This window comes from Bos indicus, chromosome 4 (assembly GCF_029378745.1).
Source record: "Bos indicus isolate NIAB-ARS_2022 breed Sahiwal x Tharparkar chromosome 4, NIAB-ARS_B.indTharparkar_mat_pri_1.0, whole genome shotgun sequence".
NCBI lineage: Eukaryota > Metazoa > Chordata > Mammalia > Artiodactyla > Bovidae > Bos > Bos indicus.
The window spans coordinates 20,925,275-21,069,453 of NC_091763.1; the positions used below are offsets into that span (position 1 = coordinate 20,925,275).

Genomic DNA, 144,179 nt, shown 5'->3' on the forward strand with positions numbered 1-144,179 from the left:
ACATGATTTAAAAAATGATGTAATAAGATTCCTGGGTCATTTACACAACCGCTTGCTGTCCTTCACAACAATAAAGTTATACCCTGTGAGGTTATCTTTTCTACCAGAGGGAGATCATTTATATCCCTCCTGGAGATATACCAGTTAATATGAAACTACACAGGTTACAGGCTTTAATTAATTATAAGTGGGGAATCATACAAGGTTATAGTCTCTAGATCAGCACCCTCCAATAATAATGAAATGTCAACCACATATGTAATTCAAAAATTTCCAGTAGGCATATTTAAAAAAAGAAAGGATTTTAATAATAAATTTTGTTTAGCTTAGTATACCAAAAATACTAGCAATTTAACACATAACATAACAAATTATTTAAAGAGTTTACATACTTTTTTCACACGAAGTCTTGAAAATCTAGTATCCACTTTTATAGTTACAGCCATCTCATTCTGACCAGCTACATTTCAAGTGCTCAGTAACCACACATGGAGAATGGCTAGCATATTGGACAGTGTAGTATTGGAAGGTCTTGTTAAATAGTGCCCTAGGATAATATTGAAAGGTCATGCTGTCCTTCTTTGGCTTTATTTGGGTCATTTTAGTTAATATTTCCAACTGGGGATTTAAGTCTTTTATTAGATCTCAGGACATTCAAGGATAACGAAGAGTATCTTTCTATAGCATTACTTCATTTAGGACAATAAATTAGTTTTTTAAAAAGTTATTTTAAAGACACTTCTTGTCAACCATAAACATTATGTTGCTTAAACTTTATGCTAAAGAGTCTTTCTTAAAATTATAATTGAACTGTTCTAACAAAATCTATCATAGCACAGATAGTGACTAGAAGGTATTGAGGATACTGTGAGCCAGTTACTCTAAATCTATTATCTAATTCAATTCTCACAAAAATTCCGTAAGATATTATTAGCATTTTAGAGATGGGGAGGCTAAGAGAGTTTACATTAACTTGCCAAAGGCTACACAGGTTTTAGGAGGGACCAGAAATAAGACCCAGGCTTCTTAACAGCAAAGCCTGAGCCATTAACCAATATGCAATATACAGAGATGACTTCAAAATTAACTCTTGCAACCCATATTGACTAAATAACTATACATTTGTTATGAAAATTAAAAGTAAGGACTATCTTAGTCCTACTTTATAGGTTTGGCTTGGAAGCTTCTCTTTTTTGATAGATAATAGAAGAGATTAATTCTGATTCTATCATAAAATTTAGTTTTGAAGACCTTTTAGATTAAAATGGAAATGGAAACTGAAATGGCCAAAGGGAAAAGCTCTTTTTTTAATTTTTTTAAATAATTTTTATTAGAGTATAGCTGATTTACAATGTTGTATTACTTTCATGTGTACAGCAATGTGAATCAGTTATAAATACACGTATATTCATTCTTTTTTGGATACTTTTCCCATATAGATCATTACAGAGTATTAAGTAGAGTTCCCTGTGCTATAAAGTAGGTCCTTATTAGTTTTCAATTTTATAGTAGTGTGTATATCTCAAACTTCCAATTTACCCTTTCCACCCAAAACCCCTCTTTTCAAAAAGATTTTTTAAAAGATGTCTTCTTGAAAAAGGGCGGCCAAGGAAAATTAATGTGGTGTCAACACAATAGCTTGGCATTTTTTCCTTTTTTCTATTTTTTGGTTCAGTTTGTAGAAATAAGAGATTAGGCTTCCTCGATGGCTCAGCAGGTAAAGAATCTACCTGCAATGCAGGAGACACAGGAGATGCTGATTCGATCCCTGGGTCTTGAAGATCCCCTGGAGAAGGAAATGGCAACCCAGTCCAGTATTCTTGCCCTAAAATCCCATGGACAGAGGAGCCTGGCAGGCTACAGTCCAAAGGGTTGTAAAGAGTTGGACATGACTGAGCAACTAAGCACTTGTTCCCTGAATATGTGGTAGTAATGACCTATTAACTTTTCCTTGTCTAGAGCTTCCTAAGAGAGAAAACTTAGAATTAGTAATATATTTAGTGGTTATTTGTCTATTCAAGTTATTTTTTCATCTTTTACTAATTTTGTCACTACATTTGTATATTATCCATTTAATGTGGTTTTCAATGTAGTATTAAATTATTATTCATAACTTGATATTTTCAATGTCTTCAGTTATTTCACATCATTTTGTGTGGTGTTTGCTTCATGCTTTTCTACTGATGATAAATTTTTTTCAAATGTATGTCTGACTGACTGATCCTTAAAAAAATAGCTTGCAGTTTTATAAATCATATTTCTGTCTTCCATTTCATTTAATGACTATTTTATTATTTATTTTATTTGTTGCTGTAATCTGTTTATTGTTAATCATTTTCTATCTTTATTGAAAGGCTTAGTTCAGTTCAGTCGCTCAGTCCTGTCTGACTCTTTGTGACCCCATGAATCGCAGCACACCAGGCATCCCTGTCCATCACCAACTCCCGGAGTTCACCCAAACTCATGTGCATTGAGTTGGTGATGCCATCCAGCCATCTCATCCTCTGTCGTCCCCTTTTCCTCCTGCCCCCAATCCCTCCCAGCATCAGAGTCTTTTCCAATGAGTCAACTCTTCGCATGAGGTGGCCAAAGTACTGGAGTTTCAGCTTTAGCATCAGTCCTTCCAATGAATACCTAGGACTGATCTCATTCAGAATGGACAGGTTGGATCTCCCTGCAGTCCAAGGGACTCTCCAGAGTCTTCTCCAACACCACAGTTCGAAAGCATCAATTCTTTGGCACTTAGCTTTCTTCACAGTCCAACTCTCACATCCATACATGACCACTGGAAAAACCATAGCCTTGACTAGACGGACCTTTGTTGGCAAAGTAATGTCTCTGCTATTGAATATGCTATCTAGGTTGGTCACAACTTTCCTTCCAAGGAGTAAGCATCTTTTAATTTCATGGCTGCAATAACCATCTGCAGTGATTTTGGAGCCCCCCAAAACAAAGTCTGACACTGTTTCCACTGTTTCCTCATCTATTTGCCATGAAGTGATGGGACCAGATGCCATGATCTTAGTTTTTTGAATGTTGAGCCAACTTTTTCACTCTCCTCTCTCACTTTCATCAAGAGGCATTTTAGTTCCTCATCACTTTCTACCAGAAGGGTGGTGTCATCTGCATATCTGAGGTGATTGATATTTCTCTCAGCAATCTTGATTCCAGCTTGTGCTTCTTCCAGTCTAGCGTTTCTCATGATGTACTCTGCATATAAGTTAAATAAGCAGGGTGACAATATACAGACTTGACGTACTCCTTTTCCTATTTGGAACCAGTCTATTGTTTCATGTCCAGTTCTAACTGTTGCTTCCTGACCTGCATACAGGTTTCTCAAGAGGCAGCTCAGGTGCTCTGGTATTCCCATCTCTTTCAGAATTTTCCACAGTTTATTGTGATCCACACAGTCAAAGGCTTTGGCATAGTCAATAAAGCAGAAATAGGTATTTTCTGGAACTCTCTTGCTTTTTCAATGATCCAGAAGATGTTGGCAATTTGATCTCTGGTTCTTCTGCCTTTTCTAAAACCAGCTTGAACATCTGGAAGTTCACGGTTCACGTATTGCTGAAGCCTGGCTTGGAGAATTTTGAGCATGACTTTACTAGCGTGTGAGATGAGTGCAATTGTACAGTAGTTTGAGCATTCTTTGGCATTGCCTTTTTTGGGGATTGGAATGAAAACTGACCTTTTCCAGTCCTGTGACCACTGCTGAGTTTTCCAAATTTGCTGGCATATTGAGTGCAGCACTTTCACAGCATCATCTTTCAGGATTTGAAATAGCTCAACCGGAATTCCATCACCTCCACTAGCTTTGTTCGTAGTGATGCTTTCTAAGGCCCACTTGACTTCACATTCCAGGATGTCTGGCTCTAGGTGAGTGATCACACCATCGTGATTATCTGGGTCGTGAAGATCGTTTTTGTATAGCTCTTTGTGTATTCTTGCCACTTCTTCTTAATATCTTCTGCTTCTATTAGATCCATACCATTTTTGTCCTTTATTGAGCCCATCTTTGCATGAAATGTTCCTTTGATATCTCTAATTTTCTTGAAGAGATCTCTAGTCTTTCCCGTTCTGTTGTTTTCCTCTATTTCTTTGCACTGGTTGCTGAGGAAGGCTTTCTTATCTCTCCTTGCTATTAAAGGCTTAGATACTTAATATTCTTTTTTACACTCTAAACAATGTTTTCAAAACTATACATTTTCCTCTATTCACTGCTGTATAAGCTTTGAATTGTCTCCTAGGATGAGAAGTTCACATTCTATAATACTTCATTATGTTCTTTCATCTCCACTTGCAGTTTGCTCAAACTTACGTCCATTGAGTCAGTGATGCCATCCAACCATCTCGTCCTCTGTCGTTCACTGTTCCTCCTGCTTCATCTTTCCCAGCAGCAGGGTCATTTCCAATAAGTTGGCTTTTCCCATCAGGTGGCCAAAGTATTGGAGCTTCAGCATCAGTCCTCCCAGTGAATATCCAAGGCTGATTTCCTATAGAATTGACTGGTGTATTTTGTTCAAAATGTCACAGATATAACCATAAATGATTAAAAAATATATGAAAATATTTACAGTGATTATGCAGAGTAGAAAATTTAAAATATTTTCTAAATTTTTCAAAATTTTCTTCTAAATTTGTTAATATATTCTTCAGTTTATGCATTACTTTAGCACGTAGAAAAGAAACAATAAATGCTAATAAGTAATGTTAATAAAAATTAAAACCAAGCTAAAATTATCCTTCTCAAAAACAAATTTGTACCGCAGATTGTCCTTTTAAAATTTTGTCAAGTATTTTCATATTTTAAGAATCAAATTTTATGTTTCCTACCTGAGGTTGGCCTAGAGCAGTGAATATTTTCATACCTGGTAGATACTTATAAGTGGAATATTAAACTTTATTATTTTCAGAAAAGTTGAGCCAAACCAAAAGTTGGCCCTTTTGGAAAGAGTTTTGAAAGAAAAAAAAATTATGTTAAAAGAAAAAGAGTTCAAAAATAAGTCCTACTACCTGAAATAATGCTATAAATGACTGTGGTTTCTGAGACGGAAATAAATATGTAGAGGGGGAAGCAAACCATGAAAATACCGCCAGCCAAACTGCTCAACCCAGACCCATGTAGCAGGAAGTGTCCTGGGAAGAGAGGATCTGGTCAAATGAAACAATTGCATATCAGCCGTCAAGCCTTAACATTCAAATCACATTACCCTTAGAGCTGAAATAAATGACTTCTTTTCTTCATATTTGGCTTTAATCCTCGGACTAACAAACTGGGACTGGGGACTAAATCATCTTGAAAGTCCTATTCATCTTTCAGTTTCTATCGGTGATTTCACATTTGTTTAATTATGAGGAAATTCACTACCCAACATATGTAAACCTACTTACCACCAAAATCATGCAGAGTTATTTTATATGTAGATAAAATAACCAAAGAGCAAAATCAAAGCTGTAAGATTATTAGAACACAATATGACCAACTATTTTTAGCTCAGTGTGGAAAGGCCCACTTAAAGAGGAGAAATGTCTACACACAATCACCAACAGTCTTGGAAAAAATATTTGTAACACATACACAAGACAAGGAGTTAATATTCCTAATATACACAGTGATTAAAGAAATGGATTAAAGAATTAAAGATTAAAAAAGATTAAAGAAACCATACAATATGTAAATATATAAATAATATGAACATAAAAGTCATAGAATACCTATAGACAGCCAATGAATATAAGGAAATATGCTCAACTTTCCTCTTAGCCAGGAAATGCAAATGAAGACCAAATACAGTATGATATCATACCCAGTAGATTTATAATAATTAAAATAAGAGCACTAAATACTGGCTAGGGTCTGTGGAAATAGATAGTGAACAGTTTTTAGAACCATTACTATAAAGTGGGCATAATATACTTGGCAAACACTTTAGAATATCAATCAATTATTTAAAAAATAAAAATATAATTTGAGGGTCTTCGCTGGTGGTCCAGTGGTTAAGACTCGGAGCTTCTAATGCAGGGGATCCAGGTTTGAACTCTGGTCTGGGAATTAAGAGACTACATGCTGCTGTAGCATACACACACACACACGCACACACACATATATACACATACATACACAGATATAATTTGAACTATCACTTTCACTTCTAGGAAATCTATTCTTCAGAAAGAGTGCTATTTATAGACAAAGTTATGTATAGAACACTGCAGCTTTAAGTATTATTTATAAACCAAGAAACCTGGAAGTTAAAACTAAAGATACACCAATATAAAATAATGCATCAATATAATGTGTTCAAGATGGCAATGTTTTAATGAAATACACATACACTCACCTGAAAAAGTAATACATGATAGGTAAAAATTGCAAGATAAAACCAAAGGCATACTCTTTGGGCATGTGTTGCATATTTATATGTATGTGTATGCATGTGTGCACATGAGTAGTTATGTATTTATACCTGTACGTGCTTTAGTCTGGGTGTTTATAATGATGGTGATGAGGAGGAGGACCGATGGCAGCTGATATTTACTAGGTCCTTACCTTTTGTTAGGCATTATCCTAAGCACTTTACATGGATTCATTTAACTAATCCTCAGAACTATCCAATGCGTTAGAGTAGTAGTCTCCCTTTTTAGAGACCACAAACAATTTGCCCAAATCACACAGTTAGGTGACAGAGCTGGAATTGATTTCAACAGTTGTTCTCCAGAACCCACATCTCTTAAACCTTTCATTAAACTTCTCTAAACAGGTTCAGCCTGAAGCAAGACAGTAGATCACCGACATGGCCTGATACGTGGTCTTGTAGGCTCCCAAGGACCCTAGCCTCTCTTCTCTGAGTCATCCATGAGCAGTTTGAGAGCCCTGGGGCATTTTTTAAAGGCTCTGGCTCCTTTTCTTCTCCAGCAATGTGTAGCTGAAATCTGTCTTTGATACCTCTACTGAATACGATCGAAGGTTAGTGATTTTAAAATATTAAGGTCCTATTAGGTGAGAAATTGGAGAAGGAAATGGCAACCCATTCCAGTGTTCTTGCCTGAAGAATCCCAGGGATGGCGGAGCCTGGTGGGCTGCCGTCTATGGGGTAGCACAGAGTCGGACACGACTGAAGCGACTTAGCAGCAGGTGAGAAATAGCTTTTGAAGAAGATACTGTCACTGTATGATGGGAAGCTTTATGTTAGCCCCACAAGAATGCTGATTTAATTCTGAGATTGGTGAGAATATTGAGAATTGAGTTGAAAACGGTGAGAGAAAATGTTCTTTATTTGCATACAGTTGTACAACAGTGGGGAGCTAGAGATGGACCTACTCCTGTGCTCATGATCAATAGTCAAACAACTGAATTAAGAATAGGTAAAGGCCCAGGACTAACCTGCTGCTTACATTTCTCTTTGTGAAAGTTTTGAGGAATGAAGTGAATATAAAAAACAAAATAAAATAAAATGATGCCCTCATCAGGATCACGTGGAGATGATCCAGCATTACTTTAGAAAAACACAGCAACGATTTCCAAAGCTAATTCAAACCAGATGCAGTTTTAAACTCACGGAAAGTAGTTTTCCAGTGAGAAAAAAAAATTGTCTCTTTCAGGGAATTTCAGGACAACTTTTAGAATCACTCAATTGTGCTGCATTTTTATATCATTCTGTACAGCAAATATGTTTCTAAAAAGTCTTCAAAACAATTATTTTGTCAGTTATACATAGGCATTGCTATTTACAGTTTATTTATTTCTATTTTCCTTCCAGTGTTATTGAGATATAATTGACATACAGCACTGTGTAAGTTTAAGGTATACAGCAGAGTGATTTGACTTACAACATCATAAAATGATTACACAATAAGTTTAGTAAACATTCATGATTTCATATAGATACAAAATAAAAAAAAATTTTTTTCTTCTTGGTGAGAACTCTTAGATTTACTCTCTTATATAACATACAACAGGGTTAATTATATTTATCATGTTATACATTACATCCCTAGTAGTTATTTATCTTACAAATGGAATTTTGTTTCTTTTGACTAACTTCATCCAGTTCCCCTCCTCCTACCCCCTCACCACCTCTGGTAACCACATCAGAAAGGGAAAGAAGCCAAGAGTTATGCTGTCATATCGGAAAGACTGCTTGGCAGGAACCTCCAGTGTTCATCAGCGTCTCAACAGTCTCCTTCAGATTTTAGCACTCATAACTTAAAATATTTAATTATCATGAACTTCCAAATGTCACTAATTTTCACTGGGTATTTTAGTGTAGAAAATTCTCCCTAAAACAAATGACTCATCAATTTAAACCATATCCATACTAACCAATTTTAGGTTAGTAAAATCTTTTGAGGACATTGTTCCCTGTACTGTCTTTTGGAAATTGTAAACAAACAAAAAATAAAACAAACAAACAAAAACCCCTTTCTCTTTCGTTGCAAAGCTACTTGATTATAATAAATATTTATTACTTGACAGTTAAATTTTGAAATTGCTCAATGAGAGAGAAAGCAATTTTTACAGCCAGGAGCTGCCCCACATAAACTCAGAGAGGAAGAAATCTTGCCAATGCTTCCTACAAATGTGGAAAAGCAGCCCACACCTGCCAGTTGTTTTGGAAATGGGAGACATGTGTCAGACCATGCTTCATCCCGAATGCAGCGGCCGGCCTTTTGGACTGACATTATAAACTCTTCCAAATGTATCTAGCCATGCAGTGCTAAGAGCTTTATTCATTTCATAAATATTTCAGAATGCAATTATTGCAGAATGATTTTTTAAACCTTACAAAGCCCAAGCTTAAAATTTTTAAAGGAAAAGTTTTTATAATAGAAGAATCTAAATCTTTTACAAAAGTTGACTTAAGAGAATAGGGACCTCTATATTCCTGTCACTCAACAACAGCATTGCTACCACTTTATCAGTTTCATTTCCTCTAACCTTCCCTTGCTCTCCTCCTGGTGTACCTGAACCTAAATCCCAGACACTGTGTTGTTTTATTCATAAATATTTTATTATATCTCTATATGAGAATGAGATGCTTTTATCTTTTTAACCTCTTATTACTAAGGAGTATATACATTGTAATATTGCCCTGATTTAAATAATTAAATATTGCACTACTTAACAAAGGCCATGAATGCAAGAGGATAGTAATTAAGACCACTGGAAAGAATGTAGCCGAAAGGAAAGGAATTTTCCCCATTTTTCTGCCTTCTCTTTAAGTACTTACTTACCATGCTGTTTTCTTCTTCCAGTTTCCTTGATTCATTAGGCAAATATGTTTTCTGGGTCATTATAAACTTAGAAACTAAAAAAAGGTGGCCAACATAAATGCAATATGAAGCAGATAATTCTTAATTTTTTTAACAGGTTTTAAGGGTGAACGATTTCAGGTTGTAGCAACAAGTATTTTTCTGTACATTCTTAAACCAGACTGTAATAAAATAGTAAATAAGTAACCCAGGTTTTACAATTCATGTGAAACACTTCCTGTGTTAAACATTTTTCTTTCTGTCACACAAACTAAAGAACATACAGGAAAAATGCAACAAGAACTACTATATTCATCTTCAATAATTCCCTCTGTGCTATTCTTGAGGCCCCTGAATTTCTTTAAAACACTACATAATGTTTATTAGAGTAGATCTAAATTTTATATATTGATATACCAACATTTTAAAAAACTCAGTCATATAGATGGATGAATGGATACATGGATGAATGGATAGATAGGATTTTTCAGGCAAGAGTACTGGAGTGGGGTGCCATTGCCTTCTCCGAGGTATATAGATAGATGGGTAGATTTTTAAAAATTTGTTGCTATTTTTATTTTTGTTTGCTTTGGGATTTTGGATCTCAAGTGCACAGAATTGAATTGATTATACTCCTTGTTTCCTGGCAAATTTTTATTGTCAACCAGTGCATCTTCTCTATTTCATGATTTTTCTCATTCATTTCTGCATCATCAACCCCCTCCAAACCCCACCAGGCTCCTACTCACATGCAGTTAATGTACACTCTTCCAATCCACATTCCACGGGGTTTGTAGTCATTTGCAATGTGAACATTCATGAAATTTATTTTTGTTAATGTACATATGCTCTTATTGGCACAACTGGCATCACATGCTGTTTGTTACTATTCTATTCAACTTCATAGTTATGAAATCTGCTTACACTGCTATCTTTTCCATGCTGATCATTGCCTCAAGCATAAGGATTCCTCTCATGCATATTAATACACTGCATGTTACTTATACCTAAAAGCAATTTACCTATTTTTCAACTCCTAGATTGCCTTCAACTTTTTCCAGCACAATATACTTTGATAGGCATCACTCTACATGTCTCCCTGAGCATCTGTGAAGAACATCACTCAAGTCCACACTCAGGAGTGAACTTGGGAGCACAACAAATATGCCTACGATTTTCACTCAGTACTACCAGACTCACTCGAGATGTTTACATCGTGTTAGAACTGCCCGTCTCAATATTATATGAGATTATTTCCTCACATCCTTGCCAGCCTTTGATGTTATCTTTCTAATTTTTAACAACCTGATGGTGTAACAGCAGTGGAGTCATACCAGTGTTAGAGGTTATGTGTGTGACATCAGAGAAGGCAATGGCACTTCAGTACTCTTGCCTGGACAATCCCGTGGATGGAGGAGCCTGGTAGGCTGCAGTCCATGGGGTCACGAAGATCAGACATGACTGAGCAACTTCACTTTCACTTCTCACTTTCATGCATTGGAGAAGGAAATGGCAACCCACTCCAGTGTTCCTGCCTGGAGAATCCCAGGGATGGCGGAGCCTGGTGGGCTGCCGTCTATGGGCTTGCACAGAGTCGGACACGACTGAAACAACTTAGCAGCAGCAGCAGTGTGACATCAGGGCTTCCTTGGTGGCTCAGCAGTAAATAATCTGCCTACAATACAGGAGCCGTGGGAGTTGTGGGTTCAGTCCCTGGGTTGGGAAGATGCCCTGGAGAAGGGCCTGGCAACCCACTCCAGTATTCTTGCCTGGACAATCCTATGGACAGAGGAACCTGGTGGGCTACAGTCCATGGGGTCACAAAGAGTTGGTTAAGACTGAAGCGACTGAGCATGCAAGCATATGTGGCCTCAAAGTCTCATTCCACCTCTAAATATTTGTGCAACTTTCTGTTCCTGGTTTCCTAATTTGGAAAAGGAGACAATAATGATGCCTAGTTCATGGAGTTGCTCTAAGGTCAGAACAGAACAGTTATACTTTAAAAGCACTTAGAGTAGTGGCACTCAAATATTGGATGTGTATGTAGTGCTGTCAGTTAATAATGAGTGCCCAAATAAGCATTCTTTGTATATGCTCCATATCTTTACATTACTTTACATTTCCATAACGTTCCTTGACTTTATTCTTGCTGCATTTGTTTTATTTGCATGTATTCTTGATATCCTTATTTACAGAAATTAAAAGCTTTTCACTCAGTCTGCCCGCATCTTCAATTTTATCTTTGTCATCCTATTTTAAGGCCATATCTTTAGTTCCATGTAGTCAAAGCTATCAGTTTGTCCCTTTATATTTTGTGCTACTTTTGGTATTAATAAATTTTTCTATTTGGAAATCATAGACACATTCAATTATATATATATTTAATTCTTATGACTTTGTATTTTGTATCACATTATTCTAATCATTTCATAATCTTATTGAACTTTCTTGTTCTATCAGTTTGTCAGTAGGAGTCTTAAACTTTTAATTTTCAAATAAGCATCTGCAGATAATGAGTTTTAATTCTTTCTAGCAATTCTTAATCTCTTCTATTTCTTCTTCTGGTCTTGTATTGTCCATGATTTCCTGTACCCACTTGAGCATTACTGAGATACTAGGGCTCCTATTGCCTTTTCTTATTAGTTTTTGCCATTCTCAAATGAAATCCTTCTAAAATGTTCCCACTTGATATGTTATTGCTATAATTTATTATTATATAATTAGGTTAAGAAAGTTCCCTTTTCCCAAAGCTACCTAATTTTCTAAAAATGTTGACATAAAGAGATTTTTTTTTAATATATTGAGATTATCTTATTTTTTCTTTGAAACAAAAATCATTTTTTAGTTGGTTGGATAAAAATTTAGATCTGATATGGTGTTAATGTTCATAAGTGAAAATGAACTGTAATTTTATTTTCTCAAACTGCCCTTATTGAGGTTTATATTCTGTAATTGCTTCATGGAAATAATTTTAGCAGTTTTTCTTTTTTCCTCCTTTCTAGATCTATTAGTATACAATATAGGATATACATGGTAAAACTCACATATAAAACTTTTTGTACCTGGTACTTTATGGAAGAAAAGTTTTTGCTTTTTAAGGGGCCTTGCTTACTCAACATGTGTGTATTGGTCAATTAAGAATTTCTATTTCTTCTTTTGGTAATTTTAACATTTTACATTTTTCTAGAAATATAATTTTACTTTGAATTTCAAATGTATTGAAATTTATTTAGAATACTTTTGATTTTTAAAATACTTATGTTATTCTGTACTTAGATTACTTTTACAAATTATGTGTTATTTCCTAGAACTAAGAACTGCATACTCCTCCAAGGTCCTGTCAACTCTTACTATCTTTGATTCTAAGATTTAAAAACCATAGTCTCACTGAGGTACATCCAAATACAAGTCAAATCAATTTACTGTTCTTCAGGAATTATGCTATCCTCCTGATTAGGACCTGGATGAGTTAGTACTAGGGCTTCCCTGGTACCTCACCTGGTAAAGAATCTGCCTGTAATGCAGGTGACCCCGGTTTGATTCCTGGGTGGGGAAGATCCCCAGGAGAAGAGATACGCTACCCACTGCAGTATTCATGGGCTTCCCTGGTGGCTCAACTGGTAAAGAATCTGCCTGCAATGCCGGAGACATCAACCCACTCCAGTATTCTTGCCTGGAGAATTTCCCCATGGAACAGAGGACCTGGCGGGCTACAGTCCATGGGGTCGCAAGGAGTTGGACACAACTGAGCAACTAAGCACAACACAGCACGTTAGTACTGACTGGTAGAGGCTGGGACGATCACTGTGGTTTAGATGGTGAGTTCAGCACTTCAGTAGCCTAGGTTCAGATGCCAACTCAGCACTGATTACAAAAGTGACTTTGGACAGATTTCTTATCCCACCTCTATCTCAGTTACTCTGTCATGAAAAGGGAGATGAAGACTTCCCTGGTGGTCCAGTGGGTAAGACTCCACACTTTTACTGCAGGGGGCATGGGTTTAATCCCTGGTTAGGGAAGTTCCACATGCTGCAGTGGTGAGGCAAAAAAAAAAAAAGGGAGCTGATAATAGTAGCACCTGTCTGACATGATTGTTGCACGACTAGGTTGGCAGTGCGTGTGAAAACACTTAAACAGCACATGGGACACACAAAATCCTCTAAGTAAAAGGTGTTCGTTTACGATTTAAAGTCAAATCTGAAGATACTAATGTGTGAAAGTGAAAGTTAGTTGCACAGTCATGTCCGACTCTTCGATTCCAAGGACTACAGCTTGTCCCGCTCCTCTGCCCACGGAATTCTCCAGGCAAGAGGACTGCAGTGGGTTGCCATTTCCTTCTCCAATACTAATTTGTATCTTGTTTCATTTTTCTTTCATTTACATTTTAAGAAAAACTTTCCAATCATTCTATATTATTCTAAACCTTTTAGTAATTTTTAAATGTTATCAAATCCTCTCATATCATCTATTGATATAATTATATATCAATAATCTTGAAGATGAGCCTATTATTGCACACATATAGCAATGCAGATGTATCATATATTTAATTATAAAAGATTTAGGAATAATAATTTTTTAAAATCCTTAAATAATACTGAATTTTATAAACCAAGACATGACTAAATGCCAAGATTATACCATGTTCCCAACATAGTAGATTAAATTAATGTTAAAATCAGTTGACTCGTTTCCAAAGAAGACATAGATGGCCAATGGTTGTATGAAAAAATGCTCAGCATCACTAATCATCAAGAAAATACAAATCAAAACCACAATGAGATATCATCTCATACCTGTCAGAATGCATATTATCAGGAAGACAACAAATAACTAGTAGCATTTGGCTCCCCTGCTGGCTCAGTGGTAGAGAATCTGCCTGCCAGTGCAGGAGACATCAGGGTTGGATCCCTCATCGGGGAAGATCCCTCATGCTATGGAGCACCCGAGCCCATGTGCCACAGCTTCTGAGTCTGTGCGCTACAGCCCCGGAGCTGAAACTACTGAGCCCATGTGCTGCAACCCTGAAACCTGTGTACCCTAGAGCCTGTGATCTGCAACAAAAAAGCCCCTACAGTGAGAAGCCTATGCACTGCAACTAGAGAGAGGTCTCTGCTCATCACAGCTAGAGAAAAGCCTGCACAACATCAAAGACCCAGCACAGCCAAAAATAAATGAATAAATTAGTAAAATCAATTTTTAAAAAATAACGAGCTTTGGTAAGGATGTGAAGAAAAGGGAACTCTTTTGCCCTGTTAGTGGGAATGTAAATTGGTACAGCCACTGTGGAAAACAGTATGGAGGTTCCTCAAAAAAGTTAAAGTAGAACTACCATAGAATCCAGCAATTCCACTTCTGGGTATTTTTCCAAAGAAGGGAAAAAAACACTAACTCAAAAAGATACATGCACACCTATGTTCATTGCGACATTATTTGCTGTAGCCAAGCTATCAAAGGAACCTAAGTGTCTGTCGAAAGATGAATGGATAAAGAAGATGTGGTATATATGTATACAATGAAATACTGCTCAGCCATAAAAATGAATGAAATCTGGTCATTTTCAACAGTATGTATGGGCCTAGAAGGTATTATGCTAAGTGAAATAATAAGACAGAAATACTGTATAATTTCACTTATATGTAGAATCTTCTAAAAAATGAACAAATAGAACAAAAGAACAATTCATAAATACAGAGAACAAACAGGTGGTTGCCAGAGGGGGTAGGGTTTGGGGGGATGAGTGAAAGAGGGGAGGTAGATTAAGAGTTACCAAAAAAATGAGTCATGGGGATGAAATGTACAGCAAGAGGAATACAGTCAATTCTACTGTTATATTTTTGATGGTGACAGATGATAACTAGACATATCATGGTGGTCATGTGTAATGTGTAGAAAATTGAGTCAGTGTTGTGTACCGGAAACTAACAGTAATGTAGATCAATTATACTTCAGTTAAAAAAAAATACATAGACACTGGGAAGAAATGCATCAAAATGCTAGTGATGGTTATCTCTATGGGGTGGGGATTATGGGTTATTGTTAATCTTTATGTATTTATGCATGTCTTGTAACATTAGAAAGAAGACAATAAAGGTCATTTAAAAAGTTTAATGTTCAGATGATTCTTAATATTACATGTCAAATATGTAAGAATTGATATGGAAGTTTTGAAGAAAATAGTGAGGACCTACCATAGCAGAAATTAAAGGAAAATATAATTATTGTGATAAAAGAAGCATGCCACAATGAATACATAAATCAGTAGATGGAATAGAAAGCTTAGAAATAAGAATTTCATATATGATATATATTATCTTTCAAATCAATACATAGACACGAGTAGATATTATTTGATCTAGAAATCCCACTTTTGAAATCTATTCTACAGAAATAGTGACACATGAATAAAGAATAATACATATGGAAGATTGTTTATTGACATGTTATTTAAATTGATGCTTTTGAAAGTAACTAGAAGTATATAATTGGGGAATGGTATATTAATACAGTGGAATACAAAGCAGTTACTATTTTTAATAAGGTTCTATATATCCTTACCTGAAATGATGTTTATAATTTATTAATAATTTTTAAAGCAAGCTACATATGAATATAGACTCCATTTTGGTTGAAATATGTATGTGAATATATGTGTTTGTGGGTGAATAATAACATACATTTATTGAGAGTTCACTATCTGCCAAGAATTTTTTCAAGTTTATCTATGTTAACTGACTTACTCCACACAGCAATCCTACCACGTGGTACCCCCATTTTAGAGATGAGAAAACTGAGGTGCCACAGGTTACGCAGCTCAAATTGACCGAGCAGGGAACTGAATATAGGACAGTTGAGTCCAAACTGTGCTTTTAACCACTGACGTACATAGAGATGGGTGAATGCGAGGGTGAACAGAGACAGCTAGACAGAAAGTCATAAAGATGATTCATGGATATGTCTGTAACGATGAAAAACTTGAAAAAATTGTGCATCAGATTGTTAAAACGCATCCTCTACAAAGTGGACTTCAGTGGGCCAGGTGGGCATTCACTTCTAAAATAATACAATGTTTGTCAAAATAGAAAGAAAGATGTGATTATGGGTGAGTGTGACTCTCTCATAATTTTTTTGAATAAAAATAAAAGGTAAAATTATATTCTCAAAGACTCTAAAATGACACATGATTTGTTCATGCCTTACAAATCAGGGTTTCTCAAAGGTGAGGACAGGGCTTTTGAAAATTCTACATTGATTTCAGCTCCACCCGCCCAGTGAAAAGATCTATGTATTAATATTAGAGATGATAAAACAAACTGCATATCAAAATGTAGAGTTTCATTTCATGATCTTATTTTTGGTTAAAATGTTATCAGAACTTATCCTTAGGTTGTGTGATTAGGGATCATTTTAATCTCATTCATAATTGGTACTTTCAAAATTGTTTTCAATGAACATATGTAACTATTATAATCAGAAAAAGCACAATAAAAATAGTAGAAAAAAACAAAAGAACTCTGCCCTCTTTTTATAAGACCTCCAAGTATCCCAGTGCCCCACGATTTCCTTGGTGAGGGAAATTGTCTTCCATTTTTCCTCTGTGGGCCTCAGCAAGAAGCGTGAGTTCCAGGCGTCCAGGGAACAGTTATTGAATGACTTATTTTGAATCTTGGTCATTTCAGGAGAGAGACTGGGTAGACATGGAAGAGGTGAAATCTAAGAGTAAAAGGACTACCAGTCAGATTGCTCAACTTAAACTGATAGAAACAGATACTGAGTCAAGAAGACAATTAGCTAAAGGAAGTGACCTCCGGTCAGTGAGAAGGGTTCAGTCAAGCCTTAACTTTTCAGCAATCTGCTCTTTGGTTTAGGTGAGTTAATTAACCCTAATTTTGCAAGTACCTGTACAAGAAAATGATGATCTGATCATGTCTGATTTCTATTATTCTCTATGATCACAGTTCTGCCATTCAAATGCCCTAAATAATTGTTGATGTATTTCTTGAAAATTTTAGGTTATCTCTCACAAGATGGTAAACTCAGGGTTACAAACAAAACTAAATAAAACACTCATCATGATTATTAGTAAATAGTTATATTTAGAAAAATCAGGCAAAAAAATAAACTGTTCAAGCAGCTTTAGCCTCAATTCTGTCATAGTTTTAAAGCTAGAATCCTCCTCAGACCCCTATTTGCATAAAAATAAGCTTAAAACAAAAATTATCATTTTAAGATCATAAATTTCTGTAAGACCTTGAACCCTCAATCTTCTTTTGGTCATGTGCATTCTCTAATATGTAAATTCCTAAAATAATGATGATGTCTCAATAATCTCATATGGGTTAGCTATTTCCTATATAATAATAATAATAAATGATTTTATATATAACAAAAAATTACAGAAAAGCACTGAACCAACCCACTGTAGTAAATAAGTTTACAAGAAATAAATTATCCCAACTGCAGATTTTCAAGACCAATAAAACCTTTACTGTAGCATTGAGCCATGGACGTGGCTCTAGTTATAGTTTATAGTTATAGTATTATGTGCAATTTTAAACTAACTGGTAAAAGATAAAGTCCTAGATACTGACTGATCTAAAAAAAAAGAAAGAAAGGTGAATTTTTTTAAAATTCTACTTTGTCTGATGTGGACAGGAGAGATGGAAATATACTTCCTTAGAGTGCATTTTCACTTTTAATAATCACCTGCTTTAGAAAAGCACTGGGTTTAGGATCAGGCTGATTATTAACTATGTTCATTGACTGTGTTCACAGGGTTTTGCCATACCTTACTTCTTTCAGTCTTCACAACACTCACATCTTCTGACTCCAGGTTCCATGCTTAAACCCTGAACTCATTTGGTAAATCAAACAGGTTAATACAGTTTAGCAGGATTGCCTGTAAAAGAGATATATTTTTAATTATGTTCTTTTAATATTTAGTCAAAGGAAAACAAAAAATAAGATGAAGCATTTTCCTCTACTGGAAAAAAAAAGTGTATACATCCTGTTATTCACATATGTTTAATTTCAACAATTCTGTGGTCATGAATCAGTAATGGAAATAAAATTAGCTGCCTCTCAACTCTAAGATTTTATGATTTGGAGAATGAAGGCCACTTGAAGCCAATTTTTTGTTTTGTTTTTTTACTAGCTCATCCCAGTGAATTTCACAATGAATTAATTATATTATTTAACATTGCTATTTATTTTATAGATTAAACTATGTATCATTTTCCCTTGGGCATTAACATTCTAGAAGAACAAGCACCTTGAATTTAACCAAGGTCCCATACCTCAAATCTTCAGACTCTTAGTGAAAAACAACAAACAAACAAAAAAACTTATCCACCTTGGTAGTTTTTATCTGGACTGAGAGAGGATTGATACATTGATCAAAAAAAAAAAAGTAATTTAATCCAAAATCAGTTATTTAACCACACATTTTCAGCATGTGTTACCATAAGATCAGAGAACAAAATAATGAGATATTCGTCTCTGAGTGAGCCTACAGTCTTGTGAGAGAAAACTTGCTTGAGAGTGTGGTAGTTGCTATAATGTAAGAGCATACCAAGAGCATTAGGAAAAGAGAGTTTCCTAAAATTTAGAGATGCCAAGGGTATAATGACAATGAAGATGTATATCTTCAATTAAACCTGAAAGAAATGGTAAAACTTCAATAGATGGATAGTGGAAGAAGGGCAATAGCATGAAGAGGAGAAAATAATCACTTTTAAGAACGTAGGTTATGAAAGAGAAAAAGAGAAAATAAAGGCATGGAAAAGAAACTGACATCTGGTTTTAGAGACCTATTTTTGTATAGGAAATGGGCAGTTCTTATCTGAACTAGACTTAGAAACATATTTCTTAAAGGATTGGATTTGGAGAAATGAATTAACCATTCATCAATCTCAGCTGAGTTTATGCCAGACAGTATTGCAGGCTTATATTTACTTATCCATTTAATGGGCTTCCCTGGTGGCTCAATGGTAAAGAATCTGCCTGCCAATGCAGGAGATGTGGGTTTGATCCCTGGGTTGGAAGGATCCCCTGGAGGAGGGCTTGGCACTCCAGTATTCTTGTCTGGGAAATCCCATGGACAGAGGAGCCTGGCAGTCTAGTCCATGGGGTTGCAAACAACAACACATTTAATAATTACAATTTTACAAGGATTCCTGTCTGTATTCCCATTTCACAGACAAGAAAAATGAGACACGAGAGCATAAAGATTCAGACATGACTTAGTGACTGAACAACAACAATGCAAAAAAACCCACACTAAACAAAAATATCAAAATTTTAAGTAAAGGAAGATCAGTATTTTTTCCTTTGTTTCAGCATCCAATATGGTCCCATCTAGCACTGTTAACAAGTCTGTCCTTATTTTAAACTTTGCTATTTTTATCATATTTTTTTGCATTAATCTTGATTTTAAAAAACACTGCCTTAAAATATTATTGACCTTGATTATTGAACATTTTTGGTGCCCTTGTAAATTTTGCATCCCAGGCAGGTACCTCACTTGCTGTGTGCCAAGTCGCTTCAGTCGTGTCTGACTCTTTGTGATCCTATGGACTGTAGCCCACCAGGCTCCTCTGTCCATGGGATTCTCCACGCAAGAATACTGGAGTGGGTTACCAGGCCCTCCTCCAGGAGATCTTCCAGATCCAGGGATTGAACCCACTTTTCTTATGTCTCCTGCATTGGCAGGTTTTTTTTTTTACCACTAGTGCCACCTGGGAAGCCCACCCTAGTGCCTGCGTAAGCAAGAGGGAATTTCACTTATCAATCAAAGTTCCTTTTTATTTCTTTAGTAAAAAGAAATTATCTCCTTTCATTTTTATTTAATCATTAAGAGGAATTCCTTCACCAGAAGGAAAGGAATTATCACTAAAACTGAAACTGAACTTAAGTGATAACTCTGATTTTTAAATTGTCTTAATTCTAGATCACCAGTTTTCATATTTTTTTTCCCTAGAGGAAGGAAGAGAACACATGATTTTAACTTTACAGATAAGAAAACCAAGACATGTAACGGTTCAGTGACAAAGCTAAACTTCCTAGTACTAAACGGGACACATGATCAGAAGTTCTCTAGGACAAGTCTGAAGAAAATAAAAGTACAACGCGTACTTACATGAACAAATCTTGGCCAAATAATTTGTCTTGAAAGAGTAAGGAACATATGTTTTTGAATTAGACACAGTGAGCTTGAATTCCCCTTTGGCCACTCACTAGTTCCATGATCTTTGACAAGTTACAAAGCTTCAGTTGCCTCATTTATAAAATAAGCCTTCTCATATCTACCTAACATTGTGTTAGGAGAAAAAAAGAATGTAGCTAATAGTTTTTAGCAATTAGGATCTCGATCTGTGACAGAGGGCATATACAAAGCAGAAAAATTCATATTATTAATTTTTTAGAGGTTACATACATTAATAGAAGGACAGAGGAACCAAAAGGGATAGTGCGCCTAAGGGTACAGTTGCTTGAATCCAAAGGAGAGAAAAAGTTGGTTATTTGTCTTTAAAAGTACAGGGACTTTTGGTAGAGGAAGTTGAGGAAATAAATACTCTGACCTTACTCTCCTCTCCCTCTGATTTTCAAGCAGCCCCTAAGCCAGAGGACACTGAAGCCCAATTGCTCTAGGTCATGCAGTCGGGTCTTAAAGGAGGGCTACAAGGTGCAGAAGGATGGAGAAGGAGTTTAGAGGAGCAAAAGGAAGCTTACCACCTCATAATGTGCATACATGCTCAGTCGTTCAATCTTGTCCAACTCTTTGTGACCCCATGGACTGCAGCACGCCAGGCTTCCCTGTCCATCACCAACTCCCAGAGCCTACTCAAACTCATGTCCATCACATCAGTGATGCCATCCAACCATCTCATCCTCAGTTGTCCCCTTCTCTTCCCACCTTCAAGCTTTCCCAGCATCAGGGTCTTTTCCAATGAGTTCATTCTTTGCATCAGGTGGCTAAAGCATTGGAGTTTCAGCTTCAGCATCGGTCCTTCCAGTAAATATTCAGGACTGATTTCCTTTAGGATTGACTGGTTGAATCTCCTTATGAGAGAGTCAATTCCTAGGTAGGTTGACAAGAAGTTGGGGGTTCCCAATGAGAGAGGGGTCTGGAATTCTCAACAGGGAGGAAAGGACAAACTTTTTTTCCTCTTCATTCCTTAGGATTATATAACAATAATGTATCCTGCTTGAGGACAGTTTCTGGAAAAAACCTTCTGGCAGCCCTGTAATCTTAAAATGTAAGTTTTATGAGAGTGGGTCTAGTAAGGTCTTCACAACCTCCAGACATTCTTTCAATTCACTGTAATAACTAATTTAAAAGTATATAACTCCATTGCTAACAGTAGTGAGGGGGTACTCTTTCTGCCCCCTTCTGATGTCTATGTCAGAAGCTTTCTCTATCTCTTTTATATTTTAATAAACTTTATTACACAAAAGCTCTGAGTGATCAAGCCTTGTCTCTGGCCCTGTATTGAATTCTTCTCCTCCGGAGGCCAAGAATCCCAGTGTCTTTTGTGATTCAGCAACCACCTTTCATCTTGGGGGCTCATCCGGGGTTCTTCAGGACAAGGTAAGGATGCTTGGAGCTCTAGTTCTTAGTTCTAGTGAACACATTTTCTGCTGTACTTTACTAACTCTACAGTGTGCTTGCATGAATGAATGACATGCCCTGTGTGACGCAAGTGAGGAGCCCTGTTCTGCGTTTCCACAGTGACCTCATAGGGCTTATGGCAGAAATCTGTTGGGGTTTATAACAACCTGCCAATGCCAAGAGGTACCCAATGTCTCCTTCGGGTACCAAGCAGAAATGGACAAAGCGTGTGGACTGAACTTTCCTTTCTCGGTCAAACTTTCCTGTCTCTTTGACCATTTCATAACTTCTTGGGAATTAGAACTACTAACCTATCTGTCGGATCATAGACTTTCAAGGGACTTGTGATCTATGCTGTTACTGTGTACTGGTACTTAGGTCCCAAACGTGGATTGATAGTCAGGAAGTGCCTAGCTAGGAGTCAAAAGTTTGAAAGTTAGATGGAGCTCTAGCTCCAGGAGCATCTCTGAGGTTAAAGGTTACTTAGACTGGAAGTACAATGGGTTTCTTACTCCGATAACACTAGCTCTTAGTGGACCACAGGAGGATTTCCAGTGGCTTCTGTCCCAACTCCTTAGATATTCTTTCTTTAAAATCTGTGGGAATGAACTGGAAGGACTAGCCCTAATAACTGGAGGACAAAAATCACTTTTTCCTCACTGGCCAGCTCTTCACCATCTCTTTTGCTATCACTTATACTGGTGTGGTGACACTTGGAAGGAACATCTCAGTTTTATGTTCATACCAGTCTTATTGTGGTCAGGAATATACTCAGGGTCGTGCACAAGCACTCAGGTGATGAATGTTTCCCCCAGCGGGTCTTAGATTGGGAGGCATTCTGGAAGGTTACTCTGACAGCACCCCACGTGGCATCAGAGGCAAGCAAGGTTTTAATGGTGAGGAACTAGACATCAGTCTGGAATGCCATCAGGTCTACCCCTGGTGCATCTCCACCCCACCTTGGTGGTACAACCAGGAGGGACGAGTACGGCGCCTGCATCTGTAAGGGACAGACTAAGTCCAACCAGGGAAGGAAAGCTTAGGTGTAAAGTCTGTCTACGCCCCCATCTAGAGCAGGGAGGGATGCCTCCAGTAGAAAGATGGTGCTGGTCACTTTTTTTCTCTCTTACATATGGGAGCTAACAATTCCAGCCTCGCTCCTTTGACACGCCTGATCTTCCTATGTGATACTGCATGGCCATGGTATCCATTAGAGGATGGTGAACGGTGGCCGGTTGGAGGGTTTCTTAATTATAATACTGTTTTACAATTAGACCGGTTCTGTAGAAAACAAGGGAAATGGATAGCAGCAGCATATGTGTTGCTCTTTTTCTCTCTGCAAGGCATGCCAGACTTACGTCCTAAGGGTATAGTTTTGGGTGTGCAACCTTTAGCTTCCTTTTGTCTTCCTACTTTGCCCCCTTACCTGGGGCTCCAAACTGAGCAAACTGAAAGTCAGAGAACCATCCCCAGGAAGGGTTGCTTTGGTCTCAGTAAAAACCCAAACTGAGAGTCAAACAGCCCAAGTAGAGGTCCAAACAACCCCTGTCTCAGTACGACCTCAGACTACTCTGGTTTCAATAGAAACTCAGACAATCAAAGTAAGAGAAGCTCAGACAGCAAAAACTAACGGTGAAATACAGGATGAGATGGAGGACAGGAGACAAAGAGATGGAGAAAAGCAGGTTTCTCCAATCTATCCCTGGGATGGTATGTGCAGAGCAGCCAGAGAGGCTGAGAAACAGCCACACAAGCTGTTGCCTCTACATGAAGCATCCACCAGGAGAAATAATCAGTCTATGAGAGTTAATAAGCCCTTTTCTTATCAAGAAATAGAAAGAATCAAGGAGGATCTGGGAGACTATTTAGAGGACCCAGAAAAATATATTAGAGCTTTTAAAGGTGTTACTCAGCTTTATGACCTTACATGGAAGGATATGATATATACCTTGGGACAAATGCTGACTCCCAGCTCAAAAAGTCGAGTTTGGCGGAACGCTGTTGCTTATGGAGATGAATGGCTTGGAAATGAATCAGTAGGGAAGAGGGAGAATGAGATAGCCGCCCTCCCCACTGGGAATCAGGCAGTCCCAACTATAGTGAAGGAGGAAACAGAAAAGGCTCCATCTTGAAATCAGAAGTCCATCTTGGGCCGGACTGTGGACTTTGAACTATATGCCCAGTATCTATGGAAATGACATATCAACTGGAAAACCAGGCCCCCCGAAGGAAGAGCCCCAGGGCTCCTACCTAGACTCTCAGTCACCTAAAAGAATACCCTAATTATCTGTGTAACCAAATAGACTCATACATTCTATTATGCTTATTGGGGTATGACCACAGGCCTATTGATAATTGTCCATTGTTAACTATCTAGGCTTAAGGTATATGATTGCGGGTAAACTTTGTATCTTTCTTTTTCCTTTGTTCAGACTAGTTTCAGGGAACCTTATACACTTAGGGTATATAGTGAAAGTGAAGTTGCTCAGTTGTGTCCGACTCTTTGCGACCCACGGACTGTAGCCCGCCAAGCTCTTCTGTCCATGGGATTCTCCAGGCAAGAATACTGGAGTGGGTTGCCATTTCCTTCTCCAGGGGATCTTCCTGACCCAGGGATCGAACCCAGGTCTCCCACATTGCAAGCAGACGCTTTAACCTCTGTGCCACCAGGGTAATCTTAGGGTATATAAGGTTTTCACAAAAACTGGTCGGGGTCCTTGGCTAAGAGGAGACTCTGCCTTGGGCCCGCCGGTGTCCACTATCTGCACTGTCCTTCTGAGTGAGATTGTTTCCCAGAACGCGTGGCTACAACTGTAGAACCAGACTGGAACTATAACAAGGCTAAAAAAGGAAGATGGGATCAGAGTCATTTTGTCGGATGTATTCTTGAAGGACTCAGGCAAATGCATGCTAAAACTTTAAACTATGCCAAAGTGGCAAACATAGAACAGGAGGAGAAGGAAGCTCCTGGTAAATTCCTAGATAGACTGAGAGAAGCCCTTTGCAGATTCACTGAGACTGATCCTGAAAGTGAAGAGGGAAGAGTGATCTTAAAAGATTTCTCACTCACTTACAGCTCCATATATCCACTGTAAGCTATTAAAACAAGCGTATGGACCAAACCAGTCTTTAGATAATTTGTTGCAACCAGGTCAAACAGTCTATTATGGTAGGTAATATGAGGAAAAGAAAGAAAGGCCGAAAAAGACAAAGGAACAGTCGGAAGCCCTTGTAATGGCTGTCAGAACCGTTCTTAAACAGCCTGAGAAAAATCCCAAGAGGGACCCAGGTGAAAAGGGATGGGTTTGCTATTACTGTGGAAAGGAGGGGCACCTCAAGCAGGATTGCCCTCAGGCATCTAAGCCGCCCCCGGCTCCATGTCCAGTCTACAGGGGACCACACTGGAGGAGAGACTGCCCCAAGAGGTTTAGGTGTCAGGGGTCAGACTCTCAAGACAATCAGGACTGAAGGTGCCTGAGGGTCCCCACACAAGCTCCCATCCTAATTACACCTGAGGAACCCCGGGTGGTAATAATTGTGGGGGGCCAATCCACCGATTTCCTTTTAGATACTGGGGCAGCTTACTCTGTGTGCTTACTGAAGCCCCTGGCCCACTTTATTCCCTATCTGCTTCCATAGTGACTGTCTGGGCAGTCCACTGTCCAGTCCACTTTGCCTATTTGGGCAAAGTTTGTCACAGGATCTACAAAACTTTAATAGCTCCGAAGCAGTTATGCTATGATATATAGATGATATTTTGCTCTGTGCTGAGACAGAGGAAGCTTGCTTACAAGCCTCAGAGGAATTCTTAAGCTTTCTAGCAAGCTAAGGTTACAAGGCATCAAGAGAAAAGGCTCAGTTTTGTCAACAATCTGTTAGATATCCGAGCCTAATCATATCAAAAGGGACTAGGGCCATAGGCCCTGAAAGAATTAAACCTATACTAAATCATCCCCTGCCTATGACTTTGAGGCAATTGAGAGGATTTTTAGGAATCACAGGCTACTGCTGCATTTGGATTCCAGGTTATGGGGAACTTGCCCGGCCTTTATATGAATTTATAACTGAGACCCAGCAGGCCCAAACCAACAAACTGGTTTGGTCTCCAGATGCTCAAAAGCCTTTTAAGGCTTTTTGAACTGCTCTCCTGAAAGCTCCCGCTCTGAGCTTGCCCACAGGGTCAGAATTTAATTTGTTTGTCACTGAAAGAAGAGGTATGGCCCTGGGTGTTTTGACACAACCCTGAGGGCCTCACCAGCAACCTATTGCTTATCTAAGTAGAGAATTAGACCTAATTTCACTAGATTGCATTGTGTAAGAGTAATTGGGGCAATGGCTTTATTAATACCTGAGGCCTTAAAAAAAATTATGGACGAAACTTACTGTACTGACTTATGATGTAAGTGGAATCTTAAATTATAAGGTTAATACTTGGATGACAGACAGTAGGCTTCTTAAATATCAGTCATTGTTGTTAGAAGGACCAATAACTAATCTTTAAAGTTTGTGGAAATGTAAATCCTGCCACTTTCCTTCCTGAGAAGGAAAATGAAACACCTGATCATGATTGCTTCCAATTTCTAACTTTAAACTATGCAGCTTGGGAAGATCTAATGGATACCCCATTAGACAATCCTGACACAGAAAGATTTACAGATGGCAGTTCTTTTGTTAGGGATGGGAAGCATAAAGTAGGTAACCTACAGCCGCTATGCTGAGAGCTGAACACTAAGTATGTTTATTTGACTTTACATGCTCATGCTGCAATATGGAAAGAAAGACAGTTTTATATGGCAACAGGAGAACCTATTAAGCATTTCAGAGAGATCGAGAGACTTTTAACTGCTGTATATTGCCCTAAAGAAGTAGCTGTTATGCATTGCAAAGGGCACAGCAGGGATGGGAGTAAAGTAGCAGAAGGTAATCAGCTGGCTGACTGTCAAGCCAGAAAAGCGCATTTTTACAAAACCCCTTCACTGCAGACACCCTTAATCTGGACAGGTCCTGTGGAACAGGAAAAACTACAACATACTGAGGAAGATTTAGAAAGATATGCAAAAAGAGGAGCAAAGATTACTGATAAAGGATGGTTACAGTCGGAGGATGGATGATTAATAATTCCTGAAAATGCTCAATGGAAAAGTTTTCCTAAAGCCTTAGAATTAACTAATTATGTAACTCAGTCCTCAGCTTTTCAACAGGCATTGATGGAACTCTGAGAGGTGTCTCCTGACCCAGCCTCTGAGTCAAGCAAGCCTCTACTTGAGCCAGGAGCCAAGCTGCTGAAAAAAACATTGGGATCTGGGGGCCAATCTCTCGAGCCCCTCTGGGAAGGCCCTAATTACCAGGTTATTCTTTCTTCTCCCACAGCTGTCAAAGTGGCAGGAATTGATTCATGGGTGCATCACACTCGAGTTAAGAGGTGGCACCCTGACCAGAAGGAAGTGACATCATTTTATGTCTTTACTTTCTATACTCTGACTTTGTACTTTTTAGATGGGCCTGATAATCTATGTGAGCCTACTTCTGCTGACTCCAAAAGTCCTGAGTCTGCCATTTGACCTTCAAGACAATGCCTTCCTGTCCTGAACTCATTCCTATGTCACATTCCACAATCCATCTAATTGCTGGGTCTGCGGAATGATCCCCTTATCATCAGTGGAAGGCTTCCCGTGGTGGACATCTCCACTTCAAGGAAAAGACTCTCTTCAACTCTGTAATGACATCTAACAATCTTAAGATGGACTGATGTAACTATGGACATAATGTGACTTTTGAGTTTAACTTGGTTTAATGACTATTTTGCCTTACATCTATAACTGTAAAACATGGTTTGTTTCTAACCGTCTGAAAGCTTTTAAGTTACAAATGGTTGTCCAAGCTCCTATGAGTGCCACAGCCTCCTCCAACTATTACTTGGGACCCCTGGAACAGAGACCCTCAATATGAGGGTTAGGAGAATATGTTGCCTCAGCAATTTAGGGACAATACCCCTAAATAGCAGGAAGTAGTTATGGAATGAAAACGATGCCCCTTTCCCTTGGCAAAATAATGCTCTTAAAAGAAAAGGAGGGGGGGTGGGGGAATGAGAGAGTCACTTCCTAGGAGGCTTGATAAGAAGTCTGGGGGTCCCCAAGGAGAGAGGGATCTGGAATTCTCAAGGAGGAGGAAAGGATAAACTTTTTTTCCTCTACATTCCTTAGGGTTATATAACAATAATGTATCCTGTTTGAGGACAGTTTCTGGAAAAAACCTTCTGGCTAATCCTGTAATCTTAAAATGTAAATTATGGGAGTGGGTCTAGTAAGGTCTTCACAACCTCCAGACATGCTTTTGATTCACTGTAATAATTAAAGTATATAACTTCATGCTAACATTAGTGAGGGGGAACTCTTTCTGCCCCCTTCTAATGTCTATGTCAAAAGCTTTCTCTATCTATTTTATACTTTAATAAACTTTATTACACAAAAGTTCTGAGTAATCAAGCCTCATTTCTGGCCCCGTATTGAATTCTTCTCCTCTGGAGGCCAAGAATCCTGGAATCTTTTGTGGTTCAGCAACAACCTTAAACTTGCTGTCCAAGGGACTCTCAAGAGTCTTCTCCAACACTATAGTTCAAAAACATCAATTCTTCGGTGCTCAGCCTTCTTTATAGTGTAACTCTCACATCTGTACATGACCACTGGAAAAACCATAGCTTTGACTAGATGGATCTTTGTTGGCAAAGTAATGTCTCTGCTTTTTAATACGCTGTCTAGGTTGGTCATAGCTTTTCTTCCAAGGAGCAAGCGTCTTTTAATTTCATGGCTGCAGTAACCATCTGTGGTGATTTTGGAGCCCAAGAAAAGCCTCTCACTGTTTCCATTGTTTCCCCATCTATTTGCCATGAAGTGATGGGACCAGATGCCATGATCTTAGTTTTCTGAATGTTGAGTTTTTAAGCCAGCTTTTTCACTCTCCTCTTTCACTTGCATCAAGAAGCTCTTGAGTTCTTCTTCGCTTTCTGCCATAAGGGTGGTGTCATCTGTGAATCTGAGGTTATTGATACTTTTCCCAGCAATCTTGATTCCAGCTTGTGCTTCATCCAGCCCGGTATTTCACATGATGTACTGTGCATATACGTTAAATAAGCAGGGTGACAATATACAGCTTTGATGTACTCCTTTCCTGATTTGGAACCAGTCTGTTGTTTCATGTCCAGTTCTAACTGTTGCTTCTTGATCTGCATATAAATTTCTCAGGAGGCAGGTCAGGTGGTCTGGCATTCCCATCTCCTGAATTATTTCCCACAGTTTGTTGTGATCCACATAGTCAAAGGCTTTGGCGTAGTCATTAAAGCAAAAGTAAATGTTTTCCTGGAACTCTCTTGCTTTTTTGGTGATCCAGCAGATGTTGGCAATTTGATCTCTGGTTCCTCTGCCTTTTCTAAATTCAGCTTGAACATTTGGAAGCAACAAGAGAAGAATCTACACATGGACATCACCAGATGGTCAAAACTGAAATCAGATTGACTATATTCTTTGCAGCCAAAGATGGAGAAGCTCTATACAGTCAGTAAAAACAAGACCAGGAGCTGACTGTGGCTCAGATCATGAACTCCTCATTACCAAATTCAGACTTAAATTGAAGAAAGTAGGGAAAACCACTAGACCATTCAGTTATGACCTAAATCAAATCCCTTACGATTATACAGTGGAAGTGACAAATAGATTCAAGGGATTAGATCTGACAGACAGGGTGCCTGAAGAACTATGGACAGAGGTGCGTGACATTGTACAGGAGACAGTGGTCAAGACCATCCCCAAGAAAAAGAAATGCAAAAAGGCAAAATGGCTGCCTGAGGAGGCCTTACAAATAGCTGAGAAAAGAAAAGCAAAAGGCAAAGGAGAAGAGGAAATATATACCCATTTGAATGCAGAGTTCCAAAGAATAGCAAGGAGAGATAAGAAAGCCTTCCTCAGTGATCTGTGCAAAGAAATAGAGGAAAACAATAGAATGGGAAAGACTAGAGATCTCTTCAAGAAAATTAGAGATACCAAGGGAATATTTCATGCAAAGATGGGCACAATAAAGGACAAAAATTGTATGGACCTAACAGAAGCAGAAGATATTAAGAAGAGGTGGCAAGAATATACAGAAGAACTGTACAAAAAAGATCTTCATAACCCAGATAATGAAGATAGTATGATCATTCACCTTGAGCCAAACATCCTGGAGTCAGAAGTCTTGTGGGCCTTAGGAAGCATCCCTATGAACAAAACTAGTGGAGGTGATGGAATTCCAGTTGAGCTATTTCAATTCCTAAAAGATGATGCTGTGAAAGTGCTGCACTCAATATGCCAGCAAATTTGTAAAACTCAGCAGTGGCCACAGGACTGGAAAAGGTCAGTTTTCATTCCAATCCCAAAGAAAGGCAATGCCAAAGAATGCTCAAACAAACACAGGTAGTTGTGCATTTAATTCAAATAACAATCTTTAAGGTGAAAACTATTATTTTCCCATTTTATACATGAGGAACCTGAGGCTTGCTGTAGTTAGGAAGTTGCTAAAGCCTCAGAACCAAGAATGCTTGCTTGCAAGAAATGTTGTTTGCAACATTGTGTTAGCAAAATATAGACAAAATTTAAATATCTATGAACCTCAACAGATTAAATAATTTACAGTACATTTATAAGATTTAATACCATGTGTCAGTAAAAAGAAGAGGCTCTATGAGTACTGGGTATTGATATTTTGATATGTTGTTACAGAACAGTGTGTATATTACCATTTCTGTTAGAAAATAAAATTACTATGCTATCTATATTCTTGTAGATAAAAGAATATCAAATATGTCTGGAAAAATACACAAGAAACTGGTAACTCAGCTGCCTCTGGTGAAAGCTGAAATAGAGATACATTTTTATTGCTCACCTATACTTCTGAATTCTTTTTCCATGGTCATGTAATACCTATTTCAAAACAAATTAATTAAGGAAAAATCAAATTGTATGTAATTAGTGACCTCCAGAGAAGGCAATGGCACCCCTCTCCAGTACTCTTGCCTGGAAAATCCCATGGATGGAGAAGCCTGGTAGACTGCAGTCCATGGGGTCGCTAAGAGTTGGACACGACTGAGCGACTTCACTTTCATTTTTCACTTTTCATGCATTGGGGAAGGAAATGGCAGCCCACTTCAGTGTTCTTGCCTAGAGAATCCCAGGGATGGGGGAGCGTGGTGGGCTGCCATCTATGGGGTCACATAGAGTCGGACACGACTGAAGCGATTTAGCAGCAGCAGAGGTGACCTCCAGAGAAGCCTGTAATTTGGGAAACAATGACAGAAAATGTACATGCATAAAAACTAGCTTTCTTCCTCTGCATCCTGAGCAATTTGGTTTCTCAATAACAATAAAGTCAATTGCCACATCAGCTTCAGTTAAATGAATGCAAAATAAGGAGTAAACTTTCATCTATATTTTACAGTGCTTAGCCCATGCTACAAAAGCAAAGTCTGTAGGGAAAACAAAAAGATCAGCACCCTGAAGCATTTGTAAGAGGTAACTCACACGGTAAGCTAAGTATATAATACCACAGTCACAAACAACCCAGCCTGAGAACATCCCAAGAGGATTGCTGCTTTTTTTTTTTTTTTCCAAAAAATTTTCTTGGTGAACGAAGCAGGTGGCAAAGAGGTTAACCACAGCTTCCTGAATCCCTGAAGACTTATAGAGCTCTATCCCCGGGGTAAGACTGCTATCCTTCCAGGTTTTCATTCTTTCCAAGAAAACTGACAAGCTGTTTCTCGTGGCACTTTCAAACCGGGAAGATCAAGACAGAGAGAAACTGTGGCCAGCAGGGATGGAGAGACTGGCAGATGAAATGATGGGGTTGATGATTAATTATTACCTAGACAGCCAATTTTTTTTTTCCCCCTAAACGATGCACTAAACAGTTTTCATTGTTGATCTCCTCCATCTGTTGCCAAGAAATATGTCCTTCCTGGGAGGACGCATTTCCTGGATTTTCAGTAAGGTTCTCTCAGGATCTCTACGATTTCTGAGATTCCGATTTCCCTCGGGCTGCAGGAAAGGGCGCAGGAGGTTGATACAGGATGCTGCGCTTAGGCTGAGAAGTGATTGGCTGAGATACTCCTGGCACTTGGCCCCTCCCTTTGGGGGCCCCGCCCCCTCCCCCGCCTCCCCGCAGAGCACACCCTATAAAACCGCTGCGACCTGGGTCCATCCAATCGGTCTGGGTTCAGTCCGACTCCCAGGTCAGCGAGACCCCGCGTCCACTCCCCGGAACATCGCGTGCCCGAGTCATGGCCCAGGGGCTGTACCACGAGGAGTTCGCCCGCGCGGGCAAGCGGGCGGGGCTGCAGGTCTGGAGAATTGAGAAGCTGGAGCTGGTGCCGGTGCCCGAGAGCGCGTATGGCAACTTCTACGTCGGGGATGCCTACCTGGTGCTCCACACGACGCAGGCCAGCCGGGGCTTCACCTACCGCCTGCACTTCTGGCTGGGTAAGGGGCGAGCCGGCCGCGGGGCTGGCTCGGGGAGGGGCGAGGCCGCCCGGGATTGCGAGTGGCCGGCTGGGGGAAGGCAGCACTAGCTGGACCCACTTGGAGACCCGTCGCGCCGGTTGCGCCCCAGTGGGCGCCCCCTCCAACTTTGGGGTTGGAGACCTTCCACTCGCGAGAGTCCGCGCCTGCAAACGCGTTAGCGAACGCAGGGCGCGGCGAAGTGGGGGAGCAGTCTTACCTCCATGGCTTTGACCTTTGTTGAGTCCATCTCCCAGGTTTTGCAGCTGGTTCCTCTAGCTTCTCCCCCTTTCACGTTCCAGTCTCCAAACTCCCGCTTCCTCCCAGGGCGGCTGCCAGCCACGCCCTGGGGCCGGTCAAGTTAGGCTCACCTTCCGAGAAGTTCAGTCCTGGTTTCCCTGTCAGCTAGGAGATGAAGTCAAACAAGTTTATGGGCATTCGTCCGCAGCCGCGGGAAGTCCTTGAATATATGTATATATATATATTTTTCCACCCCACCCCGCACACCACCCCCCCACCCCGCCCCGCCTTCCTGGACTCAGCTTAGCGTTCTCTAGTAATTGCAACGATTAAGTTAAGTTCTTGGCTGCTTTAAAAATCACATCCCAAGCCTGCACCGCGCTGCTTGCAGCTTTGGTGAACAGAAATTCCTCTTGATTAGGATGCTGGCGGCCTTATCAATACAAAGTAAATAACTTTCTATGGCAGATTTTGTATTTAGATGAGTCGCTTTATAATGACTATTTTTATATTTATTACCTATGTTTTTGAACAAGGACACAGTTTGGAACAAAACAGCTCCTTCATCGGTAGTAATTATTTTGGGCTTCACCCGCGCCGGTCTCTTAGAACACTGGGCCTTGTGTGTTCTACTTTTTCCACCTTCTACTTTTACTCGTAAACATGCTGAATGTCTAACCTCTCCCTGTGAGATCCTGTGCCACTGGGCACACCCCGTCTAACAACACACCGATTATCTGAGCCTTATTGCCTTCGTTGAGAATCAGCTTGCCTCCCCTAGACTGTGTTTATTTATACTTTTATTCATTATGGGGAAAACACACAAAACATACACATTTTGAAGTCCCTGAAAGTCATTTTTCCTTCCTAACATTTGAAGATTTTGAGGCAAGATGGTAGAGAACATTGAGAAGTGATGTTCTCAATATTAGCCACCACCAGGAGCGAACACTTCCAAATGAGAAATCCATACAGGGAGACAGGACTGTTTCATTATAACATTTATTTGATACTAAAATTTTGTGCCTGCTTGAGGAGGCTGAGGCTGAGATCCAAACTCCTTGTGGTTTTCTAGTGTAATGTCACTGTTCCTTTTATCACAGTGATCTACTTACGTTTTACACCAAGAATCACCCCACTGAAATCTTAATGTATAACTTATGTTCATGAATGAGTGAAGCCACATAGAATAGTAATGCCTTCACCTTGGTCCTTTTTTTAGAACTTAGTTTTGCAATGAGTAAAAGTGTTGTAAATGAATGAATGAATCAGACTTCAGAAAGGGAAGGGAAACTAAACTGATGTAGTTCCAGTTTCAAAAAATGTAACAGAAATGCTTTGGGCAGAAACATTTTATGATCTTAAAGATCTATAAAAACTGAACGTACTAGTGCGTTAATTAATAGGTTAATTCAGTAACTTTCAATGTGTCCAGCACTGTGTAAGGCATTTTTGCATAGGAATAACTTAAGGAACTTCCCTGAAAGTTTACAGTCTCAATGATGCAATGAAACAAAAGTGATAGAACACAGGTAAAATGTGATGAGCGCCAGGAAAGAGACACGAAGTGTCTGTGGTCACTGGGAAGCAGAAGAGCCTTGATGGAAAAACAGGAAAATGAAGGGAGTTGGGAGGGATTGTGTGATAGAAACTCATGGGAAATGTGGAAAGTTTAGAGCACAGTAGCCAGCAGGACCTGAAGATATAACTCGACCTAAATTTGGGCTTTGCAAGTGTGGTTAAAGAACCCTTGTCAATGCAGTAGACACAGGAGATGGGAGTTCGATCTCTGGGTTGGGAAGATCCCCTGGAGGAGGAAATGACAACCCACTCCAGGATTCTTGCCTGGGAAAAATCCCCTGGACAGAGGAGCCTGGCGGGCTACTGTCCACGGAGTAGCAAAGAGTCAGATATGACTAAGCACCAGCACACCATTAGACCTAAATTTGGGTGAATTCGTGAGTTTTATTCAGAAAAACAGATTGAGAGGACATTCCAAGAGGGAGAGCTGAAAGTTCAAGGGAAGAGAAAGCCTGACTAAAGGAAGTCAGTTGAGAGGAAGATGAAAGAGAATAGAGTTAAAATCAGCCTGGTATGAGAAGGGGCATAGCGTAGAAGTGAAGAAACAGGCCAGCTGAGAGGAAGAAAAGGGAAACAGGAAGAAGTGGGCCCAAAACAGGAGAACAGAGGAAGAGTTATCTTCCCTGGCCTCTCCCTCAGTGTCTTTCCATAATACCCTCGCATATCTCAGATCTTTTTATTGGATTATTTTTTTGTTGTATTTCCTTTACAAAGTAAGCATTTGTTGCATGTCATTCAGAAGTTGTTGCATTGGTTCTTCCTGAAAAAAACATTTTGGTTTTGTACCTAGCAGTTTAAATGCATCTACCAGCTAGTCTGTGCTGGGTTCTATTTCAAGGCACTGTGAATCCAAAAAACTGGGTGAGCGTATACAACATACAATACAAAGAACTTATACACCGGCTGCGGAGGATGCTGAGAAACTGGGGTTTTATACATCGCTTGTGGTGGGGGTGGAATATAAAGTGTACAACCATTATGGAAAAGACTTTGGCAGTTTCTTATGAAACTGAGCATGCAACTTCCATGTGATTCAGCAGTTACATTCACAGGTATTTAATCCAGAGAAATTTCATTTTCATGCAAGAACCAGTACACTGATGTCATAGCAAAATTTCAGTCAGCCCACATAACTTTCAACAGGTTACTGATTAAACAAGTGGCACGTCTATACCAAGGACTACTACTCAACATAAAGGAACAAACTTTTTTAAAATTAATTTTAATGTTATGTTAGTTTCTACTGTACAGCAAAGTGAATCAACTATACATACATATATATACACATACTCTTTTTTTTTTTTTAATTTCCTTCCCATTTAAGTCGCCACCAAGCACTGAGTTCCCCGAGCTATCCAGTTACATTCTCATTAGTAATCTAGTGTATACATCGTGTCAATAGCGTATATGTGTCAATCGCAATTTCCCAACTCATCCCACTCTCCTTCCCCACGTGGTGTCCATACATTTGTTCTCTGTGGCTGTCTCTATTTCTGTTTTGCAAATAAGATCATCTATACCATTTTTCTAGCTTCCACATATATGCACTAATATATGATATTTGTTTTTCTCTTTCTGACATCACTCTGGTTGAGAGCCCCAAACTCTGGATAAACACAAGTCATACGAATCCCTTAGGGAATTATGCCTAATGGGAAGAAGAAAAACAACACCAGTAGGTCTCATGCTATATGATTCTACTCATATAACATTTTAAAAATCTAGATTCATTGCTACCAGAGGTTAAGGATGAGGTGAGGAAGGAGTAGTTCAGGTGGGAGGTGGGTGGAGTTTTAAAAAGACACCATGAGGGATTTTTTGGTGATGGAACTATACAGTGTCTTGACTATGATGGTGGGTATGTAAATTTACACATGTGATAAAATTATATTTAACTAATGTACAAGTGCAGATGACTACAAGTAAAATTGGGGAAATATGAAAAGTGTATAAGTGGATTGTATCAGTGTCAATATCCTGGTTGTGACAGTCTGTGCATCCTGTACTTATATGCTTATACTTTAATGTGTGTATACTGAATTAGTGGAGAAGGCAATGGCACCCCACTCCAATACTCTTGCCTGGAAAATCCCATGGATGGAGGAGCCTGGTGGGCTGCCGTCTACGGGGTCGCACAGAGTTGGACATGACTGAGGCGACTTAGCAGCAGCAGCATACTGAATTAGTATACATATAGTATACTAATTTAGTATACTAAACTATACATACTAAAGTTTTACAAAATGTTCTATTTGAGGAAACTTGGTCTATTGATCCATCTGTCGACTCTTCAACCAGTACCACACTATCTTAATTAATTATTGTGCCTGTATAGGAAAACTTAATATCAGATAGAATTAGTTTTTTTACCTTATTTTTCTTTGTCAGGATTGCTTTAGCTGTTCTAGGGACTGTGCCTTTTCACATTAATTTTATAACAAACTCATGTAATCTGTAATAAACCTTGATAGGATTTTGACAGGAATAGCATTAAGTCTATAGATCAATTTGGGGAAAATTGACATATTTATTATATTACAAGACTTATAATTCACGAACACTGTCTTTACTAAGGTCTTTGATTTTTATCATCATTTTGTAGTTGTTAGCATGTAGATCATGTACTTGTTTTGTTAAACATATTCCTGAGTATTTCAGTTTCTTTGAAGTGACTGAAAATGATATTGTGCTTTCAATTTCAATTTCTGCATGTTCATTGTTTCTATATAAAAATGTGACTGCTTTTTGTTATTGGTTAATATTTATCATGCTATCTTGCTGAATGCATTTATTCTAAAGGGTTTGTTTTATTCTTAGGATTTTCTATGCAGATTATCCTGTCATTTCTAAATAGACACATTGTTTTATTCCTTTACAATCTTTATGTTTTTTTATTTCTTTTTCCTACCTTTCTGCAATAGTTAGAACTTCCTGTGTTATGTTCATAAGAGTACTTGCCTTGTTCCCCATTTTGGGGGGAAAGGATTCAGTCCTTGATCATTAAAAATTATGTTAGCTTTATGTTTTTTGAAGATGCTGTTTATTAAGTTGAGCATTTCCCCCCATATTCTAGACTTGCCGAGAGCTTTTATCATGAATGGATATTCCATTAACCTAGTCATTAAACCTCTCTTTTTATTATGTTTTATATATAAAATCCGGAGAAGGCAATGGCACCCCACTCCAGTACTCTTGCCTGGAAAATCCCATGGACGGAGGAGCCTGGTGGGCTGCAGTCCATGGGGTCGCTAAGAGTCGGACACGACTGAGCGACTTCACTCTGACTTTTCACTTTCATGCATTGGAGAAGGAAATGGCAACCCACTCCAGTGTTCTTGCCTGGAGAATCCCGGGGACGGGGGAGCCTGGTGGGCTGCTGTCTATGGGGTCGCACAGAGTCGGACACGACTGAAGCACCTTAGCAGCAGTAGCAGCATATATGAAATCATCACATCCTCGAAACAATTTCAGGAAGTTTATAGCATATGGCTTCCCAGGGTGCTCAGTGGTAAAGAATCTGCCTGCAGTGCAGGAGACGCAAATTAGATCCCTAGGTCGGGAAGATTCCCTGGAGAAGGAACTGACAACTCACTCCAGTATTCTTGCCTGGAAAATCCCATGGACAGAGGAGCTTGGCGGGCAACAGTCCATGGGTGTTACAAAAGAGTCATACACGACTTGGAGACTAAACAAACATACAGCATATGTACAAATAAAATATAACACAGTGTAATGTAAATAACATAACATAAAAGAATATAACATGAAAGGCATTGGGAAAATCAGCATGGGAAAAATAAATGAAATCATAAGAACTCATTCAGAACACTCAATAGTTTTTGAACACTTATGAGAATTTCATCATGCTATAACTGAATTTGATTCTAGTTTTTATATTCAAAGGCTAGTATTGGTTTCATTAAGACCTTTCAGCCTTTTTAGAAGACTCTGGTTTACTCATACTGACATTCCCTGGCCTGGCACAGTACGTAAGCATCAACAAATTACAGGATAATTTAATTAACTTACTTCAAGTTCATTCATTAATCACATACCTATCCGTTTGTATCTACCTCAAGAAACTCGGATTTCAACCTGTTCTCAAGTAAGAATACGTGTATCAGATGCATCATCCTTAACACCTTTCCTATTAAGGTTGATTTAAGTTTCCCTCCTTTAACATCTTTGCCTTCATTGATAATCTGATTTATGGATGGGGAAGTGGACAGAAGAACGACACTCGAGCTCTTTCAGACTGCAAAACTGCATGTGCTTTTTATGTGTGTTAAGTAATTTCCTTTGACCACAATGAGTTCATAAAATTGATATCTAGCTACTGATTTTCTTTTTTCCTGAGAAGATAGCACACCAGTCTTCTATGAGAGTAAGAGAGGAGTTATAAATAAATCCAATCCTTTCTTTAATATACTTGACTGACTTCCTTTCTTCAACTTTAGTGAATACTCCTAATTGGGGTTCCAGGTGAACTCTAGTATTGTTACAGCTTTTAAATGTTTATGTGTCAATTATCCAGGGAGGAAAATTACATTCCCCAGTCACCTCAAAATGTTACTGCTAGTGAGAGTCTGAGTTTAAAAAACCTACTAGTATTGTAATTTCTAAGATCTGTGCCTCAGAGTCACAGAAACCTGTCTTAGAAACCTGGGCTGTGTCTGCCAAAGGTCAACTTTATGACCTCAAGGAAGTTACTTTTTCTCTCTAAGCCTCCATGTCCTCTGCTGTAACATGGTAGAAAATGATTTTGGCTACGTTGGGTCATTTGAAGATTAAAGCAGATCATTAATGTAAAACACGAGCACAGTGTCTGGCCCATAGCAAGGGTGCTATAAATGTATATTAGCTACTATTATTTCTAGAGTCATTAACGGTTTTCACACAGGTTAGGTATAGTAAAAGTTTTTAAATGTCTTTTAAATTTTGAGGTCTTCTCAGGACTGTCCTCGACGAAGGCAATGGCATCCCACTCCAGTACTCTTGCCTGGAAAATCTCATGGACGGAGGAGCCTGGTGGGCTGCAGTCCGTGGGGTCGCTGAGGGTCGGACACAACTGAGCGACTTCACTTTCACTTTTCATTTTCATGCCTTGGAGAAGGAAATGGCAACCCACTCCAGTGTTCTCGCCTGGAGAATCCCAGGGACGGGGGAGCCTGGTGGGCTGCCATCTATGGGGTCGCACAGAGTTGGACATGACTGAAGCGACTTAGCAGCAGCAGCAGCAGCAGCAGCAGCAGCAGGACTGTCCTGGTTCTGATCTTTGTGTACACTGAGGACACTGGGTCTTAAGAATTGGTGTTTTGACCTCAGTGAGGTGGCCTGGATCAGATCTGTATTAGAATTATGAAAGTTAAATGTGTGTAATATGTTAAATTCCCAGGATGATACTGCATATGTTAACATTCAAAAGATGTGAGCATGCTGCTGCTTTTATTCTCCCTTTTCCTTCAGAGAATATTATCTGATGCCAGTAAGACAGTTAAGTGGGGACACTGGGACTCAAACACAGGGGAAAGCTTAAGATATGAGGGAAATTATCAGCTCTGTAGTCCTAGAAGCGATCTTTATATTTATCTTGAGAACACAGTTTCTGGACTTAAAAAAAAAAATGTATTGGCGTATCCCAACCATCTGTACTGTTCTAGGTTTTTATCGCTTAGGAGTGAATATGATTTGAACTTAATACATTTTTGTTGTTCAGTTGCTAAGCTGTATCTGACTCTTTTGTGACCCCATGGACTCTAGCCCATCGGGCCCTGTGTCCATGGGATTTTCCAGGCAAGAATACTGGAGTGGGTTGCCATTTCCTTCTCCAGAGGATCTTTCCCACCCAGGAATCAAACCCACATCTCCTGCATTGACAGATGGATTCTTTACCACTGAGCCACCAGGGAAGCCTCATTTTTAAAGTTGTCAAATTCAGAACCAGACAGATATCCATCTCTTGATCTTAAACATGGTACTAAAGTAAATTGCTTGAGAAAATTGGATTCCAAAGATTACATGGGGAGAATTTTGAAGTGTGACCATATTCCATTGAAGTTCAGAGAAGCCCAAATAAAGAATTATGGACTAACTGGCAGCTGTGGGTTGAGCTTTTTGACAGGGCTATTGAAGATTATGACTTTGGAGGAATTAAGGTGCTTGGCAGTGGAAAGAATCAAAACATGTGAAATTCCTTAAAAATGTATTGACTTAATTATGCCTATGTTACACATACTTATTAAAAAAAAAACCTTTATACTTAAAAAATAGAGATAAGGTCAAGTTACATTAATTTTCCTGTTCTCAAAGTGTTGTTTAGTTCTGGCCTATGATGTTTGTATTCCTTACAAATATTAATATATTGACATGTTGGAAACCTGGAGATTAATGCTGAGAAAGGTTAAGACAACTGAAAAATGTTTTGATAGCCTGATCTTATTGACTGTAACAAATGAATCTGAATCCTACTGGAATATATTGTTATATCATCCTGAACGTATTTGGACAGTGGTGATTCTTTTAAGGTTTAAAAAAAAAACTGGAAAGCAGATACAGAGAATTTCTTTTACTTATTAGCAAAATAGTATTTTATATTGAATCATTTCTGCAGAAAAATTGTTCTGTTGAAGATGAACAATTTATACATAAATTTATGGTTCAGTTCAGTCACTCAGTCGTGTCCGACTCTTTGCGACCCCATGAATCGAAGCACGCCAGGCCTCCCTGTCCATCACCAACTCCTGGAGTTCACTCAAACTCACGTCCATTGAGTCGGTGATGCCATCCAACCATCTCATCCTCTGTCGTCCTCTTCTCCTCCTGCCCCCAATCCCTCCCAGCATCAAGCTCTTTTCCAATGAGTCAACTCTTTGCATGAGGTGGCCAAAGTATTGGAGTTTTAGATTTAGCATCATTCCTTCCAATGAACACCCAGGATTGATCTCCTTCAGAATGGACTGGTTGGATCTCCTTGCAGTCCAAGGGACTCTCAAGAGTCTTCTCCAACACCACAGTTCAAAAGCATCAATTCTTCAGCACTCAGCTTTCTTCACAGTCCAACTCTCACATCCATACATGACCACAGGAAAAACCATAGCCTTGACTAGACGGACCTTTCTTGGCAAAGTAATGTCTCTGCTTTTGAATATGCTCTCTAGGTTGGTCATAACTTTCCTTCCAAGGAGTAAGCGTCTTTTAATTCCATGGCTGCAATCACCATCTGCAGTGATTTTGGAGCCCAAAAAAATAAAGTCTGACTCTGTTTCCCCTGTTTCCCCATCTATTTCTCATGAAGTGATGGGACTGGGTGCCATGATCTTCGTTTTCTGAATGGTGAGCTTTAAGCCAACTTTTTCACTCTCCACTTTCACTTTCATCAAGAGGCTTTTGAGTTCCTCTTCACTTTCTGCCATAAGGGTGGTGTCATCTGCATATCTGAGGTTATTGATATTTCTCCTGGCAATCTTAATTCCAGCTTGTGCTTCTTCCAGCCCAGCATTTCTCATGATGTACTCTGCGTAGAAGTTAAATAAGCAGGGTGACAATATATAGCCTTGATGTACTCCTTTTCCTATTTGGAACCAGACTGTTGTTCCATGTCCAGTTCTAACTGTTGCTTCCTGACCTGCATATAGGTTTCTCAAGAGGCAGGTCAAGTGGTCTGGTATTCCCATCTCTTTCAGAATTTTCCACAGTTTATTGTGATCCACACAGTATAATTCAAAGATAGTTTCTGAGTTTTTTCTTATCAGACATTCTGCCTTAATCCTGTTTCTCAGTTGACAAATGAGATACTGTCATTTGCTCTTTTAGGAAAGGAGTGTACTCAGGATGAAAGCACAGCAGCTGCCATCTTTACTGTTCAGATGGATGACTATTTGGGTGGCAAACCTGTGCAGAACAGAGAACTTCAAGGCTATGAGTCTACGGATTTTGTTGGCTACTTTAAAGGAGGTCTGAAATACAAGGTAAGCAGTTCCCCAAATTGTTTTATGACCCCCTTTCTCTTCCTATGCATCCATACCTCATGTCTTGATAGAATAAAAGTTCATTGAGGGCAGGTTTTGTTTTTTTTTTTAATTGGAGGATAATTGCTCTACAATATTGTGTTGGCTTCTGCCATACAACATTGTGAATCAGCCGTAAGTATACACATGTCCTCTCCCTCTTGAACCTCCCCTCCGCGCCCCCGCCACCTCGTCCTACCCCTCTAGGTTGTCACAGAGCTCTGGGTTGAGCTCCCTGTGCCTGTACAGCAGCTTCCCACTGGCGGGCTGTTTTACACATGGTAGTTAGTATATGTCGGTGCTGCTTAAACCTAGTGAAGTAATTCAGAAAGAGGGCAGGGTATTTCGTTTTCATTTTAATCTATTTTGTTCACTGATATAGCCCCAGGACTCTCTAGACACATAATAGGTGCTTGATAAATGTTTGTGGAATATATGGTATAATGTGTGACATATTCTGACTTAATCTCATTTGGCAGGGTAATTTTTAATGAAGTTAAGTAAATATAGGCAACATGGACATTAATAGTGTTTATTTTTTTGCTATTCTAAAGAATCGCTGAATTTGCTATAAATAACCCATAACTCAGGAATTTCAGTTCTGGAACGTATGAATTCAGTATTTATAGCAAGTATAACTTCAGTTAATACATAGAACTATACATACATTTCCCAAATAGCTTAGTTTGATCTTAGAAATGTTACAAATGAAACCACTGAATTGAACATATGCGTGGTTCAGCCTCACAAACTCCTACACATACACTGGCATACACACATACCCACACACGCACACACACACACACACACACTCACACACACACTCACACACACACTCACACACACACTCACACACACACTCACAGAGTTTATGTGTTTTGGCCTGAAACTCATTATCAAATGACTTTACTTTGGAAATAAACAAGTAAAATATCAGATAATTAACTATCTCTATACCTTTAAGGCAACTTTCAGTAAAGGATAGCTTTTTCTGGAATTCTCTCAGTGACCCTTGCAGATTGTCCATCTTTCATTATTCCCCATGTCCCTGAGAATGTTCAGTTAAAGTGTGAGGAATACCTTCCCTACAAACACACCAGAAACAATCTTTTTAAAATCAAACGTGCTTCAGCAGGTATTCTGTGAGACCCTACCACTCCTCCCCTCCAGTATATTAGCCCTGCGGAGACCTAAAACCTCAGAAGTAAACTACTAAACTAGAATTCTGACTCTAATCTAGAGACTATTAAATATGAAACTATTGCCCTTTATTTAATTCACATGAGTTATTTTATGTCAAATGATCCTGAAGTCCCCTGTATATCAATGAATCCAAGATTTAGAATAAGCTGGAGCTTGTATTACTAAATGCATGTACTGTACCATCATCCTGATTATGAACCCATTTCTGTCACATGTGGCTTGTTTGCCGCAGGGAAACAGGTTTTCTGTGCTCAATTTCCTCAAATGTGCAACAGGATAACAACAGCTTTCTTGTGTAGGTGTCATAAGGATTAGATTAAATGATAAAAATGTGTATGTTATAGTGCATATGCAATCATTTGAGACTCATGCTATTATTAATTCTTCTGGTATTAGTGGGTCTTTTGAAATCAAATTTCTGGAAATATATTTAAAAGTGGACATGATAAAAGTAATTTTACAGTTATTGAATAATTGTCTTCTAATTGTCAACATTAAAACCACCACAGATCAGCATTTTTTAGAAAGAGGATATTTGCACATAGAGGTCAAATTTATCAGCAAAAAAATCAGTTTACTGTCTTATCATTAGTGACATTAACCAGATGGTAACATGTGTAGTTGTAGCTAGACTTGATAGGAGATGTGGAAACACAGATCATTTTACCACCCAGAACAGCAAAGATTATTATGTTATACTTAATTTCATGCTTTTAGGGATGTACTAAGCACTTCACATGTGTCATCTCATGTAACTGAAAAAAGCAGCCCTGTAGTACAGTTTCTATCATTATCATCCTATTAAGATAAGTAAATGGAAGCTTAGAGAGCCTAATTTGTGAAGGTCTCACTTTTCACTTTGATGCATTGGAGAAGGAAACGGCAACCCACTCCAGTATTCTTGCCTGGAGAATCCCAGGGACAGAGGAGCCTAGTAGGCTGCCGTCTATGGGGTTGCACAGAGTCAGACACGACTGAAGTGACTTAGCAGCAGCAGCAGCAGCAGTAGCAGCATAGGTACTATATGACTGAATTGGGTGACCGACTCCAGCGCCTAAGCTAGTAACCATGGTATTATGATGCTTTCAATATAAGTAAATGGTTCAAACGTCTGGATGAATTTTTATTTAAGAATACTTTTGAAAAGGATATTGTGTCTATTTGAAATGAGTAAAATTTGGCAAAGTCTACCATTACCAAGTTAGCAATGGTCACATGTAGTTGCCATATGCAGTATAAAGATGTAGCTAGGATAAAGAAAAATTAAAAAAAAAAAATGTAGCTAGGAAATAGTGAGACCATCTTCCCATGTCCCATGTCATTTAATTGACTTGTGGTTTTTTTCTCTGTGAGGTTTTATAGGAAGTTGGAGAGGAGTTATAGAGAATTAATTACTTACTTACTATTGCTTCCTTTCGGAGAAGGCAATGGCACCCCACTCCAGTACTCTTGCCTGGAAAATCCCATGGACAGAGGAGCCTGGTGGGCTGCAGTCCATGGGGTCGCTGAGGGTCGGACACGACTGAGCGACTTCACTTTCACTTTTCACTTTCATACATTGAAGAAGGAAATGGCAACCCACTCCAGTGTTCTTGCCTGGAGAATCCCAGGGACGAGGGAGCCTGGTGGGCTGCCGTCTATGGGGTTGCACAGAGTCGGACACGACTGAAGTGACTCAGCAGCAGCAGCAGCATTGCTTCCTTTATTATCTCTCTGGCTAAGCCCCTGTCCCAGCTTGAACAGGACCCAGCCCCAACTGTGGTTGTAAGTAGCAACAATTAGACATCTGTCAGCCAGTAAAACTGTATTTATGGTGCCCTTGGTTTAGAAGATCATCCACCTTGCTTTCATTCTATAAAGTAGGTAGAAGGAGACTGGGAGTTTCTAGGGTTCATTCAAGCAATGCTCACAGAAGAATTACTTTCTGATATGGATATATATGAAACTTTAGTTTTTTGTTCATTTTTGGCATCAAATATTAGAGACAAAATTAATTTTTAAAACTACCATTAAATGTTCACATACTATATATGTATCACTCTGATAGTTCACCATATGAAATTATCCTAATATTATATATTTATTTTCAGCCTAAGTCAACTCTATATTTTATGACTTTTTTTTTTTTCAGAACACAGTGTTCTTACACTATTTTTTGTTATCAGATCACAGTATAATTCTTATTTTAAAAAATTAAAATGGCAAAACATAATATGTAGATGATAAACTTTATTTTTATTTTATACTACTTTGTGCTGTCAAGAAATATGGCAATCCTTTTAAAATTATGAACTGGGAAATTATTATGTATTTGTAAAAGCTTGTGGTTATAGTTATCCTGAAGTCAACATTTAAGCCCGTACTAATAAAACCTTTATATTCATGAGGGCCTTTTGGAAAAGCGGAGAAGTCTGAAAGTCATTGGAAATTTAAAGAATGTGCTATTAATTATATATGAAGCTTGACCTCTTTCTTTGGATTTATTGTATATGTTGATGTAATAAACTTGAAATCTGGATTATTTAATAGACTTCATTTTTTAAAGATTTTGTTTTGATGTGAACCATTTATTTTTAAAGGCTTTATTGAATTTGTTACAATATTGTTTCTGTTTTATGTTTTTGGTTATTTGGCCCCAAGGATCTGGGATCTTAGCTCTCCAACCTAGGATTGAACTCGAACCCCTGCATTGGAAGGCAGAGTCTTAACTACTGGACTCCGGGGAAGTCCCAATTTATACAGCTAATTTTCTTTCCATATTATCATGGGAGGATTTTGATCAATAAATAACAGATTTATTTCCACTGCACCTTTATTTTGTACATTACCTCATAGTTAATTATGGAAGTAAATAAATATTAACCACTGGACTCTGGGGAAGTCCCAATTTATACAGCTAATTTTCTTTCCATATTATCATGGGAGGATTTTGATCAATAAATAACAGATTTATTTCCACTGCACCTTTATTTTGTACATTACCTCATAGTTAATTAGGGAAGTAAATAAATATTATTGTCCCTAACATTTTAATTCAGGAAAAGAATAAAAAGCTTGAAAAAGCTGAAAGCTAATTTCAAATGATGCAAGAAGATGTGCTTGATACAGTTCATCTTTATTTGTCCCCATTTCTTAGTTCAACGTGGTTGGACTTTGATTTTCTTTCTGTTTTGGTGGGGATATGCCACCAATTTAGACTGTAAATACTTAGGCCTGGCATGTTTTGTACTCTTTTTACCTAAATAAATAGATAAATAAGACATGTGATGTTTATTTAATGCAAAATCAAGGACTAAGATTAGAAGCAGCCCATACCTGGCAAGCACTCAGGTCTCTCCTCTGTCTTGAGGCTGTGACCATGGGAATTTCACGCTGCCTGGTTCCCGGGCCCTCCTTCGTGTATGCTTGTGACCTCTGACTCTCTAACCTCCTGTCACCTTTTCCTCTGAAATCCTTATCTGCCTTCTCATTCAGTGCTTTGAGAATCATTAGTTCCCCAAAGGAAAAGAATAACAACTCTTTTCTGTTTATGTAGCAGGTTTTATATACTGAGGGTTTTCTGTAAATATTTGCGGTATTAACAGGAATGGTTAAAATAGGAAGGACAAAGAGCCCACAACAAAACAATTACCTATTGATTTGCCTGTTGGAAATTCTCTTCTGCATATTTAATTTTTCACACGCCCTTGGCTGTTTTCTCTTGGCCTAGCAAGCAGTTTGGTACCAACACCAGCGGTTTTCTAAGCTGCCGTGTCAAAGCCTCAGCTGTTTTGTTTTGTTTTCTTTCTCTCACTGATCAGGCTGGCGGTGTGGCATCTGGACTCAATCATGTGCTTACAAATGACTTGACTGCTCAGAGGCTCCTGCATGTGAAAGGTCGGAGAGTCGTCAGGGCCACGGAAGTTCCCCTAAGCTGGGACAGTTTCAACAAGGGTGACTGCTTCATCATTGACCTTGGCACTGTAAGTGTTATGCTTACCTGGAGATGTCTAGAGAAAGGTAAATTGTCTTCAGATCAAATCAGATGTATGTGTTGTGGAATATACTCACTTTTTCTACACACTAGAAAGTGGTCATGGCTACGTGACATGCAGTCATATCATATGACTAGTTGGCAAGTATTTAAATGACACATAAAACTTCAGAAGTTTTTATTTCTTTTGATAAACTTAATTAGAATGGAGTAATGATTTAGTTCTTCCTACCATAGAACAGAAATTGAATAATTCTTAATATAGTTCCCCTTCTTCTTGAACAGAGCTTCCTCTAATTATTTTTGTCCTGAAATATGTGTGGGAAAACATTGCATGAGGGGGAAATTGATTCCCCCAGGAAGCAAAGATTCTAGAATTTAACATGGACATAGGATGAGTGTAAATAGCCTGCCTGAAGAGTGTAGGGAAAGTATTTCAACAAATACTAATATAGCCCATATAGCCACACACATAATACTATTTCGTACTTGTTAATTCTCTCGGAATTGTTAGAAGAAAAGGCACAAGTACAAATGTCTAGTATTATCTTAGTGGGATGGGCAATATCTGACTTAAGTCTTTAAAACTTTGTAAGGTTTCAAAAGTAGAAGGAAAAAAAAAAAAGTAGAAATAAAGGGTATTTCCTGCTACTGGAAACCACGTGCAGTGGCAGGGTTGCCCTTTTCTTCTCCAGGACATCTTCCCAAACCAAGGATCAAACCCGTGTCTCCTGCATTGCAGGTGGATTCTCTACTGCTGAGCCACCAGGGAACAGTGATTCCTACCTAAGTATTTTGTTTTACTGCCTCTCCTTAGGCAGTATGTTGGGGAAGAGCATCAGTCAGAGGCCAAAAGAGTTTATTTCATGTATATAGAAAGACGTGATACCAAGGAATTTAAAAATGGAACTACACAAAGCTCAGTGTGAGCAGTATTAAGCTGGCAGGAGCACAGAAATTGAATATGCTAAGGTTATAAATGGTTTGGAGAATGACCCAAATTGTAAACTTCATTGGGTTCTCTAAGTTAGGGACACCTCTACTTTTATTACTACTAGTGTATAATCTTGGAGAAGGCAATGGCACCCCACTCCAGTACTCTTGCCTGGAGAATCCCATGGACGAAGGAGCCTGGTGGGCTGCAGTCCATGGGGTCGTGAAGAGTCGGACACGACTGAAGGACTTCACTTTCCCTTTTCACTTTCATGCATTGGAGAAGGAAATGGCAACCCACTCCAATGTTCTTGCCTGGAGAATCCCAGGGACGGGGGAGCCTGGTGGGCTGCCATCTATGGGGTCGCACAGAGTCGGACACGACTGAAGCGACTAGCAGCAGCAGCAGCAGTGTATAATCTGACTGTCTTAGATTATACAAGCTGTGTGCATAGTTGAGTGTATGCTACTAATACCCAAAGTACAATTCCCAGTGTTACATTTAGACATCTACATGCAAAATGGCAGTATTCTTGCCCTGTATTTCACAGTGAATTTCATGTAAATGTCCTTTTCAACTTTAGATACTGTCCTATTGCCCTAACCAGACTGAAGTCCTAACCTTCATGCTGCTGCTAAGTCACTTCAGTCGTGTCCGACTCTGTGCGACCCCATAGATGGCAGCCCACCAGGCTCCCCCGTCCCTGGGATTCTCCAGGCAAGAACACTGGAGTGGGTTGCCATTTCCTTCTCCAATGCATGAAAGTGAAAAGTGAAAGTGAAGTCACTCAGTCGTGTCTGACCCTCAGCGACCCCATGGACTGCAGCCTTCCAGGCTCCTCCATCCATGGGATTCTCCAGGCAACAGTACTGGAGTGGGGTGCCATTGCCTTCTCCACCTAACCTTAATATCTAGGCAGAAAACAGATGCTATTCTCTCTCTGCACTCACCAGCAAACAAAACCATGGCATATAAATAGATGATCAGGTGTATTAAGCTGTGCAGTTCCAAAGACAGTCATAGCACTTGGAATCTCTCACAGCTAATGTACAATAATTAATTTTCTGTCTTAACTACTTATATTTTATAGCCCTTTATCCCCTTATAATTTACAAAGTATTTTTATATATAAGGTGATATGGTTCATGGAAAAAGCGGGCCTCAATTTTCATCAAGTTGAATATAATCTCAGGTTCTCATCTACAAATTTGGGTATTTGATTAGATGTGCTCTGGGGTCTGTAAATACTTCCCATTGATACTGTAATTCATCATTGCCATTACTTGAAAATATTTCCTTCCTAAAAAAAATATTTTATATATAATGTATTTGTTTTACAAGTGCAATAATCTCTTTGTCATGAATAGTGTCCAGTTGAACTTTTCAACTCTCTACTCTTTTATGTTGAGCAAGTCATTAACCTCTTCCAGCCTTAACTTCCTTGTTTTTGTTTTTCATCTTGACTGTGGTTTCTAGTGACATACTGATCTCAGCTGATGGTGATTCAGTCCCGTCTGACACACAATCATATCTGGAAATGACAGTTACCATTCCAGTTTCCAGAGAAAACCACCTTAGAATATGTGAGAAAGTCACTTGCATTAAAGCAGGTTGAGCGGCGATCTGGAACGAGACCTGAATTTTTCTATTCATAGTTTACATCCTACCAAGTGTGAAATGGCTCTATAACAGAGTATCTTGCAACAGTTTCAGAATCTGCTTAACTCAGAATAGATTATGTCTAATCTGGCTTAGAATCTACTGAAATTAGTATTAGTAATGAAATTATTTGGCTTCCCTGGTGATTTAATGGTAAAGAGTTTGCCTGCAGTGTAGGAGACACGGAGATGCAGGTTTGATCCCTGGATTCAGAAGATCCCCTGGAGGAGAAAATGGCAACCTACTCCAGTAGTCTTGCCCAGAAAATCCCATGGACAGAGGAGCCCAGTGGGCTATAGTCCATGGAGTTGCAAAAGAGTTGAACACGACTGAGCTTATTATTTTATTGAATAAGTATTGAATTTCCATAATGGGCTGCATAGTTCAGTGCTGTGCTAGACTGATTATAGCTCTGGTAACATGCTGTCTTTCCATAGGTAATACCTGTCATAGGAATATTCCCCACAAATCCAGGCTCATGTCATAGGGAAGAGTCTCTATAAAAAGGTTCAAGGACATTGACCTATTTAATAGTCAATTTTCTTTATTTTATGTAGTTAATATTTCCAATGACTTTCAAGTTATCTCTTGCTCTCGTGGCTGATTAGAGACATTTGGGATAATTTTCTTGCATCAATACTTGAAGCTGATTCCCTCTTATGTTGTGGAACTTTCCCACCACTCCCAGAGATATCCTAGTAGGATTCAAGCTCTGAATTCCTAAGTATTTTAGAACAAACACTCACATGACCTGTGTTTATATTACTAACCTTTAACCAGTTGGTATGTCGCCAAAAGTTTCTAAAAGGTGATAAGATCTTGCAGTTACCTTGGGCACTTTAGTTTTGGGGTGTGTCATAGTCAACCAATCAGAATGAAATGAAAATCTCTGTCATAATATTTTAATAGCAGTTATTGAGTTAATTATTTTGTGACCACTTTCTGCTTTAGTTGTTACTTCATGTGTTTCATGAGCCAGGTATGAAGAAGATAGGTTGCACATCTAAAGCTGTCATTAGGCTAAAGCCACATGGCCAACACTAAGGTTATAGGTATAACCTAAATCCTGTGTCTTGATTGTTTTGGGGGGAAGTGAGCTTTTTTTTGGATAAACAATCACTAGTATTAAGGTGATGTGGCATATACCTTAGTAACATTTGGTGTGATAGGATTTTAGACTACAGTAAATATTCCCTAGGGGCTTCCCTGGTGGCTCAGAAACAAAGAACCTGTCTGCCAGTGCGGGGATGAGGGTTTGATCCCTGGGTCAGGAGGATCCCCTGGAGAAGGGAATGGCAACCTGCTCCAAGATTTCTTGCTTGGGAAATCCCATGGACAGAAAAGGCTGGCAGGCTATAGTCCATAGGGTCGCAAAAGAGTTGGACATGATTGAGTGACTGAACAACAACGACAAAATATTCCCTAGACATGACAGCATAATCTTTCCAACCTAAAGCATGAAATTGTAAAATTATTTATTTAATCACTTTGGAAGTTAAGAAAATTATCATTTTAGAGGATGATTTGGATAAGTTGTCTTATATTTAGTGTATTTTCAGTAAATAATATGAGACATGGGTAGATTTCAGCAATTTGGAATTTACCAAATTATTGGAAAAATGCTTTTGAAATATATGTTCTAATGTTGCTGAATTTATGAATCATTACTCTCCCACTATTTTTAAAGATGTGAGGAATTTGTAGAAATTAATAACATCACAGCTTAATATTGCAACAGAACATCTATAACCCGGGAATGTGAGTGATAATGAAAAAAAGCCCATATTCTCAAAGTTTGGGATCTGAAGTTAACTCTTTTAGAAGTGTGTATCAGAGCCAGTCACTAGTGGAGAATTAGGTTTCAGAGAAATAGGAATCTGTGCTGAATGTTTTTTTTCTTGTTGGTTATCCATTTTATTTATTTTTAAAAATGTATTTATTTTAAATTGAAGGATAATTGCTGTGGTGGGTTTTTAATCATGATGTTCTGCATGTTCCGTTCCCGTGTTAACTTATTTGGTCAGTTATGCAATATTGCCCTACTGCCTTGCTATTTATAATCTATCCTGCCCTCTCCCATAGTCAGTCATCTGCTTCAAGAAAGCAGCCTGCACTTCCTCATTGACCAGACGTGGCCTTCAACCCACGTCTTCTGACTTTCACTCCCACCGTTTCTTTGAAACTGTACTTCCTGTGAGCATCAATGCCTTCTGCTAAATCCATGCCTTCTGCTAAATCCAGTGAACTCATCTCTTCTACTTGCCTCCTATGCTGCAGTTCACACTGCGTTGTTGTCATTAAAGCACATCAGATTATCCCACCCACCCCCGCCCCCATCCCAGAGGAAGTATATGGAATGTTAATGGCCTGGGATGGGGAGAGGGTTGAGAATGAAAGTGTGAGTCTGGTTTGCAGTCTTCAGCCTCCCTCCTTCCTAACCTTCCCAGAGGTATTGACATTTCACTGAATCTTAACTGCTGGGCTTTGACCTCTATCCTAAGGCATTTGCTGGAAAGTATCCTCACTTTGGTCTTTTGAGATGCCCACATCTCCACGGCACAGCCCTTCCTGGTCTGTCAGCCACAACTGTACCCACCCTTAGGCGTTCTGCTTAGTTTTTCCTGTGCCACATACAAGTTTCGGGGACAGCGTGTCCAAGTTGTTCCCAATACCTGTTAGTCCAACTGCCTGGACACTGTCCAGAGTTGTTTCTGCTCTCATGCTCAGCATCACGGATAAATGTATGACAGAGATTACCAAGCTCTTCTCAAAGGTTCATTGCACCTGGTCATGTTTCCTAGTTTGCTTGTAATGTCCTACTCTTTTTGGACCAGACAAACTAGTCTTACACCATTTCACACTGCTGTCCTCTCGGTGGTTCCTGCAGTGCACTCTAGTCCCTAAGGCCAAGACCGTGGTTCTTGATATACAGATCTGACTTTCTAGACCACATCCTCACTCCTCCCCTGCAAAACCCTTAACTCTGGCAAAATCAAGTTTCTTTTAAATTAAAATTTTGTTGGCTTTCAGACTTTTGTCTCTACTATGACTTAAGGAGGCTAACTTTAAAACTGAAAACTGAGCAGAATCGTTTGTTCTGGATACATTTTTCCTTACTTCAAAGTACTCCACTAGATCTACTGGGGACAACAAGAAGAGAAATGGGCAAGATCAACCTAATTTTAAATCTGTAGAATTTACTCTGCAGCAAAAGTATGGACGGATGGCATTTAGTGTGTTCTTAGCATGTGTTGGGTGTTTGGAGTATAAAGATGAAAACCAGATAGCCTTTGACCTCAAGGTGCTGTGAAGTGATGAGAGACACAAACACATACACAAATCAGAGTCCGATCAGGTAGAACGTTAGAAGCGCTGGAACAGAGCTACGCACATGCTGTAACTGGAGAATCGATGAGGGCACTAACACAGATGGCTCACAAGGTATTAGGAATTATATTTTAATTCTCAATCATGGTTTCACACTGGAATCATTTAGAAGAGGTTTTAAGAGTACTGATACCTGTGATTGGATTCCTGGAATTCTGATTTTAAGGTTTTGGAATGGGCCTTTGGTATAGGTTCTTCTTTTTTTTTAACTTTTAACTTGTCACATGGAATTTTAGTTCCTTGACCAGTGATGAAACCCATGTTTCTGCATTGGAAGTGGGGAGTCTTAACCACTGGACTGCCAAAGAAGTCCTGATGTAGATTCTTTTTAAGCCCCACTCCCAGGTTATTGAACATTCCCATTTCAATATGGGAGATGCCTAAAGGTGCTGGGAAGTTCACAGTCATATGTCTAAAGAACAAATAAGTCAGTTAAAAATAGTTGAGTCACCTACTTATGTGGCTGGTGGAAGTTATTTTAATAAGATGTGACTATAAGACTTCCTTGCTTTGCTAGGTACTTTGAGTAGGACACAATCTCGCCTTCTCTTCTTATGAAAAGTTTGCTCCAAAAGCTGTCACTTGGTCCCAATAAATGACATTACTGCTGCAGCAATGCTAGAGTTGTCCAAGTCATGTCCCCCTTTCTCCGTCCTCCAGTGCCCATCCAAAGGCGTGGTTGACCCTCCCTGTAGACTTTAGTCTTATAAATACCCCTCTGTTCTTCTCTGCTTCTCCATCAGCACTGCTCTGTCCTACCTCACATGCAATTCCTCCTTTCTGGTCGCCCAGCATTCTGTCCTGTAGACTTTAGTCTTATAAATACCCCTCTGTTCTTCTCTGCTTCTCCATCAGCACTGCTCTGTCCTACCTCACATGCAATTCCTCCTTTCTGGTCGCCCAGCATTCTGTGACCATCCACACCCTCTGCACCCATCTTCTATCCTTCAGTCAGAGATGCTTTTAAAAACACATATGCATGTCATTGAAGGATATTGAGGTAGCCTGACTTTAAACAACAACAAAATAGAATATAAATGAACATTTGTTTATCCAAAAACTAAAAATCATGTTTTAAAGTTAAAAAAAAAATGCAGATTCTTGGAAATATTGTGCAAGTTAATATCTTTTTTAAAGCAATGTTTAAAGACCCTTCAGCCTAGAGGGGCATCTGAATGAACTTCTGTATTTGGTTAACTAGATCTAAGGAAAACTAGGGCTTCCCTAGTAGCTCAGTGGTAAAGAACCTGCATGCAATGCAGGAGAGATGGGTTTGATCCTTGGGTAGGAAAGATCCCCTGGAGATGGAAATGGCAACTTACTCCAGTATTTTTGCCTGGGAAAATTCCATGGACAGAGGAGCCTAGCGGGCTACAGTCCATGGGGTCACAAAGGAGCCAGACACGACTTAGTGACTAAATAACAACAAAGGGAAAACTAGGCACTGGAAACATAAAACCGATAGAAGCAAGGAGAGTAAGAGGTCTGCTCCTCCTACCCCCAGCTTTTATAAACTTTTAGATACGTTTAGAATAAATAGCTTGGAAAAAGGAACAAGTCCATGCTGAGTTCTTTGCCCATGAGTCACCATCACTGGAGGGTTCCTTTAAACTCAGCTTCTGAAATCTTGCCTCCCTTCAAGGGCATCATTAACCATTGTTTTATTTCTGCTCTTATTTCCTGTCCCCGAATGAGGTTTGGCTACACTTCGATGTGTGACTTGTTAGCTCTGACCATGTAGTTTAGAAGAAATTTTAGAAACCTCTGGTCTGCCTGCGGTGTGGTTGTTTCTATGAATACCACTCACTTACTTTTATTTCTTGTTACTGGTGGTCCAAACTAATTGCCAGTAACAGAGTGTTTTTACTCCCTTATTTCTTCCTTTTCCAACTATCCAGAATAATTTTACTTTCCTTAAATAGTTTGTACATTAAGAGTTAATTGTGGCTTCACAAGCTTCTACTTGAGGGTGTTCATGAGCAGTACATACATCAGCAAATTTCTGCCAAAATTTAAGTGGACTTCAGTCTGAATTGAATGGATAATTCCATATTTACAAGGAGTTTTTATGTCCTTTCCCCCCAAAAATGTAAAGTTTAGTGTTGAGTTATTAAAGTCTTTAGGATCTTAGAAGGTAAAATAGTTGCCTCTGAAACTGTATTTGCTTTATAATTTTTAGTGTCCAGTACACAAATCAGATTTACAAAAAGTTTATCTAACTCCCATTCATGTATTATAATCAAAACAATTTAAATTATAGTGAAAACTTTTTCTGTTTTAAGAATACACATCGGACTGGGCCAGCGGCCGGAAGCGGGGCCTAGGCGCGACCCACCCCCTGCCGGCTTCCTGGTATCCGCGCAGCTCCCCAGGCCAGGCAATGATTTTAGGAAAAAAAAAAAAAAAGAATACACATCAACCTATCACATCAGTTATATTTTTTAGCTCTGTGCAGAATTTCTTATTTTTTAGCCCTTGCCCTTTAAAAAAAGGTTAAGTTGAATTATAGGGGAGTTTTTTCAAGGATGGGGCCAATTGAGTACAAGGTTTCTTCATTTGCAGAGTGGTAAAGTAGTCTTAACCAACTGCCTCTGAATAGGGTGCGTGTTGGGCTAGTGCAGCTTATTAATAGTACTGCACACATGCATTTATTTCATCACTGTAGCACTCTGTTAAAATGAGACGTCTTAAACACATCACCCACATGTGGTAAAATATGAACTGCTCAAATTGAATGAATTGCTCAAATTCTGTTTAAAATTTGAAGTATGTTTTAATGTCCATAACTGAACAAACTATGTTTGTATAAAAAACATAGTATTGAATGAAAAGTGTTTTTTATTAACTTAAAAATTTTTTAATTTTATATTTTAATTAACTTTTCAAACAGTTCTGGCTTTTAGCAATTTAAAGTCCCCATTTTATTGCATTTCTTGTCTAAGTTAATCACTGAAAATTAAATGTAATAAATCAACTATGTTACTTCTAGAAATATCACAAAATAAGGTGAAAATAATAAAAGAGTAAGCATAATACACAACATCCATTTTCATGCTCAATAAGAAATTTTTTGGCAATGTTTTCTTTGATGATTTAGTCTTCTTTGAGTTAAAAGGAAAACTTTACTTTTAAAAGTTTTATCATTTTTATGAGTTTTTCCTAGATATATTTTTGCTATGTTAAAGGTTGAAAATTGTCTCTAAGCAATGGTGAGGAATATTTTCTAAAACTAAATTTATCTGTGAATTGATACTGCACATAAAAAACTCTCAAAATAATATCATAAAAAATATTTTGGGGTCCAAGGAATATTATAAAATTCTATGTTAAATAATATTTATAAAATTATCATTAACTAGAATTCATTTTTAAACATATTTTACCAGACTTCCTTAATGATTTACAAACACTAATAAAAACTCAGTTCAGCCGCTCAGTTGTGTCCAACTCTTTGCGACCCCATGGACTGCAGCACACCAGGCTTCCCTGTCCATCACCAACTCCTCAAACTCATGTCCATCGTGTTGGTGATGCCATCCAACCATCTCATCCTCTGTCGTCCCCTTTTCCTCCTGCCTTCAATCTTTCCCAGCATCAGGATCTGTTCCAATGAGTCAGTTCTTTGCATCAGGTGGCCAAAGTATTGTAGCTTCAGTTTCAGCATGAGTCCTTACAATGAATATTCAGGACTGATTTCCTTTAGGATTGACTGGTTTGATTTCCTTACAGTTAGTGTGATTTTATATAATTTCTTTGAAGTAGATAAGAGGTCGTTTATAAAACTAGAGAGAATATCAACATCTATTGGATGAATATAAAAATACAGAGCAAATCAGTAATGAATGTGGCTAACAGTCTGAGAAATCTTGAGAGATAACTTCTTATCCATTTCTTATATTTCACTGTAATGTAAATATTAGAAGTTTGTTTTCTCAGATCTACTAAGAAAAAAATCAATTGCAAAATATCACGGAATAAGGAAGAAAAGGTACCTAAGCTAAGAGCCTAAGTGTACTGGCAGAGTAGCCTGCTTTGCTTCAAGAGGTAATTAGAAATGATAGATTCCCTGCAATACCTGCTGGGTGCAATTTGCTCCTAGAGACCAGCAGATGTTCCAGCCCTGGTTTAATGCTTAGAATTGTCAGGGGAGTGTCAGTAAATGCAGTTGCCTAGAACACATCTGAGAGTCCCTAAAGGGTAGGCTCAGGTATCCATATTAAAAAAAAAAAAAAAAAAAATCACTATCCTACTCTAACATCTGATTTTAATGCTCAGTGATTAGGTGTTGGCTGATCATTGGGAACCATTTGTTTTCACTGTTTGTAATTGCTAATGTGGGCCTGGTATTCAAATCACCTCTAAATGTGAGTCTCATATTCAGAAGCCCAGGTGTAGAAAACAGAAAACAAAAACAAAAACAAAAAAACAGAAGGAAAAAAACCCCACTCCCTTAATCATGTTGAATAACTAGATCGGATTCTGAAATGAAAGGAGTTGCAAGGCACAGTCCCTTTTTCTTTTACTTCTTATGAAGGCGTGAATTCCTAAGAGTTATATTTTACTCTTGAAAAGGAAAGTGGAGCCGATGAATAAGGAACATGGGAGTTGGGGGTACAGCTTAAGGGGTTAGAGAAGCTGTTACTGGGCTGTGTGCTTTGAAGTTGTACTCCCACGGACAGGGAGCCTGCCCAATTTTAGGCAATAGTAAGCTATCTTTGAATGAAGAAACAGCTCTGGACTGTATCAGAGAAAAGAGACCGTTTCTCTGATTTTGAGGGTGCTGTGTTTTTTTTTTGCTGTTATTAATTTATTCCCTCGTTTGAAAGTTTGCAAACATAAAGTCACATAATAAAGGGCTGCTAAACTCTGTCTCCTTTACACTTAACCACAGTGCAACCTTCTCTCCAGATTGACTAGACAAGTATGTATGGAAACGTTTTGGAAACCGACGGTAGTGCAAACATATTACTAGCCTTAGTGATCTACGTGTCAGTCTCTGCTTGCTAGTGTCCACTCATTCATCTCTAGTCCCAACATCTAGCTCCGAATAATCACTTAATAAATGAGTGGCATTATTAAAAAAAAAAGAAAAAAACACTGACAGATTAAAAACTGAAGGCTTTCTTTCTGCAAATATGTGCCCCTCCCCGTGAGACACTGTGTAGCTTTAAAAATCTTTTTCCTGCAAAGGCAAAAACAGAGCTTATATTTTTGTATCTAATTAAATGGAACTGTATTATTGTGTGGTTTTATTTAAGTCTTTATGATGTACCTGGATATTTTCAACATCAGTGTTTAAACATTATCCTCAATTTCTAACCACTGAAGGATAGTCTATAGTATCCACATAATGACATTTTTATGGTGATTTCCCTATTGAATGGGCATTTGGTTTTGTTTCTTTGTTTTTGTATCTGGTGTCTGATACTTCTGTAAAATAGATTCCTAGAAACGGTCCTGACTCTAAAAGCACATGTAATTTTTTAATGTGACGCCAAACTGCCCTTGAAAAGAGCCTGTCTCAGTATCTGTCACCTTAATAGTGTATGATAATACCTACCCCCACATCCCACCAGCCTGGGTACCATTAAACTTCTTTCTTGTGTTAACTCACATTTAGTGGAGAAAATGACATTTATTGTTACTTTCATTTGTTACTGTATACTTTCTGAACATTGTACCTAAGTCCAAAATATATACTGTAATATAAAGGCAAGTAATGTATTTGATTTACTATTTATAAAACTGCTGTTGTTCTGTTTCCATTTTTTTTTAATTTCTGTTAAAGTATAATTTTTATATATAAGTATATTTTTTATATATCATAATTTATATAACTGTTATCCTATTGTTGAACATTTAATGTCTTTTCAATGCCTTACAAAAATCTCAGCTGTGAAAAACTCCTGTACACATGTTTTTTTTCTCTTCTTTATGAATAATTTATTAAAATAAATTCCAGTTAGTGATATTACTGGGTCAAAGGTTTAACTTTTCATGACTCGGTAAAGATTGTTAAATTGCTTTACAAAAGTGATAATATCATTTTTTATGATCAGCAAGATCATATTACTACTGTAATAGATTCTTGACTAACTTTCTGAAGGATGTTAGGTTTATTATTCTACATTTATAACTTGTATAAGTTTACTTTCATAAATTGTGCTTTGTGGATTATATACACAGAATGCTGAGATATGTATTTATATTTTCCATGTTTAAAAAATGCCCACTTTATAATGCTAACTGAAAGCAACAGGATACACAATGAGGTATAAATTAAATATATCGAATTATATATACCTCACCAGTGGATAACTTTATTTTTTATGCCTTTGTGTTTTTTCCTAATTAACCACAGCGTGTATTATACCCGGGCTGAATGTCTGTCGTATATTCTTGAGGTCAGAAGATCTGTCTGTTTCTTTTAGGAAATTTACCAGTGGTGTGGATCTTCTTGCAACAAGTACGAGCGCCTGAAGGCCAGCCAGGTTGCCATCGGCATTCGGGACAATGAAAGGAAAGGCAGAGCTCAGCTGATTGTGGTAGAAGAAGGGAGTGAACCATCAGAGCTTACAAAGGTATTATGAGTTGTGTGGGTTTTTAAAAGCTTGCATCTCTAAGCTGTATGTGTGAGCGTGTGAGTTAGATTTAATAACATCTCTGATAAAGCTCAGATTAGGTAAGAGGATGTATCAGAGTTTTCTAAGTCATGGTCCTAGGAGAATAGCGTATCACGACTGTTTTTCCCCACCATTGGAATGACTATCAAAGGAAGCCTTGTTCCCTATCTTCTGTGATATTCAAGGACTGATAGGTGGGCAACACCTTTGAGATTGACTGTAAGAAAATATTTTGGAAGAAAAACAATATTTATTTGAGCTTCTCACCTTTTTTTAAAGTAGTGATTTTTTTCAATTTTAGAATTAATTATTTCATTAAAAGAATGAAATAAAGTCTTATACCAGGAGATTAAATACACCAATATTTTAAATATTTCAATCATTTTAAACTAAGAATTATAGTTTAGGTAAGGCACTTATAATTTTAGGATAGTTGTTAAATTAACATGAATTATCTGTATGGCTCTTTACATCTCTGTCATTGACTTAATCAGTATACCAGTCCCGAACATTTAGTTGTGAACAGTTTTTCCCTTTTAAGAAAACGACAGTGAGTACCTGAGTCTAAATATTGTATATATTCCCTTAAGTAAGATTGTCAGTCAAAGGATATAATCATATTCAACTCTCTAAATACATATTGGTAAATTGATTCCCATTCATTTATTTAACAAATATTTATTGAATTCCTATATGAGCTAGGCCCTAAATATTTGTACCAATTGCTGCTTCCTTGCATAAGTACTGTGTTCCTTCCTGACTTTACAGAGCCCTGTCAGCATTTCCTATCATAATACCTTTTTGAATCTTCCCACTTTTCTCTTTGAGTTTTCATTTCTCTAATTTCCTAGGATATGACACCTTTTCCCCAAAGATTTTAGCCATTTGCATTTAAATTTTTCTAAAGACAGTTTTATAAACATGTATTTTTAATATTTTTTTATTTAGAGCAATTTAATGCATTAGAGTTACCTGATCCAATGCTAGGCTACATAATCCAGTAAATGAAAATTATATAATGGAATCATTTTATTGATTATAGTGTCTTTAAATTTTTTTACTTTAATAACCACTAAACACAAATTTTCACGTTAATGTTTTGGGAATAATTTGAATTCAATGGGAAGATGATCTCGGTATAATGCTAAGAGAAAGGATAGGCTGTAAAATTTTATGTGTAATATTATCTTAATATGAAAGTTTATATTATATAACTGTATATTCATATATACATTTAAATCTGGAAAGAAATATGCTGAAATATTACCAACATTATCAATAATGTCTTTGACTCTGGATATATGGCTTCTTATCTTCCTCTTCATTTGTGTTTTCAAAATGTATTATAATGGGTTCCTTTTATAATCAGAGAAAAAAGAACATCTGAAAAAATAAAATTAGGAATGGCTTACCTGGGTTTTCAGTAGTCAAAATTACATCACTAATAAATTAGACCTTGAAACTACTTACAGCAAATTCTTGATCTTTTCATATTTTTTAAAGACCTCTCTTCTGGAAATGTGATCATCATTTAAGTTATCTAATTCTCATATTGAGAAGCAAAAACCTATAAATAAGATGTATTTCTAATTGATTGTAACCCCTTGATTCAATAGCTATATTTTGATAGAAGTGGCCCCTGAAACACAATTGGTCCTTGCTGGGAGCTGGAGGGAGTGTTGCATTAACTGTCAGGCTAGCTTCTCCATGTCACCTTGGAAGTCCCTTAAACTCTCATTGTCTCTAGTTCCTCATTAGTAAAGTGAGGGTTAGACAAAGTGGCTTCTTGGGTCCTTTTAGGTTCCAATGATCTGTGATTGCACATGTTTAATTACCAATCACTTGAGTCTGTTCCAGAGAGTGAAGCTGCTGAGGCTGAGGGCCTTAACTGTGTGTATGTATTTTCCATGTCTTTGCTTGTTGGATTTCATTCAAAGTTCTGAGAAATAAAAGCTTAAGTATGACTGTATGATGCTGTTAAATTAAAACAAGGTAATGCAAATCTGAGGACAAAATTTTGTAAAAATGTAACTGATTTTAAAATATTAGAGATAGGAATAAGGGACATACTGTTTAATATAAAAATGCTTTGTTTAATATAAAAATGTTTTAGGGGATCTTTGTTTTCTAAAAATAACTCCTAGAAAATGCCTACTTTGTTTCTATTTAGTACATTCAATGTATACTGCGTTATGATCGACAGTTCTCACAACTGATCTGAACTGAATTTTCAGTGGAAGCCTTCTTTTTTTGTTGTTAAAAAGCATTCAATGGGAAGTTTTGTTTTTAGAAATGTTCTTTTGGAGCTTGATTACCTGGGTAAGTAGTTGTTTGATGAATTAAGTATGCACTTACGATCAACTAGTTTGACTTTTAGGCCTTCCTAATGTTGTACATGTAACAATAGAATTCAGAAAGTTTATGAACTTGGTTGGGGAAAAAAAATCACAGTTTCATTTTCACTAACCTCTTCATGAAAAATTTCTCCAGTTGTGAATGTAGTTAATAAACCACAGTAGCACGAGCAGAACCTGTGACTTTTCGGATTACATTGTAGGTATTGCAGATAACTTCAAAATATCATTTATGCTTATCACTATTTGGTAATTATGGCAGTTATTAGACTTGCTAGTCAATAATATTATGTAATGAGTATATGAAGGAGCTTATTTACTACTCTATCGTGTTTGTTTTTTTTAACCTATATTTTGATTTTTGATGGTTATATTCTAATATAATTGGTTTTCATTGTAATAATATTTTATTTTAAACATGTAAAAAATACATTCATTAGTAGGGGTTCACAGACTTGGCAAAAATGGTCCAAAGTGGTCCATAGCACAGGGACAAAAAAGGTTACCTTGTTTAAGATGATGGAATGCCACTTTTTTTTTTTTTCTGAGATTCTAATGCAATTGTTGACTTTGCTAGAGGATTCTAAAAAAAATCTTTCAGAATATCTTCTAAAATTGATCTTTTAAGTGACTCATTTTTAATGAGAATTTTAAAAATTTATTTCCCCAAACTTTGAAAGTCTATATATGAAGGTTGGTAATGGCTTGAACTCAAGGACTTTTCAACCAATTAAATGATGCAATTGTCATGACTCCATATTCAATGCTGAATTTTTGGAACATGTCTTTGTAACACATTCAAGTGATCAACACAGAAAATCATGAAAAGTAATTTTTCTGAGAGTCTTTTGAAAAATTGATGTTTATTTAGAGGTGGTTCAACTATCTATTGATCACAGTATTGTAATATTTTCACACTGCTTTCCTATGGCTTATCTCTAGGATGATCATACATTTATAATCCTTTAAAACCAAACACACTGGAGAGTAACAGGGTGTGCTAACCACACAGGACATCGCATGCATTAACAAGAACCGTCTGGGGAAACGGGATGTGTGGTCAGCCTCTTCTCTGTATCTTCAGCACTTTTAAAAGTCATATGCCTAAATAATGAAAGTGATACTATAAGCAAAGCTAATTAAAGCCTGTAACTAGGGTTGCATTTCCTCTGTGCTGATTTTCTCCTCTTTTTAAGCATATTTACCATGAAAAGCTGCATATAAATTATGTAAAGCTTTTTTTCTTGTTTTTTTTTTTTCTTTTCCTATTTAAAATAATCAGTGAATGTGAAGGAAAATCAAATATCTCAATAGCCCGAAGGTCTCAAACTTTCTTTGTTGGTTCTACTCATTCTCTAAACATCCGAAGGGAGGAAGAATGGTGAAGATGAATAATTTATCAGTATGTTTTATAGACTTTCATTTTTAAAAAGACAGCATCTTGCTATCTGTAGGGTAGATAGCAAAAAGAAGGAGCAAGTACTTTGAAACAACAACAAAGCAACTAACCTGGAAAGAGTTTTTTCTCAGTGTAATTTAATGAACTTGTTTAGCCCATAATCACTGTACATGCTATAGAAGGAATCCTGGCAGTAAAAATACTACAGGGAGATTATGAACAGATGCTGTGTTGTTGAACTGTTAGAGTTCTTGCTTCTATAAAAAGCACTAAGGCTCCCTGGAAAGTCATATGTACAATCATTATTTTAAATTTTGGATTAAAAGAGAAAACTGGAAAGAAAAATTAGAATGTCATATGATATTTCAGTCAGTCAGTGTTTATTGATCACCAGGTTGGTTCCCAATCAAGTTCAGAGGCTATATTTTATTGTCTGATGGAGAAGATAAGCATGCACTGAATCTGAAACATAGTCCAAGAGTAGGAACAGATTGTAAGGGTCCTCAAATGCTGGAAAGCATGGTCAGAGTGACACCATCAGAAGTTGAAAGATTTCTCATGATAAAACTCATGTATTTTATATTATTTAAAAAAAATTTTTTTTGAAGTATAGATGATTTACAATGTTGCATTAATTTCTGCTGTACAGCAAAGTGATTCACTTATATATACTTTTTTTTCGTATTCTTTCCAATGTCACAGGATATTGGATACAGTTCCCTGTGCTGTATACGGTAGGACCTTGTAGTTTATCCATTCTGTATATAGTAGTTTACATCTGCTAACCCCAAACTCCCAATACATCCCTCCCAAACTTACGTATTTTAAACTGCATGACAATAGCATATAAGATAATCTCTAGAGGATCTCCCCATATAATAATTATGTTCATCTTGGTATTATAAGTCATAATTGCTTGAAAATAAGAAAATTTATTCAGTCATTCTTTTGACAAGTTGATTAGATATTCTTGATGGATATTTATATTTAAGATCTGAGTATCTTGTAAGTAAGATCTAGAGTTGAATTGTAGAAGTGTTTCTTAAATTATCTTTTAGAGGTGTCTGTTTAGACAAAGAATAAAATTTTAGTTATGTTTCCCCAAAGTACTTGGCCCAGCGAAATTTGTATCTTAATTATGATGCTACACTAAATTCCTTGAGGGCAAGGTACTGCCTTATTATCTGTGTAACTTTCACATCTCTAACTCATTGCTTGTTAATATGAAGATAATTAATACAATTAACCGTGAACTTTGAGGTACTACATAACCAATTACATTTGTCTTCCTGTTGCAAAGAGGATAGTATTGCTTTAAAACCTTTCCTGTGTTTTAGATGATAGTGTTGGCGAAGATATGAAGAAAGCCATATGACTGATTAACTTTTAAAACTGACAACATTGATATAGGAGCAGTTAGTGTTTAGATAAGCATAATCTATATATTCTGCTAGTCTTCTTTCTATAAATCAATAGTTAACAACTTACCTCCTGACAAGTGATAACCGAGTCTTGAGCTTATCTGCCTTCCCATGTATTAGGTAGATTGTATGTTCTCCAGGTGAGAATACCTAGTACAGGAAGAAATGGATAGCTGATGTCTAAAACTGTTCGTTCTGTGAAAGTGCAGGTCCCCAGGAGCTACATTTGGGTCTTGCCATCTGTAAAATCTTCCTTCCCAGGTCTAGTCACTTCCCCATTTAGTGTTCAGTAAAATTGGACACCATTTCAATTTTTGTTCACTTAGGGTCCAAAACCCTCTCCTCTCACTCTCTAGCACACATCAGTGCTGGCCACTCACCTTGACCACTTTGCGTGGCCACTGTCAGTAATCCTGGTGCTGCCTCTCCTGATGGCTGTGTTAAAAGTAATACACTCCATGAACTCTAAGAAACTGTAGAGATGTAGGGCTTTATCTTTGAAATCACCCTATATATTTATTTTTCTCCAATACTTTACATTAAAGGCTGGGGTACTAATGCTTCCCAAGGTTGTACAATTTGAATTTACAGAAAGTAAAAGCAGGAATGCTTTTGAATGTTTAATAATCTAAGCACTGGAATAGTCATATATTTTTATCACATAAAGTAAAAGATGAAGAAAAAGCAAGTTAGAATTTGCAAATTTATAATTCTGTTGACATGCCATGAAGCTTCTTTGTGGACATGTTTGCTTTCATAGCATAATCTTGAGTTTACTGGATTTATATGGAATTATATATTAATCTTTTAACTAAAATAATATTGTATATTTGAATCAAGCTTGATCATTTTGAAAGTGATACAACAGAGAATAGGAGAAACTTTATTTTCTGGGGGTAATTTTTGATTAAATATATCAATCCCCATTTATCTTTGTAGAATAGTGTCAAATGAACCAAAGAAGTACAACTAATAGAAATTGGGAGCGATTTTGAAAATCCCCTCATGACAGTTTTGGAACAACGAGTGTGTAATTTTTTAAAGGGTCTAAAGATGTACGCTGCTGCTGCTAAGTCACTTCAGTCGTGTCTGACTCTGTGCAACCCCATAGACGGCAGCCCACCAGGCTCCCCCGTCCCTGGCATTCTCCAGGCAAGAACACTGGAGTGGGTTGCCATTTCCTTCTCCAATGCATGAAAGTGAAAAGTGAAAATGAAGTCGCTCAGTTGTGTCCTACCCTCAGCGACCCCAGGGACTGCAGCCTACCAGGCTCCTCCGTCCATGGGATTTTCCAGGCAAGAGTACTGGAGTTAGGTGCCATAGGGAAATAGTATAAATAAGAACAAAAATCACAGGTTTTTAGTGTCAGAGAATAAACATGGGTATTTTGAACTCGTTAAATGTAAAACACAAAGTTGTTTTGGGGGTTTATAACACACACACACCCACACCCACACACATACATCACTCATTAAAGTAGTTTCTGTTGCTCTCTTGTGTGTGTGCTCAGTCACTAAGTCGTGTCCAGCTCCTTGTGACTCCATGAACTGTCGCTCACCAGGCTTCTCCGTCCATGGGATTTTGCAGGAAAGAATACCGGAGTGGGTTGTCATTTCCTTCTCTGGGGGTCTTCCTGACCCAAGGACCGAACCAGCATCTACAGCAGTGGCAGGCAGATTCTTTACTGTCTGAGCCACCTGGGAAGCACCTCTCACCCTCTTAATTCCTTGTTAGTCACAACTTTATGCTTTGCGAGGATGGAAATCTGAGTTGCGTAAGATGTTAGTTTGGTCAGTAGGCACAGTGAACATATTAACACTAAGAGACAACAGAAAACGTTTTGTTAGAGCAATGTGCTTGTTAGAGAAGTACACTTCTCTACACTTCTTGTTAGAGAAGTACACTTCTTGTTAGAGAAGTACACTTCTCTTTGTGTGCTATCCAAGTAGCTTTAGCTTCCTTGTTTACCCCTCCTTTATTTTCCAGCCTCTTTTAGTTCTTGGGAAATTGAACAATGTCTTACATACTTTGGAATTTCCTAGTCATGTCGCGTGGTATCTGGCACACCAGAGAAGTTCACCAGAATTTGTTGTATGATTGAAATAACATTGTTATGAGAGCCATGTGGTCCATTTATGGGTTTGCCATTCAAAGATTTTTGAGGTAAGAGGATTCAAAATATTTGCCACTCTCTCTAGAGTAATCCTCTTATTACATATTAAGTAGACAGGAAGTGTCAGAGGTACCAGCAAATAGAAATCTTTCCTTTTCTTCTCTCTGTTGCAGTACACTTAAATTATCCCCCATTTTTGCTTTACAATAAATGATACTTAGTACACACACCAAATCAACAGAATTATAGTGAGAAGTAGGGCATGCTGCACGGTTATGCTTCTAAGAGCATTACAGTTGCTGTAGCTACTTGTATCTACCACTTACTGATAGCTTATTTCATGTGCCAGGCACTGTTCAAGGCGCTGTTCATTTGTTATTTATTTTAATGAGTATTTTTATTGGATGTGTGCTCAGTTGCTTCAGTTGTATCCAAATCTTTGTGCCCCTATGGAATGCAGCCTGCCAAGCCCTTCTGTCCTTGGGATTCTCCAGGCAAGAATACTGGAGTGGGTTGTCACGCCCTCCTCCAGGGGATCTTCCCGACCCAGGGATCAAACCCGGGTCTCCAGCACTGCAGGCAGATTCTTTACCTCTGAGCCGCCAGCAAAGAAGACCCTGTCTAGTATTTAATTCAGATACCCACTTTGTTCCTCATTGGCTCATCCAGTGGGGGCAGTTGAAATATTCTGAACAAAGATAAGAAATATAGTAAAAGTATAGCTAACCAGATATACTACAGGAAGATGATTTTTCAAATAATTTACTTTATCACACCAAAGTTCAACATAAAGATTCGTGACCTTACTAATAAGATGTCACTTTATATAGTCAATCCAAGCTAATACTACTTGGCAAGCTTTTTTGAATGAGGTAATTTCTCCTTTAGTTTGTAGCTAAAGTGAGGGAAGAGTGATAAGCCCTATCAATAGGATAATGCAGTTCCATGACAGATGGCCTGTATGGAAGGGTGGCTCTTCCCTATATCTGAATTGATAAACTAACACAAATATTACACTAGAATGGCATGTTTCTAGTTTCTCTATTAGTTTTATTTTTCCTCATGTTTGCTGTGACATTAGTGATTATATATATATGTGTATATAAATAAATATATATATAGTAATAAAAGAACTGATAGTAAGACTGTATTTCTTTTGGCAGTTTCAGCTGATTTCTTCTTGTCCCTGTGCTAAGAATTAGCCAGACACAAATATCAAAGGGCGAGATCTCTGAGATTCAGTGATTCATAACTCCTTGACATTCATTTTGTAAATTAAATATTAAAATATAGAAGAATAATTTCATCTTGTCCTCCTTTACACAGATAAGGGCAAACGGTTCACTAGTTTGTTGAATTTTCTGTTCATTTTTTCTTCTTTCTAGCTGCATTTTTCTTTAGGTGATGCAAGTGCTTCTTGTCAAGCACACAAAAATTCAATAACCTAAGAAACAAATTTGTCATGGATTTTATTTGCTGCAAAGGAGGTAAAACAAGCAGCACCAGGACAAACATCCAGGGCCCGCTTGCAACTGGTATTCTTGTGTGGGCTGTACATGGATAAGCTAGTTTATGAAAGGTTGTTGCTGAACCACGAAAAGACGCCGGGATTCTTGGTCTCCGGAAGAGAAGAATTCAGTCCGAGGCCAGAGATGAGGCTTAATCACTCAGAGCTTTTGTGTAATAAAGTCTTATTAAAGTATAAAAGACATAGAGAAAGCTTCTGACATAGACATCAGAAGGGGGCAGAAAGAATACCCGCCTGCTAGTTTTTAGCTGGATATTATATAGTCACTGCTGCTAAGTCACTTCAGTCGTGTCCAACTCTGTGTGACCCCATAAACGGCAGCCACCAGGCTCCCCCGTCTCTGGGATTCTCCAGGCAAGAACACTGGAGTGGGTTGCCATTTCCTTCTCCAGTGCATGAAAGTGAAAAGTGAAAGTGAAGTCGCTCAGTCATGTCCAACTCTTAGCGACCCCATGGACTGCAGCCTACCAGGCTCCTACATCCATGGGATTTTCCAGGCAAAGTACTGGAGTGGGGTGCCATTGCTTTCTCCAATATATAGTCACTAGCAGTCTGTTAATGAAAGAAAGGAATGTCTTAAAACTCAGAATGGCATCAAGCCCCTCATCCAAAAGATGTATTTTGGGATAATCTTGGCACCAGGGTATCATCCCAGGGCCATAAAATGGTTGACTTGAATCTTGTAGAAAGGCAGATTACCATACAAATAGTTTCGTTTACACAGATTAGGGGGACAATGTCTGAGTATAACAAACTGGTTTGTCAAGTTGGTTCTGAGCCATGAGGCATTAGGGACTTGAAGACAGAGTCTGGGGTAAATGCATAGTATATTAACATAGCTTAAGACAAACATTTCCATAAGAAAAATGCATTGGTTAACTCAAGGTTTGAGAAAGGTTAACTTCAGGTGAACCAGGTGTCATTATGGCAGCACAGTATTTTAAGAAGAACCTCCTTTTTTAAATTTGTATAGAGAAGGGGAAAAAAATATCACTAGTTTGTTTCCTCCTGCCACTTAAAAGAGAGATAAAAAATATCTGACACTTGCAGCCTATTTCCTCCATTTGGAGACCCCTGGCCTTCCTGCCTGTTATCCTCTCATTTACTTCATAAATAGCCCTATGAAATGGATACATTTACTATCCCCTGTCTTGGTTTATGTTCCTCAAATGCCTATTTGGGGAAAAGGACTTGGGAGCAGATTGTTATTTGGAAGATGATCCTGGAAGCACAGAGTAGGAGTGAAATGCAGCAATAGTTTGTTAGTAAGTTACTTACTGCTACAGGCAACTGGGACCTAGTCCTAGAGGGACCCTCTGAGAAACTATATGGAAAACACTTCAGGACTGGCCCACTGAAGGCTGAGGTGGCTGCAGAATTTAGCTGGTAACTCTTATTCCTCATTGGTTGAGGGTCACCCCTTGGGTATTAACTCTCCAGAACCTCCAGCTGCCTTGTGTGTGGGTATGGTACAGCTTTGTGGCCAGATCATGCCATCAGATAAGACAGCAGAAGGCTTTGGTCTTTAAGGAATTACTTGCTGATGAGCCTGGGGGTAGACCCAGGCAAGATGGGCAAAACACCAATAGCATCTCTGCATCCTCACTCTATGAAGAAAGTCACAGAGGGCCTATGTAACTTGCCCACGTGGGTTGGGAATAGGATGTCTGTGGTTCACAGATCATGGCAGATTTTCATTCCATGGCAGATCTTAAACATGCAGAGAGGTGGGACCCACATCTGTTGATCTTCCAAAATTTTGCTATGCATTTTTGACAGCCATACCTGTTTTGTGTATTCCATACTGAAAGTGTTAGCTTTTGTAGCATAATTTTTTGTGCTCAATAGGCTGGCTTGACCCTTTATTTTATATCACTTAGGATTAGAGTGCAACCTTTCATCCATATTGTAGAGGTATTAGGTGCAGGGTAATTGGGGTAGACATTTTCTTTGAAAGAAAATACATTGTTTTAATGTGAGTATAAAAGGTAGGCAGATATTTTTCAAGCACCTCAGAGTACATGAAAGCCGTTTTGAATTTGCTCAGTTGAATGTTGGTGTTTGGGAATTTTCTTTTTTTTTATTTTTAAAATTTCCTAGCACCAACATTTAACTGAGCAAATTCAAAATGGCTTTCATGTACTCTGAGGTGCTTGAAAAATATCTGGTTTTCTGAATTAAGTAAAGAGGAACTTTCACAACTCTCTTGTCATAAAACTCTACCTAATCTGATTAAGTTTTATATGTAACTCAGGTTTATTTATTTCATTTAATCATCATCATAACTGTGAGTGGTAGTAATTATTATACCATTTGAAATATGAGAATAAGGTCATGGAGTCATTTAGTTGTGGGTCCATCCAGCTCAGATTGTCTAATATTAGTAAGAGAAGGGATTGTGAAAAAGACAAGGGTGGAGGATGCTCATTGTGAAGCATGAAGATTAGGAACCATAAAGACCAATGATGAAAGCGTGCATTCAAGCACTGGTCAGGTAGAAATATCCAAATGGGTTTGAGATCTTACAGGAAAAAGGTCTTAATAATCCCCAGAAGGAGCAGAAAGCCTAGAATCTTTCAGATTTGACTCAGGGCAACCTCCAGAGCACCAGCCTATGTTAATTTGTCCACAAGATTAATTCTTTTTGTGAAGATATGGCTTCCCAGGTGGCACTAGTGGTTAAGAACCCACCTGCCAGTGCAGGAGATGTAAGAGACATGGGTTCGATCCCTGGATTGGAAAGATCCCCTGGAGAAGGAAATGGCAACCCACTCCAGTGTTCTTGCCTGGAGAATCCCATGGACTGAGGAGTCTGGAGGGCTGCAGTCCTCTGGATTGCAAAGAGTTGGACATGACTGAAGTGACTTAGCCTGCATGCATGTGACAGTCAGAAATGCTCGGCAGACTTGTCCTGATGGTGAAGATGAGTGAGCCATGCTACCAAAGCTGATACCACTAAAGGTTTAAATTGTATCACTGTACCCAGCCCAGAGTCTCTCCAAATACACAGTGCTAGGGCTTCATTCAGAATCTCTGGGGCTGGGGTTCAAACTTGAGTGTTCTTTATTATAACTCCTAGGTGGTTCTAGTATGCAGTCAGCGGAAAACAGCTGCTCTAGTTTAGTAAGTTGACATTCTGGCTTATATATTTTAATAACTTGGGAGTTATGTTTCCATGTTAAAGAAAGTCATGTTAGCTTTATGTAGTAGCACTTTGTGGATTAGCTTTCTATATTATAATCATTTATGAGTTAACTTTCTCATGATGTTGACTCCCTGAATATAATCTCTACAGTGTGGTTATTACAGTAATGCTGAGGTTCAGGTCTCCATCATGATCAGTTCCCCTGGCCACAGCGTTCTCTGCATCCTCCTGAGCTACATTGTCAAATGAAGCATGCATTTGACGTGTGAGACACAAGTGGCTATTTAGGTTTTGGTTTAAATTAGCTAAAATTAAATAACACTTAAAATTTAGTTACTTGGTGACATTCACCACATTTTAGGTGCTCAGTAGCTACAGGTAGCTAGTGACCACTGTATTGGATCACACAGATATGAAACATTATAGTCACAGAAAATTCTACTGGACAGCCCTAGCGGGATAATGAAACGAAGCTCTCTTGTAGACACTCATTTCACTTTTGTCCTTTTATCCAAACAGGTATTTCACATGCTTTCCCTCGGTCTAAAATACCTTACCCACTATTTGATGTATTAAATTACCCTTTATATGACTTACCAGTAAAGGGATAAAGGTGTTTTAGAGGTGGGGAAGTACATCAGTGAGAGAGAGCAGGAGGGCAAATGTTGGACTGTTTCCATATTAGGTGGAGCTGGCTACAGGAGGGTGCCACTTTTCTCGGAATTGCCTGTCATTCTATATGAGTGTTTCTTCCCTGTTATCAAATATTAGTCTTATCAAAGACATAAACTGTCTCGAAGTAAGTAAATATACCGAAACTATGAGGCTGTACTTCACTTGAACAATTTCTTTCTATTTACCATATGCTTGCACTGTATTGATCTTTTTTCCAGTTAGGGAAAGGAAATAAAACACAAAACTACTGAGCAGTTAAAATTTTAGCTCTTAGAATGCAGAAACTTACTCTGTTTTTAGTGAAAAAAGAAGCAGAGCCATTTACAGTAAAATAATTAAGGTAAAAATAATGCCATGTCTCATTCTCTTAAAAGCACTGCAGTAGGAGTTGGAATTCCAGGGGGTTAGTTACATCCTTGCTTCAGTGTTTTTAAGACCTGGGCCTAAGGCACACTCCTAACTCATTTTCCTAATCTTGAGATGAAATTGGGTTGAGAAGTACATAAGACCCTCTGTTTAACACCGTAGGACTTGACACCAGTGTAAATAATTTTTATCCCAGGTGATTTGGAGTTTGAGTTATGTACTGTTCTTCTTCCAGGCCACATCATTATCTCTTCTTTTCTTATTATTTACTTTAATTTCTTACTGTAAAGTGTCCAAATATCTTGAAGTTTCTGTTGAATGTCAAAGGAGGGAAAATGGATCTTGTATGAGCTAGATTGCAAATGTTGGAATTTTGTATCCAAAATAGATGGCTCTGGCTAAAAGCTTTAAAATAAATAAATACAATTGCAAATGTGAGAAGTCAGTAAGGATTATGAAAGGATAGCAAAGTTTTCCTTAACTGCTTGATCCTTTCTAAGAAAACAAATTTACACATAGGCCAACTTATTATTTAAACAAAGTTGCAGTGGATCTTACAAAAGAAACAGGCAAGATGCTGAGGATGGTCTTGGCACAGGTCATGAAAACCTAGAAATTCTGAAGATCGGGGATTGTGAATATAGAGCTGGGTTGTGTGTTTGCTTTAATAATTTAATGTAAATGTCTCCTGAGTTGTTTTGAATTGAGCTCCTGTTGAAGGCAAAGAATAAACAGCAGAAAAGAAAGTCCAGGCAAAGAACAAAATTGTATTTCCACAAATTTCCAACCTCTTTAATATACTTGGAGTCGTGTTTTACATTGTTAAGCATTTCCATTATGTTACTGATAAAAAGAGAGGAAAAGATAGAGATACGACCATTTTTGTATTCACATCCCATCTGTAACAAATTAGGTCCTCATCTGTAACAAACTAGTCCCTGTGATCTTTGGAGCTACTTCATTTCCTAGCTGAAAACTTAAGAACCCTGGGCCCCTGCTAGCTCCTTCTAGGTCTTTACATTAACAAGTGCTTCTTTGGTCAAAATGCCTAGAGCTGTTAGGGATCCAGTAATATTTACTCTCCTTTGATGAACTGAGGGAATAAGGCTGAGACAGAAGCCTGAGGTAGTCAGGCTTCCCTGTTGGCTTAGTTGGTAAAGAATCTGCCTGCAATGCAGGAGACCTGGGTTTGCTCCCTGGGTTGGGAGGATCCCCTGAAGAAGGGAATGGCAACCCACTCCAGTATTCTTGCCTGGGAAATCTCATGGACAGAGAAGTCTGTTAGACTCTACAGTCCATGGAGTCACAAAGAGTCAGATACGATTTTGCGACTAAACCACCATCACAAAGTTAAAATGAAGTGGTAATTAGTTTAAGTAAGGCGATGGCAACCTACTCCAGTACTCTTACCTAGAAAATCCCATGGATGGAGGAGCCCGGTGGGCCGCAGTCCATGGTGTAGTGAAGAGTCGGACTCGACTGTGTGACTTCACTTTCACTTTTTACTTTCACGCTTTGGAGAAGGAAATGGCAACCCATTCCAGTGTTCTTGCCTGGAGAATCCCAGGGATGGTGGGGATAAATTTTGCATACATTTTAATTATACATTTTAATTATTTCTTTAGAATAAGCTACTAGAATAGAAGGATTGAATCAAATGATAGGCATCCTTTTTTTTTTTTCCTATCCAAGTCATTTATTTGAAATGCCATCATATTCCTTAATGTGTATTTATATGCATATGTTGACACGAATTACCTTACACATGAGAGTAAATAGAGTACAGTGTTGGTGGTATAGTGGTGAGCAGAGCTGCCTTCCAAGCGTGAGTAGACATAGTTGGTGGAGGAACTCTTTCTTATCTATGACCTGTATTTTTTAAAAACATTACGCAAGCGCTGTTGATGACACACATGCATTTTTCTGAAAATTTATTAAATATTCTTCCATATCTTTAAAATAAAATTATAAAAAAAGTGGCCACCGTTCATAGTTTAATTTATGAAGTTTGCTTTTAATAATTTAGTAGCATACCTGGCTAAACTATATGTATACAGAGAAACGTGCTGTGCATGGCTGTGACTTTCAGAAGGTAAACCAGCTGGGTTTTTTTGTGTTAGGATATGTGTTTAGTGGACTTTTCACGTATCTTGTGAAGTATGGTCCACAGAGTAGGCTGGATAGGCCATGCTTTTAAGGTTTTTGTCATTGTTCATCACTTTGAAGAATGTTCCTTCTCACCAGAATGCCTGGTAGAATACTGAATTTTTCCCAACACTGGATATTGTCAGTTTTTTCCTAACCTCTGATGATTTTGTGGATAAAAAAGTATCATGGTTTTACTGTTTTACATTTTTTAGTAGCTCTTCCATGTTTGTTTTATCTTTTTTAAGGGCTGTTTGCTCCCACAACACTGACAGATGAAAGAACTCCTCTCTTTCAGCCTGTAATGCCCACAGCATAGGCAGAACCAAGAGGAAAGGGGAGTAGGCAGATGGGACTCTGAGGAAAATGAAAGCTATGCAGACAGGAAGGGAGAGTACCCCACCCACTGTGTATAGGGTGAGTGCCGCACGCTGTATTTGCTGGCATTATTCTGATCAGAATGGGAGAAATAAACATGACAATAAATAGAAATATACAATCCCTGCTATGAAGCACCCTCTGCTTCATCTCCAGCGACAAGTCCTAAACAGTGAAGTGAAGACTTTTGGACATAGCTTGGAGAGACAGCACAGCCTGTTAGTTAAGAACACATACTCTGGAGTCAGAGTTCAAATCTGGACTTTGTCACTTACTAGCTGCATGAACTTAGTCTTGTTTCTTCAAGCGTAAAATGGGATAATGAAAGTGCCACCTCATAGCTTGTTATGAATATGAAACAATTTAATAAATGTAAAGTGCTTAGAAAGGTGTCTGGTACACACTGATATATAAGCATTGGTTATATTAAGTGTGGGACATTATGGCACTTGAAAAGTTGTAGTTGAATACATGCAACATAATAAAAAGCAATAAATAGATAAATGCATTCCACTACATGGTGTTTAGACAAGTGCGGTACTATCATTAATGGATAATTTTCAAAGAAATAAAATCAATCTCAGACAAGTGTAAAATAACCCATGTCAAGAAAATTGGAGATATCAAGGAAACATTTCATGTAAGGATGGGCATGATAAAGGACAGAAACAGTAAGGACCTATTAGAAGCAAAAGAGATTAAGAAGAATACAAGAATACACAGAAAAACTACAAAAAAAGTCTTAATGACCTAGATAACCATGATGGTATGGTCACTCACCTAGAGCCAGACATCATGGAGTCTGAAGTAAGGTGGGCCTTAGGAAGTATTACTACGAACAAGGCAAGTGGAGGTGATAGATTTCCAGTTGAGCTATTTCAAATCCTAAAAGATGATGCTATGAAAGTGCTGCATTCAATATGTCAGCAAATTTGGAAAACTCAATAGTGACCACAGGACTGGAAAAGGTCAGTTTCATTCCAGTCCCTAAAAAAGGGCAATGCCAAAGGATGGTCAAACTACCACACAATTGTGCTCATTGTACCTCCTAGGAAGATTATGCTCAAAAGCCTTCAAGCTAGGCTTCAGCAGTATGTGAACTAAGAACTTCCAGATGTACAAGCTGGATTTTGAAAAGGCAGAGGAACCAGAGATCAAATTGCCAACATTTTTTGGATTATAGAAAAAGCAAGGGGATTCCAGAAAAATAGCTACTTCTGCTTCACTGATTACTTGAAAGCCTTTGACTGTATGGATCACCACAAACTGTGGAAAATTCTTAAACAGATGGGAATGCCAGGCCACCTTACCTGTCTCCTGAGAAACCTTATAAAAGATTTTATTTTGCTGGACTCCAAAATTACTGTGGATGGTGACTGCAGCCATGAAATTAAAAGACACTTGCTCCTTGGAAGAAAAGCTATGACAAAATTAGACAGTGTATTAAAAAGCAGAGACATCACTTTGTCGACAAAAGTCCGTATACTCGAAGTTACAGTTTCCAGCAATCATATATGGTTATGAGAGTTGGGCCATAAAGAAAGCTGAGTGCCGAAGCATTGATGTTTTTGAACTGGCATTGGAGAAGACTCTTGAGAGTCCCTTGGACTGCAAAGAGATCCAGCCAGTCAACCCTAAAGAGTATCAACCTTGAATATTCATTGGAAGGACTGATGCTGAAGTTGAAACTCCAATCCTTTGGCCACCTGATTCGAAGAGCCAACTCATTAGAAAAGACCCTGATGCTGGGAAAGATTGAAGGTGGGAGGAGAAGGGGACGACAGAGGATGAGATGGTTGAATGGCATCACTGACTCAATGGACATGAGTTTGAGTAAACTTTGGGAGTTGGTGAAGGACAGGGAAGACTGTTGTGCTGCAGTCCATTGAATCACAAAGAGTCAGACATGACTGAGCAGCTGAACAACAACCAGAATCTCAGCCTCAACACGTAGCAGTGTAAAACAATCTCTTTGCTTCATTGGGTATCAGTGACCTTTTCTGTAAAATGGTAAGAGTATCTGGTTCACAGGAGCTCTTATAAGGTTGAAATTAACATGTGTCTAAAGCTCCTGACCCAATGTGTGACTCATAGGAGACATTCAATAAGTGGTAGCTATTACTATGCTGAACAGTATTGTGCTAATTATAATTAGCTGAATCAACCAAAGAGTAATTGTTCGGTTTTGCTTCTGCCACACCCCGTCAACCTAGGTGACAGTTACATGCAGCATTATGTACCGCCCTGGGGAAGGAAAGTGCATGGCTGCCGGGAAACATGGAAAACATCAGCCTGATTAGAGGAGGTTACTTGGTAGATGCTGGGAAATAATGCCGAGTACGTTACATCCAGCCTCTGGAGGTGCCTTGGAAACCAAGCAGAGGAGCTGGGGCTCTGTCAGTAGCATCCAATTCAGAATCATCTCAGAGGAGTTGGAGCTCTGTCAGTAGCATCCAGTTCAAAATCATCTGCAGATTTCTGGTGCATGCCTGTGTGCTAAGTCGCTTCCACTGTGTGTGACTCTTTGCAACCACATGGACTGCAGCTCACTTGGCTCCTCTGTCTGTGGGATTCACCAGCCAAGAATACTGGAGTGGGCTACCATGCCCTCCTCCAGGGGATCTTCCCAACCCAGGGATAGAACCCACTTCTCTTATGGCTCCAGTATTGGCAGGTGGGTTCTTTACCGCTAGTGCCACCTGGGAATCCTGCAGATTCCTGGGTTTCACCTCAAATCCACTGTAACAGCTGGCAGTTGGGAATCTGTATTTTATCAAGTTACCCAGATGTTGCTTGAACACATTGAACCTTAAGGATCACTACTGCCAGGCTTCCCTGAGGGCTCACTGATTAAAGAATCCCCCTGTCAACGAAGGGGACATGGGTTCCATCCCCAGTCCAGGAAAATTCCGCATGCCTTGAGGCAGCTGAGCCAGTGTGCCACAACTACTGAGCCTGTGCTCTAGACTCTGGGAGCCGCAACTACTGAAGCCCACGCGCCCTAGAGCCATGCTCCACAATGAGAGAAGCCACGGTAACGAGAAGCCTGTGTACCCAACTAGAGAGTAGCCCCTTGCTCTCCGCAACTAGAGGAAAGCCCGGGCATCAGTGAAGACCCAGCACAGCCATAAATAAATAAATAAAACAAAAAAATTGAAAAAAAAATCACTATTGCAGATAAAAAATGTAAATCTTATCTGGAGTCATCTTCTTGAAACACTGAAGTAAAGTGAAATAGGGAGTCTTCCAGCCACTGTAAAGAATAACTTTCTGGATGAAAAGATGAATGGGGCCCTGAAGGCCAGAGGGAATTGACAGGAGTAGGCATAACCTGTGACTTGGGTGATGAAGAACTTCACTAGGGTGGAGGTTAATGTAGACAGGGATCAGAGACTTTCAACATCATCAGTAAAGAGGGAGAATTTAATGACTGAGCAGCTAAGAGATTCAAAAAGAAGGACAGCTGGTATTCAAAACTGATGTCATGATTGTAAGTCCAGGTGGAGAGAGGAATAGAGATTCACTGACAGGGATGGAGAATGGTCAATTTTGTGGAAAGATAAAGTTACATCTGGAGCATGTTAGAGGATGGCGGTACTTTTAAGTGGAAACTTACAGGAACTAACTGAAGGAAAGGGGAGGACTCCAAACTGGAATGACAGGTCTTGGTTTAGGTGAAACTTTCAAGGAGCATTCTCAGATAAGATTTCTCTGCTTCAGTATTAAATATGTCCTTTAACCCAAACTATTGATTCCAAACTACTGTCTTCATTGGAGTAGAACTTTAAAAGGGTATATGACATCTTTCACTGCTCTTATAAGGAATACATATTTCTAATCAAGATAAAATTGTTATAAAAAAAGCAATTTTGATTGCATTTTAACTTTTGTTTGATCCTACTTTTAGCAAAAGAAGAAAACTATATTGCAATCATTTAGTATGTTCAATAATTAAAGGATTTTATGGATCATTGTGTAGGCAAAAAGATGGGCATATTCCCAGAGGAAAATAAGTCTTTAGTATATTTCTGAACTCGAGACTGTGCTGTACTCATGCATAGGTTAGAATTTAAGCTTTTATTGTTGTCTGGTATTCAGCAGTATGTATTTTCATACAGTATATTTGTAAGGAATACTGACTGTAAAACACATTATGCATGGAATTTCATTGTATATTAAATATTTATTAAATCTAAATGAATAGCATCTTTGCATTTTTAAACTTGCATTTATATTTGTGTTATAAAACTCATATCGTTTTGAATACATTTATATTTGATTCCTGTTCTTAACATACTATGATACTTATGTCAGTTAATTAAATTCATTAATTAAGGTCTTTATGGGCATTTTGGGGGATGATTTTAGTGTACAGAAATTCAAAGCAGATCCAAATGTATTTTCTACAAAATGCTTTCTTAAACTTTTGGATTGCATCAGGTGTGCAAAGAGTACATAAGCACATTCATTCATTCAACATTCATTTGTTCTGTGTCAAAAATGCAGCAGGAAGCAAAGCATATGATTAACTGACATTTCATCTAGCCTAGCCTATATCAATAATAATAATAGTACCCTACCCTCAAATAGTAATTTTGCCCAAGACTTTGTTACAATAAATTAATAAAACCTATAGATTGCTTGTAGAAACAGAGGTTATGGAAGATATTTTGTTGCACAGCTGAACTTAGAACTCATATTTTAATTAATTCCTACTAGTTTTCAATAATGGAGCATGCAATGGCACCCCACTCCAGTACTCTTGCCTAGAAAATCCCATGGACGGAGGAGCCTGGTGGGCTGCAGTCCATGGGGTCGCTGAGAGTCGGACACGACTGAGCGACTTCACTTTCACTTTTCACTTTCATGCATTGGAGAAGGAAATGGCAACCCACTCCAGTGTTCTTGCCTGGAGAATCCCAGGGACGGGGGAGCCTGGTGGGCTGCTGTCTATGGGGTCGCACAGAGTCGGACACGACTGAAGCGACTTAGCAGCAGCAGCAGCAGTTTTCAATAATATGGAGACCTACACTTTCAAGTTTGGGATTTCACTTTCTTGAAAGTTCACATCACCAGCAAACTCAGTGTTTGTTTACTTAATGCTGTTGATTGATTTGACCTGTGGGAGAAGGCCAGTTTAGTATGATTGGTGAGAAATGTCTGAGCCTTGTCATTTCAGTTGCTAATATTTTATAATCTATGACTTAGGAATCTTTTTTTCAAACTTTGCGCCATTAATAAGAGGTCTTTATCTTTTTATCTGTACTCTTTTTTCTAGGTATTAGGGAAAAAGCCAAAGCTTAGGGATGGAGAAGATGATGATGACATCAAAGCAGATATAACTAATAGGAAAATGGCTAAACTCTACATGGTGAGTTCACTGGTAGGAAGTTCTGTTGTTTTTATTGGACAGGATGGTGCTGGGGAGACCTGCTGGGGAGGGACTGTTTGCCACAGATGACAATGCTCCTCGTTGCTCTCAAAGAGAAATGTGTGGGAAGAATTTGTTCTTTGCTTTAACACAGTTATTTAAAACTCTTATTTCTATTACTTTAAAAATTTTTATTAAAAACAACAAATAATTTGCTGTGATTTAAATTAAAAAATTATATATATTGTTGCTGTACTAGTTTGCACAGTTCAGTTCAGTTCAGTCACTCAGTTGTGTCCGACTCCTTGTGACCCATGGACCACAGCACGCCAGGCCTCCCTGTCCATCACCAACTCCCGGAGTTTACGCAGACCCACGTCCATTGAGTCGGTGACGCCATCCGACCATCTCATCCTCTGTCGTCCCCTTCTCCTCCCACCTTCAATCTTTCCCAGCATCAGGGTCTTTTCAAATGAGTCAGCTCTTCGCATCAGGTGGCCAAAGTATTGGAATTTCAGCTTCAACATAGTCCTTCCAATGATTATTCAGGACCGATCACTTTTAGGATGGACTGGTTGAATCTCCTTTCAGTCCAAGGGACTGTCAAGAGTCTTTTCCAACACCACAGTTCAAAAGCATGAATTCTTTGGTGCAAAGTGCAGCTAGTGCTCCTTGCCTTGGAGGTGGGGTATCTCCTCTCGACCGCTCGCTGCTCCAGCACCGCGCAGCCGCCGCTCGTTGCTCCAGCGACAATATGTCCTGATATCTTACATTCAGTACAATACATTCAATAAAGTGTTTCCTTCGTAGAGTACAAAGACTGTAAGCTTTTTCTTATGAAATCCTAATGAGCTATAAAATTGTGACCTCACTTGAAATATCCTGTTTAGCCATCATGAAGTCTTTTTTATAAGAGGGCAAGGCTATCAAATCAAACAGCTGGAAAGAAAAAGGGTAAAAACTGTCCTGGGTGTTGGCAGACTTAGTTCCATGTTAGCTCTGTGGGAAGGACTGCCAGGGCGACCTTGGCCAAGACACGGCCATTCTGGGTCTTAGTTTTCTTATCTGACAAAAGAGAGATTAAACTGGAACTACTTAGGTTCCTTCCAATCCACAATTTTATGATTTTATTGCTGGTGAGGGTAACAAAATCCACAAGATGTACCAGGTGAGGAGACTTCACATGGGATCCGTTAAGCATTCCCTCCCTCTGTAACTTTCCAAGCACATGATTTGGAGCAGACCACAATCTCCCTGTGGAATTGAGTCCTTTTCTCATCTCTGACAAGAAGGACGTCTATTTTCTGCTCTTTAAAGGGATGGTCTAGCTCAGACACACTGTGATTTTTAAATGAAGTTCAAGTGACTGTCTTGTGTAGAATAACTTCCTTTTCTGTAGAAAGAAAGGAGAAATAGATTCTTTTTATCTAGATGGCAAAAGAAGATGTCTTTACCACTCCTAAATGCTGATAATTTTAATATAAGCCACACAGAAATTGTTATTCTAAAGATTTTGTGACTGCTTGTTTTTTATTATTGGGTTTTGTTTTGATTATTTTTATTTATTTTAAAATTAATTTTAATTAAATAATAATTATTTTTTAAGCATAAATTTATTTTAATTTACATTGATTATTTTTATTGTTAGAATTGGGTTTCTAAAACCCAATTTCAAGAGTTTAACAAATACCTTTTATGTTACCTCATTAAATAAAGCTGTTCTCCCCTCAGAGAACATCATGAGAGTAAAGAAATAAGCATGAACATGTTAATCTTGGGGCTTCCCTGGTGGCTCAGTTGATAAATAATCTGCCTGCAGTGCAGGAGACCAGGGTTCGATCTCTGGGTCGGGAAGATCCCTTGGAGAAGGGAATGGCAACCCATTCCAGATGTCTTGCCTGGAGAATTCCATGGACAGAGGAGCCTGGCAGGTTACAGTCCATAGGGTCTCAGAGTCGACTAACACACAACGTTAATTTTGAGTCAATGCTCCCTCTAGTGGGCCTATTATGTATTGCATACTTCTATTTCAGTCCTGAAAATAATTTGAAATAGCTGAACAGGGCTTCCCAGGTGGCGCTCGCTAGTGGTAAAGACCCTTCCTGCCAATGCAGGAGACATAAGAGACTCGGGTTCGATCCCTGAGTAGGGAAGATCCCCTGGAGAAGGGCATGGCAACCCACTCCAGTGTTCTTGCCTAGAGAATCCCATGGACAGAGGAGCCTGGCAGGTTACAGTCCATAGGGTCTCAAAGAATCAGACACGACTGAAGTGACTTAACACAACAACACAGGGCTGGGAAGCTGACTCACCTCGGGTGATTTCTAAAAATACACAATTCAAGCCCCACCGCAGTGCTGTAAAACCCCACCACTCATCTAGGGAGGACCCTCAAATCTGCGTATTTAACAAGTGCCCAGGTGGATTACCTTACAGCCTACCAGGCCTTGAAAAAATTGAAATCTAACCTAGGAAATTTTGTAAGACTTTGTAAGCTGTATGTCTCTAGCTTAAAAAAAAAAACTTACATAGCCGTTTCCAAACTTCGAGAGTCTCCGTAAGTTTACTTGTGACACAGATGTAACAAGTTTTATTTTATGATGTTTTATTTGTGACATGAGATTTACTTTGATAATTTATACAGAGTATTTAAGTAAATGACAGGCTCCATATTGAAAAAAGTCTGTACGCATAAGCTATAATGTATCAGGGCCTTCCTTACCACAGTGTCTGGGATATGGTCGTACTCAGTGAATATTGAATGAATGAACATTTAAGCTTCAGCTTTGTGTGTGTGTAATGAGTACAAGAGTATCTATTTCAAAGATTTTTATAAAGACTAAGAAATAATCATGTAAATTTCATTGTGTGGCTCCTGGTATATGTGAAAACTGAAACAAACTTTATCCATGATTATTATCACTATTATTTTCTGTGTTGAAACTTAGCTTTTTATTAGTAGTACTTTTATCCTAAAGGGCTTTAAGAAAGTCTTTTCCAGGTCTAACTGGGTCCATGAGGGTTTTTTTTTTTTTTGTCTTTGTTTTCTTTGAAATAGCTTTGTTGAGATATAACTTACATATATAGTTTATCTATTTAAAGTGCGAAATTCAGTGGTTTTTATTACATGTACAGAGTTGTGCAGCCGTCACCATGATCACAGTTTAGAACTCACTGATGATCCTCAAGCAAGCTCATGGTTTTCATGTCAGGTTTCAGATGCCAGTGGCTCCATGAAAGTGAGTCTGGTGGCAGAAGAAAACCCCTTCTCCATGGCGATGCTTCTGTCTGAAGAATGCTTCATTTTGGACCACGGTGCTGCAAAACAGATTTTTGTATGGAAAGGTAAAAAAAAAAAAAAATGCCATTGGCATTGTTGACATACTTCAGATTTATATGTATTTCTTCAGAAAGATAAATAAAACATCTTTTCTGACTTAAAAAAAGCTTACCTTTCTGCATGATCTATACAATGCAGACATCAAAACCATATTTTCTTACTATTAGCCTTATTTACTAGGGATGATGGGGTAAAAGAAAGTCTTTGGGTACTAGAAATAGAATTTTTTATATATTCTATATTATAATATTGTTAAATATATTTAGTATACTAGGAAGTTTTTGCCATTTTTCAGTATTGTAGTTAAATTAAATTATAATTATGTTTGATTTTTGGTGCACAAGTATCTCTTAATCATGTAATATCTTGCCTCTCTAAAATTCTTTTTAATTTATGTTGCATGTTAGGTAAAGATGCTAATCCCCAGGAGAGAAAGGCTGCCATGAAGACAGCTGAGGAATTCCTACAGCAAATGAATTATTCTACGAATACCCAAGTACGTATGGAAATGAACTAGCTAGGAAAAATTTTTTAGATATGGGAGCTCATGACATCACCACAAAACTCCTGAGCGAATTTGGTTCCAAAAAACATACACAGAAGTCATTCTTACCTATGTGCCTGCAATGTTGCGTCCTGTGCTCTAGAACTCTGTGTGGAGGACAGAATTTTACAGAAATTGGAGATTAGACTTTCAGTGGGACTCTGTGATTAGAATAAAAGCCCATTCACTTCCTGCACAGCCTTTAAGTCAAGATGGTCAAGCACAGTTGAATTAATTGAGAGCATGTATCAGTTATTCCCTAGAGCAAGTTGTATCAGCGTGGACTAAGGCCCAGAAAATACTTGCCTTCATGGAGATTAATTTAGACACTGACTAGTTGCTCTTTTCTGAATCTCCTAGCTTCATCTTTTCTCTTCATTTTTATGTCCTGGCAAAAGCAGCACAAGAAGATAATTTCTTTCAGGTCACAGAACTTCTATGAACCTAATATAGAAAAACAGTCAAACTTATTTGACTGTAATGGAAACATATGAAATGACTTGATTCTTCTCTCAAACATCCAAATTCATTGGCACTTAGATTAGCTATAAGAAAAAAAGCAGGGTTGAATTGTTTTAGCTTCATATTTGATACTTTTCCTTTTGTATTCATATAAGGATTCCAGCTTCTAAGTTTACATTTGTCATCTTTAAAAAAAAAAAAAAAAAAAAAGGCTCCTCTTTGCATTTCCTTAGTTTTTTCTCCACAACTAGATTATTGTTTTTCCTTAGTCTCTTATTTTTCTGTTTATAATTATTGTTGTTTAATCACTAGTCGTGTTCGACGATTTGCGATCCCATGGACTATATCCTGCCAGGCTCTTCTGTCCATGGAATTTCCCAGGCAAGGATACTAGAGTGGGTTGCCATTCCCTTTTCCAGGGGATCTTCCTGACCCAGAGATCAAACCCATGTCTCCTGCATTGGCAGGCGGATTCTTTACTACTGAGCCACCAGGGAAGCCCAAACCAGAGCACCTGAACAGGGACATGAACCCTGGACCCTTGGATTAAAAGTCTGATGCTCTACCCACTGAGATAATCATAATAATAATAATTTTTTACATTTCAGATTCAAGTTCTTCCAGAAGGAGGTGAAACACCAATCTTCAAACAGTTCTTTAAGGACTGGAGAGATAGAGATCAGAGCGATGGCTTCGGGAAAGTGTATGTCACAGAAAAAGTGGCTCACGTAAAACAAATTCCATTTGATGCCTCAAAATTGCACAGCTCCCCACAAATGGCAGCCCAGCATCACGTGGTGGATGACGGTTCTGGCAAAGTGCAGGTACTTACACGTTTCTGTCTATTTGTCTGTCAAGCCCATTTATGCCAGTTTATGTGGCAATAGAACTTCAGGAAGCTACAAACTGTAAAATGTGCATTTTAATGATTAATAAAGATGATCCAAGACCAGGGGGTTGAAAGTTGGAAGACAGCGTTGTCTGACCTTCAGTCTTAGTGTGTAGTGTGTTTGCTGAGATTCTACGAAACTAGGTAATTTGTGTTGGGGCCTCCAAGGAACCCAGCTGTCTCCATCTCGTTTCCTGGTCCAAGCCTGCTTCTGCTCTCGGAACTAGACTTCTCCAGTGTGGGTGCATTGCTCCGAAAGTTCCAGGCCCTACGTTTGTCCTTCCCTTGCACCTTAGGGGCATTCACAAAGGCAAATTGTGTGTTATGTGCCAACATCACAGATGTTTTTAGAGCATTCAAAATGAATTTGTTGATTATTGCTATTTTTTGACAAAAATTGTCGAAACCCTCCTAAGGATTCTCCCTAACTAAAATCTCTTCATGTTTGGTCTGCCATTGAGTCATCTAACTTAAGGGGAACTGTATAAGATCACTTCTGTTCTAAAGTCTGTTGGTGGCTCTCCACAGTCTTCCTGAGAACATCCGTCCTTAGCTGGGCCTCCCAGGCCTTCCATGACTGAGCCTTGCTCTCCACACCTCAGCCTTCACAGCCTCGAGGGCTCCTCCCCATCGCCATCTGGGTGACATTCCCACTCCTCCTTTGTAACTCAGTTAAGTCACAAGCTTCATCTCTTCTGAAGAGACTTCTTTCTGCACTGAAATGACCTTTCTCTGTTCTCAAGCCAGAAGTCATGTTCTTCATGGATTCATCGTAGAAGTACCACGGAGTTGTTCATTTACTTAGACATTTCTTCTCCCGTACCTCTTGTCGTTCCTTGAGGGAAGGAATTGAATAATTTATCTCTTCATTCCCAGAGCTTATCACACACTGCTCAGACCAAAGTCTGAGATTTAATGTAAGAGATTTAAGAAGGTGTTTCTCCTCTTTTCAAAGGCTTGAAGTGTGACTCTAAGCTGGGCAGGGGTTATGGGAACTACACAGGGAGAAGCGCCTCCTGTGGTCACTGTCAGAGGGTTATCAGCTTTGGGGCCTGAGCCTGTGTCCTGCTCAGACATCCTTTTCTGGAGCTCAGCACAGCCAGAGAGCCCCGCGGTGGACATGGATCCCCAGCTCCAAATGTGTGCTGGCTGCCGTCTCCACATCAGAGCATAGTGTTCTGAGAAGTCCTCCCACGCCACCCTGGGAAGATGATGTCCAGGGTTTTCTCTAGGATTTGGGGTTTAGCCAAGCCATGCTGCCATTGTTCCTCTGGGACGGCGCAGGAAGGCTGCTCTCTGAAAGCACTGCACCGCTCCATTCCACTTGCTCATCTTCAATTTCAAAACAGAGGATCTATCCTGAGCCTCCCAGGACCCAGGCAGGAGGATGTGTGTGTGTGCAGTCCCTGCAGTCTCTCACTCACGTATTACTTTCCCATTTCATTTACAACTCTCATCTCTCCAACTTTTAACCTTTAATTAAAAATATCTTTAGTTCGTGATGAGGAGGAGAAAATAGAAAATAACTAGTTCTGCCTACTTCTATCTTAGTCTTATGGCACATTTTGAAAATAGAAGTCATGCAATTTGTCATTTTTATTCTTTAGTCACAATCTGCCACTCTTACCTGGGAAAAAAAAAACAGTTTCATGCCTTAAAGCACAGGGAAGGAGAAGTTTTAAAAAATTGCCTCCCAACTGATGAAAAATTTATGTAAGTTAAGAGATGTATTTCTGAACTAAATATTTCAGTTTGTCATGTAACTGGAGTGTCATCATGTTATTTTCACTAATCAATCAAACAATAGGTATTTATTAATCAACAGGCTCAGAACTGAGATAAGTACTATGAAGGGTATAAAAGAAAAGAGTATAAAAGAACTCTAAACACTTAAGAAGTCAATTACCAAACGGACAAGAATTTCTTCCTGTTGCTTGATTTGTAACTAGTTAGAAAAGTAAAAGGTTTTTAATGACAGATCTAAACCAAAATGTGTTTTTTTAAACCTTAGAGAAGTATTACTAGATAAAGAAGATTTTGATTTTGATACACCTATTTATTCCTTTTAGATTTGGCGTGTAGAAAACAACGGTAGGGTCGAAATTGACCGAAACTCGTATGGTGAATTCTATGGTGGTGATTGCTACATTATACTTTACACTTATCCCAGAGGACAGATTATCTACACCTGGTGAGTTTCCCTCTTTCATAAAATCTCAAGTTCTGTAGAGGCCACATTTTGCTCCAAAGTTAAATTTCATTATATTCCATGCAATATGGGATAAAACTATCCTATAATTTAGCCTCGTGAGCTTTGTATAACATGAATGTAGTATTTTCTTCTTGTATGATTTTGGCTATGTTTTGATAGCTGCTGTCCATGAGCAGTTTAGATAAAAGTCATCCTTACCAATTTAGGAGAAAGGTTTTGGTAGCTGAAGGGTGGTGTTCCTTTAGTGGATATGTAGTTGAATAACTCCTCTCCTTTGAAAGCTAACAAACACTCCAACTGGCCAGCATCAGGTACCATGTCTTCTTATTGTTAAAATTCACAGAGGCTCATCCTGATTGGAGTTGCAACATTTCAATGAATCAGATTCTCTAAGGCATGTATATAATTTATGGTTCTATTTCAGACTCTGGAGATCTCAAATTGATGCATCCTTATTCTTTGTCCTCATGAAATTCATAGCAGTACTAAATAAAAAAATGCTATTGCTTCCATTTCTTATCCATTTCTTTTGCATAATGATTTGAGTTAATTGAAGGTTAAGCTTACTTCCCTGGTAGCTCAGACCATATAGAATCAGCCTGCAATGCAGGAGACCTGGGTTTGGTCTTCAGGTCAGAAAGGTCCCCTGGAGAAGAAAATGGCAACCCACTCCAGTTTTCTTGCCTGGAGAATCCCATGGACAGAGGAGCCTGGTGGGCTATGGTCCATAGGGTCGCAAAGCATCAGGACATGACTAACTAACACTTTCACCTTCAAGTTGACTTAGAGTCAGTGCCAATGGAAATGTCCAACCAAGTAAGTGAAGTGCACACAGCATGCTGGACTAGTCCAAGGGACAGAATTCTGCAACAAATCATGCAATGCTGGATTCTCAAACTATTTATGAAGTGAAATCACATAAAGTGGAATATTTCTGAGAAGACTGAGAGAAAGAAAAGAATTTTCAAAAAAGATATTAAAGCTGAGAGGTGTAGGTTGAAGTTGCGAGGATGAAGCAGGATCCTGCCTTTGCCTATGTGGTGGTAGCTGTCTTCAGTAAGGATACTGAGTGGACGAGGACTCAGGTGTCTGCTGATAGGGTGTCTGCTGATAGGATGACTTTTCTCTATGGTGAGTGTCCCACCGGATGACAGAGTCATCCATCCTCATAGTGTGACCACTTCCCCCTTATACTGGCCAGTGCCTTGACCTTAACCAAGATCAGGAGATGAGATGATTTTCCCCACCCCATGGGTTCTTGGTACCCCGAGGATGGTCTGGAAACCAAGAGTATCAGCGTCCCTGGGGAGCTGGTTAGAAATAGAGAATATCAGGCCCCACCTTTGACCTACTAAAGCGGAACCTGTGTTTTAACAAGTTCTCAGGATGATTCAGAATCACCTTAATGATTGACAGGCACTGCCTTAGGCAATGGCTCTGAACACTAGCTGCACATACTAACCCGGATAATTTTTCCCAAAGCTGAATACCCAGTGCCCTCTTTACACCAAATAAATCAGACCCCCAGTTGGCGGGACTCTGGAGTTTCTAATGTACACCGTGGCATTAATGAGAACCACTGTGTTCAAAGACATTTCTGACCCCACAGTCACATCATATCCTGTCAAAGATGCATGTATTTAGCTATTTAGCTCTGTGTTTAAGATGCCATCTTCATAGCAACCAGTTTATTTTGAGCAGCGTGTTTGTGCCAGCAAAATGCTAGATGTTTCCATGTATTATCTCTCTTCCTCACAATTAGATAATTTTCAAAAGATATAAAAGGAGGGGGGAATCAGAGAGTAAATAATTTAACGCAAAGTCACAACTCTTGTAAAGGGTGAAGCATCATTTCACACCTTGATCTGCAGCTGTCTTTAAGGCCTGCCTGCAGCTATCCCCTGGTAGAAACTATGTCCTTATTTTGCAATTTCCTTTTCTAAAATTTTAACTCAGAAAAGTACCTGTGCAAAGCATGGCATCTGTAGGGATAAATTCATTGTAAGTAGGTAATGAATTTACATTACTTACATTCTGAGTAAGCTTTTCTTTTACATTCTGTTTCTTGGTCTTCCTCTAAATTCTTTTCAGTATGTAAAAAATATAGTTAATAATTGTGGCACTTAGATCAAACAGGAAAGATTAAATAAGTAATTCAAGAGAATGTTTTGAGGAATTAGCAATTTGCAATCCACATAAATAACTATGTGGATATAGATTAAACAGATTAAATCAGGTTATAAATTTTGAACGTAAAAGCTATTCTTTAAATCATTTGAAAGTGTCCATTGAGCACTTTCTATGTGCCAAGCACTGAGCTAGATACTAAAGATACAATAAAAAACATTCCCCAAGAATTTATACTTAAAAGAGAGAAAGATGGTTATCAGCCATTTCAATAAAGTATGAAGGCTTAAGATAAAACCAAGCTGAATGATCTGTGTAGAATTAGGAACAGATACTCAAGCTCACTGCTAGGTTATTGGTGAAGGACTCTTAAAAGTGACATCTAAGTGGGAGCAGAAATGAGAGTGAGGAAAGCAAGCAAATAGTATTGAAGGTGTTCCTAGCAATGCAAGAAAAAGCGTGCTCTAATCTAGCAGTAATGGTGTCTGGCACGAGCAAAGTTAGGAAGCAAAAGACAAAACCAGTGAATGAGAAGGAGCCAAGTGATTAGTTGGGCTTCCCTAGTGACTCAGACAGTAAAGAATCTGCCTGTAATGCCAGAGACCTGGGTTTGATCCCTGGGTCGGGAAGATCCCTTGGAGGAGGGCATGGCAACCCACTCCAGTATTCTTGCCTGGGAAATCACATGGACAGAGGAGCCTGGCGGGCTACAGTCCCTGGGGTCGTTTAATAGCACAGATGTTAAATTTGTCAGTTTGTTGATGTATAGTTTGCAGAACTTCAAAAACTTCCATAAACATAGTGAAGAGGTATTTAGGAAATGCCTCCTGAAGACTAGCTTCAAATTAAACAACTTTCCAGTTTATGTGGTCGTTTCAATCATGGGATATGAATAGGTTAAATCCAAGAGGCAGAGTTCAAGGTGACAAACTTGAATGGAATCACTGCTGAATACACAAATTTGTCTTTTTATTTCTGAAACTACTGAGACTCTAAAATGACAAGAGAAAACTAATTTCAGCAGTGATCTTTTCTCTGAAATGTCAAGTAATTGAAATTAAACAAACTTTGATCAGTGGTGATGATGAGTCTCTTGAAGCAATAAATTCCATTTTCATGCAGCATTTTATTTTTAATGAGTAACAAGTACCACAGATTTGTAAAGAAGAAATCATATCAAAGTAGATAGCTTCTTTTCTCCCTCTAAGCACAGGATTTCAAAGTTAAGAGACAAAGCAATTTTCTTATGGTCTTGATTGCATTGCAGTCCTTGACTGCCTGGGTCACAGATCCATAAAGCAAATTAGTTTGAATCTGTGTGGGTGGAAACGTGGTCACTTTGACAGGAAGAGGAAGAAGGGTTTGAGATAAACAGTGAGATATTTATTAAGAATGTCAGAAGGCAAAAAGAAAATGAAGAAATATCCAAGAAATTGCCGAGCTAGGGAATAAAGGACAGGTGATGACAGACCCTGCTGTTTCCTCAGCTCTGCGTTTCTCCCCACCTGGTGCTTCCAGCGGCTCCCAGAAGTGTTTGCTAGCGTGACAGGCTCATGGAAAATTTCAGTTATTCGCATTAAAAGGCTATATCTTCATGTGTGCCCTTATTATGAAAAGCATTTTCTATTTTTTTTAAACATATGTCTGACATAAGCATGTCCTTTTTTTTCACCCCACTGTACAACATTTTCATATCAACCATTTGACTCTGTTGGTTCAATGAAATATTCTGAGATAAATGAGACAGGCTTCCTGCACTCAGTGTTGTGTGGGTATGTGTGTGCATATGTGCATGTGTGGTGTGTATGTATGTGTGTGTGTTGTCCAGGTTGGGAGCCTACTGTTAATCTGGTTCTGGGTATGGAACAGGTAGGTCACTCTCAAACCTTCAGAAGCAAGAATATAATTGATTGTCAAAATCCATTTCCAGGATTGGTGTTCTTCCTGCTAACCTGTAGTCATGTAGAGATGGGAGGACTGGCTACCAACAGTGCTTTCACTGCCTTTTCCCTCCCACAGTCATCAAACAAGCAGATCTCCCAGAGGCTGTTGTGTAGGGTGAGCCAGCGTTTGGAGTTAGAGCCACAAGTTATCCTAGAAAGAGAAGTTGCCAATGAATTGACTCCTATCTGATCACTGATACTTTAGCTTCTCTTACCATTTTATTCATAATTCCTTTAAAGAATGACCAAATGGGGGCCTCTCCATTGCCTGTATGTGTTTGTGTGTGTGCGCTCCATCAATTCAATCGTGTCCAACTCTTTGTGATACTATAGACTGCAGCCCTCCAGGCTCCTCTGTCCATGGGAAATCCCTTTAAAGAAAGACCAGAATTACAAAATGGGGGCCTCTCCATTACCTCTGTGTATGTGTGTGTGTGCACGCGCGCACACTCAGTTAACTCAGTGTGTCCAACTCTTTGTGACACTGTAGACTGCCTGCCAGGCTCCTCTGTCCACGGGATTCTCCAGGCGAGAATACTGGAGTGGGTTGCCACGCCCTCCTCCAGGGGATCTGCCCAACCCACAGGTTGAACCTATGTCTCCTGTGTCTCCTGCATTTCAGGCAGATTCTTTACCCACTGAGCCACCTGGAAAGCCCCTCCATTGCCTGCTTCTAATCATTATTTTCTTGATTTTTGTGGGTCCACATATTTGTTACTATGCTCACCAAATAGTCGTGGAAAAATAAAGTGCCTCTAATATCCAGCCCAGTAGATCTGGCTCATATACTACTCAAATGGGTTATTTTCACTGTTGAGATTGTTTCCCAAAATAAGCAGCTCCAACTTGAAATCAGACAGAATTGACTACTTAGCTAAGTTATTATGGAACTAAAAATGGGCCCTTGAAATGGAGATTAAAAACATCTATGATATGTTGTTCTAAACAACACATAAGATAGATCATGGCTCAGTGTTAGTACTTTAAAAAACAATAGCTTCTATGGCTTTTTTATGTCAAAACAGCAAGGTTTCTTCTTGATCTTTCATAATAACTTAAGTTTCTGTTTGAAATGCCTGCCTTAGAAGATCTTAAACTTAAATACAAGCTAATTTGTTTTACTTTGGTTCCTCCAGGCAAGGAGCAAATGCCACACGGGATGAGCTGACAACCTCCGCATTCCTGACTGTTCAGTTGGATAGATCCCTCGGGGGACAGGCTGTGCAGGTTGGGATGTTTTTACCCCCTAAACTCATACAAGTTTTTCAAGCCCAATGTCTCATTAAAACCCTTCTCCCACTTCAGGATGCAGATTTGACACTTTGTAAATATTTCCTTTTTTTTCATTTCAGAATTTAAATATTCCTACTCTCATGCCATACTTGTTCTCTCAGATTCTGGAAAAGAGGGAACAAATTTTAAAATAGAAACAAAAATAAGCTATTAACAGATTTAGAGCCCCAAAGAATCTTTCCTTTAGAATCATATCAGATCAATGGCAACCACTTGTTGCTGCTGCTGCTAAGTCGCTTCAGTTGTGTCCGACTCTGTGCGACCCCATAGACAGCAGCCCACCAGGCTCCCCCGTCCCTGGGATTCTCCAGGCAAGAACACTGGAGTGGGTTGCCATTTCCTTCTCCAATGCATGAAAGTGAAAAGTGAAAGTGAAGTCGCTCAATCGTGTCTGTCGCTCAGTCATGTCCTCGTTCTACCTGAGTTATCACTTCCAGCTGATCACTTTCCAGTTTTCAAATTTTTATACATTTTAAGATCCTTATAAGTCAAATCTCTATCTAAATTATTACCTGATTCAAAGGTAATAATTAGAAAAGTAAGTCTGATACTTTAGTGCATAATATATAATATATGGAGATCCAATCTGGTCTTTTAGCTGGTTTTCTTTCCATCTTGGTTTTTAGTTCCTAAATAAAGCAAGTTAGACTTAAATTTAAAGATGCATATTAACTTTTAAAAATAAAACTAACATTGTTAATTGTCAGTGAACAAGTTGACAAGATTATTGAATTCTTTAAACACACTTAACTCCTGTGAATTCCCATGAACTGTTTACTACATTCATTTCCTGAATGAAATATGTCTAAGAACAGACATCATTGATGTCATTTAATTAACCTTTCAACTCTTCTTACAAAATCACACAAAACTTTGAAGATATGCACTGTGCCTTATAAATTCTACATTTCAGAGTTAACTACTACTATTTAATACACCCAATGAATGAATTTATTGTCAGGCATTTGAATCCTAATTAACAATGGAAGCATAATGCCTGCTTTTACCACTAGATGGCAGGGGTTTACAATAAATAAAATCACTGTTTTAAACATTCCTTCATACTCAGAAACAGTACTGAAAAATTTTCAATTTACCTTTCTCTCTTTCTCTCTCTCCGGCCTTGCTGCATCGCTTGCAGGATCATAGTTCCCTGATCAGGAATCAAACTTGAACTCCCTACAGTGGAAGTACAGTACTAAGCATGAACTGCCAGGGAATTCCCCTTTCTCTTTCTTGTTTTCATTCATAGTGGAGAATGGGTTTTAATCTGTAGCCCTCTTTCTCTCAATTTGGCAATTGAGGTTTTCTCAATGTTATGGGAAATGCTAAGGCAACAACAGTTTTAGGTACTCTTAGCTAACCTTGCCCCAACACAGTTTCATAATTGGCTGCTTGCTTATTTAAGTAAATGTGTACTAACTTTCACTTTCATTCATTGGAGAAGGAAATGGCAACCCACTCCAGTGTTCTTGCCTGGAGAATCCCAGGGACGGGGGAGCCTGGTGGGCTGGCTGCCGTCTCTGGGGTCGTACAGAGTCGGACATGACTGAAGTGACTTAGCAGCAGCAGCAGCAGCTGCTAACTGAAGGTTATCTGTTCACCACACCCTAGGCCTTCCCATGATGGTGTATACTTCAGCATTCTCATTCACTTGGTTTCTAGGAAAAAAAACAGACCAGGGCAGGGTAGGGGAGATGGTTTAATTTTTGCAAAAGGCAAGGTAATTGAAAAAAATAGGAGACTGACACAAAATTTGAACTCTTCATGTAAATAAATGCATCGTTTATGCAAAAAATAGGAAATTCATGTCTAATCCAGTATCTGTTAAACTAATAGATGAAATTAAGTCATTTACCATTTATTTTCTTCAATTTCCTTATCCTGACAAATGATTATGTTAAGTAAATCTATTACCATTTCCATAGGTAAGTTAAAAAGTAAAAGTCTATTCTGTTTATTTTGCCAGCTTTTGATGTTTGGATTGAAATCTTTGTTCACTCTTAGGTAACGATGGTGGCTCAGATGGTAAAGAATATACCTGCTTATCCTGAACCCTCCTCTCCCCTGGGGAGGGAGGAGGGAGGAGGGTTCAGGATAAATTTTAAGAAAAATTATTAAAAGTAAAAAAAAAAAAAAAATAATATACCTGCAAAGCAGAAGACCTGGGTTCGATCCCTGGGTTGGGAAGATCCCTTGGAGAAGGGAATGGCAACCCACTCCAGTATTCTTGCTGAAGACTCCCATGGATAGAGGAGCCCGGCAGGCTATAGTCCATGGGGTCACAAAGACTCAGACATGACTAAGCGACTAGCACTTTCACACATGTGTTCATCTATATCTCCAAAAGGGAAAAACAACAAAGTGCTGATCTTTGTCATCTTTTATAAAAATTCCTTTTTTTTTTTTTTTTTTTTACATCTTTGCGCTAAGGTGTAAGTGGTGCAGTGTGGAAGCAGAAAGCAGCACAGTGTGATGTTGTACCTACCTCCCCCTACCCCAGTGTGCTGTATCTGGAATAACGAATGGTTCCTAAGTCAGCAAGGAAGCTGTGCTTGATTTTTATGAACCTATATTTTCTGTTAATCATCGTTCCTCCTGCACTTGACTTTTTATTTACTTTTAATTTTGTTTTCGAAAAGAAAAATAAGGATGTCTTTGGAAATACAGCCTTCTTTCATTGCCCTCTTTATTACATTTCTTTATCCCCTCTGCCCCCAGATTCGAGTCTCCCAAGGCAAAGAACCTGCTCACCTGCTGAGTTTGTTCAAAGACAAACCGCTCATTATTTACAAGAACGGAACATCAAAGAAAGAAGGTCAGGCACCAGCCCCCCCTATACGCCTCTTTCAAGTCCGAAGAAACCTGGCTTCGATCACCAGAATTATGGAGGTAATGTCACGCGGTCAATAAAACCTGCCCTGCTCATGGATTTCCCAGTGGCCCTGGGCCATCAGCCAATATCAGTCATTAAAAAAAAGTGGCAAGTAAACTTCTTTCATTGCTGTAATGTATCCAGTTTTCACCATTAAAAATACTAAAAGCAGGAGAATCAAGTAAAAAGTAAAAAAGTTAATCAGATAACGGGCCTCTCATATTTTTCAACCACATTGTAACAAAACAAATGGATTTAAGAATAATGGAGAGGGGACACAGGTATACCCTTGACTGATTCATGTTGATGTTTGGCAGAAACCAACACGATAATGTAAAGCAGTTATCCTTCCATTAAAACTAAATTTAATTATATACAAAAAAGAAGAATGTAACACATCAAGTTGTTGAAGCCATGAGACAGCTTAAGCTCTGTCTTGAAAGGCCTGGGGGAAGATGGATCGCGGGTGATGGTCCGGTGACCACACTGGGGAAGTTGAAAGAGAAGGTGCTTATTTGCACAAATGTAAAGGAACATGGAAAGCAAGCTTTGCCACACTGGGCCAGAGTCATAATTCAGCTGGCCGAATGAGCTGCCTCAGTGGCAGCTGTGAAAGAGGTCAAGCCCCAGATCGCGGTGTCCGGCCCCAAGCCTGCCGGGTATGGGGCAAGGCCAATGGGCCCAGGGTTTTGAATGGCTGAGTGCTTTGACTTCAAGGAGGATTCTCCACAGTTCCTCACCCCATCACCTCAGTCATCATTGAACCCAGGTCTCCCAAGTCTTCTAATTGCGCTGTGCTCTCTGTATGCCCGCAAACCTGGACTGCTCTGCCAAGTTGTTCAGATGAGCCCTTAAAAGCACGTGGGTCACGGCCTCCCTCCCCCTGGAACCTCTCCTCTAAGCCGCCCCCTTTCTTGCTCTGTGTTCTGAGGTCACAGAGGCCCATATAGCCCTCTTGAGTGGAAGTTGTATTTTTCTCCGGTGCCGGCTGACCAGGGATGGGATGGCAGGCGCCCCTCCTTGCTCACTTTTGCCCCGTTGGCTTCGTTCCTTCTTATCCATCTCCCTCCTCCATCTCTTTTCTGTGTCTGCTGAGCCGAGAGTCCTGCCCTCTTTTTCTTTGATGGCTTTCTTATCTCACTGTCTCCATCGCTGGCTCCTCTCATCTAGCAGTCTTATCTTGACCCCACTTCACCTTACACTTGTGGTCCTGTATTAGACCTTGTCCTTGGCGATAACTTTAGCACCTTAAGCATCTAATGTGTGACAAGTGTCTCCTGTCCTTTAGCCCCCATTTCTTCCAGCAATTCTCCAGTCTCACGGCTGAATCCACGAACCCTCTCCACCCATCACACCCATCACATCCCCCACGTCTCCAACATCCCACTTCTCTACTGATAATGGATTCTGAGTTCACAGAGAATATAAAAATAATCCTAGAAGATTCACTTTATCTGCACGCGTGCGTGCTAAGTTGCTTCAGTCATGTCCGACTCTTTGTGACTCTATGGATTGTAGCTCGCCAGGCTCCTCTGTCCATGGGATTCTCCAGGCAAGGATACTGGAGTGGGTTGCCATGCCCTCTGACCCAGGGATCGAACCCACATCTGTTTCCTGCATTGGCAGGTGATCTTTACCACTGGAGCCACGTGGGAAGCCTGATTACCTTATCTACTTCCCCACAATTATCACCAGCTTGTCTGCATCTGTATATCGAATTCTCCCTCTTGCCTATTTTACAAAATCAATTTATTGGTTTATTGATAGCTAACAATTAATAAACATTTTATAATAGTAATTTACATATAAACACTAAGGTACACATTAATATTTGTATATTGTTATCCATACATTAATAAAAATAATAATATTTGTATAAACTAATATACTGGTAAATAACTGAATACGTATTTATTACATAAATAAAATGACTCCTGTCTCTCAGGCCAAATTCCATCTGCCCCCATTCCTTACCACTGACTTCTGTCCTGGGTCCCCTGTCCTGGGGTTTTCCAAGGACTTCCCTGGATTTCTCTGTCCAGCACTCTCATCCTAACTCTGGTTCATCATTCTTGCCCGCAGTCATCTTCTTTCTCTTCATATCATTGATTTATTCTTCTCTCCTGGATTACTTACTCTGCAGCACAAACATGCCTTGAAAACACTTCAATCCTTTCTTTAAAAACTCTCTTGACTCTGACCCTCCCGGCTAGCACATCCTTTCTCTGCACTCCTTAAGAGTACAGATCCTCAGAAGAGTCATCTTTGCCCCCTCACTGCCCCTGCTATGCTAAGCCTCCTCTATCAAAAGCCGCTCCGCTCAGCCATCCCTTCCCGCCACACCATCCACATGGGATTTATCTAGTTTGCCAATGACCTACTTTTGCCATCAAAATTCTCTTCTCTGATGCCATTGTTTCAACCTCTTTCTAGCATTTGACTTAGTTGCTCTTTCTGTCTTCTCAAAACACTATTTTAAACGAGGCTTCTGAAACCCCACACTTACCAGGATTTCTCCCACTCTTCAGGGTCACCCTTCTGAAGGCTGTTTTCACTCCCACCCAGTTTCTGAATTCTCCTCCTCTGCTTGTCCTCGAAGCTCTTGAGCTCTCCAGGGCTGTCTTGGCCTTCTTCAGAGTGAGCTCGTTTAGTCATGTAATTTAAATGCCATTCTGTATTGACTCATCCATGACATTCTGTGCAGGGATTCTCATATGTTCAATTGTGACTGTTTAGTCTGTCAAATTGAAAGTGAAGTTTTCATCTCCAGGCCCTCTTAGCTGATTTCAGAGGCAAGAGTCAAGGAGAATCGTAACAGTTCTGAGCTCTTCCCAGTGGACACTTCTTTATGAAGCATCGTGAGCTGCTTGTGATGTAGATTCTTTCTTTTCTTGCAGCCTCTCAAACTAACCTTTGCATTCCTAGCCTTTCTGAAATGCACCAGTCAAAACACTATTGATAAGACTTTCTGTTTTCATCTCCTGGGAGGCTAAAGCTTTCTAAGGTTCTTCTGTGGAACTACCACCCTGACCTCACACCAGTCTGGGCATGGGCCTCTTATCGCCTGTCTCTCCATCTTCCATGCTCTTTCCTCCATACCAACACAGAGACATTTGGGCTTCCTAGGTGGTACAGTTGGTAAAGAGCTCACTGCCTGTGCAGGAGATGCAAGGCAGGCAGGTTCATTCCCTGGGTCAGGAAGATCCCCTGGAGTAGAATGTGGGAATCCTTTCCAGTATTCTTACCTGGAAAATTCCACGGGCAGAGGAGCCTGGTGGGCCTACAGGCCACCAGGGTCAAAAAGAATCAGACATGCCTGAGTGACTGGAAACACACACACACACAAAACAAGGAGACATCCAGATTAGGAATTGGGAGTCACAATTCCTACCAGTTTTCATCATCACATCTGATGGATTTCTTTGAGCTTGGTCCGTGGGGCCAACTTCTTACTGAAAGAAGATGCCAACCCTTCCCCTGAATGTGACCAACACCTGGGCACATCTTCAAAACTTCCAGCAGTGCGTGCTTGCTCCTCCAGTGCTGTCTCTGGGGACAGGGTCCTGATGAACCTGGGCAAGACCAGCTTTCCACACGCTGATGCTTTCCTCTGGCCACCCCACACAGTTGGTCAAACGGCATCACGTGCTGCTTCCCGAAGGCTCTCTGCACTTGGCCTCAGGACACCACGCTCTGGAATTCCTCCTCCCTTGTGGCTGCCCTATCACAGTCTTGTTTCCTCCTCCTTCTCCATCGCCCTGCTAGCACACGTCACATGTCACATGGAGTCCTACGGAAAGTCACACACACAAGGTCGCAGTCACACACTCCTGTGTCCAGAGGGCCTCAGACCAGTGCAGAGACACAAGATGACAAGCTTACAGACGCAAGCCCAAGCTAGGACCTCGGGCCCCCTCCCAAGCCTGAGGCTCTGCACAATGCCTTGTTGCTGCCCCAAGGCTCCACCTTAAGGCTCACCCTCAGGATGCAGTCTGGCCTCAGCCAGGCCTCTCTCACTGGCCCTTGGCCACACGGACCAGAACTGTGCTCATGTGGCTCCTCCCAGACGGTGTCCACAACATCTTGGTTAAAAGGAAGGGGGTTTGTCAGTGTTATGCTTTTAATGCCTTCTAAATATTCTTTTATAATCTGAGCTATAATTTATCTGAGCCTGGAGAAGCTTTTAGTCCGTCTCTGTTATAGTCTTTTCTTACATTAAATCTCAATCCCTGTTTTATGATTTTTAGATGTCCCCTTGATTATTTGACAAACCTCTTTAGTAGGGGAGAGAAAATCTGAACACTGCTTTATGAGTGTCATTTGGGAATATTACATCCTCTTTCCAAGTATCAGTTATAGGCCATCATCCTTTTTGCGGTCTCTTTGAATATTATTCTTGTTATGTATCACTTAAATTTGCCTCATTTTATTCTCAGAGGACTATGCAGGCAGGTGAGCCTTACAGTGACCCAGCAATATATGCTCCTGTTTTAATGTTTCTAACCCCCTAGCAGTTACCTAGTGCTACCGAGGTGAGTTCACTTCAGTCACTTAGTCATGTCCAACTCTTTGCAACCCCATGGACTGCAACACTCCATGTTTCCCTGTCTATCACCAGCTCCAGGATCTTACTCAAACTCATGTCCATCCAGTCAGTGATGCCATCCAACCATCTCATCCTCTTTCATCCCCTTCTCCTCCCGCCTTCAATCTTTCCCAGCATCAGGGTCTTTTCAGATGAGTCAGTTCTTTGCATCAGGTGGCCAAAGTATCGGAGTTTCAGCTTCAGCATCAGACTTTCCAATGAATATTCAGGACTGATTTCCTTTAGGATGGACTGGGTGGATCTCCATGCAATCCAAGGGACTTTCAAGAGTCTTCTCCAACACCACAGTTCAAAGGCATCAATTCATCAGTGCTCAGCTTTCTTTATAGTCCCACTCTCACATCCATACATGACTACTGGAAAAACCATAGCTTTGACTCAGTGGACCTCTGTTGGCAAAGTAATGTTTTTGCTTTTTAATATGCTGTTTAGGATGGTCATAGCTTTTCTTCCAAGGAGCAAGCATCTTTTAATTTCATGGCTGCAGTCACCATCTGCAGTGATTTTGGAGCCCAGAATAATAGTCTCTCACTGTTTCCATTGTTTCCCCATCTATTTGCCATGAAGTGATGGGAGTGGATGCTATGATCTTAGTTTTCTGAATGTTGAGCTTGAAGCCAACTTTTTCACTCTCCTCTTTCACTTTCATCAAGAGGCTCTTCAGTTCTTCACTTTCTGCCATAAGGGTGGTGTCATCTGCATATCTGAGGTTATTGGTATTTCCCCCCTGCAATCTTGATTCCAGCTTGTGCTTCCTCCAGCCCAGTTTTTCTCATACTGTATTCTACATATAAGTTAAATAAGCACGGTGACAGTATACAGCCTTGATGTACTCCTTTGCCTATTTGGAACCAGTCTGTTGTTCCATGTCCAGTACTAACTGTTGCTTCCTGACCTGCATACACATTTCTCAAGAGGTAGGTCAGGTGGTCTGGTATTCCTGTTTCTTTCAGAATTTTCCAGTTTATTGTGATCCACACAGTCAAAGGCTTTGGTGTAGTCAGTAAAGCAGAAGTAGATGGTTTTCTGGAACTCTCTTGCTTTTTCGATGATCCAGTAGATATTGGCAATTTGATCTCTGGTTCCTCTGCCTTTTCTAAATCCAGCTAGAACATCTGAAAGTTCACGGTTTATGTACTGTTGAAGCCTGGCTCTGAGAATTTTTTGTACCTAGACAACGTATCAAAAGCCAGAGACATCACTTTGCCAACAGAGGTCTATCTAGTCAAAGCTATGGTTTATCCAGTAGTCATATATGGATGTGAGAGATGGACTATAAAGTAGGTTGAGTGCTGAAGAATTGATGCTTTTGAACTGTGGTGCTGGAGAAGACTCTTGAGAGTCCCTTGGACAGCAAGGAGATCAAACCAGTCAATCCTAAAGGAAATCAGTCCTGAATATTCATTGGAAGGACTGATGCTGAAGCTGAAGCTCTAATACTTGGCCACCTGATATGACGAGCCGAATCATTGGAAAAGACCCTGATGCTGGGAAAGATTGACGGCAGGAGGAGGAAGGGGCAACAGGGGGTGAGATGGTTGGATGGCATCACCACCTCAATGGACGTGAGTTTCAGCAAGCTCCCAGAGGTAGTGAATGACAGGGAAGGCTGGTGTGCTGCAGTCCATGGAGTCGTAAAGTTTTGGACACAACTTAGCAACTGAACAACAATAACAAGTGGTGTGCTAATGCCCCCTGAGTTAATTCCTGGATCAGGACAGAAGTCTGTAGGTGGGTTGGCAGCAGCACAGCTTCTTGGGCATGTTTACTGAGGAACCAGCAATGAATTTAAATCATATTATTTTTCTTCATACTCTAGGTAGATGTTGATGCAAACTCATTGAATTCCAATGATGTTTTTGTCCTGAAACTGCGACAAAATAATGGCTACATCTGGATAGGAAAAGGCTCCACACAGGAGGAGGAGAAAGGAGCAGAGTACGTGGCAAGCGTCCTCAAATGCAAAACTTCGACGATTCAGGAAGGCAAGGAACCAGGTGTGTACAGGTGGGGCCAAGGACACGAGCCAGAACTTACATTTGGTGTACTTGCTCATCATGTAATTTATCTTTTTTTATAAAAAGGAACTTTGAAATGGTTATAGGGCATTAAAAACCTATTAACTAGTTGCAAGAATGGGTGGTGGTACCTGCTCTATTTGTGTAACATCTCCTGCTATATTTAAGTAACTTAGCAGTGAACTTGAGGTGAGGTGCAATTATTTGTTACTGTAAAGCAATACCGACCATACGCTCCTGAAAATGCATAGGTTAACTCAGTGTGTTTTCCACAGAGGAGTTTTGGAATTCCCTTGGAGGGAAAAAAGACTACCAGACCTCTCCTCTGCTAGAATCCCAGGCTGAAGACCATCCACCTCGGCTTTACGGCTGCTCCAACAAAACTGGAAGATTCATTGTAAGCATCCTGAGAAACCACGGGGTAGAACCGAACAGTAGGGGGAAGGGAGGCATTCTGATGCTGCTCTGAGTGTTTCCAGCGGCGTTCCTACTCCAATCCCAGTTTTGGTTTACTTGCAAACCACAGACAATCTTTGCTCCACACAGGGCTGATTTTAGGAGCCAATGATAATGGATGGGAGAGCATGGAAATACTCAAGTGGCTTTTAAAAATATCAGCTACTGTGCACCCGTGTCAGCATGTGGCTGTTGCTGTATGCATATGCACATGGTTGGATTTGGTAATTTAATAATTTGACACTTTCGGTGTGCAGCAATAGTGGTCTCTGTGATCAAACTATGTAAAATGTTACACTTCAGTTTCCCAGGGGAGTCAAACGTCTCACCGTGTTGATGGAGTGGAAAACATTATGGAAATATTATGATCATTGAGCAAAATCACAGAAAGCTCTACACACACCTGCAAGTGAGCTGAAATCAGCAGGAATAGTTTATGTCACAGTCACATTCACAAGCTTTGAATTCTAGGCAATTCGAAGTAAAAGTGTCTGTGTACAAGTATTCTCTATGCATCTCTGAAATATCCTGGGCTGAGCCCCTCATCTCAGTTTAATCACAAAAATTCTGCTTTCTCTATTTGACATACTAGGCTTTTGTATAAATTTTTCATTTAAGGAACAGATTCTTTGCTGATAAAATTTGAACTAAAGATTTGGTCACCCTGTCTTGGTAAATACAAGCTTTACTTTTGAACACACACATCAACTTTAATATTTTCCCAGGTACATTGCATGCTTGAAATAAAATACTTTGAAGAAGAAACTGCTCATATGTGAAACACACTTGCAGCTTACAAGTGACTTGACCTAAAGATTAAAGATTTAAATGGTGAATTGTGATAAACATTAGGTTGTTAGGCACCACAATTGTTCATCTACTTTGCAGGAAATCCCTGTATTTTATAAATTTTTCATCAGGGAAATCTGTTTTACTCTTTTGTCTGTTATTTGGTATTACATCCAAATAACATCTTTTTCAGTATGAGCCTCTCTAATTTCTTGAGAGTATTATTTGCTAATATTTCTATAAATATCATGCTTGTTTCCAATGAAGATATATTTTACAAAAATGAATATGCAAATATATACTCACAAATATAATTCCTAGGCTTTTTCTTAAGTTTAAAAAATCTATTAGTTTTTGGCTTTTGTCATTCACATATTTAAGAGAAATATACTTTTTTCTTTATACCTATTCATTTTCTTGTTTGACATTTGGAACTCTAATTCTTAACATTTTAAGGAAAAGGAGTGTTGCTAACAAGTGTTTGATCTTATTACCATCATCAGAAAACAGGCTTTAGACGTGCAGATTCATACAAGACAGCAGAGTCTAGTGGTCAAAAGCACAGCTTTTAGAACCAGTGTGCCTGTTCAATATCACTTACTTGGTGATATTTCTTACTGGCTGTGTGACCTGAGGCTGGTCACTTACCCTCTCTGTGTTATAATGTTCTCATCTGAAAAATGGGGCTAATCCTAGTACTGACTTCACAGAGTTGTGAATATTATCTTGGTTGTTGCATATAAAGAATTAGAACGGTGCCTGGCATGGTATATTCTGTAAAAAGATATATAAACACATTTCTTGCCCTCTGTACATGGCTAGTGTTTGTTTTTTGTGTAACAATCTGAGAATACCATCAGATTGCAACAAATTGGTATTGTCATGCTTAAGGGGCTGCAGGTGAGGTTCATGCCTGTTTATCCATGGACAGAGCCCAGGAACACAGGAGGCTCTGCTGAGTCCCATTGGCTAATGTGACACAGCCAAGGCCACAGTCAGCTTTACTTGCAGAGTCACACGGCAGAGGGGCGACGTGAAGAACTGCAAACCCTAATCCAATCTGTCACCACCTTCTAATGATTAGGGGGAGTTTCATCCAGAATTCTTTAAAAAATTTGAACTTTAATGAATGCCTGCTGGTATTGGGTGTGTTAAACTAGCCAATTACCCTTTAGTGTTAGCTCTGGAGAACACAATTTAACCCATTTAAAATAAAAATAATGACACTTTGCTTATGGAATATTGTTATACTATTTTATTTAAAATGGTTGATTTTTAAAAACGACCAGATCTATTGATTTTATTAAAATAATCTTGACCTACCTACAAAATGAAAGAAGATGTAATACCTGCATCATAAACTTAAATGTCTTTAGGAACCAGGAAGGCAACAGAAACCTGCGAAGCAACTTGTCACAAAGAACTGGAAGTAGACGAAACTATGGCTATATTTCTTGTGCATGGTCTCTCTAAAGCCATATGCAATATTTATGTTAAATACTCTCCTCCCTAAATAAGATAGCCTCAGTTTGTGATACATGACTAAATAGATAAATGATTATTTAAGTCTTTATTGCCCAAAGGGAAGGAAAAAAATGACTAACAAACTTTTTTTTCCCCCCTATGCTCCAGATAATACAAAGCATTTGTATCCTTTATATTAGAAAAATCACTGCTTGACTGTTGGCTTATAAAGCTTTTTTATACATTTCAGATTGAAGAGGTTCCAGGAGAGTTCACCCAGGATGATTTAGCAGAAGATGATGTCATGCTGTTAGATGCTTGGGAACAGGTAAAACTGTATTTTGTTCATGGCAAGAGAGTGTGCTTATACTTGAGAGCTGATACAACCTTCTTTGAGAAATGGCAAGTTTAATAATAAATAGACCCATGGATTTAGGCTATATTTATAAGAAACTTTCCTCAGTTTGGCAAAAAATAAAACTAATGCATATGGCAAGTTTTCTTAAGCTGGAAATGATTCCATGGCTATCCATCTTTGGCTGTATAGTTTTAGGTGGAAACAACAAACAAACAACAAAAAACTCCTGTTTTTCATTTATTTTGTAAGATTTATTTGTTCCTTATTTATTCAGACATTCATTCATTCTTATTCATTCATACATGTAAGTAATAAATGCATTAGTGGGTTGCAGTGCCTCAGGGGGAGAAGGCAATGGCACCCCACTCCAGTACTCTTGCCTGGAAAATCCCATGGACAGAGGGGCCTGGTGGGCTGCAGTCCGTGGGGTCGCTAAGAGTCCGACACAACTGAGCGACTTCACTCTCACTTTTCACTTTCACGCATTGGAGAAGGAAATGGCAACCCACTCCAGTGTTCTTGCCTGGAGAATCCCAGGGACAGGGGAGCCTGGTGGGCTGCCATCTATGGAGTTGCACAGTCGGACATGACTAAAGTGACTTAGCAGCAGCAGCATGCCTCAGGGAGACTGAAATATTCAGAATTTCTCTTGAAATCTGACAAGAAGTCATAGGAGACCTGGCCCCTGGAGAAGAAACAAACAATACTTTTGAATCTACACACTAAAATACGTTACTGTTAATATATATGTCTTTATTTGTAGCAAATTAATGGTGATTTTGTATGTCACATCGATGTGTTGTGTGTTAGTCGCTCAGTCATGTCTGACTCTTTGGGACCCCGTGTATTGTAGCCCACCAGGCTCCTCTGTCCATGGGATTCTCCAGGCAAGAATACTAGAGTGGGTTGTCATGCCCTCTTCCGGGGGATCTGCCCAACCCAGGGATCAAACCCAGGTCTCCTGCATTGCAGGTGGATCCTATACTGTCTGAGCCACCAGGGAAGTCATACCTGAGAGTCGTTTTCTTTTAACCTCTATGTAAACTAATAATGGCTTCTTTGGTGGTTCATTGGTAAAGAATCTGCCTGACAATGCAGGAGACATAGGTTCGATCCCTGGGTTGGGAAGATCCCCTAGAGAAGGAAATGGCAACCCACTCAGTATTCTTGCCTGGAAAATCACATGGACAGAGGAGTCTGGAGGGCTACAGTCTGTGGGTTCGCAAAAGAGTCAGACATGATTTATCGACTAAAGAGCAGCAAATTAATAATAGTGACAGGGAAAAATAAATGTTAGGAGCTACATTGTGTAGAACAAATATAAAATACGTTCCTGAATTAGGCCTAGTCTTTAGTCAACCACAGAGATTTGTTATTTTTAGGTCTGTTCTTGTTAAATCATTCAGTTATATTATACTTTAGCTTCTTGGTCTTGAATTAGCATATTTGAATTTGGGATCTGGTCACAGATTCTCCCTAAGTGAATGGATCACTTATTTCTAGATATGAAATATAAAACCTCATGTCAATAAAACACCTTTGTGTATTTAAGAATTACAAAATAAGAAAGTCTCATTATTCAGAAGAATTTAATCTTTTCCATTTGCAGTCAACTCTGTTGCTTCCATGATCAAGGATGCTTTAGAATATTTCCAGTACTACACTTCATTTTTTTTTAACTATGCTTTTTATTTACTCAGCAGTGTTGTCATGGTTTATTCTGTACCTGTAGGCAAATATTCCAGCACTTTCAGTACGAATTAGAATATAATCAAAACTAACTTCACCAAAATTTCTCTGCCAACAAGTGATCTTAAAGTGATTTAAATATAAGGGAATTCAGGAGAATTTTTCATCACTGAAGTACACAACCTACATTTGACAAGAAGGATACATGCAGAACTTATATCAGGTTTTAAAGAATCAGTATTTAAATACTAAACAATATTTGGGCTTTCCTGGTGGCTCAGACTGTAAAGAATCTGCCTGCAATGTGGGAGACCTGGGTTCGATCTCTGGGTTGGAAAGGTCCCCTGGAGGAGGGCATGGCAACCCACTCCAGTATTCTTGCCTGGGGAATCCCCATGGACAGAGGAGTCTGGCAAGCTGTAGTCCATGGGGTTGCAAAGAGTGGGACATGACTGAGTGACTAAGCACACACACACGTAGCACTTTTCCCAAAGTGTGACAGGATGCCTTAACATAGAAGAAGACTAGGTTTAAGTTAGGGGTTCCTAAAGGGAGTGTGGGGTGCCCATGAACAAGCTACATATGGCTCCCTCAGGATAATAATATGGGAATAATGCCTGCTTTACACACCCCAGGAGCATGTGTGCATAAAACCCAGCCGGTATGTTGTTTTCAGGAAGGCTCACTTTGTAAACTAGAAAAATACTATATAAACATAAAATACCAGAATGTGATATCTAGCGTCAAACTGGCTGGATACAAATTCAGGCATCTCTTAATAAGTGTAGACATTAGGAAAGCGACGAGACTTCTCTGGACCTGCATCTCCACATCCCTGACTTTGGGGCTGTGAAGATTCAGTGAGATGGTATGAGAAGCACTTTGCATAAGGCTCACACTGCATCTAGACTCCCAAAATTATGAGTATTATTATTGCTTCATTTTGCAGATTTTTATTTGGATTGGAAAAGATGCCAATGAAGTTGAGAAATCAGAATCTCTGAAGTCTGGTAAGCTGGATCCCACGGGTAATTAGGACATAATTCTGAACAGTTGTTACCAAGTTCCTGATTTCTCTTTGCACCACATCCTCCAAAACCATGTATCAAAACCAAGAAGAATCAGAAGAATCTTAGCTTTCATCTTCAGAACTAAAGAGTAGTGGAATTTTTTTAAAACTGAAGAATTTCAGAATAGGAATAAGAAAATTATGTTTTGTTATCTAATTTAGGATATAATTATATCAATTTATTCTTAGACTTTTAAATTCATTTTTTAAAATTATGGGAATAGTAAAAGCTCCATAACTCTGATAATCTAGATTTTTATAAATTCCTTTTGAGGAATGCTGTTCTTTCTGGCAGTACTTTGTTGTTGTTGTTTTTTGCATTATTGCAAAGTAAAGAATAATTATGCTATAAGGATAATTCCATAAAGTTTGGAATTTCTTTCAGGCAATAATGAGACATGCACATTCCAGATGTGAGAAAATAATAAGGAATTGTCCAAATGGAGTAGCATTGGCTACTTTGGGCCAATGAAAATTTGATTTATTACTTTTATTGGAAGGCTTTTCATTCTTTAGTTATTTTACTTTAGTTGAAACTAACCAAATTTATTTGTTTTTTAAACTCTTTTTTAGCCAAAATATACCTTGAGACCGACCCTTCTGGAAGAGACAAGAGGACGCCAATTGTCATCATAAAACAGGGTCATGAGCCACCTACTTTCACAGGCTGGTTCCTGGGCTGGGATTCCAGCAGGTGGTAAACTGATTTTTGTAGGAAAAAAACAAATATAATGGGGCAGCTGTCCCAGGGGGGAAGGAGGAGCTTGTTTAACTTTAGAAAATTAACCTCAGCCATATGGCTATTTTTCCGTGCTTAGAATTGGTTTGAAATTTCTTTTAAACTGGAATTTTCTTATGTTAATATTTTTATAACTTTTCTTATGGACCAATATTAGCTCTGCTGGATGCTGACATATCTTTATATATGACTTTTTAAAGGGGAAAAACTATACACAATCTAGGGGAGTTTGTCAGCAACTTTTACAATTCAGGAGCCATTAGCCAAACTCCTACTTTTAATATACCATGGAAGAAAGTTATACCTGCCTTTGAGGTTATTCTTCTTTCTATGTATTGTGTTGAAAAGAATCACCTATTTGCAGTAAGATTTCTGTTAAGATGGTTTTAAAAGTTTGTTATTTTCCTTCTTTAGCAGATGTAACTGTGATAGTATTAACTCCTAAGCATCATTTCCTAAGAGAAACTTTACCTTTTTGGCCTTTTAAGAAGCCTTTGAAAGCACAGCTCTTTCTTGACAAATGATTTATATTCTTAACCCACTTTTATATACATCCATATATTTGACAGTACCTGTTTAACATCACAAAAGATACATACAAAAAAGGCTTCACTAATACTGTCTTTATTATTAAAATATATATCTTTAAAAAGGTGACATGTTGTGACATTTTATTCAAGTGTGATGTGTGAGTTAATTACACGGTCAACTTTAAGATTAAAATACTTTTATATATAAATATGAATTTAATTTTTAAAAACTCATTAAGTAGTTAGAATTAAACTTTTCCATAGCTACAAAGTTAATATCATAGTGTAAATGAAACCCGGGCCTTGTTAAAAGATAAATAGAAGCGTATTAACCATTTTAAGAATATTTTTTTGCGCAAAATCCTTCTTGGATTCAGCAGTGCCAAACCGAGCACTGGGGAGAGATTTTCACGGAGAAAAGGTGGCAAGAAAGCAAGGAAATTACTGCTGATTGGCTACAGCTTGAACCCTAGTTGATTGTGATTGGTTGTCCTTAGGTTTTGATTTCGTAAGCTGTGAGGCATTTACAGGCTTAGATCTTGGTTTGCTTCCGGAAGTGGGAGCTTGCTCTATACAATGGGTCTGAAGCCTAAAAAAGTAGGGAGATACCTCAGGGTTCTCTCCTGTCCTGGGCTACAAAACATTCACCTTAACAGACCGAGCTGTTTAAGCCTGCGCTGTGAAAACATGACTTTCTCAAATCCCAAACGCAAGCACTCGGCGGCAGGTGTGCCATCAACACAAGCCCTGAGGGAAGGACAAAACCCTGGGGCGGTCACAGAAAGTACCAGCAAAAACAGCTGCTGTATCATCAGTCCTGCGTCAGTCAATTGAAGGGCTGTTGGTGGACAGTGGGGATAAAGAGGATCTGTAAAAATTACCTGAAAAAGGTGAGCTAGGGAATTCCTTTTTGCATTTCACACCCAAAAGTGATATGGCTGGAAGAAACGCCTGCAACACGTGTGAAGTCAGCCTGGGGCAGGGGAACCAGGCTACTTCTAAAAAGAACATTTGGTGGATTATAGCGGGGCCGTCGTTCTGTGATATCGTGTAGCCTTAAAACTCCTATTATACGTAAACACATATGGAAATTAGTCTTTTGGATGTGAAATGCACTTTCATACAGCCGAATTAATAAATATAAAAGTCACATGAATTATTTTCTATTCTTCTAGAATGGAGCTATTGCTTACTAATGTTTAATATGAAAGGTTAGATTGCTTTATTGTCTCTGATTTTCCTCAAAGATGTTTGGGATGAAAAACTAACAAATTTAGCTGTCAGCTAGTGCTTTACAGACCTTTCTTAGCTTCAAAAAATATAGCAAACTGGTCTTTGTGTGAAATTTGTGACCGGAAAGAACATTAATGAATCCAGGAAAGTCGAGTACTAGTCAGAAATAAGTATTTCTTATTTACTACTTCTTCTGAAGTAGCATGCTCAAGAATTTCAAATAAGGAATTGGATCATGGCATTAACTTTGAACAGAAGACCAGGAAACAAAGAACCTATGTAAAGTGAACTATTGTTTTGTGTTTGAGCATTGTTTGTTTGTTTTGCAAGATTGTCCTAGAATTGGCTTCAAAATAGTTTCTGTGCTGGACAGATGACTCAGAGAGATTAAATTCTAGTCAAAAGGAAGAAAAGAATGTTCGTATTCATTGCATGTAAGGAAGCGCATCTTGTAGTTTAAAAACTGTATTTTCAAAATGTTTTTTCTTGCTCTATCTTTAGATGTTTTTTCCCATTATGATTTCTCCCTTTTTAGTTTTAGATACATGTTAGATATTTTAAATACATGTTTGATATTGTGACTTCCCTGGTAGCTCAGAGGGTAAAAGCATCTGCCTACAATGCGGGAGACCTGGGTTCGATCCCTGGGCTGGGAAGATACCTGGAGAAGGGATTGGCAGCCCACTCCAGTACTCTTACCTGGAAAATCCCATAGACAGAGGAGCCTGGCAGGCTGCAGTCCATGGGGTCGAAAAGAGTCGGACACAACTGAGTGACTTCACTTACACTTTCACTTTAGATATTTTAAAAGTATGTTATGTATTTTATATATTTTCTAAAACAGTCTCTCCTAAATACCATCCTTATTGTACTACCTAAAATATTAATAATGAAATACTTTAGTGATAAAAGAAAAGGTTGGATCCACATTTTATTGTATATGCCTGGATAAATTCCATATGGTTCAAAAATTTAAATGTGAAAATAATAGACTAAAACATGGAATTCCATTGTAATGGGGAGATAATCTCTCAAGAACTGATAGAATAAGAAAATCAGTAAGGACCTAGAGATTTTGAACAGCTTTCTCAGCCACTTTAACCTAATTGATGTGTAGTGAACACTTCACCAATAAAGTGCTTAGTTGCTTGTTGTGTCCAACTCTTTGTAGCCTGCCAGGCTCCTTTGTCCATGGGGATTCTCCAGGCAAGAACACTGGAGTAGGTGGGCAGGCTTTCCTCCAGGAGATCTTCCCAATCCAGGGATTGAACCCAAGTCTCCTGCATTGCGGGTGGATTCTTTACCATCTGAGCCACCAGGGAAGACCCCACCAATAACGGCAGTACATGTAATTGGTTTTTAAGGGCACTTAAATTCTTTGCCAAGAGAGAAAATATTCTGGACCATACAACAAATTTCAACAGATGTTAAGTATTGAAATCATACAAACTGTGTTCTCTAATTACAATGGAATTAAAATAGAAATAACAGGCAGATAGCTTTCTAATCTGCAAATGTTTAGATAAATGAAAAAATCACAAGGGAAACAAATTATTTTTATCTCAATGAAAATTGAAATACAGCCTATTAAAATGTGTGGGATACAGCTAACTCTGGGTTTAAAAGGAAATTTATAGCACTAAATGCTAATATTAGATCAATAGGCCTCAATGATGTAAGCTTCCACCTTAAACTGAGTGAATTAAATCTAAAGGAAACAGAAGAAAATGATTAATACAGACTATTACAGAAAATGGGGGAAAATATAAATTTATATTTATATATACTAATATCAGGAATAAAAGAGGGGTTATACCACAGAATCTATGGACACTGAAAAGAGAATAAGAACCATAATTTTATGCTTATGAATCTGTCAGTGATGAAATGGGCAAATTCTTTGGAAGACAAACTAAGTTAACTCAGGAAGGAACAGAACTTAATTAGCAACACACTGTTGTTCAGTCGCTGAGTTGTATCCTGCTCTTTGTGACCCCATGGACTATAGTCCGACAGTCTCTGTCCATGGGATTTCCCACACAAGAATACTGGAGTCAGTTGCCATTTTCTTCTTCAGGGATCTTCCCAGATCAGGGATCAAACCTGAGTCTCCTGCATTGCTGTGCAGATTCTTTACACTGAGCCACCAGGGAGCAGTAGCAGCACATACACACTTATTAAAGAAATGGAATTCATAGTTAAATGTCTCTGGCAGAGAAAGGCCTAGGTCTAATTGGGCTTCACTGGTGACTTCTATCAAGCATTTGAAAAAGCAGTTATACCAATTTTGTGCAAACTGTTCCCAACAATAGAAGATCAAAGAACATTTTCTGACCCATTTATTAAAGAAACTGAATTCATAGTTAAAACTTCTCTGGTAGAAAAAGGCCTAGGTCTAATTGGGCTTCACTGGTGACTTATATCAAGCATTTGAAAAAACAATTATACCAATTCTACACAAACTGTTCCCAACAATAGAAGATGAGAGAACATTTTCTGACCCATTTATGAGGCTAATACTACCCTAATATCAAAGCTAAACAAAGAAAGGAATGCTATATGCCAGTATTCCTCCATACATAGATGGAAAAATCTTTAAAATTTGTCAAATTGACTCTACATTGAATGGGTTTTATCCCAGGAACCCGTTTAAAAATTAATCTCCATATTACCAGACTAAAAAGAAAGAAATATGAATATCTGGATAGGTGCAGAAAAGTAGTTGATAAAGTTCAACAATCACTGATAATGAAACTGGGCAATCAGGTATAGAATGGAAGTTCCTTGATGTTAAAAGGGGTATCTATAAAAAAAAAATGTACAGCTAACATCATACGTAGGTTTCCCAGGAGGCTCAGCGCTAGAAAATGTGCCTGCGAATGTAGGAGATGCGGGTTTGATCCCTGGGTTGGGAATATCCTCTGGAGAAGGAAATGGCAGCCCACTCCAGTATTCTTGCCTGGGGAATCCCATAGACAGGAGCCTGATGGGTCTATGGCACTTGGAGTCACAAAGTAGGACACGACTGAGCACCACCAAGCAATATCATATTTAAGAGTGGAAGACCAAGTGTTTTCCCACTAAGATGGTATGAAATACAGAAGTTTGTTTCCATCCCTTCTCTGCTTTTCTGGAGGTCCTAAACAGGCTGCGAAGGCAGGGTTCTCAGTCTTGGCACTATGGACATTTTGATAATTCTTGCACTGGGAGTGCCCCTGGGTGGATGACCGATAGCATCACTGGCTTCTGCTTCACAGATACCAATAACCCCTTCCTCCCCTACCCCTTCTGCCAGTGTACTAATTAAAACTGTCTCCAGACATTATAAATATCCTTGGGGGGAGAGGGAAACCAAATTGCCCCCAGTGGAAAACCACTTCAGCATGGCAAGAGAAAGAGCTAAAAGGCTCACAGACTGGCAAGGAAGACTTGAGTATTGTTGCTGAAAGTGATCTGGGTGTTAATAGTTTCAACAGCTCCCAGGTGAATACAATATGCAGCCAGGATAAATACCTACTAGAGCCTTCTGCGGAGAAGGCAATGGCACCCCACTCCTGTACTCTTGCCTGGAAAATCCCATGGATGGAGGAGCCTGGTAGGCTGCAGTCCATGGGGTCGCTAAGAGTTGGACACGACTGAATGACTTCACTTTCACTTTCATGCATTGGAGAAGGAAATGGCAACCCACTCCAGTGTTCTTGCCTGGAGAATCCCAGGGACGGGGGAGCCTGGTGGGCTGCCATCTATGGCATTGCACAGAGTCGGACAAGACTGAAAGTGACTTAGCAGCAGCAGCAGAGCCTTATGCAAATCACATGCAGTTCTCTCCTGGCTTCGCTATCTGGGGAGACTTCTTAATGTTCATTCAGATGCAAGCAGCAGCAAAAACTGTAGCTGTTTAGCCTTCATGGTATCTGACAACCAGCAAAACATCTCTTTGACTTAAAAACTCTGTTTATGTTCTACTGTTGCCTCAAATCCAGTGTGAGGTGGTAAATAGCCATTGAGGAAAAATCTACACCCCAGCAGCATAAGATTTACTTTCTGTTTACTCTAGAAATACTGATAGCATCAAAGATGAAAATTATCTATTTGTAAACCTTTTCAAACAGTGTTCTGCCTGATTAAAGCAAAAATTAAGGAAAAAAGATACCTTCGGGACTTCCCTGGTGGTATAGCAGATAAAATGCCTGCCAGTGCAGGGGACAGGTTCAATCCCTGGTCCAGGAAGGTTCCACATGTCGTAGACCAACCAAGTCCATATACCACAACTACTGAAGCCTGTGTGCCTAGAGCCTGTCACGAGAAGCCCCTGGTAGCCACAACTGGAGAAACATGCACAGCAGTGAAGATGCAGCACAGCCAATAAGAAATAAATAATTAAAAAAAAAAAAAAAAACCCTTCAGAGATGCGTGCATCTGTGTAGCACAGTAGAGGGCACTCTTGGTTCATTTTAATAAAGATTTTGCTAGATCTTGAAAACACTAAAAAATACAGTCAAAACTTACTTTTATTTTAGATTGGAAATGAAGAGTACTTCTAAGCAGATCGGACACAACTGAGTGATTCTCAAAACAGGTCAGATGTGGCTGTGGAAGTATTTTATACTGTTTTCCAATTTTGAAGTTCAGTGGAGTGCAGTCATATATTGCTTTTATAATATATTTGCTACGTACTAGGCTCTCCTGGCATGTATATCCTGAGGCATGCCCTTTTCCAGGGGATCTTCCTGACCCAGGGATCGAACCTGGATCTCCTGCATTGCAGGTGGATTCTTGACCATCTGAGCTACCAGGGGAGCCTAAAAGAGTGCAACCGTATATTGCTTTTAAAATATATTTGCTACTTGCTAGGCTATCCTGGCATGTATATCCTGATGTGTGTGTGTGTGTGTGAGTGTATATATATATACACACACACCTGTGTGTGTGTGTATATATATATATATCTTTCTGTGATAGATACATATGAATATTTACCTATCTCACTCTCTGTATCCTGTTCTATAGCCTAGTGCTGGCAATACAGCAGAGGGTAGGTAGTTAAGGATACCTTCCCTCAGTGAAGCTACTATCTGGTGGGTGGAAACAGAAAGATGCAAATACTAAAATCCACATTCTGTCGATTAGTCGTCTTATGAAGGAAAACTAGGCCAGGGATTGTGAGGTGAGCAATTCTATTTTAGATCGAGTGAACAGGAAAGGTCTCTCCAGGGTAGTATTTGGACAGAGACCTGGAATAAGTGAGGAAATGAACTGCGAGGATTAATGGTATGTGTCATCTTGACTGGGCTATGGGATACCCAGTTATGGGGTTAGACATTATTTCTGGGTGCATCTGTGAAGGTGTTTCCTGGAGAGATTAGTATTAGAATTGGTGGACTGGGTAAAGCAGACAGCCTTCCCCAAGGTGGGCAGGCATCATCTCACTTACTGAGGGCCTGAATGGAGCACAAAGGTGGGGGAAGGTTGGATTGGCTCTCTCTGCCTGACTGCTTGAGGTGAGACGTCAGTCTTCTGTGCTTGGGCTGACTTATAAGAATTCCTGTTCTCAGGCCTTTGGACTCAGACTGGAAATTTATACCACCGGCTTTCCTGGGTCTCCAGCTTGCAGATGGCATATTGTGGAACTTCTCTGCCTTCCTAATCACGTGAGCCAATAACTTATAATAAATCTTATTTTGTATAGATAGATGTAAGTAGATACCGAGATCTGTATCTATCTGTCTATTCTGTTGGTTTTGTTCCATGGAGAACCACGACTAGTGACTGACACAGAGCCTTGGGCACATCTCTGGTTGGGGCCTTTCTATGCAGAGGCATAAGAAGCTACTTGCTTTGCTCACAGAATTGTGAGGAAGTCAGTGTGACTAGAGTGATGGAGAGGTGGAGAAGCGTGGGAAGCGAAATCAGAAAGATTAGATCATATACAACTCGTGGCATTTTCATTTTCCCTCTGGATGGGATTTAGTGGAATGACGTGATTTGTCTGACATTTTCAGAGCATCACTCTGGCTGTTGAGTTGAGAAGAGACTGCAGGATGAGAAGACAGAAAAAGAGAGGCCAGTTAGGAGGCACTGATTCTAATCCCAGACAGAGTTGATAGTGCTGGTGGCAAAGAAGGATTAGATTCCTATGTGTTCTGAATGTGGATCCAATGAGAGGATGGTGGATTTGATAGAGGATGTGAGAAAATGAGAGAAATCGAGTATCAGAGGAGCTGTAACTTACTGAGCTGGGAAGGTGGAAGGAGAAGGTTTGAGTGGGGAAACAGGAGCTGAATGTGTTTATTTTTGAGATGCTTATCCTATTGGACAGTTAATTGAAGTTGTTGAGTAGCTGTTCTAGTTCAGTAGAGAATTCATGGCCGGGGATGTATATATGCTGTGAGTCAGTGTATAGATACATTTGGGGACTTAAGAGTGAATGTGATGACCTAGGGTATGTGTCAGTAAAGAAGAACTCTGAGTGGATAACTTGAGTCCTGGGATGTTCCAGCATGTAGAGGTGAGGCAGAGGCAGCAAAGAGGATGCGAAAATCCTGGTGAGGCAAGAAGAAAACCAGGAGAGTCCACCAGAGACTGCCTTGTTAAGGTTCTCCATCTCCTTTAGTTACAAAAGTGAATTTCAAAGAAACAGCAGCCATTGTCTTTCTGATCATTTCCTAATGTGTGCTGAGTCGCTTCAGTCGTGTCCAACTCTTAGTGGACACCAGTGTAGCCCACCAGTTTCCTCTGCCCGTGGGACTTTCCAGGCAAGCATACTGGAATGGGTTGCCATGCCCTCCTCCAGGGGATCTTCCTGACTCAGGGATCGAACCCACCTCTCTTATGTCTTCTGTATTGGTTGGTGGGTTCCTTACCACTAGCGCCACCTGGGAAGCCCTGACCAGTTTCCTGATCAGGGAACTAAGATCCCACAAGCTGCACCGGCGCAGCCTAAATAAATAAATAAAATAGAATAATAGCATATTATTCTATGTCCTAATAGCATAGCCATATATTCTTGTGAATGTTCTAGTGGATACTTACGGGGTATCTATCCCCAAGTAATGAGTTGCCTAAGCAGTGATTTTCAACCAGTGTCGATTGTGCCCCGCTGGGGACATTTGGCAATGTCTGATGGCATTTTGGTTGTCACCACTGGGGGACATCTAGCACTACTGGCACCTAGAGGGTAGAAGTCAGGGACGCCCAGGAAGGTCTCTCCCAACAAAGGCCTGTCTAGTCTAAAATGTCAGTAGTGTCAAGACTGCGAATCCCTAACATCCCTAGTCATTACAGTGCAAAATGAAAATGCACTGTTACTTCAGAAAAATTTTAAGGAAATAAGCTAAATTGAGATACTACCATATGGTATGACAAGTGCCTCGTTTTTTGGGTTTTTTTTTAACATGTTGTTTCACATGAAGGACTAAATGAGAGCTGTTAATTAATTAACTAAATTTGCTATACATTCTTGTCATCATGACACAGAAACCCTATACCCAGGATTTAATTATTTAACAGATGGATAGGGAATTCCCTGGCCGTCCAGTGGTTAGGACTCCATTCTTTCACTGCCAAGGGCGTAAATTCAATCCCTGGTCAGGGAACTAAAATCCCACAAGCTGCACCAGTACAGCCAAAATAAATAAATAAAATAGAATAAAATAAGATATATGGATACAGGTAAAGAATCCACCTGCAATGCAGGAGACCTGGGGTCAATCCCTAGGTTGGGAAGATCCCCCGGAGAAAGGCATGGCAATCCACTGTTCTTTGATATTCTATATTTAAAATTGATATTATTGAATCATGGTATATTTATTTCCTATTGATGCTATGACAAATTATCCCAAATGTAGTGGCTTAAAGCAGCATAAATATATCATCTTCCAGTTCTGGAGCTGAGAATTCTAAATTGGGTCAAAGAGTTACATCCCTTCTGGAGGCTTTGGGGGAAAAATTCCTTTCCTTGCCTTTTCTGGGTTCTAGTGGCCTACCTCCGCATTCCTTGTCTTGTGATCACTTCTTCAGTCCGTAAAGCTAGCTGTGTAGCATCTTAAAAGATCTCTCTTTCCCTGTCTGCCCTCTGCCATGTGACCATCAGTCATTTCTCCTTTGCTGACTCTTTCTTGCCTCCTTCCTTCACTTATAAAGATCCTTATATTTTCTTGGACCCTCTTGAACAATCTTAGATAATCTCCCCTTCTCAAGATCTTTCATTTAATCACATTTGTAATGTCCCTTTGCCTTGTAGGGTAATACATTCACAGGTTCAGGACAAGATGTGGTCATCTTTGGGGGTTGCTACTCCACTGCCCTACTGGGTAGAAAGATATACAGTGAAGCCAGGATTCTAGTTGGTTGGCATAGTGGATAAAAGCTGATAACCTGGGAAGCCAGTACATTTTCCTTCTGTCCTTCTGTCCTTCAGCTTAGACTCCAATTTCTAAAATAGAAAATAAATATAATTGTAGCTAGGGGGAAATCTAGTCAATATTTCATCTCTTTCCTAATCCTTGCAAGAGAGTATTCTGGTTTCAACCTGACCCTCTTACAAACAGATGCAGAAAGAAATTTCTCATACTAGGTTCGCCTAAGGCACTTGCTATCTTCACAATTAGAGTAACACTGCTAAATATCCTATCGTGAGACTCTTTGGAGACAAGGGAGTGGGTATGACAGTTTTTTAGGGTCTAACCAAAAATAAAATACTTTGAACAATTAAATACCTAACTTAGTAAGATCATTTTTGAGCTTTGGAGTTTTTAAAAAATATTTGGCTGTACTGGGTCTTTGTTGCTGCGTGGGCTTTTTCTCTAGTTCCGATGGTGCGTGGTGGCTACTCTTTAGTTGCATAGCCTTCTCACGGCAGTGGCGTCCCTTATTGCAGAGCACAGGTTCAAGGCACACAGGCTTCTTAGTTGCAGCTCTCGGGCTCTAGAGCACAGGATAAGTAGTTGTGGCACACGGGTTTAGTTGTTCCACCCCATCTGGGATCTTCGCAGACCAGGGATTGAACATGTGTCTCCTGCATTGGCAGGCAGATATTTTACCACTAAGCCACCACAGGAACCCTGAGCTTTGGTTTTTGAGAGTAGTAAATTTTATGTATTTGAAGAGCCAGTAATAACATTTCTATAATGATAATATTCTCAGTGAGTCATCAGAGAGGTTAGCCAACAGGATTCTAACGGTATATAATATTCAACCCAGATTTGAATGAGAATAATTATTATTTGAGATCGTAACTTCTGAATATTAAAGTGTTTCAAAAAGATCATGTTTTTATAACGTCAAGTATTATTTTACATGGGGCTTCCCTCGTGACTAGGTGGTAAAGAATCCACCTGCCAGTGCAGGAGACCCAGATTGGATCCCTGGTCCGGGAAGATGCCCTCAGAAAGGAAATGGCAATCCACTCCAGTATTCTTGCCTGGGAAATCCCATAGACAGAGGAGCCTGGCTGGCTACAGTTCGTGGTGTTGTAAAGAATTGGACGTGACTTGACAACTTAATAACAATTATTTTATGTGAACTTTTATTTAAGGCACCAAAGATAACATTTTTTTTTTTTTTAGGCAATAGCTGAATAGACTGTAGTTTTGTTCTTTTCTTTGTAATGTTTTAGGCCCTGCAAGGTCATCAGTTACTCAAAGCAGAAAATTTATATAATGGTGAACTACTCCTATAGAATCCACATAGTTCAGTTCAGTTCAGTTCAGTCGCTCAGTCGTGTCCGACTCTTTGCGACCCCATGAATCGCAGCACGCCAGGCCTCCCTGTCCTTCACAAACTCCCGGAGTTCACTGAGACTCACATCCATCGAGTCAGTGATGCCATCCAGCCATCTCATCCTCTGTCGTCCCCTTCTCCTCCTGCCCCCAATCCCTCCCAGCATCAGAGTCTTTTCCAATGAGTCAACTCTTTGCATGAGGTGGCCAAAGTGCTAGAGTTTCAGCTTCAGCATCATTCCCTCCAAAGAAATCCCAGGGCTGATCTCCTTCAGAATGCACTGGTTGGATCTCCTTGCACATAAGCCTCTTCTTTATGTTCCCATGATGATATTCCTTAAGAGAAGAGGTTTCTGCCAACCACAATATATTTCTCAGGGAATTTCGTAAATAATACATAGGAACAAATCATTCTATAGTCTAGCACTAAAATGAACACAAACGTAGAAGAATGTGTTGGGAAAAAAAGCAGTAGAATAATGATTCCCCAATTTTTAATGAAAAAATAGTTAACAAAAAGTATGGAAGTTTTTGTTCTATTTCCCAACAAGGATTATAAGTACCCTATAGTTTGTTAAAATATTCTATGATCCTAAAATTTCCAGTTTTATAGGTTTTTAAAATGTATTTGTACTTGTTAGCTTTTAACATAATTTTTAAGTGAGACCCAAAAGAAATGGGTGTAATTTCATTCAATTTTCTGGGCATGGTTATTCTCCCAGAAGATAAATTACTCAGCCTTGGCGGAAACAGATCCCTTTCTGAGCCTCCCGTGGATCACCCCTAACAGTCAAATGTAACTGACAGATCACTGAGGCTGTAGGACTTCCTTTGCTTTGTCTGAAAGCAGTGTGGTTGTTTACAATAGCAGTGCAATGCTAAAGAACACTGGATGATGTCCTGATAAGTCTTTTAATTAATCCTCTAATTAAAAGGATGTCAGGATTCTTGGGAGGAATCCTAATTCCACCACTGCTAGTTGAACTAAGTATATTAAGTAAATCATTTGTGTTTTAACCTCAGTTTCGCTCAAGGTTAAGCACGCATCTGCCTGCCTACACTTCTTACACTCCACATGCTCAGTGGCCTTCACTGGTCAGTGTGGGTGCTGGGGAAAAAAACAGCACAAGGTTGTCGAGCTGCTGCCCCTGGTTAAGCTAAATGAGAAGGAGGAGAGGATGGCACAGGCTCAGGACATGCAAAATATGGTGAAGAAAGAAAGACTATCTGAACAAAACTAAAATGAACAGAGCATGCAAGAGTGCCGAGAAAGGGAAATATAAGCATAATTGTTCAACTGCTCATGGAAACCTTGTGGAAAGGAGGGAATATTGGGGAAAGCTCAAGGAGTGAATAGAATAAATAAAACAACAAAAATGGTGACGGCGGGTCCGTAGGGAACAAAATTGAATGCCAGAAACCATTACTAGTTTGCAGTACTTTATTCTTGATGAGATGGGTTATACATGCAGAGGTGAGAAGTACAAATTAAGATGAACAATACCTGTTCAGAAGGTAGGGAGAATTCCTCCTTTGTTAACACCTCTCATATATCATCAGCTGTTTTATGTATTCACTCACCTTTTGCATTAGCATATATAGTCTCCTACCATCAAACACATTAGTAAGAAGTTTTGCTTTTATTGAACATTTCAGAAAATAGAGGGTAGAAGTTTAGAGAGCTTTGAAAAAAAACTATGTGTAACTCGAAGGAGAAAAAAAATAAAAGCAGAAAGTAACAGATAAAAAATAATTTTATTGATTAGTGACTTGGTGTTGATAAACAGCCTGAATATTCAAAAGATATGAAATGTAGATTGAAAATATGTAATTTTGTAACTTGGAAGCTAAAAACTGTTTGTAAATATGCATATTTACAAATATGCAATTCCCCCAAAATGATGTCAAAAAAACAAGCAATATGTTTGTTTGTGAAATATGTTAGTGTGTTATCTGTATCACTGATTGTTGTCTGTTATCCATTCTTCCGTTCTTCTTGTTAGTAACAGAAACCCCCCTGAGTGACTTAGCAGGTCACGTTCTCTGTGTCCCTAGTATCAAGGTCATCTGAATAAATTCAGGCTAATGATGTGAGCAAAAGTTTTTCGAGTTATGAAGGCAGGTGAGTAGTCACTTCCTTGAAAAGAAAGCTCTTTGTCCTCCAGTTTTCTATTCTCTTTCCCACTGGCTGTGAAACAGCAAGAGCTCAAATAGCCACCTTGGGCTCAGAGATGGAAGCCACGTGTAGCTGCTGACAGAGCTTGCCTGTTACAATCTTGTTTAAGATGAATAGATAAAAGGAATGTTCTTCTCTTAGACCCATGGAAGTCTCTTTTTAAAGCAGTTCAGCTTCAACTCTAATTAATACAAAAATTGATACCATATGTGGAGTTTTACACTGTAAAACTATTCTAACATACATGGCCCTTCCTTGATGACAGACTTGCTGAGCATGAGTAAACAGATACTTCAGACTGAAGAGCCAGTAATCCTTTTTATGGTAAACATTACATAAAACTGTTACCCGTGGTAACTAAGAAGGCAGATCATGTGCCTATCAATTCTGTATCTCCTGGAACAGGGATCAGAAAGTTGCAGAATATTAATGTGCCTTGGCTGTCCCTTGCAGCTTTTAGCAATGCACTAAGAGAGAGATGAGTCAGGCAAGAATTAATCAGTGCGACGCAGAGCTGAAAAGGGAGTATAACTTGGCTCTATTCTCAGCAGGTGGCCTTTAATCTAAATTGACTGAGGGATTAGTAACTTGGAAAAGACAACTGTTTCTGTAAACAAAATCACAGCAGATAAAACTTGTCACCCAGGACCTTGCTCTAGAGGCCTCTCTTAAGGATTCTTCATGAATGTGAGCCAGTCCAAAATCAGATTAAGGATGTGGTTTCCAAACCCAGGGTAACTGCTGTTAATTCAAGGGAGAGAATATAGCATCATCGGGGTTACATACAGATAAGGCCTTTGGCTGTGCTTTCTTTCACATACAGGTACCTGGAATGGACAAGAACTCAACAATTTTTTGAGCAAATTATACTACCAAGGAACTTGCAAGTCTAGTGTGTAAAAGTTTGATAAGAAACCATCTCCTGAGATTCTAACCCTGTATCTGCAGAGAACTGAGAAACTTGGGCTGCATTCAATTTCAACCCTGAAACTCCTTGTCTATCATTACATCTAAAGTGAAAAGAGAATATGCTTTCCAGTGTGCACTGTAGAAGTGTCCCAGGGATGATGGATAAAGAAGAATTTCCTAAAGGACAAAGCCAGTGGACCACAAGGACAGTGGATTGGGGGTTTCCAAGAGGGCTGAGCCGGGAATTCATCAAGGAGCTCACTCCAGTGCCAGCGAGGGGAGTCTGCAATTGCTGCCCAGCAAGATTTCCACATTGCTAGAGACCAGCTTCTCTGTGTCATTTATATCCTTCTCTTTTCCAAGTAGGAATTTTATTACACTTGTCCTGGTTCTGTTGCACTACTGTATCTTGTGTTTTCGTGGGAACGTGGGGGCTGTGGGAAGTGGCAGGGAAATTATCTATAGTTAGTCCATCATAGAACCAGATGACGCTTCCTCAGGACTCATGGAAAGAATTTCACATCACGTAGGAATTCTAGGTTTTGAGCTGAACTGGGTTGGACTCTACATTGTTCACCTTTGGAAAAGAGGTGTGTCAACATGGGGTAAAAGAAGCAAAAAAAAAGTTGAGTTACACCCAAATGGGTTATGGCAAAAGCTGCCAAGTGTCCCTAGTATCACTACCTCTTAATTCCTTCTAATCCTAGAAGCCACCAGAATTTTAGCAAATATATACATGGTCCAAGTAGAAATGAAATTTCTAAAAAAAAAAAAAGAAATTTCTCAGCCTCACTTGGAGTTGACTGTGGCCATGTGACTCAATGCTGACATTTACCTAATAAGACGTTTGCCTAAGAAGTCATCTTATGGGCTTCCCTGTGGTGTAGTGGTTAAGAATCTGCCTGCCAATGCAGGGGACACAGTTTGGATCCCTGGTCTGGGAGGAGCCACATGCTACAGAGCAGCTAAACCCACGCACCACAACTACTGAGCCTGTGCTCTGGAGCCCAAGTGCCTAGAGCCTGTGCTCCACGACAAGAGAAGCCACCGCATTTGCAACAAAGTGTAGCCCCCACTCACTGCAACTAGAGAAAACCTTCACAAAGCTACAAAGATCCAGTGTAGCCAAAAAGAAATTAAAAAAAATTTTTTTTTCTTTCTAAATTAGTCTTGCTACAGCAGCTTGACCCGAACATTAATAATGATAGCACTTCCCCTGCACTCAACAAGAATGCTATAAGAAGCCATCTAGCTACTTCTAGGAATAATAATGGAATACAAAATAAAACCATATATATTTATAAGTATTAATATCTTATGTTGTTCAGTTGCTCAGTCGTGTCCTACTCTTCGTGACCCCATGGACTGCAGCACGCCAGGCTTCCCTGTCCTTCACCATCTCCCAGAGCTTGCTCAAACTCATGTCCATTGAGTCGGTGATGCCATCCAACCATCTCATCCTCTATTGCCCCCTTCTCCTCCTGCAAGCTTAATTGTATATTTCAAGGCTACTGAGAAGAAAATGTCTAAAGAAAACTTCTTCATGAAATTAGTAAGGAACAAGTTTACTGGTTCAATGTAAGTTGTATTTAAGTTTCTGTAGTTTAGCAAATGGCTTTTCTCATCCCAAATTTCAGCATAGGCCTAGGCAAATAGCTGGGTCTCAGTTAATATTCACTGAATGGAAATCTCAAAAATGGGATTTGGGCAAGATGATAAAGTAGAATGATTTTAGAGCCTAAAATTATTACTTAATCCTGTTGCAAAAGTTTAAACCTGCTTGAAGGAGAGAGAAAAAAACCACAGCTGTACAATTTCTGTATGCATCACAGCAAAAGCATATGCTCTCAGAAGGCATTAAAAGAAAAATACAGTATGCTTTATTACATGAAACTGTGACATACATAGTACCCCAAACTGGAAAACCTAGAAATTAATATGTAATACATACAGCTAACATTATTGCTACACAAGTACTAATTTCTGTCATTGAAATGGCACTCTTAAAAATCAATAGTCAACAGTCAAAAGATAAGAAGAGATAGTCCACAGAAAAAAATGAAAATGACCAATAAATATGGAAAAGATGTTCTATGACACTCATAATTTAATGAATTCAAAATTAAACAGGAGAAACATATTTTTTGTCCATCTACCAAACTGGCAAATGTTAAAATATCAAAATGTTAGTGGCCATCAGTGTATAGGGACACAGGTTCACAAATACACTCTTAATGGCTGTACAAATTGCTCAAAACTTTTGATGTGCAGTATAGTAATTTTTTTAAAAAATACACCCAAAACATTTTATATTTATCAAACATATGCACTGATCTAAAATCAAAGACATTTGACTGGATACCTATGGAAGAGATAGAAATGTATATTCTTGAAGAGGCTAGTATTTTGCCATCCCTTGGAAGTGATATTTTGGCATATTTACCTAATATATAATCACATGCAAAGAAAGGAAGTTCCTTTTCCCATTCAGCAGGGATCCAGATCTATTATTAGCAGAAACCACTCCCATTTTGTCATCCTGATGCTCAAGGTACATACTCTATTCTGTCAGTGACTCATTGGAAAAGACCTTGATTCTGGAAAAGATTGAGGGCAGGAGAAGGGGACAGCAAGGATGAGATGTTGGAGAGCATCACTGATTCAAAGGACGTGAGTTTGAGCAAGCTCTGGGAGCTAGTGAAGGACAGGGAAGCCTGGAGTGCTGTAGTCCATGGGGTTGCAAAGAGTCAGTTAGCAGCTGAACAACAACAACCATCCTTACCTTGAAGAGTCATTTATTGAGGTCATCAATATTTATACAAGCATAATTCTTGGTATTCTCATCTCCTATCTCATGTAGCTTATGAAATAGATTTTCACAGCACATATTTCTAACACTCCTGGTAAATAGAATTGCCTCCATATTGTATTTTTCTAATATTTGGCCTCCAGAAATTGCGCTCATCTCACACGCTAGTAAAGTAATGCTCAAAATTCTCCAAGCCAGGCTTCAGCAATACGTGAACCGTGAACTTCCAGATGTTCAAGCTGGTTTTAGAAAAGGCAGAGGAACCAGAGATCAAATTGCCAACATCCGCTGGATCATCGATAAAGCAAGAGAGTTCCAGAAAAACATCTATTTCTGCTTTATTGACTATGCCAAAGCCTTTGACTGTGTGGATCACAATAAACTATGGCAAATTCTGAAAGAGATGGGAATACCAGACCACCTGATCTGCCTCTTGAGAAATTTGTATGCAGGTCAGGAAGCAACAGTTAGAACTGGACATGGAACAACAGACTGGTTCCAAATAGGAAAAGGAGTACGTCAAGGCTGTATATTGTCACCCTGCTTATTTAACTTATATGCAGAGTACATCATGAGAAACGCTGGGGTGGAAGAAGCACAAGCTGGAATCAAGATTGCCAGGAGAAATATCAATAACCTCAGATATGCAGATGACACTACCCTTATGGCAGAAAGTGAAGAGGAACTAAAAAGCCTCTTGATGAAGGTGAAAGAGGAGAGTGAAAAAGTTGGCTTAAAGATCAACATTCAGAAAATGAAACTATGGCATCTGGTCCCATCACTTCATGGGAAATAGATGGGGAAACAGTGGAAACAGTGTCAGACTTTATTTTTTTGGGCTCCAAAATCACTGCAGATGGTGACTGCAGCCATGAAATTAAAAGATGCTTACTCCTTGGAAGAAAAGTTATGACCAACCTAGATAGCATATTCAAAAGCAGAGACATTACTTTGCCAACAAAGGTCTGTCTAGTCAAGGCTATGGTTTTTCCTGTGGTCATGTATGGATGTGAGAGTCGGACTGTGAAGAAAGCTGAGCACCAAAGAATTGATGCTTTTGAACTGTGGTGTTGGAGAAGACTCTTGAGAGTCCCTTGGACTGCAAGGAGATCAAACCAGTCCATTCTGAAGGAGATCATTCATCCCTGGGATTTCTTTGGAGGGAATGATGCTAAAGCTGAAACTCCAGTACTTTGGGCACCTTATGCAAAGAGTTGACTCATTGGAAAAGACGCTGATGCTGGGAGGGATTGGGGGCAGGAGGAGAAGGGGACGACAGAGGATGGGATGGCTGGATGGCATCACAGACTTGATAGATGTGAGTTTGAGTGAACTAAGGGATATGGTGATGGACAGGGAGGCCTGGCGTGCTGCGATTCATGGGGTCGCAAAGAGTCGGACACGACTGAGAGACTGAACTGAACTGAACTGAATGGTTAGGAACACACGATAACTTTAAACATTAAGCATCTGTCCACCAGGCTCATCACTCAGTCATACAGCAGTTTTCTTATAAGTCATTTTCCAAAGCTATACGCTGGGAACATATATCATTGTGTAAAGAAACCAGCTTTTCTACTAAAATAATAAGTTGAGGTGTACTGAACTAAGAGGAAGAAAATGATAAGTATTTATTATGTTTTTTAACTGGTTTTGAATTTTAAAGCTGCGTTGGTCAAAAACATGTAGAATGACCATTCATTCCAGCTTGCTGTTGTCCCTGGTAAGGCAAATAACTTGAGGCTTATACACGCACTTCACAAAGAATGATATACAAAAGCCATTAGACTTACAGAAAGTAGTTCAAACAAAGTATTCACTAGGGAATGGCTAAAATCAAATACTGTCAGTACTAAGCAAAAATACTAAAGAGGATGTGGTGCTACTGGAGCTCTCATCCATGGCTGGTGAAAGTATGAACGGATATGTTGGTTTTGAAAAGCTTTCACTTTCTATTAAAATGAACATATACATATCCTTGGAGAAAGAAATGGCAACTGTCTCCAGTAGTCTTACTGAATAATTCCATGGACAGAGGAGCCCAGCAGACTACAGTCCACGGGGTCACAAAAGAGTTGCACAAGACTGAGTGACCGAACACACACACACACACACACACACAAACACACACACACACACACACACACACATCCTATAACCTAGAAATTCTACTCCATGGAATAAACCCAACAGAAATGCATATAAAAGTGCACCAAGGGATGTAACTGAATGTTTAAGTGATAAGTTTCTTTTTTGCACTGGCAAAGAATTGAAGATACTGATTAGTAATTTCCTTGTATAATGCAGTCACTGGAAGACAAATCAGAAATATTGCTTCCCCTGTGCTTTGCAACTTGTGTTTCTTTCATACTGATATGAAAAGCAACTGACTATTATTTGACAACGTAAGTCTCCTATTAAGGTATCATTTTCAGTATATAATTGGCTGTGATATTTGCATATATTTTATCTGGTCTCTAGTTGTTCAGAATGATGATTTCTAACATATTTTTCTCCTAGTGCAAGAATAAGAATTCAGGAGTCATAATATTTTCTGTTACTGGTGAAAAATGGGTCTTTTAATTTAGTTAACCTGACAAAGTTCATCTTATTTAGAGGGATTATTTTTAATGTTATTATAATGAAAATGATACCTTTATTACCAATACTTAATCATAAGATGCTTTTCCATCATTTCAGCACTGATTGCAAACAGAACCAAATTAAAATATTATTCCTGCATATTTACTGTGACTCAGTCTAAGGTTTTAATAATTCATGAATTAAGATTAATGTTGATGTTATCCTAATCATTCTGGCTAATGCCAACTCCTTGGTAAACAAGTAAACAAGAATGAACTAATTTCAGGTTTACTAATTATCTGGCACTGGCATTAGCTTGTGCTGGATCTATAACGGAATGTATTTGTTAGATCTTTCTTCCCCTTGAGACTGATGAGCCCTGGGTGGGGTGAAGTGAGAACAACCAAGAATAGTTCTTAACTCCTTAGAAAGGTCAGAGGATTAAAGGAATGTGGGTAGGTTTTTGCTGGACTTTTGACCCATCATAGATGCTATGGAGACAAAAATTTTTCCTGATACCTTCTCTTTCCAATGAACTGGAAATAGCAGTTGAGTTAGGAGCTCTCAGTAATGCAATACCTTCTGGAAAGTCTTGCTTCACATGGTTAAGCTTTATGGAGCTCATAGTGGATAGAATTTTGGGGTTAAGATAAACAAGGAAGAGAGGCAACTGAAGTAAGGTTCATTGTCTCCATCATTTTAGAGGAGACGTGTGATTGTAAAGAGAGGTTGTGATGAGAGGTGAAGCTAAGACTCCTTGTATCTCTCTAAGATCTCTCTGTAGCTTGGTGCTGTGTCCTGCCTTTTGCCTATGGGTAAAATGCCGTCCTGGAGGTATTTTTAACCATCCTGTCTTTTCTTTTCGGCCTTCCCAGTGGCTCAGTGGTAAAAGAATCCGCCTGCCAATACAGGAGATTCAGGAAACGTGTCTTCGATCCCTGGGTCAGGAAGATCCCCTGGAGTAGGAAATGGCAACCCATTCCAGTATTCTTGCCTAGAGAATTCCAGGAACAGAGGAGACTGGTGGGCTTCCGTCCATGAGATCCCAAAGAGTCATGTGACATGACTGAGCACACAGCACACATCTTTTCTTTTAGATACAGATTGCCTCAAGTGTATCAGTGAAGTTGGGGAACTCATGGAATATGAGAAACAGGAATTATAATTGCTGTAGAGTATGAAGTGTTCTGGACAGGGCTGTTGTATTTTTTTTTTTTTAAGGTTTTGAATCTCTGATTTATTAGACAGCAGGGAAATAACAGATTTAGGTTATTTTACAGAAAGAGCTCAAGCTGCTCATACACAGCAACTGGGCTTGCTGAGGGAAAAACATTTCTTCAGACTACTGCACAAGGACACAAAGACTCCTCATCCTACAGTCAGGAGGAAACGCCAACAAGAGAAGAGAGAAATTCACATACTAAGTAACGTGTCCACAGTAACTAAAATGCATCCCTTAAGGGACTGAACTGAACTGAACTGAAGGGACGATCGTGTATCGGTAGGAAGCAAAACAGAGCTTTCCATAGAGAAACCACTTTCATGAGATGGTTAGGTGGACTTGGGTTTTGTTTCTGCATCTGGGTTTTACTGCTCCAAAGGGTTTTACAATATTGCTGCTGCTGTTGTTTTGGGAGGTGCCCTGGGTATGAACTCTGTCTGACAGAGTTTGCAGTGCTAACATATGCAGGCTCTGGGGCCAGAAAAGGCGGGTCCCAGGCTTACCTGCAGTCACTCCAGGCTGCAGTGCATTATAACCAGATTAGTGTAGAACAGTCCAGAAGGCAATGTGATAGCAATTTTCACTCTCAGATGAGAAGGTAATATTTTGGGAATCAGTTTCCCAGGCACATCATGCAGGGAACGAAGTTCTGAAGAGGAGGAAAGGACATCTGTTGTCCAGCTAGACTTAAAAGTCCTGACAGCATCAGTCTGGAGGGATCCAGTGACTCTGGTCAGGTCATAAGAAATCTTTTCTTTTCCTGAACATCTATAATCATCTCTGAATATGAGCTATCATGAGTAGCCTGGTGTACATATACACACCCATACACACATCCTGCCTTGTCAGAGAAATTGCCTTTATTTTCTGATCATAAAAATCTCACGTAAATGTTCCTTACCAGCTGTCTGTGATCTCAGTGTCATAATACATCCTTTAAAACAAATAAATATTATCTTTTAGAGAGCCAATTAAAAAATAAATTAATTTTTAAAAAAAAAAAAAAACTTCATGGGGCACGGGTTAAATCCCTTTTCAGGGAACTAAGATCCCACATGCCTTTCAGTGTGGCAAAAAAAAAAAAAGAAAAACCAAACGTGGGGCAAGATTCTGCTCCCTTTCATAGAAGCAGCATGGTGGTGTGAGGATGGGGAAACAAACAAAGAAGCTCTTCATCCCCTGGTGAAAAATTGGTCGCAGTTGGAAGCACGTTCTGGCATGAGAGTTGAGTTGGAAGTATCATCTTATGAGGCCAGAGTTAGAGGGGGTGAGGGGACGGCCTTAACATTCAATTTATGGGAAACAGACAAAGAGAAAGAACAGAATCCAAAGCAAAGAGTTGATTAAAGAGCAAGAAAGACACAACAAAATGCATTCAGCTAGTAGGGTCTAGAGTCTAGTTCTGTAGGAAAGCAGTGCTATGCCTGGACTGTCCGCAGCCCGTGGAGCTGGCAGTGACTCTGAGCTAGTGTGGAGAGAGCCCACTGAAATGACTCAAAAACAAAGAAAAGTCAAACACTATTAGAATGGATAGATTTTTATGAGGAAATAAATAGGAATCAATCTATGTAGCTACTATTAATGCTTGTGGATTTTCTCAGTAATTTCCTGCAGCTGTTTAGAACCTGTTCTCCCTTGAACTCCTCCTACCATCTTTCCAAACACAGGCTCAGACTCAGCTAATCTATAAATTCTAGAGATGGATTGAATGGTAAGGTCTTCAGAGATAGATGAAAGCCCAAGGTAAAAGAAAAACATCTTTGGGGAAAGCACTGGAAACAGAGAGCCCTCCCTACTTCCTTCCTTCCTCTCTTCCTTTCCTTCCTTCCTTCTTCTCTTTCTTTTTTAATTATGTAACCTTCTGTTTCAGATCAGATCAGATCAGTCGCTCAGTCGTGTCTGACTCTTTGCGACCCCATGAATCACAGCACGCCAGGCCTCCCTGTCCATCACCAACTCCCGGAGTTCACTCAGACTCATGTCCATCGAGTCAGTGATGCCATCCAGCCATCTCATCCTCTGTCGTCCCCTTCTCCTCCTGCCCCCAATCCCTCTCAGCATCAGAGTCTTTTCCAATGAGTAAACTCTTTGCATGAGGTGGCCAAAGTACTGGAGTTTCAGCTTTAGCATCATTCCTTCCAAAGAAATCCCAGGGCTGATCTCCTTCAGAATGGACTGGTTGGATCTCCTTGCAGTCCAAGGGACTCTCAAGAGTCTTGTCCAACACCACAGTTCAAAAGCGTCAATTCTTCAGCGCTCAGCCTTCTTCACAGTCCAACTCTCTATTATGTAGGAGTTTACTTTCCCCCAATTTTTTTGGACAGTCATTCAGTTTCTGATGAATCAAATAGAAATGTGAAACAGGAGGTATTAGCCTTGTATGAATCAGAAAAGCTGCTTCCCTCATCATCCTTTGGGGGAAATCCACCAAAGTTATGAAGTGAAGGTTATTATTCCCTAGATAGTGCACAAAATGATTAATTAAGAAATGTTGGTTCTATCTTGAAAACTTAAGTAAAATAAGTTAGACAAAGAAAGAACTGCATGGTTGCTCTTAAATATAGAATCTAAAAACACAGTAGAGGAACAGAGAGTAGAGTGGTGGTTACCAGGGTCTGGGTGGAGGAAATAGGGAGAAAACAGTTAAAGGGTGCAAACTTCTGGTCATAAGATCAACAAGTTCTGGGGGTCTAACATAGAGCATGGTGATTATGGTCATGATACTACATTATACACTGAGAGTTGGTAAGAGAATAGCAGCTTAAATGTTCTAACTACAGGGAGAAGGCAATGTCACCCCACTCCAGTACTTTTGCCTGGGAAATCCCATGGACAGAGGAGCCTGATAGGCTGCAGTCCATGTGGTCGCTAGAGTCGGACACGACTGAGCGACTTCACTTTGATTTTTCACTTTCATGCATTGGAGAAGGAAATGGCAACTCACTCCAGTGTTCTTGCCTGGAGAATCCCAGGGACGGGAAGCCTGGTGGGCTGCCGTCTATGGGGTTGCACAGAGTCGGACACGACTGAAGCGACTTAGCAGCAGTACAGAAAAGAAATGGTAATTATGTGATGGCATGGGAGTGTTAGCTAAGGCTATAAGGGGTATCGTTTGCAATATTTAAGTGTATCAAATCAACAGGCTATGTATCTTTAACTTTTACAATGTTATATGTCAATTATATCTCAGTAAATCTGAGAAGAAGTAACAGAGGGAGAAAATAAGAAAAATATTGCTTCTAGGTTTGAAAGCAAACATTTACCCAGTTGAGACCTTCCTTGTATCATAGCAGGTGATTAATTTGGATGAAGATAGAAAGAATGAATAAGTAATGGTTTATTTACAAGAAGGCTTTTAACTTCACTTATGTCATGAAGTTCTTTAATTTTTAATAATGTTTTTATAACATTATGTCAGTTTTACATTAGTCATGTTAGTGAAATATGGAAGTTAGAGTATTTATTTCATTCAGAGATATGGCTTGTTTTCCCAAAGCATGTTCTCTGATGACTGTCCCACTTAGAATGAGGTTCAGTTACGTTCAGTCGCTCAGTTGTGTCCGGCTCTTTGCGACCCCATGGACTGCAGCATGCCAGGCCTCCCTGGCCATCACCACCTCCTGGAGTTCACTCAGACTCATGTCCATTGTGTCAGTGATGCCATCCAACCATCTCATCCTCTGTCGTCCCCTTCTCCTGCCTTCAATCTTTCCCAGAATCAGAATGAGGTTAGCAAACATTAACTCTTCTTCAATCTTAATTTTTTGTTTACACTTCAATTTTTCTTCAATTTTCAGAAAGCATTAATTCATAAATAATTCATATAGATTTTGGAGTCCAGGTTTACCTAAGAGGGAAGATGGATGTGGTAAATTATCAATACATGTCATAAGGATTAATAAAAAGACACAGAATTCTACACAGAAGAAAAATTAGGCCCGAGAAACCTGCATGGAGTCTTATTCTTCTGTGAAATACAGTCTGGAAATCCTTAGACAACAATTTCTAAGCTAAGTTTTGCCATTTTTCTCTTATATGAAGAATAATGACATTTTGTCGTCATTGTTGTTCAGTTGCTAAGTCATGTGCAACTCTTTGTGACCCCATTAACTACAGGATACCAGGCTTCTCTGTGCTCCATTATCTCCCCAAATTTGCTCAAGTTTATATCAGTTGAGTCAGTGATGCTTTCCAACCATCTCATCCTCTGCCAGCCCCTTCCTCTTTTGCCTTCAGTCTTTGCCAGCATCAGGTTTTTATCCAATGAGTCGGCTCTTCATATTGGGTGGCCAAAGTATTGGAGCTTCAGCATCGGTCCTTCCAATGAATATTCAGGGTTGATTCCCTTTAGGGTTGACTTAGTTTGATCTCTTTGCAGTCCAAGGGACTCTCAAGAGTTTTCTCCAGCATCAGTTCTTCAGTGCTTAGCCCTCGTTATGGTCCAACTCTTACCTCCATATATGACTACTGGAAAAACCATAGCTTTGACTATATGGTCAGCAAAGTGATGTCTTCTCTTTTTAATATGTTGTCATTTAATAACTTTCCTTCCAAGGAGCAACTATCTTTTAATTGCATGTTTTCAGTCACCAACCACAGTGATTTTGGAGCCCAAGAAAATAAAGTCTTTCACTGCTTCTGCTTTTTCCCCTTCTATTTGTCATGAAGTGAAGGGACCAGATCTTATTTTTTTGACTGTGGAGTTTTAAACCTGCTTTTTCACTGTCCTCTTTAACCCTCATCAAGAGACTTTTTAGTTCTTGTTCACTTTCTGCCATTAGAGTGGTATCATCTGCATATCTGAAGTTGTTGATATTTCTCCTGGCAATCTTAATTCTAGCTTATGATTCATCCAGCCCAACATTTGCATGATGTACTCTGCATATAAGTTAAATAAGCAGGGTGACTACATATAGACTTGACATACTCCTTTCCCAATTTGGAACCAGTCTATTGTTAACATGTCTGGTTCTAACTGTTTCTTCTTGACATATCCAGCCAGTGCCATAAAAATGGCACATTTTTATCCAACAGAATTTTGTTTACTGTCTGCTAAATGCTAAGGCATTGGGAAGTGGGAGAGGATGTGTAATAACATTTGAAATTTGATGATGATAGTTTAAAACATGAGTAATTCTTCATAAAGTGATAATAAAACTATTATGTTCCAATTAGAAAGCTTTCATTGCCAACATGAGAGAAAGAGAGAGAGAAATATTAGAATCTCTCCTTTGATTCATCATCTGGTATATTCTTTAATCCTGATCTTTATTCTAGTCATTCATTTCTTCAAAGTAGCTAGCTGTTTTGAATCTCATTGATCTGTCTTACATATACTAACATCTTAGAAATGACACATCCAAGCAAGTGGCCAGTAACATTATAGGGGTGGTGGCAGGGGATACAGAGCACATATTATTAATTTTGAGTAAAATTGATCCACCCCATGATTCAGCCCATATTTTTCTTCAAGTATGTTCTAATTCCTTGGATCTCTGTGTTGGGAGAGTGTGTAATTTCCTTGGTTCTGTCTTGACACAACAAAGATTTAAAATGGCGAACCAGTATTATAGCTTGATTACAGCTCAGAGTTTTATTTGTCAAACAAAGGATAGGAAACCCTGGAGGCGTGAGGGCAGGCTGGCCCCAAAAGAGAGGCCTCAATCCCTTTTAGCTTCCTCGTTTTATGTTTTATCTCCTCCTCTGCCCCCACCCTCACCCCCAACCAGGCTGCCCTATGCAAATTGGCCTAGCCAGGAAGGGGGTGTATTTGTTTCACCTGAGGTTCTCACTCTAGTCCCTGGATTTTCTTTTGTTCCATTTTCGAGGGCTTTTCCCTTTCTTTGTCTTTTAACCACTGCCGTTTTGGATTCCTTTTTCCTATTCTAACTACTAACATCTGTATACTGTGTTAAATAGATATATAATGTATATAAATAGTATATATATATTATATACATCCTTTCAATAACATATTCATGTGTATTTCATATTCATTCAACAAGTTATACTGAGTGTATATATTTCATACTCTTAACATACAGTGGTCAGCAAAATAGATAGTCTTGTGGGAAAGTCTGGGGAGTAAAAAGAAAATTATGTCAGAGTTTAAAAATCCAACCATCATGAGAGTACACAGGAAGTGTTGGTTTGGAATCTGAGGGAAGGTGAGACAGGAGTGGTTCAAAGCAGACATTCTGAAAGAAGTGATATTTAGGGTAGATCTGAGGTATATGTAGAAGTTGGCCAGGGACATCAGAGTTACAAAAAATTGTTCCAGGTGAAAACAGCAGCAAGGGACAATGAAAAAAGGACCTGAGAGAGAATGTTTTAATATTTCAGGGATTCATAAAATTTCCTGTGGTAAATTCTGTTATTTAGTCAAAATGGCATTTTTAGTTCTTTCTTATTAAGAGAGCTCTCATTTTGTTCAAAGTAGCAAAACACCCAGGTTAAAAGGCATATAAAAACAGACAGAAAGCTACTTGTTCTTGTTTGACTTAGACTTAAGGGCCACATGACAGAGCTCTGCTGAAAACATAAGTAGATGTTGAGGAAATTTATGAGTAGGTTTTTTTGTAGCCACACGTTCTGGGAAACAAACTCACTCAGAAGGACAATGTAGATAGTGGAGTGCAGTTTATTACACCAGCGGGCCCAAGGCAGAGTCTCATCTCAGCCAAGGACCCCGACCAGCATTTGTGAAAATCTTTTATACCCCATGTGTACATGTCTGAACCCACCACTCCAAATTCCTTGAGACTTACATAAACCAAGGAAAATACAATCCCAATAACCCCATCATCCACGTGCTATGTGCTCATGTACTCAAACAGTCAAACAATTAGCCAATAATCAATAAACCCGAGGTTACACTCCAGTAGATACAGAAAAATTTATGGCCTGTCTGGAGGAAGGGGTGACTAGTGTATGTTTTCTCTTAGGCGATGAGTAACTTAGATACGATCTTCGAGGTTCCCCTGTCTAGAGGGGGTCTTATCCTTCTGTGGTTGTTTTCATAGGCACTAAACACAGAGTTCAGAGTCCATTGGAAAGGTGGCTGAGCATGATCAGCATGAACAAGCCTAAGATGGAGTCCAGGCCCTATGAATTCCTTCTTCAGTTTAGCCTTCCTAATACAGGTGTTCTTGTTACCTAGTCCAAACTCACTCTGCTGGCTGCACGGTAGGCCAATAAATCCAAGAGAAAAGGGGTTAAGACAAGTAAGGGATATATTTAGGGAGCCGGCTGACCAAGAAGATGGCAGATTCAGTTCAGTTCAGTTCAGTCACTCAGTCGTGTCCAACTTTTTGCGACCCCATGGACTACAGCATGCCAGGCTTCCCTGTCCATCACCAACTCCCCGAGCTTATTCAAACTGATGTCTATCGAGTCAGTGATGCCATCCAACCATCTCATCCTCTGTCATCTCCTTCTCCTCCCACCTTCAAGCTTTACCAGCATCACGGTCTTTTCAAATGAGTTAGTTCTTCACATCAGATGGCCCAAATATTGGAGTTTCAGCTTCAGCATCTGTCCTTCCAATGAATATTCAAGACTGATTTCATTTAGAATGAACTGGTTGGATCCCCTTGCAATCCAAGGGACTCTCAAGAGTCTACTCCAAAACCACAGTTCAAAAGCATCAATTCTTCAGCACTCAACTTTCTTTATAGTCCAGCTCTCACATTCATACATGACTACTGGAAAAAACAGCTTTCACTAGTAGGACCTTTGTTGGGAAAGTAATATCTCTGCTTTTTAATATGCTGTCTAGGTTGGTCATAACTTTTCTTCCAAGGAGCAAGCATCTTTTAATTTTATACCTACAGTCACAATCTGCAGTGATTTTGGAGCCCCCAAAAATAAAGTCTCTCACTGTTTCCATTGTTTCCCCATCTATTTGCCATGAAGTGATGGGACGAGGTGTCATGATCTTAATTTTCTGAATGTTGAGTTTTAAGCCTACTTTTTCACTCTCCTCTTTCATTTTCATCAAGAGGCTCTTTAGTTCCTCTTCACTTTCTGCCATAAGGGTGGCATCATCTGCATATCTGAGGTTATTGATATTTATCCCAGCAATCTTGATTCCAGCTTATGCTTCATTCAGCCCAGCATTTCTCATGATGTGCTCTGTATATAAGTTAAATAAGCAGGGTGATAATATATAGCCTTGACGTATTTCCCAATTTGGAACCAGTCTGTTGTTCCATGTCCAGTTCTAACTGTTGCTTCCTGACCTGCGTACAGATTTCTCAAGAGGCAGGTCAGGTGGTCTGGTATGCCCATCTCTTTCAGAATTTTCCACAGTTTGTTGTGATCCACATAGTCAAAGGCTTTGGCATAGTCAATAAAACAGAAGTAGATGTTTTTCTGGAACTCTCTTGCTTTTCCAGTGATCCAAAAGATGTTGGCAATTTGACCTCTGATTCGTCTGCCTTTTCTAAATCCAGCCTAAACATCTGGAAGTTTCTGGTTCATGTACTGTTGAAGCCTGGCTTGGAGAATTTTGAGCATTATTTTGGTAGCATGTGAGATGAGTGCAATTGTGCAATAGTTTAAACATTCTTTGGCATTGCCTTTTTTTGGGATTGGAATGAAAATTGATGTCTTCCAGTCCTGTGGCCACTGCAGAGTTACCCAAATTTGCTGGCATATTGAGTGCGGCACTTTAAGAGCACCATCTTTTAGGATTTGAAACAGCTCAACTGGAATTCCATCATGTCCACTAGCTTTGATCATAGTGATGCTTCCTAAGGCCCATTTGACTTTGCATTCCAGGATGTCTGGCTCTAGGTGAGTGATCACACCATCATGGTTATCTGGGTCATGAAGATCTTTTTCGGATAGTTCTTCTGTGTTTTCTTGCCACCTCTTCTTAATATCTTCTGCTTCTGTTAGGTCCATGCCATTTCTGTCCTTTATTAAGCCCATCATTGCATGAAGACTTCCCTTGGTATCTCTAATTTTCTTGAAGAAATCTCTAGGCTTTCCCATTCTATTGTTTTCCTCTATTTGCACTGATCACTGAGGAAGGCTTTTTTATCTCTTCTTGCTATTCTTTGGAACTCTGCATTCAAATGGCTATATCTTTCCTTTTCTCCTTTGCTTTTCACTTATCTTCTTTTCATAGCTCTTTGTAAGGCCTCCTCAGACAACCATTTTGCCTTTTTGCATTTCTTTTCCTTGGGGATGGTCTTGATCACTGCCTCCTGTACAATGTCACGAACCTCTTTCCATAGATTTTCAGGCATTCTGTCTATCAGATCTAATCCCTTGAATCTATTTGTCATTTCTACTGTATAGTTGTAAGGGATTTGATTTAGGTCATACCTGAATGGTCTAGTGGTTTTCCCTACTTTCTTCAATTTAAGTCTGAATTTGCTAATAAGGAGTTCATGATCTGAGTCACAGTCAGGTCCCTGTGTTGTTTTTGCTAACTCTATAGAACTTTTCCATCTTTGGCTGCAAAGAATATAATCAGTCTGATTTCAGTATTGACCATCTGGTGATGTCCATGTGTAGAGTCTTCTCTTGTGTTGTTGGAAGAGGGCGTTTGCTATGACCAGTGCGTTCTCTTGGCAAAACTCTCTTAGTCCTTGCCCTGCTTCATTCTGTACTCCAAGGCCAAATTTACCTGTTACTCCAGATATTTCTTGACTTCTTACCTTTGCATTCCAGTCCCCTATAATGAAAAGGACATCTTTTTGGGGTTTTAGTTATAAAAGGTCTTGTAGGTCTTCATAGATCCATTCAACTTCCTATTCTTCAGCATTACTTGTCAGGGCATAGACTTAGATTACTGTGATATTGAATGGTTTGCCTTGGAAATGAACAGAGATCTTTCTATCATTTTTGAGGTTGCATCCAAGTACTGCATTTTGGACTCTTTTGTTGGCTATGATGCTACTCCATTTGTTCTAAGGGATTCTTGCCCACAGTCATCTGAGTTAAATTCACCCATTCCAGTCCATTTTATTTCACTGATTCCTAAAATGTTGACGTTCATTCTTTCCATCTCCTGTTTGACCACTTCCAATTTGCCTTGATTCATCTACCTAACATTCCAGGTTCCTTTGCAGTATTGCTCTTTACAGCATTGGACTTTACTTCCATCACCAGTCATATCCACAACTGGGTGTTGTTTTTGCTTTGGCTCCATCTCTTCATTCTTTCAGAGTTATTTCTCCACTGATCGCCAGTAGCATATTGGGTACCTACAAACCTGGGGCATTCGTCTTTCAGTGTCCTATCTTTTTGCCTTTTCATACTGTTCATTGGGTTCTCAAGGCTAGAATACTGAAGTGGTTTGCTATTTCCTTCCCCAGTGGACCACATTTTGTTAGAACTCCCCACCATGACCGGTCCATCTTGGGTGGCCTTACACAGCATGGCTCATAGTTTCATTGAGTTAGACAAGGCTGTGGTCCATGTGATCAGATTGGTTAGTTTTCTGTGATTGTGGTTTTCAGTCTGTCTGCCCTCTGATTGAGAAGGATAAGAGGCTTATAGAAGCTTCCTGATGGGAGAGACTGACTGAGGGGGAAACTGGGTCTTGTTCTGATCAGGGGCCCATGTTCAGTAAATCTTTAATCCAATTTTCTGTTGATGGGCGAGGCTGTGTTCCCTCCCTGTTATTTGACCTGAGGCCAAACTATGGTGGAGGTAATGAAGATAATGGGGACCTCCTTCAAAAGTTTCCATGCACACACTGCTGCACTCAGTACCCCCATCTCTGAAGCAGGCTACTGCTGACCCACAACTCTGCCAGAGACTCCTGGACACTCAGAGGCAGGTCTGGGTCAGGTTTTTGTGGGGTCACTGCTCCTTTCTCCTGTGTCCTGGTGTGCACAAGGTTTTGTTTGTGCCCTCCAAGAGTCTGTTTCCCAGCCCTTTTCCAGATGCAGGCTAGTGCCTCAAAATAACTATCGTGTGGGGTCTGTATGCTAAGTGCTTTTGGAGAGTCAGAGAGAAAGAAGCAAAGAGGAGCTAAAGTCAAAAGGCAGAATAGAGAGGGAGAGGCAGTGGGGCATTAAAGTGAAAGGGTCTTCAGTCTTGTAAAACATCTCCAAGGGAATGACCAGCCTTTGGAAGGGCTGTGTTAATCTTGTCTGTTCACAGGTGGGCAGGGTCAGATTATCTCTCTATGAGCTAAACAAAGGCACTTTAGTTTACAGTTAGGCAGAGGGGCAAGGTCCTTTAAGGAAAGCTATTAAGTATGATTATAATAACAAAAACAATGAAAAGCAAGTCAAAGAAACAGTTTCCAACATGGAGTCAGAATTGGCTTTTCCTTACAACACTCTTTCTTCATGCTTCCTGTCTCATCTGCTATCTGTAAAGAGAATGTATTGTTCAAGGTGAAGCAGTCATCTTGTTACTGGGAGGTGACCATAAGGAGGAAAGCTGTAGGTGGTAACGTTGTTTAGTCACTCAGTCATGTCTGACTCCTTGTGACCCCATGGACTGTAGTGTGCCAGGCTTGCCTGTCCTTCCCTATCTCCCAGAGTTTGCTCAAACTCATGTCCAATGAGTCAGTAGTTGACATCCAACTATCTCATCCTCTGTTGTCCCCTTCTCCTCCTGCCTCCAATCTTTCCTAGCATCAGGGTCAATTGGCTCTTCACATCAGGTGGTCAAAGGATTGGAGCTTCAGCTTTACCATCAGTCTTTCCAAGGGTTGATTTCCTTTATGATTGACTGGTTTGATTTCCTTGTAGTCCAAGGGATTCTCAAGAGTCTTCTCCAACACCACAGTTCAAAAGCTTCATTTCTTTGGGGCTCAACCTTCTTTAGGGTCCAACTCTCATATCTGAACATGACTACTAGAAAAACCATTACTTTGACTCTATAGATCTTTGTTGGCAAAGTGTTGTCTCTGCTTTTGAATATGCTGTCTAGGTTCATCATAGCTTTTCTTCCAAGGAGCAAGTGTCTTTTGATTTCATGGCTGCAGTCACCACCTACAGTGATTTTGGAGCCCAAGAAAATAAAGTCTGTCACTGTTTCCACTGTTTCCCCATCTATTTGTCATTAAATGATGGGACTGAATGCCATGATCTTCGCTTTTTGTATGTTGAGTTTGAAGGCAGCTTTTTCGCTCTCCTCTTTCACTTTCATCAAGAGGTTCTTTAGTTCCTCTTCACTTTCTGCCATTAGGGTTGTATCATCTGCATCTCTGAGGTTCTTGATATTTCTCCTGGCAATCTTGATTCCAGCTTGTGCTTCATCCAGCCCAACATTGTGCATGATGTACTCTGCATATAAGTTAAATAAGCAGGGTGACAATATACAGCCTGTAGGTGGTAGCATAAACTGATATAATAAGGAGCCTGGGAGGTGGATGATATCAAGGAGCAGCAGTTGTAACCCTGAACCACATCCCTCTGGATTTTCTAATACAGTCAGTCACTTACATACAAATGAGTTTAATTTCAAGAGCCCTTTCATAAGTCTGTCAACTTAAAAAATATTCACAACCTAAAAGTTGAGAGTTATGTTGTATATGATAGAAATTTTAGGACTTCAAGCCCAGGAGACAGCATCTCAAGTAACCCTGAGAGAAGTGCTTTGAGAAGGGGAGGGGAGGAGCCAGTTATATAGAAGTTGTGCAACAAAGGGCAGGTAGTCTTAACAGTAAAAAATTATTGTAAGAAAACCAGATAACCCAAGTTAAGGAATTTAGTGCTTTTCTATGTATGGGAAGATGCAAGAATCTGGGCTCAATGCAATCATTCCCTTCATATGCATCTCAGGTATCCTGGAGCCATTATCCCGTATTTTCACATCCTGAGCTTCACTTCTTCGGGGCTTACCTTAGGAAATTGCTGCAGTCTGATGGCTGCTAGAGAGCAGGTATTCTTTTCCTTTCTGAGTCGTCTTAGGGCTCACCAGCTCATGTAGGAGGGCTGCAATCTCTGATGACTGTGACATCCTTGTTTACTGCTATGGCAGGTAATATATGTTAGTCACTCAGTCGTGTCCAGCTCTTTGCGACACCATGGGCTATAGCCTGCCAGGCTCCTCTGTCCATAGGATTTTCCAGGCAAGAATACTGAAGTGGATAGCCATTCCCTTCTCCAGGGGATCTTCCCTACCCAAGGATTGAGCCCAGGCTTCCTGCATTGCATGCAGATTCTTTACTGTCTGAGCCACCAGACAAGCCCCCTATATGGCAGGAAATATTCCATTTCTCAAGTCCAGTTTATCCGTAAGTCCAACAAAGTTAGCCTTCATACCCAA

The 144,179-nt window shown here is 39.3% G+C and overlaps 1 protein-coding gene and 1 long non-coding RNA gene across 2 annotated transcripts; one reads left to right on the forward strand and one right to left on the reverse strand.

Annotated features, from left to right (window-relative positions):
* Positions 1 to 4,669: 4,669 nt before the first annotated feature.
* On the reverse strand, positions 4,670 to 32,788 carry LOC139182670 (uncharacterized). The gene is made up of 3 exons (XR_011566180.1): positions 32,603 to 32,788; positions 18,041 to 18,151; positions 4,670 to 16,965 (listed from the first exon to the last, which is right to left on the reverse strand). It is a non-coding gene; the product is annotated as an uncharacterized lncRNA (long non-coding RNA).
* SCIN (scinderin) lies at positions 32,069 to 110,413 on the forward strand. Its single transcript, XM_019958467.2, has 16 exons — positions 32,069 to 32,364; positions 42,016 to 42,170; positions 47,213 to 47,374; positions 59,797 to 59,946; positions 80,791 to 80,883; positions 84,096 to 84,228; positions 84,631 to 84,719; positions 85,838 to 86,053; positions 88,188 to 88,309; positions 93,537 to 93,627; positions 96,415 to 96,585; positions 102,994 to 103,171; positions 103,468 to 103,589; positions 106,152 to 106,229; positions 108,898 to 108,958; positions 109,591 to 110,413. Exons 1-16 carry the CDS (start codon positions 32,166 to 32,168, stop codon positions 109,716 to 109,718), a joined length of 2,148 nt encoding a protein of 715 aa, XP_019814026.2. The 5' UTR covers positions 32,069 to 32,165; the 3' UTR covers positions 109,719 to 110,413.
* The last annotated feature ends 33,766 nt before the right edge of the window (positions 110,414 to 144,179 follow it).

Coding starts and splice junctions, on each gene's coding strand:
- SCIN (XM_019958467.2), top strand. CDS start 32,166: ATGGCCCAGGGGCTGTACCACGAGGAGTTCGCCCGCGCGGGCAAGCGG. Junction 47,375..59,796: donor TCATCATTGACCTTGGCACT/GTAAGTGTTATG, acceptor TGTTTCTTTTAG/GAAATTTACCAGTGGTGTGG. Junction 106,230..108,897: donor TGTTAGATGCTTGGGAACAG/GTAAAACTGTAT, acceptor TTCATTTTGCAG/ATTTTTATTTGGATTGGAAA.